General features: G+C 41.7%; 2 protein-coding genes and 1 pseudogene across 8 annotated transcripts; 2 read left to right on the forward strand and 1 right to left on the reverse strand.

Annotated features, from left to right (window-relative positions):
* Positions 1–37,288: 37,288 nt before the first annotated feature.
* Positions 37,289–66,435, forward strand: ADA (adenosine deaminase). Of its 2 annotated transcripts, XM_020984116.2 has the most exons (12): positions 37,289–37,419; positions 49,212–49,273; positions 55,156–55,278; positions 57,357–57,500; positions 58,309–58,424; positions 62,083–62,210; positions 62,847–62,918; positions 63,001–63,102; positions 63,675–63,739; positions 64,647–64,776; positions 65,315–65,417; positions 66,016–66,435. In XM_020984116.2, exons 1-12 carry the CDS (start codon positions 37,372–37,374, stop codon positions 66,024–66,026), a joined length of 1,104 nt encoding a protein of 367 aa, XP_020839775.1. In that variant the 5' UTR covers positions 37,289–37,371; the 3' UTR covers positions 66,027–66,435. The 2 variants fall into 2 exon arrangements, with proteins under 2 accessions (XP_020839775.1, XP_078005973.1); XM_078149847.1 differs by lacking the exons at positions 37,289–37,419; positions 49,212–49,273 and adding an exon at positions 53,943–54,098.
* A 1,028-nt stretch (positions 66,436–67,463) lies between these two features.
* On the reverse strand, positions 67,464–109,613 carry PKIG (cAMP-dependent protein kinase inhibitor gamma). Of its 6 annotated transcripts, XM_078149850.1 has the most exons (6): positions 103,526–103,907; positions 95,364–95,433; positions 92,305–92,421; positions 84,639–84,693; positions 68,921–69,094; positions 67,464–68,563 (listed from the first exon to the last, which is right to left on the reverse strand). In XM_078149850.1, the coding sequence occupies exons 5-6, from the start codon at positions 69,066–69,068 to the stop codon at positions 68,484–68,486; spliced, it is 228 nt and encodes a 75-aa protein (XP_078005976.1). In that variant the 5' UTR covers positions 69,069–69,094; positions 84,639–84,693; positions 92,305–92,421; positions 95,364–95,433; positions 103,526–103,907; the 3' UTR covers positions 67,464–68,483. The 6 variants fall into 6 exon arrangements, with proteins under 6 accessions (XP_078005976.1, XP_078005975.1, XP_020839780.1 ...); XM_078149849.1 differs by lacking the exons at positions 84,639–84,693; positions 103,526–103,907 and adding an exon at positions 109,595–109,613; XM_020984121.2 differs by lacking the exon at positions 84,639–84,693 and having other exon boundaries at positions 67,464–68,560; positions 103,526–104,114.
* Positions 74,565–75,785, forward strand: LOC110206599 (26S proteasome regulatory subunit 10B pseudogene; annotated as a pseudogene).
* Positions 109,614–144,179: the final 34,566 nt, after the last annotated feature.

Genomic DNA, 144,179 nt, shown 5'->3' on the forward strand with positions numbered 1-144,179 from the left:
ACAATCAATTCTGCTAAAGTAGTGTGACCAGAGGGCTTATGGGAAATATGGGATAGGGGTATACCATTCAGAAACTTCATGAAGATGGAAACCTAATCAAAATGGTAGCCCAGTTTTATACATGCTGCATTGTTAAGAACTACTGTACATAAATAAAACAAAAAATAGTAGCAGCATCCGAGGTCTTGTGCTACTGCTCAGCCTTTTCCCCAGTTCTTGCAGTCCAGGATGTCATAGTCTTCCTATTGGTGGGCAGGCTGTTTTGGAAGAGAGCATTAGGGCCAAGCTCCTTCTACCCACATCTCCTATTACAGCAGAAAATATGTAACAGGGGCAGCTAGGTGGCACCGGCCCTGAAGTCAGGAGGACCTGAGTTCAAATCCAGCCTCAGACCAAACACTTGACACTGACTAGCTGTGTGACCATGGGCAAATCACTTAACCCCAATTGCCTAAAAAAAAAAAAAGTAAAGAATATGACACCTGACTTTGGAAAAGACCTAACGTTTGCTTGTGGAAGTAGGAATTGGAAAGGTTGCAGCTTATGAGTGATTATAATATTTTCTGTGTTCTCTTGCCATTTCTAGGGGAGGAAATTGAACATAAGCAAACTTGAAATTCCGGCTATGCTCCAATTATTCCCCAATATGTCAGTGGCCTTGGAATGAATTCAAGTTTTAAAAGCAAGCATTAGAGCAGAACTGATTGTAGCATGGACAAATAAATAATAAAGCTGGACAAATAATGATAATCCCTCCTATTTAGAGTTTTCAAAGTATTTAACATTTGTTGTCTCTTTATAATTTTTTTTTGGTGAAACAATCCGGATTAAGTGACTTACATAGGATCACACAAGCTAGTAAGTGTCACGTGTCTGAGGCCACATTTGAACTCAGGTCCTCCTGCCTCCAGGGCCAGAGCTCTGTCCATTGCGCCACCTAGCTGCCCTTAACATTTGTTATCTCATCTGACCCTTACAAATCAGTGAGATAGCAAGAAATCCTCACCTGTTTTACAGATGAAGAAACTCAGGCTAAGATACATTAAATGACATTCTTAAGGTCACACAAAAAGCAAGCTGCAGAGCCAGAATTCAAACTAAGGTCCTCGTTCCTCGGACCTCCTAACTGCGGGCTCTGTGCTCATTCTCCTGAGGAAGGCAGATAAGCAATTAACATTTGTGAAGCACTTACAATGTGCCAGGCACTGCGCTAAGCACTGGAGATACAAATGCAAACAGAAAGAAAAAGTCCCTGTCTTCAGGGAGCTTCTATTTTAATGGGGGAAGACTAGGGACAAAAGGGAGCTGAAGAGGCCAGAGGAAGTTACCTGTATGGGAGCTTGGGGGAGAAATCCAGAAAGTCAGAAGCAAAGCCAGAAGGGATATGAACATGGTTGACCTAGGCCTGTTCCTAAAATGGAGGGGACTAATGGAAGAAGAGTGCCATTGTGGCAGAAGTATATTCCAGGGTGAGAAGGCCCCAGATTCTGAGAGAAATCCCAGAATGAAAAGGCAACTGAGAGGTGGTCAAATTAATTCTAGTGTGTCCGAGCTCAGACTAGCACTTGGCCACCCAGGACTTCACTGATCCCTGCATCTAAAAAACCAAAAAACAAAAAACCTTTCTTCTCTACCTTCAAAAGTGGCTGGGTACAAAGAGGCTTACTGAACTGAACTGGAAACATTTCCCTGTTTGTCTAGGTGCAGATAACTAATCCCATTTGGGTGTCATTTGGCAGTTATAACTCAACTTCAGTGACCTAAGGTGTTACTTATGCCTTTCTACAAGTTAGTTGAGGAGAATGAGTAGAGCGTTGGACTTGGTGTCAGGAAGATCTGGATTTAAATTCTGCCTTAGATCATAACTAGCTGTGTTGGACTTTGCCTCAGCTTCCTCATCAGTAATATGAGGCAGTTAGACCCGATGACTTCTAAGGTCATCTTCTAGCCCTAAATCTATACTAAGGAATATTTGATTTTGTAGGAGAGAGTGACTTATCTCAAAAAAAATTATTTTTATGGTAGCCGTATTAGCCACTGCATGGAGAAATCTGGCAAAGAGAGGAATGCCTTCTTTATCACCAGCACCACCAATTGTCATGGTTGGGGGGGTACATCCAAGAGCCTTAGGGGTGTTGATAACCCTAGACCAATGGTCCTACTTCCAGCTTATCCTCTGAAACCATCAACCTGGAAAGTAACCCCATGAAGATGTCTGACAACTGCTACATTCATAGCTACTGAAGACCCAGAAAAGAAAGTTCTCACCACCAAAGTTCTTAGCAGTGAAAATGATGTTAGAGATGATGCATCGCAATCTGTTTTGCTGCTGCACTCATAGGACCTTTCCATCTGACTGTCAGCTGAACCTTCTGTCCATGTGTTCTTCACCACTAGTATGTAAGCTCCTTTAGAACAGGGACTTCCTTACTTTCCTGTTTCTGTCCTCAGGGTTTAGCACGGTACTTTGTACATAGTAGGTGTTTAGTCAATACTTTTTTTTAATTCACTCATTCATTCATTTGGGAAGTGACTAGTTTGACTCAGTTGAAAAATTTTTTTCAGGCCCACCCAACTTGGGTGGAAGAAAGAGTAAAGGAAAAGAAGGTAGGGGAGAGGAAGTGGTTGGGGGAAGAGGAAGCTAGAAATCTTTATGGAGGATTTGTACTGACTTGACTTCCCCCTAAAATGACAACACATATGTAAATGAAACTTGGAGGAGGAATAAAAAATTTATATTTTAAGAATATATAAAACTACTTAAAACCACATGTAACACATCACATTACTATGATTTGCAGTAAATACTCACAAAATGCAGCTCTACAAATTGCACAGAATGCAATATATTTAAAATTGTTTTTGTTTTTTACTAGAATTTTAATTTTTTAAGTTTTTATAATTTTGATGTGAGATCTTATTTATTTGAAAACCAAAAAAAATACAGTTAGAAATATTGTAATAGTAGTTTCTTGTAAAATACATGTAGAGCAATGGCCAACCACAATTCTAAAGGACTAATGATGAAACAAGCTGCCCACCTCCAGGTAGAGAGTTGATGGACTCAGACTGAAGCCTATTGAGTTCCCTGGGGGCAGGCAGCAAGGGGCTGGGCAGATAGGGCATCTTCCCTCTGCTCCAAAGCAATCATTTCTGTCTCTGCTACCACAAGGTAACTCCCATGTCCTGCTGCTAGCCTGATCTCCCATCTGGGATGTGGAGAACCTCCAGGGCAAAGAACAACTTGCCCTTTGACCTCAGGCCTTCCATCTCCTGCTGCACATGCCCTATGGGAAAAGGATGAAGAAAGTTGGTGGGGAATGGGACTTTTTTCTCCTACTGTGAAGATTCAATTTCAATCTTCTTCTGTCCTCTTTTCCTGCCTATTTACAGCCTTCAGAAGGAAAAGGAGTTGTGAATCAAGACCTCCCATCTGACTATCTGACTGTGTGCCTCCCATATCATATTGTACTTGTCTCCAGCCAGATCTCTATCCTTGTTAGGAAAGGGAGGGTGCCCTCCACCCAGTGATTGATGTTCTCACACCCAGTGATTTGGAACCTGTGAAGGGCATCTTCCAAACCCAATTCCATACCTGATTCCTCCTGATTCCTCATTCCCATCCCTCTTGACCCTCCCACTCTAAAGTTTCAACCAAACACCACCTGGCCCCTTCCACTGTATCCTCCGGAATGCCAGTTCCATAGACAGCAAACTTCCCTCCATCTTAAATCGTTTCCTTTTCCATTCCTTCCATCCATTAGCTCTTACTGAAACCTGGTTCCTCCCTGACATGGCCTCCCTGGCCACCCTTTCCAGTGTTGGCTCTACTTTCTCTCATGCTCCTTGGTTAATTGGTTGAGGTGGAGAGTTGGAAGACTCTTTGTTCTCCATTGACACCTCCAGGTTCTCCCACTACTTCCATCATTGAGTATTCTCTCTTCCTTTGAGGTTCATGTTATTCCTATCTATCACTCAATCAAAACCCTAGTAGCTGTCATCTATAGACCCCCAGGTCACTCCCTTTCATTCCTCGATGAGTTCAATACCTGGTTTACAATCTTTTTCTCCTCCCCAACTCCTGCCCTTGAACTAGGGGACTTCAACATACATACTGACTCTCCCTCAAATACCCTAACCACTCAGTTCCTCAACCTACTTGTATCCCATGAGCTATCCCTCCACCCTACCTTAGCCACACACAAAGAATGTCATGCCATTATTTTTGCCATAACCCATAAATGAACCACCTCTATGTTAAAGAATTCTGAAATCCCTCTATATGGACATTATCTATTGACTTTTCCTCTCCCTCTGCCTTTCCTTACAAAACCCTATTCTTCATCTGCACCATGCCCTCCAATTCCTCGCCCCTTCGATTCTTCCCAAGCTAATATCCCCTACAAAAGCCACTCTTCCTCTTCTTTCCAGCTGGACTCCTTGGTGAACCAATTCAACCCTACACTATCTTCCTCTGTTGAATCCCTTGCTTCCTTATCATATCTTCAATTTCCAGCTAACTGGTCTCCAGCCAAGCCTCAGTGTTGGGTCACTCCCACCATTCAACTGTCTGCCTCTACACAAGTGCTGGTGAATGAAGATGGAGAAAATCACACAACCATTCTGACTAGGTCCCCTGCAAATCTACATTACATAACCTCAACTGGACCCTCACTGATGTTAGACAATTCTACTATACCTCTCTTCTCAATTCACCATCCCCCTCTCCACAGCAGCTCTTTTTTTTTGTCCTTCCTCAAAACTTGCATGGCTCCTCCTCCCCCACACTCTCTCAGCTGAGAACCTTGTTTCGTATTTAAGAGAAAAAAATTGAGACCATTTGCAATGAACTCTCTCTTCTCCCCTCTTCCTCACCTCCTATGACTCTGATGCCTACTGGTACCATCTCCCCCTTCACCCGTATCTTCCATGATGAAGTGACCTTACTCCTCACCAAGGCTGACCCTTCTACCTGCTCAGTCAATCCCATTCCATCTCCTCTGCTCCAACAGATTTCTCGTTCTGTTATGCCCACTCTATCACTTATTTTCCATCTTTCCCTGTCTACTGGCTCATTCCCTATTGCCTACAAATCTGCCTATGTCTCCCCTCACTCCCTTAAAAAACCCTCACTTGTCATCCTATATCTCTTCTGCCCTTTGTAACTAAACTCTTCAAAAAAGTCACCTACAATAGGTGTCTCCACTATTCTTTCCTCACTGTCTTCTTAACCCTTTACGAGCCAGCTTCCAACCTTATCATTGCACTGAAACTACTCTCTCCAAAGTTACTAATGGAATCTAAATGCCAATCCAATGGTCTTTTCTCAGTCCTCATTCTCCTTGACCTCTCTGCAGTCTTTGACATCATTTATCACTCTCTCCTCCTTGATACTCTCTTTTCTCTAGGTTTTCCTGTCACCACTCTCTCCTGGTTCTCCTCCTACCTAGCAAACTGCTCCTTCTCTGACTCCTTTGCTAGACTGTCATCCAAATCATGCCCTCTAACTATAGGTACCCTTCAGGGTTCTGTCCTGGTCCCTCTTCTCTTCTCCCTTTATGTTACTTCGCATGGTGATATCATCAGCTCCCATAGATTTAATTATCATCTCTATGCTGATGATTCTCAAATCTATCTATCTTGCCTCAAACTGTTGACCTTCAATCTCTCATTCTCAACTGCCTTTCAGACATCTTGACTTGGATATACAGTAAACAGCTTAAACTCATCATCTTCCCCCTAAACCCTCCCCCCCCTTTTCCTATTAGTGTAGAGGGCAACACCATTCTCCCAATCCCCCAGACTCACAACCTAGGAGTCATCCTGGATTCCTTTCTGCCTTTCACCCCACATATCCAAGATGTTGCCAAGGCCTATTATTTTACCTTTGCTGCATCTCTCAAATAAGCCCTCTTCTCTCCTCTGACACTGCCACCACTCTAGTGCAGGCTCCCATTACTTCACACCTTGATTATTACAATGGTTTGCTGGTGAGTCAGCCTGCCTCTAGTCTTTCTCTACTCCAATCTATCCTCCATTCAGCCACTAATGTGGTTTTCCTAAAGTGTAAGTCCAATCACGCCACCCTTCTACTCCAATAAATACCGGTGATTTCCTGTTGCCTCTAGGATCAAATACAAAATGCTATGTTTGACATTCAAAGTTCTTCATAACCTAGCTCTTGTTTGACATTCAAAGTTCTTCATAACCTAGCTCCCTCCTACCTTTCCAGTCTTCTTATACCTTACTCTCTCACACTTTCTCTTCAATCTAGTGACACTGGCTTCCTTGCTATTCCAGGAACCAGACAACTCCATCCTTGGCTTCAGTATACCCCATCTTTCTGGCTGTCCTCCATCCCTAGAACACTCTTCCTCCTCAACTCCATCTACTGGCTTCCCTGGATTCCTTTAAGCCCCAACTAAAATCTCATCTTTTTCTGGGAAGCCTTCCCCAATCCCTCTTAATTCTATTGCCTTCCCTTTGTTAACTATTTCCTATTTATCTTGTATATAGCTTGCATTGTCTACATTTGTTTGCATGTTGTTTCCCTCATTAGATTGTAATTCCCTTGAGGGCAGGGACTATCTTTTGCCTTTTTTTATATTTCCAGTGCTGAGAGGAGCTTAACAAATGTTTTTTGATTAATCGATTATTTTATTCTCTTTCTTTCTGAGGTTTGTTTTAATTTTTGGACATGGCTAATGTGGGAAATTGTTTTGCTTGACTATACATATTTGTTTTTTGTTTTTTGGTTTTTTTGGCTAGGCAATGGGGTTAAGTGACTTGCCCAGGGTCACACAGCTAGTTAGTGTTATGTGTCTGAGGCCGGATTTGAACTCAGGTCCTTCTGAATCCAGGGCCAGTGCTCTAGCCACCGCGCCACCTCGCTGCCCCGACTGTACATATTTGTAATGAGCTTTGTTTTTCTTGCCTTCTCAAAAGGGTAGGAATAGAGAAGGAAAGGAAGGAGGGAGAAAACTTGCAATTGAAAATAAAATAAAATTGAATAAAACAAAAGCAAAGCAAGGTAAAATGAAACCAGCTCAAAAGGACCATTCCAACCAGTTCCTTTTCAAGAATTATGATTTATTTTCAAGTTTCTCTTACCAAGTATGTTCTATGTTCTTAGTAGAGAGCTATCTTTGAAACCAGATATAGAGAGAATACCACACAGGACAATTACTAGAGTTTTCTCAAGTGATTTGAATGTATATAGTTTATCATCAGAAAAAGCAAGATGACTGAGTTAATGCCCCTGCCTTTTATTTGAGAAAGGGAGAGAGCTGATTACAAAGTAAATTGCAAATAGAGTATAGTTACATTACAAATATGAATATAATCCATGCAGTCTTGATCTTTTGCTAGATCACAGAGTTAAAAATTAAGTGTAACTGCATACCAGTGACAGAATTTTTAGAAGCATTTATTTTCTTGCAATTATTTTTAAATCCTTTTTGCCATGGAAAGAATCTCATAAATTTTGTGTGTTTCCTTGTATTTGGCTAGTGAATAGAAAGAAAATAAAACTCATTTAAAATACACAAAATTTATAATCATATAATTAATTTAAATATGGAGCATGTAGAAGGCACAGAACCAAGACGGCAAAGTAAAGGCAGAGACTTATCTGAGCTCTCTCAAACTCCCTGCAAACGGATTTAAAATAATGCCTCAAAATGAATTCTGGAGTGGCAGAACACACAAAAGGATGGGATGAAACAATTTTCCAGCCCGAGACAACTTAGGTCAGTAGGAAAGGCCTATCTCACTGGGGAAAGAGGGGAGTGCAGTGCAGTGCAGTACATGACATGTTGGGCAAGCCAGCAATTAGGTCCCAGGTCCTGCTCAAGGCAGCCAGCAGTAGGCCTTGGGGGCAACTGAATCTTCAGCAGCAACTTCCAGAGCTCTCATCCCACAGACAATAAGAGGGTGTGGCAACTGATCAAAAGGAGATTATAGAGGACCTTTAGATGGCCCTGGGTGCAGGACTCTGTTACATTGCCCACATGGGGATCCACATTGCAATCCCACATAGGAGGCACTAGTACACTAAAGCACCTGGTGGCAGGGGAAGATGGACCTCGGTCAGACTTCCAGGGAAGAAAATAGTGCTTGTGGTCACTCACTGACCAGAGTACAGGCCAAGAGAGCAGTAGCCACACCTCTGCTTAAATCATACCACCTTGGAAGAAGTGAAAACTTACAGAACCCCCAGAACTTAAAACAACAGAACAAAAAACCTGAAGCTTCAGACAGTGCCCCCACCACCCCAAGAGTGAAACCCAACTTTAACATAAAATTAAAAGCCAAAAAATAGTCTGGGAAAATGAGCAAGCAACAACAAAAGAACCAGACTATAGAAAGTTACCATAGTGACAGGGAAGATGAAAACACAAACTCAGAAAAGGACAACGAAGTCAAGACTGCTACATCCAAAGCTTCAAAGAAAAATGTGAATTGGTCTTAAGCTCAAAAAGAACTCATGGAAGAGCTCAAAAAGGATTTAAAGAATTAAATAAAAGAGGTAAAGGAAAAATTGGGAGAAGAAATAAAGTGAAGCAAGAAAATAATGGGAGAAGAGTCAACAGCTTAGTAAAGGAAATACAAAAAATTACTGAAGAAAATAACACCTTAAAAAAGAGAACAGGCCAAACAGTAAAAGAGGCACAAAAGTCTATGAAGGGAAGAATGCTCTAACAAGCAGGATTAGCAAAAAAGGGAAAAGATATTCAAAAATTATAAAAATTTACTGAAGAAAACAACTTCTTAAAAAGTAGAATTGTCCAAATGAAAAAAGAGGTATAAAAACTCACTGAATAAAATAATTCCTTAAAAATTAGAATTGAGCAAGTAGAAGCTAATGATTCCATGAAAAATCAAAAGAAGGAAAAAAATAGAAGAAACTGTGAATTATCTTATTGGAAAAACAACTGACTTGGAAAATATAGGAGAGATAATTTTAAAATTATTAAACTACATAGGCCAAAATCTTATGCCATATACCAAAATAAAGTCAAAATGGGTACATGATTTAGATATAAAAGCTGATACTATAAGCAAACTGGGAGATCAAGGAATAGTTTACCTGTCAGATTTATGGAGAACAGAAGAATTCATGACCAAACAAGAGATAGAAATACAAAATGGATAATTTTGACTACATTAAATTGAAAAGGTTTTGCACAAACAAAGTCAATGCAACCAAGATTAGGAGGGAAGCAGAAAAATGGGAAAGAATTTTTACAAACAGTGTCTCTGATAAGGGCCTTATTTCTCAAATATATAGAGAACTAAGTCAAATTTATAAGAATACAAATCATTCCTTAACTGATAAATGGTCAAAGGATATGAACAGGCAGTTTTCAGATGAAGAAACTAAAGCTGTCTTTAGTCATATGAAAAAATGCTCTAAATCACTATTGATTAGAGAAATGTAAATCAAAATGACTCTGAAGTACCACATCATGCCTATCAGATTGGCTAACATGACAACACAGGAAAATGATAAATGTTGGAGAAGATGTGGGAAAATTGGAATACTGATACATTGTTGATGGAGTTGTAAACTGATCCAACCATTTTGGAGAGCTTAGACATATTTCAAGAAATTATCAAGGAAAACTGCCCTGACACCCTAGAAGCAGAGGGCAAAATTGAGATTGAAAGAATCCACTGATCCCCTCCTGAAAGAGATCCCAAAATGAAAACTCCCAGGAATATTAAAAATCCCAAAGCTCCCAGGTCAAGGAGAAACTACTGCAAGCAGTCAGAAAGCAACAATTTAAAAATCAGGGAGCCACAGTCAGGATAACACAAGATTTAGCAACTTCTACATTAGAAGGCTTAAAATATGATATTCTGGAGGGCAATGGAGCTAGAATTATAACCAAGAATCACTTACCCAGTAAGACTGAGTATGATCTTCCTGGGGGGAAATGGATATTTAATAAAATAGAGTACTTTCAAGCATTCCTGGTGAAAAGAACAGAGTTGAATAGAAAATTTGGCTTTCAAATATAAGACTCAAGAGAAGCATAAAAAGATTAACAGGAAAGAGAAATCATAAAGGATTCAATAAGGTTCAACTGTTTACATTTTTACATAGGAACATGATGTGTGCAACTTCTGAGAACTTTATAATTATTAAGGCAATTAGAAGGAGTACTCAGAAACAGAAGACATAGTGTGTGTTGACTATGATGGGATGATATCCAAAAAGAAAAAATAATTAAAGAGTAGAAAAGAAGGATGCTCTGGGAAAAGGGGAAAGGAAGACATAGGATAGGGTAAATTATTTCAGATAAAAGAGAAGTGAAAGACCTTTTACAGTGGAGGGAAAGATGGGGGGCAACATTTGAACCTTACTCTCATCTAAATTGGCTAAAAGACAGAATAACATACATACTTAGTTGGGTATAGAAATCTATCTTACTGTACAGGAAGTAGGCAGAGAGAGAAATAAGAGAATGGTGGGGTTGATAGAGGGGAGAGTAGATTGAGGGAGGCAATTGTCAGAGGCAAAACACTTTTGAGGAAGGACAGAGTAAAAGGAGAGAGAGAGAGAAGAAGAAATGGGAAAAATAGATGGAGGGAAATACACGATAACCATAACTGGAAAAAAATGCATAGCATCTCTCTGATAAAGGCCTCATTTCTCAAATATAGAGAGAACTAAGTCAAATTTGTAAGAATGCAAGACATTCCCCAACTGATAAATGACCAAAGGATATGAACTGGTAGTTTTCAGAAGAAATCAAAGCTATCTAAAGTCATATGAAAAAATGCTCTAAATCTCTACTGATTAGAGAAATACAAATTAAAATGACTCTGAAGTATCATTTATAAGATTGGCTAATATGACAGAAAGGGAAAATGACAAATATTGGAGAGGATATGAGAAAATTGGGGCTAAAGCACCATTGATAGAGTTGTAAACTGATTCAACCATTCCGGAGAGCAATTTGCAACTATACCCAACGGCTATAAAACTGTTCATACCCTTTGACCCAGCAATACCACTACTAGATCTGTATTCCAAAGACAGAGAGAAAGAAAGAAAGAAAGAAAGAAAGGAAGAAAGAAAGAAAGAAAGAAAGAAAGAAAGAAAGAAAGAAAGAAAGAAGGAAGGAAGGAAGGAAGGAAGGAAGGAAGGAAGGAAGGAAGGAAAGAAAGAAAGAGAAAGGAAAGAAAAAAAGGGAAAAGACCTATATGTACAAATATATGTATAGCAGCTCTTTTTGCGGTGACAAAGAATTGGAAATTGAGGGGATGTCCATCAATTGGGGAATGGCTGAATAAGTTGTGGTATATGATTGTGATGGAATACTATTGTGCTATAAGGAATGACAAGCAAGGGTCAGCTAGGCAGTACAGTGGATAGAGCACTGGCCCTGGATTCAGGAGGACCTGAGTTCAAATCTGGCCTCAGACACTTGACACTTACTAGCTGTGTGACCCTGGGCAAGTCACTTAACCTCATTGCCTAACCAAAAAAAAGAAAGAAATTTAAAAAAAAAGAAATGACAAGCAAGATGCTTTGAGAAAAATGTGAGAATCATATGAATTGATGCAAAGTGAAGTGAACAGAACCAGAAGTGTACACAGTGACAGCAATATTGTATGACGATTAGCTTTGAATGACTTAGCTATCCTTGACTTAGCTAAGATTAGCTTTGAATGACTTAGCTATACAATGATTTAATATAATTCCAAAGGACTCACAATGAAAAATGATATCCACCTCCAGAGAAAGAACCAACAGAGTCTGAATGCAGATTGATACAAACTTTTTAAACTTTATTTTTCTTGGGGTTTTTTTGTCTATGTTTTCTTTCACAATATGACTAATATTGAAATATGTTTTGCTTGACTCTCCACATGTACAGCCTCTATCAAAGTGCTTATCTTCTCAATGAGGGGAAGGGAGAGAGGAAGAGAGAGAATTTGGAATTGAACATTTTAAAAAATGGATGTTAAAAAATTGTTTTACATGTAATTGGGGGAAAATAAAATATTAGATAAATATGAAGCATGTGGTCAATAAAAGAGGTCTAGTCTGGGGTGAGGGTAACACAATAGTATTCCTTTTATTGTAATTCTTGTAAACAGACAGTGAAGGTCATATATAAATTTGAAACTGAAAGTGAATATTTTTCTGCTTAAGATCCAATCCCTGAATAAGCCTTGATTTTAATGACACTACTTAAGTTTATTATTTCGCATGAATCACAGACTGAAAATATTTTTGTTGTAGTTTAAGGTGTTAAAAGGTTAAAGGAAACTTTGGTCATGCTTTTCAACCTGCTGCGGTAACAAATTTGACATTAGAAGATAGGTTCAATTTTAATAGTCTGCAGTTTCTTTAATAATTTAAGTCAGCTACTGTAGACTAATCAGTGCACTAGTATTCTGAATGTAGGACTTCCCATGGCTTTAGAAGTGATAAACTGTGGATTGGGCATTAGAGATGTCATTCATAAAAGTACTCTTATTTTCATGGAAAAAAATGGAAAAGACATTTTCCTTCTTTTCCCTTATGTGAATGATATATTCTTTTCATTCTTTCCTCTCTCCAAATTATACCATTTAAACATGCATAACTTTTTCCTTTGGTCTTTCTTTAGACTATTGCAGGATGAGAAGAACGTCCTTTCTCTTTTTGGTCTAGAGATACCATAGTCTCACAAACATATTGGACTATTCCTGGCTCCAAATAAAGATAGCAAAGGACAAATACTTTTGCAGATAAAGTTAAATTGGGTATAATACAAAAAAAGTTAAATGAAACCTGTTTTTTTAAATCCAACAACAAAGGAAAAACTCCACAAGAACTGTGAAGAGACTGAGCTGTGGGATAGATGGCTGTCTGAATTGGTTGATGCCAAATCTACACCTGAAAAGATCGTGAATCTCAATTAAACTTGTTTCTTGGGAGGAAGTGAGGAAGGAAGCAGGTCTTATTCGCAAACACCCACTCCTTTGTGGATTTGTTCACTTTAGGTCTGCTTAACCTTAAAGAATTCTAGAAGAGACAGATGATCTGATCCTTGCTAATGCCTATTCTGCCTTGGCCACTTATACTGTCTTTCTTCTTAGTGGTGTTTTTATCTCCTCTAAACTAATATGCTTGTTTGCCCCTCTGTGTTAGACTCTGTATAGGATACTTTGAGTATGACTTTGCTTGGTTTATTTAGGAACTGTTTCCTGGTCTCTTAAAGTGGGATTTTTGAGCTATTCTCCAGAGGAAAAAAACTGATGGTATCTGAATACAGATTGAAGCTAACTTCTTAAACTTTCTTTATTTTTCCTGAGGTGTTTGTTGTCTATTCTTTCTTTTACAACATGACTAATAGGGAAATATTTTGCATGACTACATATGTATAACCTATATCAAATTGCTTGCCTTCTCAATGGGGTTGAGGGGAAGAGGAAGTGAGAGAATTTGAAACTCAGAGTTTTAAAAACAAATGTTAAAAATTGTTTTTACATGTAACTGGGGGGGAAATAAAATACTAAATAATTTTTTTAAAAAGACTGGGATTACATTCCATCTTTTTGTGTGATTCAGACTTAAGCTGAACCACAGATGGTATCTGTGGAGATGAAGCATGAAGTGTTGTCTGCACAAATATGTGAAGTCTCATTTGCAATGAATCAGCTGTAAAGGAAGGGAACTGTTTAGTTCTTTTTATTTTATTTGCTTTTATGAGCCTTGAATAACCACTAAGTCTTGCATGACTAGAATTTCTATATACTTGGTACGGTGCAATTGAAAGTTGTGGTTTTGGGGAAGAAGAGTCTTTGGATCTCCATATTTTTTAGAAAGATAGATCAAAATTGCTCATATCCCATCCCCAGGATATTCAGAGCTTCCGCTGTTATCTCTATGATCTGTCTCGGCCCCAGAGTAGAAAATGTGTGTGACTTTGGTCCTGTGTTGATTACTTCCTACTTAGCAACACCATTTTGTCATTTCTCCCTCTCTCTTGTTAGAAACAAAAAGAGGGCTTCAGATTAAACTGTTAAAAGGATCTCTCTGTATAAAAACATTTATAGCAGCTCTTTTGATGGTGGCAAAGAATTGGAAATTGAGGGGCTGCCCATCAATTGGGGAATGGCAGAACAAGTTGTGGTATATGATTATGATGGAATACTATTGTGCTATAAGAAATGACAAGCAGGATGCTCTCAGAAAAACCTGGGAAGACTTACATGAACTGATGCAAAGTGAAGTGAGTAGAAGTAGGAGAACATTGTACATAGTAACAACAATATTGTGAGGATAATCAGCTGTTAAAGTGAAGTGAGCAGAGCCAGGAGAACGTTGTATACAGTAACAGCCACGTTGTGTGATGACTAACATTGATAGACTTAACCCTTCTCAGCAATACAAGGATCTAAGACATCTCCAAAGGCCTCATGATGGAAAATGCTATCCACATCCAAAGAAAGAACCATGGAGTTTGAATACAGATCGAAGCATGCTATTTGCTATATTTTTTTCTTCTGTTGTGTTTTGTTTCCTCTTTCTGGTGGTTCCTCCTATTGGTTCTAATTCTTACTTACAACATCACTAATATGAAAATATGTTTAACAGGAATGTATATGTATAGCCTATATCAGATTGCATGCTGTCTTGGGAAGGGAGGTGGGGAGGGAGGGGGAGAAAAATTTAAAACTCAAAAGCTTATGGAAGTGATTGTTGATAATTCAAAATAAATTAATTTAAAAACAAACAAAAAAGACTTAGCTATTCTCAGCAATACAGTTCTGAAGGACTTATGAAGAAAAATGTTATCCATCTCCAGAGAAAGAACTGATGGAGTCTGACTGTAGATTGAAGCATGCTTTTTTAAAACTTTCTTTATTTTTGGGAGGTTCTTTGCACTATGCTTTCTTTCACAATTTGACTAATATGGAAATATGTTTTGCATGACTGCACATCTATAACCTATATGAAATTGCTTCCTTGCTTAATGAGAAAGGAAAGAAAAGGAAAGAGAATTTAGAACTCAAAAATTTTAAAAATGATGTTAAAAATTGTTTTTACATGTAATTGGAAAAAAATAAAATTTTAAATTTTTAAAAAGAAATTAAACTGTCAATTTGTTGCAGCTGCTGCAGCTGTTTTCTCCAGACTTTACTTAGAGGGTTATCTGAAAGAAAGAAAATGATATTAAACAATCCAGCTCAGTAGGTAAAAGAGGCAACAAGTCACAGAGGTTGATAGGTAATCAATACCGAGAAGCAGGATTAAGTGAAATTATTTTTAGACTCTTGGTAGTCACATTGGTGTGTTTGTTCTAGATACTTTATTGGGCACAGTACTAGGACTGGATTTTCTTAATGTGACTTTCTGCTCTCCAAAAATCTCCTTTACCTTTCTGTAAAAATAAAAGAACTGGGGCAGCTGGGTGGTGCAGTGGTTAGAGCACCAGCCCTGGAGTTAGGAGGACCTGAGTTCAAAATTGGCCTCAGACACTTGACACTTACTAGCTGTGTGACCCTGGGCAAGTCACTTACCTCCAACTGCCTTGCTAAATGAGTGAATGGACCTAGGGAAAATATGTTTCTATTTCCTCAATAGTAATAACTCACATTTCTATACCACAAATGCATAATGCAGAGGATTTAGAATCAGATGAGCTGGCTTCCTACTTGACCTCACCATTTTCTCTTACTTTAGGTAAATTACTTCCTTTCTGTGAACCTAAGTTTTTTCATCTGTAAAATGAGAGAGTAGGATTAGATAGTGTCTAAGGTCTCTTCCAGCTATAAATCTATGATCTGAAGGTTTTACAAAGAACTTTCCTTAGGACAGCCCAGTGAGGTAGGATAGATATTACTACCCCCATATTTTTGTGATGAGGAAACAGACCAAAAGAAAAGTGAAGTACCTTACTCAAGCTCACAATGCCTGGCATATCCTAAGTGTTTAATAAATGTTCAATCTTTCTATTGACTAGAGCTAGCACTTGAACTCAAGGCTTCTGACTTGAGACCAATTTTCTCCTTACTCTAGCTTGCTGCCTCTAGTTTAAGTAATATCCTTTTAGATTTAGATGGAAGTATTCTACATATGTACCCTTAGAAGCTAGGTCAGGGAGATAAACTGGAAATAACTGCCTCAAATCTTTTTTTTTTATTTTATTTTTAATTTATGGAACAAAGCAAGCATTTCCATAACATAGTACAATAAAAAAAAAGATGATTGTAAATAAAACTGCAAATCTACTATGTACAATTTGCTATTCCTTTCAAATATACAACAAAATTATTATGTAAACTTATTTTTCTTCTCCCCCCCCCTTCATGGCTACTATTGATGTGATTTAGGGGTTCAGGGGTGCTGGGACCCCAATATCACAACATGTGGGTCCTGTCTGAAAGAATTCGACCCAAGCTTTCTTTCAGCCAAAGACAAGGTTTATTAGAACATCCATCATATTGGGCAAACTCTTAAGGAGTCTGCTATTGGCTAGGTTATAAAAATCTGACCAGTGGCTAGATTTGAAGAATCTAAGCAGTGGCTAGATTATAAGAATCTGAGCATCTTAATGGAAGCAAGGTAGACCTTATATACAGAAAGACTGTGGGAGAGACCTAGGAGTGGCCAGTATCTCTTGGCACTAAGGAATTGGGGAAAACTGCAGTTGCTTTTTGGTTCCCTGAGGCTTACTTACTCTCTTTCCTCTACACCCCTGAATCCTCCTTCATGGAGGTTACAGGGGAAAAGTTAGAACAGCTAAAAATATCTTGGCAGATTTTGGAGGTTTTTTGATTGATCATTAAGAAGTTTTGAAACTCCTCCTTACAACCCTAGTCACCTTTTTTTTCCCCACTCCCTTCCTTTGAGTCAAGAGGGTATCTATCTGTTAACCCCTTTCCTAGGAGAAGAGAGTTTCACACTTTACTCCTCACCTTTGATTTCACCCTCCCCAACCTAGGAAAAGAAGGAGAGGGGAGGGGCAGCAACTACAGCATGAGCTCCCTGGCAATGGCCTTGGGCAATATTTTCCTGGAAGCATCACCAGGTTCAGCACATCCTGCTCCAGCTAAAGAAGCTAGCTTGTGAACTTGGGTAAGCACACTCTTTTAAAGTTGTAGTTTTTAACTGTTAATGATGAGATGTTGATTAATTTAACAAAACTGAAGTCACCTGATTGGTAATGGGTTTGTTTCAAGTTTCAAATTGGTGAACTTTTTGTATCAATTATGTCAAGCAACTTTTCATAATTTGGTTACTGCTAAAATAATTTGGCTATTCTTGGTTATTGTTTTAATGTATAAACTTGCCAAAAAGCTTGTTTGGGTTATGGCTTGCTGAGAATATGGAAGTGTATAGAAATAGGTCATAGATAGTGGCTCTTTTATCTTAAGAAACCCCAAAGAAATGATACTCTAATTCTATTGCTAGAAACAGGAAAATCAAATTGGGGGACACTTTAATCCCAGTGTCTGTGCGAAGAACCATTTCTCTGTATCTGCTTTCTTCATTTTGATTTTTCCTCCTTTACTTTTGCATAAATTTGATGGGGATGGGATCTGAACTCCTAAAAGGAAAGACTATATCTGTATGACCCAGACCCCAAAAAGGACCCCAAAGCTCCTGCACCAAGTCTCTGGTGTTTGCCTGAGGCACTTGGCCCATCCCAGTATAATTCTTTTAACTGCCCTTTCATTATGGCCCTTGTGCACCTGGCCCCAACCCCAGCCATTTTACCACTCCTTAATTCCACCTAGTACACTTCTCTGTTACCTCCCAGTCACCCCAAGCTATTAGCCACTCCTTGATCACATCCAGATCTTCCCACAGTCTTTCTGTATATAAGGTCCATTTTGCCTTCATTAAGGTGCTCAGATTCTTAAGATCTGGCCTGCTTGCATTAGTGATACAAATGCTTAGATTCCTTAAGAGTCTGACCAATATGGTGGATTCTTTAATAAATCTTGTCTTTGGTTGAAAGAAGGCTTGGGTTGAATTAATTCGGGCAAGACCTGTGTGTCATGATTTTGGGGTCTCAGTACCCCTAAACCTCAACAGTTGTAGCAGCCTTCCCCAATCTAGGTCCCAACCCAAGTTGAATGTGTCCAGATATAAATCCAGTGAATGCTGCTTCTCACCACTGTTGCTTTGTAACCTTTAACTAATTCCAAAAAAACCCAGCTGTCTCACTCTTGTTTCAGACTGTGACTCATTTTTAAATGTATTCTCAAATCCTCCCCTTTGTTGAAAACAAATTTCTTTGTACATTGAGAAGGGAATCAAGCCTGTTATCATTTAGAGTATGTCCTCTGATTCAAGTGGTAGGAAGTGAAACTATTTGTACATGTTGAGGTTTATAAGGGTTTAAGAACCCATGACAAAAATAATAAACAAGTTATTACTCATTGTATTTTGATTTAAAAATCTGATAACTATCCTATCTTTTAATGTTTTTTTCCCCCTAACAAATATAAAGTACTTCATCTTTGGTGCCTTCCAAGATGTTGGCTAAGCACTTGTTAATCATGAAGATGAAAAAAAAAGATGCAAATTTATTGTCAGTAAACATTATTTTTGTAGCATGACTTACAAAGATTCTATGATCTAGCAAGATCCTATGATCTTGTCTTTTTCATATTGCTTTCAGTGATGGCAATTGTAATATTTAATCAATTTTTGTGAACTTGCTAACTAATTGGCTCCTCTTTTTCCCCTCCCATTGGTTCAAAAGGACTGACTCTTTTTCTTGCTTCCTTTCAATGTCCTTTCCTCATTTTGTTTAAGCAAGATTGAAGGAGAACATTTTTACATGGGACAATCGATTATCAGCCTAATTCCATTTCTTTTTTGGAACCATTTTTGAAATTCACACATAGAGCTATTCTCCCTAAATAAGTGCTTAAAAAAGGACAAAAGTTGATTTTGTGATAGAACGGTAAAATCTAGTCAGTCACCCATATCTGTAGCTTCTTAGGGATTAAAATTCTCACCCAAGTAAGTTATGTTAGGGGGCAGTGTTGTTTGGACTAGTTATTTTCCAGAGTCAAATCTTGCCCTTTTCATCTCCCAGTTCAGTCATTTTTCAGTTGTATCTGACTCTTTGTGACTCCATTTGAGGTTTTCTTGGCAAAGATACTGGAGTGGTTTGCCACTTCCTTCTCTAGCTCATTTTACAGATGAGGAAACTGAGGCAAACAGGGTTAAGTGACTTGCCCAAGGTGATTGTTGTTCATCTTTCATTCTCAAAGAGGACCAATGACATCACAAGGATGATGTCTTGATTTGAGAGTAAATTGGATATGAGTGGGACAGAGCTGAGCGAAGTCATCAGCCTCACTCCTTCCTCCAGAGTTATCAAAGTCCAGTGGAAAGACAAAGGTCAAGATGACTGGCAATGATCCTGTATGCAATTGGTGACTTTAGCCCTTCTAAATTAAGGTCTTTCCCAGTTCTCAGTTTGTCTGAGGCCTCTCTGGTTCAATGACTGAGGGCTGAATCTGAGTTGAGACAAAAGATAACTCAATTTACCTTCACAAAGATATCAGTCTGAGAGGGAAAGACACTCAGAGTTTCTGGCCAGATGAGAAAACAATTGCTCTTTATGCTCATTCTAAGCCATCAAAAGCTAAACAATGAGCCACAGAGGACTGGATCACCTGCAGGGTCACACAGCTAGTAAGTTAGTGTCTGAGGCTTGATATGAACTCAGGAGATGAGTCTTCCTGACTCCAAGTCTGGCACTCTATGCACTGCACCACCTAACTGGCCTTTTCATCTTCACTGCCTTATTTAAAAACATAGAATCATAGAATGTTAGATCTGAGGGAGAAGTATAGAGTCATCTCGTCTAAACTCCCTCATTTTTTTCAATTTTTAAAATTAATGTATTTTAGTTTCAACATTCACTTCCACAAGATTTTGAGTTCCAAATTTTCTCCCCATCTCACACCTCCCCCCACCCCAAGATGGCATGCATTCTGAATACCCCTTTCCCTAATCTGCCCTCTCTGCTATCACACCCTGCTTCTCTTATCACCTTCCCCTTCTATTTTCCTGTATGGTAGGATAGATTTCTATAACCCGTTGCCTGTATATCTTATTTCCCAGTTGCATGTGAAAACAATTTCTGACATTTGTTTTTAAAACTTTGGGTTCCAAATTTTCTCCCTTCCTCTCTCCCCACCCACCCTCATTAAGAAGGCAAGCAACTCAGTACAGGTTATACGTGTATAGTCATGCAAAACACTTCCATAATAGTCATGTTGTGAAAAACTAAGTATATTTCCCTTAATCCTATCCCTGCTCCCCCATTTATTCTCTCTTTTGACCCTGTTCCTCCTCAGAAGTGTTTGCTTCTGATTACCCCCTCCCCCAGTCTGCCCTCCACTCTATCATCCTCCTACTCTCTTGCCCCCTTCCCCCCTTATTTTCCTGTAGGGTAAGATAGATTTCCACACCCAATTGAGTGTGTATGTTATTCCCTCCTTAAGCCAAATCTGATGAGAATAAGATTTACTCATTCCCTCTCACCTTCTCCCATTTCCCCTCCACTGTAAAAGCCTTTTCTTGTCTGTTTTATGTGAGATAATTTACCCCATTCTACCTCTCCCTTTCTCCTACTCCCAGTATAATCCTCTCACCCTTTAATTTTATTCTCCAGATATCACCCCTTCATTTTCAACTCACCCTGTGCCCTCTATTTATCTATCTGTATATGTATATGTATATATATATGTATATGTATATATATATGTATATATATATACATATATATATACATATATATATGTATATATATGTATATATATATACATATATATATACATATACATATATATACATATACATATATATATACATATACATATATATATATATATAATATATATATATATATATATATATATATATATAATATATATATAACTTTTTCCTCTAACTACTCTAATACTGACAAAGGACTCACAAGTTAAAAATATCTTTCCATGCAGGAATATAAACAGTTCAACCTTAATAAGTCTCTTATGATTTCTCTTTCCTGTTTACCTCTTCATGTTTCACTTGAGTCTTGTATTTGAAAGTCAAATTTTCTATTCAGCTCTGGTCTTTTCATCAAGAATGCTTGAAAGTCCTCTATTTCATGGGAATTACCATTTTTTTCCCCTGAAGGATTATACTCAGTTTTGCTGGGTAAGTGGTTCTTGGTTGTAATCCTATCTCCTTTGCCCTCCAGAATATTATATTCCGAGCCCTCCAGTCCCTTAATGTAGAAGCTGCTAAATCTTGTGTTATCCTGATTGTGTTTCCACAATACTTGAATTGTTTCTTTCTGGCTGCTTGTAATATTTTCTCCTTGACCTGGAAACTCTGGAATTTGGCTACAATATTCCTAGGAGTTTTCCTTTGGAGATCTCTCTCAGGAGGTGGTTGGTGGATTCTTTCAATTTCTATTTTACCCTCTGGTTCTAAAATATCAGGGCAGTTTTCCTTGATAATTTCTTGAAAGATGATGTCTAGGCTCTTTTTTTTTTATCATGGCTTTAAGATAGTCCAATAATTTTTAAATTCTCTCTTCTGGATCTATTTTCTAGGTCAGTTGTTTTTTCCAATGAGATATTTCACGTTCTCCTTCTATTTTTTCATTCTTTTGGATTTGTTTTACAGTGTCTTGATTTCTCATAAAGTCACTAGCTTCCATTTGCTCCATTCTAATTTTTAAGGAAGTATTTTCTTCAGTAAGCTTTTGTACTTCCTTTTCCATTTGGCCAATTCTGCTTTTTAAGGCATTCTCCTCATTGGCTTTTTGGACCTCTTTTGCCATTTGGGTTAGGCTATTTTTTAAGATATTATTTTTGTTAGTATTTTTTTGGGTCTCCTTTACCAAGCTGTTGACTTGTTTTTCATGATTTTCTTGCATCACTCTCATTTCTCTTCCCAGTTTTTCCTCTGCTTTTATTACTTGCTTCTCAAAATCCTTTTTGAGCTCTTCCATGGCCTGGGACCAATATATATTTTTGTTGGAGGCTTTGGATGTAGTAGTTTTGACTTTGTTGTCTTCTGGTTGCATGTTTTGATCTTCTTTGTCACTAAAGAAAACTTCTATGGTCTAACTCTTTTTGCATTGCTTGCTCATGATCCCAGCCAATTACTTGAGTTACAAACTCTTTGTTAAGGTAGGGGTCTAATTCCAGTGTGGAGAATGTACTGTCCCAAGCTTCAGGGGTTTTGTGCAGCTGTTTTCAGAGATACTTCTAGGGATCTGTAAATTTTCAGTTCTTCCAAGATGGTATGATCAAGAGCGAGCTGTTTACTCCTTTCCTGGCCTGTGCTCTGGTCTGTGAGTGTTTTCTGCCTTGGAACTGTAAGGAGGATTTTCTCTCCACTGCCACTACAAGCTCCATCATGCCAGCACTCCTCCTCACCCCAGGACCATCATCCAGAACTGTGTCTCAGATCCAAGCACAAGCAAAGCAAGAAAATTCTGCCTCAGTACTAGCAAAGAGATCTTTGCAACCTCCCTCTGATTAATCTCTGGATTCCCCTTCAGTCTGTGGGCTGAGCGATTAGGAAGCAGCCACTGCCCCAGGGCGCTCATGGGGACTGGGGCTAGGACTGCACTTCTCTCTCTGCTGTCACAGACTTTTCCCACTAACCTTCTAAGTTGTGTTTAGTGTTCATGAGTTGAGAAGTCTGGAAACCACCACAGCTGCCCTGATTCAGTCCTCTGAGGCCTGTTACAGGTTTGCTGAGGCCTGGTTTGCCTGCATGCCCATGCCAAACTGTGTTCCTCTCCCCATCCAGTGCAATACACCTTTCTGATCAACCATTCAGGTTGTCTTGGGCTGCAAATTTGTTTCACTCTGTTTTTTTTGTGGGTTCTGCTGCTTTAGAATTTGTTTAGACACGTTTTTTATAGGTATTTGGAAGGGTTTGGGGGAGAGCTCAAGCAAGTCACTGCTTTTACTCCGCCATCTTGGCTCCCTTGAGATTCTCTATTTCTGTTGGAGGCACCACCATGCTTCTAATCATCCAGGCTCTAAAGCTTAGGGTCATCCTTGACCTAATTCTCATTCATCACATGTAGCTAATCAGTCTTCATATTGTGTTTCTTTTTTCTGCACATTTCTTACAGTTATCTCCTCCTCTCCATTCATATAGCCACCACCCTAGCTCAGGCTTTCTCATCTCCTCTAGCCCTGGACTGTGGCAATAGACTTTTAAATGGTCTTCCTTCTACATACCTCTCCCTACCCCTGTTGAGATCTAGGGTTGCTGGGAACCCCGAAACTCAAGGACAGAAGATGCAGGTTCTGCCTTGAAGGAATTTGACTCAAGCCTTTTTTTTAGTCAGAGACAACGTTTATTAAAACACCAACCAAGGTGGGCAAGATTTTAAGAATCCGGGCTATTTGTGACCCTTGTGTTGACAAGCAGGCCAGACTCTTAAGAATTCTGATCACTTTAATGGAGGCAGGATGGACCTTTTATACAGAAGACTAGACTGGGAAGATCCAGGATGGGATCTAGGAGTGACCAAGTAGTCTGGGGTGACTGGGAGGTAACAAAAGAGGTCTGGATGGAATTCAAGAGTGGTGGTCTAGGGTGGGGCCAGGTGCAGACAAAGAGAGCCACAACAAAAGGGCAGTCAAAAGGATTAATTGGGAAGGGCTAGATGCCCTAGGAGAAAGTCAGGGACCTGGCCCATGTGGGAAAGTCCAGGGACTTTTCCTTTTTGGGGTCCAGATCCCAAAGACATGGTCTTTTCCTTTTAGGGGTTCCGCTCCCATCTCCATCGCTCCAACCTATAGTCCATTGACTTTCAAAAGGGATTTTCCTGAAGTTTGTGTCTGACCCTCCTTGCCTACCCTTAAACTTCGCCGGCTCCCTATTACCTCCAGCATCAAATATAAAACCCTCTGTTTGGCATTTAAAGCACTTTACAATCTAGCCGTTCCCAGTCTCCTTGGATGCTGTTCCTCTGTAGACTCCACTATCTATTGGATATTGCTACACACAACACACTCTATCTCGTTTCTCCATGCCTTTTGCGTTGGCTATCCCCCATGCCTGGATCACTCTCCTTCCTCATCTCCTTAGAATCCCTGGCCTCCTTCACACTCAACTCAAGAATCACCTCTTACAGCAAGCCTTTCCTTCTTCCCTGTTTCCCTACCTGCTGCTGTCTTCCTTCTACCTTCCATTGACCTGGCACTTATTGCACATAATTTTTTATTTGCAAGTTGTCTCTCCTATTAAAAGAGCAGGGACTCTTGGTTTTTTTTTTGTCTCCCCAGTGCCTAGCTCAGTATTTAATAAATGCTTGTTGATTGATTCTAGCTCTGTGTCCTAAAACCCTATCTCTCTCTGACATTCTGTGAGCCTCTGAGATTCTAACGGACCCATTAGGACTCCTCAGATCTCACACCACAAGTAGTTGCTTATCCATAGTGGGGTATCTGCTTTGCTCTAGACTAACCCCCACGTCTGCCTGAGCACTTTGTTATTTGTGATATAAGCAAGGGCATGCTGGTAAAATTGTTTAACAGTCAGCTCTCTGGAAAACACTTTTACATTTAATCTGCATTATTAACTGTTTTCTCTATCACTTTCTTAAATGTAGACAACCAAGAAAACAATATATCAAGCCCTGATTCATGGTGTTTCCCTTTTTGAGGTATAAATATTCAGAATGAAAATGTAACATTCAAGGAGATTCCAAATGAGGTGGCTACACCAGGATATAAGCCTTATTATTTAGTAGCAGTTCTTCAAGTCTGGGACTGAGGTTCTGCTGGTCCTTGGGGTTCTGAGGAACCCACAAGTGTTCCTCTTTTTAATCACTGGAGGGTGGCCCTCACCCAGGAAAAAATACCTGAGCCTATTCCTCCTGCTAAGTTCCCCTTTGGAAAACCATGTTATGTGTGTGTGTGTGTGTGTGTGTGTGTCTGTGTGTGTGTGTATTGGAGGGAGGGAGGGAGCACTCTCTGAACAGTCATGCGTCTGCTGCCTCCTGGCTGCTCTGCTGTTAGGGGGTGTGTGCAGGTGGGCAGTGCCAAGTTGAGATTATTAGCCATCTATCACCTTGCCATAGCAAAGGAAAAACCAGAGCCAGAGTGACCTTCCTTTGTCAAGGTCATATCCAGAAGCTCCACCTCTCCCTTTTGTCCCACCGCCTAAAGGATGATAGGATTTAGAAATGGAAAGGAAAGTGACTTATATGTCCTTTTAAGGTCACAGTGAAGTAAGTACCAGAGGCACTAAAATCTAGCTCCCCTGATAATGCATGACATTGTTAGGGTCAGTTCTATGTTCTAGAAAGGAAATTCTGGAAGCCAGATGGAACAGTGGATAGAGCACCTGGCCTGGAGTGAGGAAAATGGGAGTTCAAATCTGGCCACAGACACTGAGTAGCTGGGTGACCCTAGGTAAGTCATTTAACCCTATTTGCCTCCAGTTCTTCATCCATAAAACGAGCTGGAGAAAGAAATGGCAAACCACACCAGTATCTTTGCCCAGAAAACCCGCAAATGGGGTCATGAAGAGTCAGACACAACTGAAAACAACTGAACAACAAAAACAAAGGGAAATCAAATTCTATTAACGAGTAAAAAACATTAGGCTGGGCCTCCCTCTGGACCTAAAGAGGGATCTGCCCAGGGACTTTCACTAGGGTGAAGGGAGGGCAGTATGAGGCATTAGATACTTTGCTGGCTCAGAGGAGGCCTTCCCTAAAGGGAGCTCTCTCCAGGCCATTGGGGTATATAAATAAATATAACTAATTCCTTGACCTCCTTGCCTCAGATTCCAAGCCTCTGTTCTTGGCCTCTCCTACTATTTGCCTTGAGACACTCTCAAGTCCTGCTCCCTTATATACACTATCCTCCACCCCAGGAATAAACCCTCCTCAATCTTCACCCTCCAGGTACCTGGCTCAGTCACTGAATGAGCAAAGATTCCAGGATGATCTGGTCCTTTGGGAGTGATCAGGGTCAAAGATAATCTGATGTAACTGAGGCCACCTCTGGTGGTAAAAAACAAAAACAAAACACCTAACCTTTAGATCGCTGCCTCTCCTCCTACAACACTTCCCCACTGGTTTCTTGGATAGTCCAAAACCTCATATTCTTCCACAATCATAGCCAAAAAACCTTAGAAATCATCCAGTCCACTCTCCAAATTTCATCAAAGAGGAAGCTAAGGCAAGTGAGGGAATGTGGCTTGCCCAAGATCATGGTGACTTGATAGCAGAGTTAGGTCTAGACCATGTATCTCTTGAGTCCCAGTCCAGGGTTCTTTATATTATACCACATACCCTCTGGCAAGTGGTTTTGTGGGAAGGAGCTTAGACTGCAAACCAAAATCCTGGAATCTGAGAAAGAGTTAGAAGAGAGTTTGGAGCACATCATTTTAGAGCAAGAAGGAACCTTAGAATATAGTTTAGCTAAGAGGGACCTTAAAATACAGAATGGTAGAGCTGGAAGGGAATTTAGAACACAGAATATTAGACCTGGAAAGGGATCTTAGAACACAGAATGTTAGGCCTAGCAGAAACCTTAAGCATGTGATATCAGAGCTGAAATATAGTTTATTAAAACGTAGAATTTTAGTGTCAGAAGGAGCTTTAGAATATAGATTCTATGTTAGAATTACAAGGGTCCTTGAGATCACTTAACCCAAAGGCCCCTTTCTCCTTCCACCATTTTCAAGATGAGAAAACTGAGTCTAGAACCTTTGTCTCAACTCCCAAGCCTGTGCTCTCCACAACACTGGTGTGCGTGTGTGTGCGCGCGTGCCTGAGATGGAAGTGGGGAGTAGGGCAGATGACTAAATAGAAATGGGATCTTTTCCCTGGCATGATCTAGTATGACTTGACCTTTTGTAATTGTGGCCACAGCAAGAAATGTTTGGATGACTTTTTAAATGGAGCTCGGCTGGGAACTATGCCCCCAGAGACTTTGCAACCCCACTGGGAGGTGCTAGATACTCTTATGGGTAATGTCTAAAGGGTGAAATTCAAGCCTCAAGGGAGCATTATGGAGTACCCCAAGGGGAAACAGTGACAAAGCTGGCCAGCTCAGCTTGAGGGACTCAGTTCCTAAGGGGGCCCTCCTTTTCCCATCCCACTGTCTGCTTATCAGTCAGGAGGCCCAGCCTGGCCCAAGTGGTTGGGGCTGATAGAACTGACCTTTATCTCTTCATTCAGCTTTCTCCTATCACCTTTACTGTGATCTAGAGTCCAGGGGCCCCCTCCTCCTAGAAAATCGAGGGGGCCTCAAGAGGACCCAGGACCTGGTCTGGACTCATCCTGACCTACTAGTGAGCAAGGAGAGATGGGCCTTTGTTATACTACTCCAAGGTAGCATCTTGTGTCTGGGCTATCTCGGAGATAACCTAGTTCCTCTCCAGACCCCAGCCAGTGCCTATAGCACTGAGAAGTTAAGTGACTTGCCCAGACTAACACAGCCAGTATGTATCAGATCCTGGACTTGAATCCATACCTTCCTAATTCCAGGGCCATCTTTCTATCCTCCATTTCCATGCTACATCTCTCAAGTGAGATAATGTTTGTATGTTATTTTGCAGACCTTAAAGTGTTATATAAATGCCAGCTATCATTACAGTAGAAAAACACTCAGATAATGTCCCTGTTTTTATTATCTTACGTTAATTACATGTATTATGTTATGTTACATTATATTACATTACATTATGTTATGTTACATTGTTATGTTATATGACAGCAACATCTGTATCCTGAATTTGGTCCTGAGCACAGACTGGTGGTATTGATCCGTGGTAGAAAAATCTTCCCTCCCAACCTAGACAGTATGAACTCAGAGAGAGCCAGCCACATCTTCTACATTGGTTCTTTGTGAAAGGCTTTAACTGGGTTAAGGCTTTATGTGCACATACTACATCCAAATGCTATATCCTTCTAAGGTATAGAGAAGATACAGAAGATTCAGAATTATGCAAGTATCTACAAGCCGTGTACTAGAAGTCAAGGAAGTCCTAGATTCAAATTCTGATTCTGCTTCTAACTTCATATGTAACTTTGGGCAAAAATCCCTTTACTTCTGAGCCTTGGTTCCCCCCACCCCCACGCCCTGTATAATGAAGGTGTGCTGGACTAGATGACCTCTGAGCTCCCTTCCAGCCATCCTGGGGTCCTATGATTCCACGGAAGAGCCAGAAGCTGAACTCAGGTACATTTGTGGATCATTTGTGGGGAGGGGAGTGTCACCTTGTAATACATTGCAAAGAACACAGAACTGAGAGAGCCAGAGTGCTCAGGTTCAAATGTCATCATTGCCACTGTGCATCTCTGAATGACTTTGGGCAAATCACCTCTGTGAGCCTCAGTTTCCTAATCTGTAAAATGAGAGAACTGGGCTAGATGGCCTCAAGTCCCTTCCAGTTCTATATCTGGGAGCCTTTATTTATTTTTTTTCTGGAAGATGGGGCTTAGAATCACATGGGTTGAGAGGGTATGGAGGTATTGGCACTCCACCATGGACAGTGAGATCTCAGGTATACCTAAGTATCTGAGTAAGGATAGACATGATCTGGGAAGGGTCATATATTCTACAGCATTTCCTACTATATGCATCCTAGTATAATGTACAGGATGGGTCTATTTTGATGGGAAGCAGAGGTCAGGAAGGGCCCCGAGCAGAGAAGAGCATGAAGGAGCAGGTAGGAGACAAACTCTGGCTACATAACAGTGAGAGCAGAGGACATTTCTATGCTTCAGCATTTAGGATGTCCTTTCCCCACAAACAACCCCTCAGGTAGAGAGGTATGATTGTCTCCTTTTTACAAAGGAGGAAATTGAGCCTGAAATTCAGTGTTTTGCCCAAGGGCACACTCCAGTGCCATGGAAGCTAAATGGATTCTAGAATTGCAAAACATGGGTTCAAATTTAACTTTGATGTTTTACTACAGATGTGATCTGGGGCAAGGCACTTAACCTCCCAGGACTAATTTCTTCTTCTGTAAAATGAAAGGGTTGGAAAAGATAACCTGGGTCCCTTTCAGCTCTACTCTCTGATCTATGAGTTCTGGTAGGTGACAAAGCTGGTAATCAAATCCAGGTGTCTTTACGCTCAGGCCAATGCTTTCTCTGCATATCTTCAAGACCCTCCCCTCCTCAATCCATCCTACAAAATTGGCAAGCACAGGATTAGAAGAAAAACTGGTGACTTTTAAATCCCCTCTAATTATCAGGGTTCAGGAGGTTTTAAGCCCTATGATATCTGATAGGGACAGATTTAGGTCAGTTGTCAGGAAAAAATGATTAGAGCTGTCCCAAAGTGAAAACTGACTGCCTCAGTGTCATCCCCTTCATTGGAAGTCTCTAAGCAGAGGGTGGGTAACAAATGTTGGATTCTTGACAAGTACAGGAGAGATTATTGGTTAAGCAGGGATTGAACTTGACCTCTGGATGTCACCTGTCCTACCTCTTAGATTGTGTGACAGAAATTCAGTTTTACCATTATTGTTAGATAGCAATAGTTCAATTCATTTAGCACCTTATATCCATGACTCTCCAAATCTCCCCCATAAGATAGTACAATTATTATTATCCTCATTTTATGGATAAGAAAACTGATGTCCAGAGAAAAAAGGTGGCTTATTAAACCAATAGCAAGTGTCAGTTATGGATGAGGAAACCAGGGCTCGGAGAAAGTATGTGACTTATCCAAGGTTACATAGTATCAGAACCAGAACTCAAACATAGATGTTCTGACTAGGAATTTGCTTCCATGAGAACTTATTGGAAGATAAGGTCACAAGATGATTTAGGCAAGTCAGTTGCCCCATCTGAGCCACATTTTCCTCATTGGCAAAATGAAAGGGTCAAACCAGATGGTTTCTAAGGTCCCTTTATGATACAAGCTTCTGTGATTCTGTGATTAGGTAAAGATACTCCACCTTATGGCTTGTCTCCTGAGGATGGCCTGGTCTGGTCTGGTGAGGGCTTCTTATGTTAGTCTCTAAGCAGGCCCTCAGACAAACTGGGAAGGAAGATGGATGCTTTTAACTCTCATACCTTCCTCTTGAGGTCCCCCTATTCAGGTCTGCTCCCCCACAATGCATTCTGATCCGCAGCCCAGTCCTATTACTTAAAACCTAATCTCAGCTCCAGGGTCAGAAAGGATTTGAGAAGTACTGAATGGAAGGTCATGAGACCTGGGTTCAAAGTGCCTAATTTTGCCACTTACTGTGTGGGCAGCTAAGTGCCAGGGCTGCAGTCAGAAAGACTCACCTTTGTGAGTCCAGATTTGGTCTCAGACATTTGATAGCTGTGTGACCCAGGGCAAGTCACTTCATTCTGTTTGCCTCAGTTCCTCATCTGTAAAATGAGCTGGAGAAGGAAATGGCAAACTACTCCAATATTTTTGCCAAGAAAACATGAAGTGGGGTCAGGAAGTGTTGGCCATAGCTCAATAACAACAACAACAACAACAACAACAACAGTGAGGCATTGGGAAAATCACTTCCCTTCTCTGAGACTCAGTTTCCTCATCTTTAAAATGAAGAGATTTTGACTAGGGGTTGTTAACACTTTTCCACATCATGGGCTCCTATGGAATTCTGGCCAAACCTGTGGACTCTTCTCTGAGTTTTAATAATAGAAAGAAATGCTAAATTTCAGTTAGAGGTTGGTGAAAATAAAGTTGGCATTTTTTTCCCCATCAGGTTCATGGACCCAATTAAACCTCTTCACAGGCCCCTTCCAGTTCCAGTATACTGTGTTCTCAGGTTCCTTCAAGTACCAACACTGTGATTTCTTGAGTTCAGATCTAGGAGATCACAGGGCTCTCAGATAGAGGAATGTCATGAACTCCATTAATCTTGATTGCAAACCAAGCCCACAGTTTCAACTTTGGTGTGGCATTTTAAGAACTGTGAAGCAACAAAATAAGCAAAACCCAGGAGCATTGACTTAATCCTATTCAGTTAAGAGGTAGAAACTGTCATTGAGGGCTTCACACAGGTCCAGGGGCAGGGCAAAGAAAGGAATGGAAGCAGCAGGTCCAGTCATGGGTGACTGGCAGGAAGGAAGGTATCTCTCTTCTCTGTAGTTCACAGAGGTGAAGAGAGCCCTTAGAGGATGTCTGCTGGTGGAGGGGTCTAGAACGAGGGTCTCTTGTCCCCCATTCCCAATATCCCTGTCAGAGTGTCTGTCATCCAGCCTCTGAATCATCATCATCATCATTATCGTCATCATAGCTAGCATGTAATAGTACTTTAAGGTTTGCAAAGCACATCACAAATATGGTCTTCTTTGACCCTCACGACTACCCTGGGAAGTAGGTGCTCTTATTATCCCTGTTTAACAGATGAAGAAACTGAGGCAGATGGAGGTTAAGTGACTCACCCAGAGTCACACAGCTAGTAAGTATCTGAGGCTGCATGACCTCAGATAGTCCTGACTCCAAGTCCAGGACCACTACCCACCACACCACCTAACTACTTGAATACTTCTGTGTTTTCAGGAGCTTACCACCCACCAGAGCTATCAAACAGCTCTGATTGTGGGTGGGATCTAAGGATTCTCTCTGAGGTCAGCCTCAGCTCAACCATAAGCTTTAAGTCAGACAAATTTCTAACCACATAAAGTTATTAATTCATTAATATTAATAAATTTAATATTAACAATATTAATAAATGATAAACTATTTCCCACATATACTCCAGTCCCCAGGATCTATGCTGGGAGAGGGGGCCAATAAGTCACATGAGAATCACTCTCCTGGAAGGCTCAATGCTGGAGACAGGGTGTCCCTGGACTTTTCTGATGTTCTAATTGTAGTCAATAGAAATGACTGAAGAAATTCAATGAAGGAGAAGGCCAGGGCTTAGACTGGAGAAAACTGAGAAGGGGCATGGTGGAAATGGATCATAGATCATAGCTGGAAGGGATGTTAGAGACGTTCTAGCCCTAACACTTCATCTTACAGATGAGGAAATAGGATCTGAGAGGTCCAGCTCAAGGTTGTCCAGGTATAATGGGGCAGGACTGGGACCTGACCATTAGAGAGGCAAAAAGGTGAAGTAGAAAGAGCTGGAAACTTAGAAGCACAGGACCCAAGTTCAAACCTCAGCTTTGCCACTGATTAGTTGTAGATGTAACAATGGCCAAGCTGCCTAGTCTTCTCTGGGCCTCCTTTTCCAGCTCAAATCCCACCTTCTTCAAGAACAGATTTTCTCCTCCTCCTCCTCCTTCTTCTTCCTTCCTCTCTCTCTCTCTCTCTCTTTCTCTCTCTCTCTCTCTCTCTCTCTCTCTCTCTCTCTCTCTCTCTCTCTCTCTCTCTCTCTCTCTCCCCTCTCTCTCTCCCCCTCCCCCACCCCTTCCCCTCCCCATGTCTCTTTGTCTCTCTTCTAGAACCTTCCCTCTGGGATAGTTGGCATGTTTTCTCTCCCATTGGACTGTGAGCTCCTTGAAAACTGGGACTGCATTTGCCTGTGCCAACACTTAGCACATTGCCTGGCCCATAGTGGGTGCCTAATAAATGCTTGTTGACTTGAGGGAGTTGCTCAGATTATCTCTGAGGTTCCTTTCAGCTATGGATCTGTGCTGCTGTGATGCCATCTATGACCCTCCGACTTCAAATCTAGCACTCACACTTAGACAGTGACAGAGTCAGGATTCAATCCCAGCATCTTCCCATCCTCCCCCATTTCTCATTATCATCTTTTCCTATTGAATTCCTAGCTATCCTTGGAAGCATTACTATAGCCCTGGAAATCACACACTGGACATCTCCTCTGCCCTTGGGCAGCTCCCTCTGATTGGATGGCTCCCCTTAGAACCTCCATTTAAGGAAGGTTTCCAGGCTAGCCAAGTGTCATCCCTTTTTCAGGTTCCTTTTACTTCTGGGTCCTGAAGAAATCTGTGAAGTAGTTGCGTATTTTCAGGTTTACACTATTATGTAGTTCTAGCCCGATGGAAACATGCAGTATGAATTTGAACAATTCATCCGTTTCATCATCAAGCTTCTTGAGGACAGGAGCTGTCCTTCTGCTTGTATTTGTGTTCCCAGCAGTTAGCACAGTGGTTGGCATGGAGTAAGTGCTTAATTAATGCTGGTTGGCTAACTTGAAAGCCCCCCTCAAATGCTAAAGCCTCCACCTTGCACTGGCTCCAAAGTCAGAAGACCAGGGCTCCTATCCTACCCCTGCTACTTCTAAGGGTAATAAAGGTTTCAAGATGAAACCTTCAGGTACCAATCAGTCAGCCAGTCCTCCTTCAGAAGCAAGATCTGGAAGGCTTTGCGGCAGGAACCTCTGGATACTCTGTGGACTCACAGCTGATAATAGACAAGTCACCTAAGCTCCTTGGGCCTCAATTTCCCCATCTGTAAAGTGATGGGGTTGGCCCAAATGTCCTCTGAGGGTCCTTACGATTCCCACTCTAGAGCTAAGAGCCTTTGCAGCTCACCTAGGACTTTAGACCTTTCTTTTGTTTATACTGTAGTGTTGTGGATTACAGTGATGGGGTTTCTGTCTTATTCACTCATTAGGCTATGAACTCCAGGAGGGGCAAAGGCCATAGCTTATGTAAACCTTCAATTTCTCCTAATGCCCAGTACAGCAGTCTTAACACTGCTTATTATAAGCTTAATAAATGACTGTAGAATGAATGAGTACTATTTCTACTACATCCTAATTCTTCCCCTAATATAGCTGATACAACCCCCTCAGCTGCCACGGGAGAGGAGAAAGAACCCTGTTCCTTCTTTAACTGTCAAAGACTGTAGGCCAGCTGGGCTGGGGAAGGCAGTGATGCAGGACAACAGCAATGACCCCCCTCAGAACAGGGTGTAGGTAGTCACTCATGTTAACATCAGGAAGAATTGGGGGAAATCCTCACTTCCTCTGCCCTCCCTCCCCTCTGAGCACTTGGCTCCCAATCTGAGCCAAGGCCTGCCTTTGTGAACCTCTCACCCACCAAACTGGGAAAGTTCTACTTGAAATTCTTGTGTAGTTTCTCAGTGGTTGCTGTGGGGATTTTTTTGAGTGACACAAGAGGAAAGAGGAGAGAGGGAGTGCAAAGGTACTCCTGACTCTTCTTAGGTTCTTTCTTCTGCTGACAGCTGTCCAGGACCTCAAGGGGCCATCTCCCTCTCCTCCCTCCAGCTACACCAATCCACTACACCTTGATTCAGAATGAGAGGGACCCTGGTGAAATCCTTTGTCTAGGGAGACAGTGAGCTAGGGTGCAGCATGCTGGAGCCAAGGAGACCTGAGTTCTAATCCAGCTCCTACTTATTAGCTGGGTGAACTCAAGGCACACCAAATAGGATTGAAAGCTGGAGAGGACCTTAGAAATTATTGAGTCCAACCTCCTTCATTTTACAAAGGAGGAAACTGAGCCCCAGAGGGATACTTATTTGCTCAATTCCCTCATCTCTGAAATGAAGAAAATAAAAGTCCTACCTTGGTCATAGGGTTATTCAGATGATTAGCTAAGGTAAGGACTTACACAGAATTTGGAGTGGGAAGAGGCCTCAACATCCATCTAATCCAATTATACCAGTAAAGAAATCCCCGCTGTAGCATACCTGACAAGCAATCATTTAGCCCCTGCTTCAAGACCTCCATTGAGCTAGGACTTACTATGTCCCACGGCAGCCCATTCCACTTTGGGACAATTCTAACTTAGGGAGAGAAGCTACCTGGGATATTGGATTAGAGTTAGGAAGACCAAGACTGAAGTCCTGCCTCGGACACTTAGAGGTTGTGTGACCCCTGGCAAATCCTTTAACCTCTCAGTGATCCCTCAGTGACCTCTAAGGATTTAATTTGCCTCAAGCAGGTATTAATCTTCATTGGCAGAAACTCTCCCCACAGGGAGTTTCCTCATTGTATGAAGGACAAGTCTACTTCAAAAATATTGTTAGGAATTTTTTCCTGACCTCAAGCCTCAATTTGCCTCTTTGTACTTCCACTCCTTGCTCCTGATTCTGCCCTCCAGGGCCAAATAAAACAACTCAAATCCTTCTTTCACATGCCAGCCCTGCAAATATTTGAAGATAGCTATCAGGTCCCCTTTGAATCTTCTCAGTAGGGCCTTCTCTTCTCACTCTGATCTATATCTTGCCACTGGACCCAAATGGCCCCAGTGGAGAGAGTGAGGCTGGTGACTTTGCACAGCCCTTCCTCTCTTGAATCCAATTCACTTGTAAGTCATGACATTGCCTTCCTGATGTCATGAGAGCAAAGGACACACAGAGATCTGTGAGTGGGATCTGTGAACGGTGGTGGCTGCCCCACTGGGACACAGCTGGCCGGTGCCATTTAGGCAATGCAGGTCCTTCCTTCCTTCCTTCTTTCCTTCCTTTCTCCCTCCCTCTTTCCCTCCCTCCTTCCTTTCTTCTTTCCCTTTCCCCTCCACATAGGGAGTCATGCCCTTACCTGTCAGTGTTCTGACCAAAGCAATATGAATTTTGATCACTGAAACTTCGAAAAATATCTTGGGGTTTATGGGCTAGATTTCTTTTTTAAGGACCATGCCTCAAACCCAAATCAGAGTGAGTGTAAATAGCAATTGTTTCTGTTTTGGTCAGAAACCCTGAGGGTCTTCCCCTTTTAGATTGATTTTTTTTTCTTGGGTTTTTTGTTTGTGTGTATGTGTGTTTCAAAAAAAAATTTAACTAGGTAAAAGAGGCCATTCTTTGTCTCATTTCTTACCTAGCCTTAATCACAGAATGGGTGTTGCCCCAGTCCGACTCAGACCTGGGAAAGACCTTAGTTAAAAAAGGCCAAGGCCTCCCACTGCATGCAGGGCCATCTCCAGTCATCATCCTGATCTATATTTTGCCACTGGACCCAAATGACTCCAGAGGAGGCAGTGAGGCTGATGACTTTGCACAGCCCTCCCTCACTTAAATCCAATTCACTTGCAAATCATGACATCACCTTCCTGTTGTCATGGTCCACTTTGAGAAGGAAGGGCAAACATCATACCCCCAGATTCTTTAACTTCAATTTATACAACCTGACCCAAGGCCCACCCCATCCTAACTGCTTGGGCCCCAGCCCAACCCCTACTCCACCCTACTCCACTCTCCTCCCACCCCTCCCCCCAACTCCAGGTTATCAATGTTCTTTAACTGGAGCCATTAAGTGCTTTTCAATGATTTTATAACCTCAAAGCCACTAGGAATGTGAATCACTATTAATACTTCTAGAAATCAAGTCCAAAACTATTTCTACCACACTGCCCTTCTCTGCATTTTAATCAGATCTCATAGAATATGGAATGTCAGCTCTGGAAAGAGGACAGCCTTTGCAAAGTTCTGAAGATGGGATCTGGAATATTGCACATGAACAGATAGGCCAGGTTAGCTGGACCTAAAGAGCATTAACTTGCATAATCTTTTGCTCATGGATTAACAAAGTTGGTGATTCTAAAACAAACTTGACTGAATCTTGTCTATGAAGTAGGGCTTTTACCAGTGCTACCTGTGGCTGTGTGGTCTAGTCAGTCAGTCACTAAACTTGAACATGTTTTGTGCCTACTATGTGCTGGCACCATGCTAAGCACTGGGATACAAAGAAAGGCAAGTATAGAGGAAGGAGCATTGGTTTTGGTGACAGAAGACCTGGTTACGAATTTGACTTAGTTTTACTCTGTTATCTTGGGCAAGTCATGTTCCCATTCTCAACTGTAAAATGAGAGGGCTTGGGGGGAAGAGGATATCCTTCTTAAAGGTCTGATAATCGTGGTTCTAATAATACAGTCTGGAGCTAAGGGCCCTTAGAGATGGTCTTCAACCACCTCCTTTGTCATTAGAAACTGAGAAACTGAGGCTCAAGGATTGTCAAAGCACAGATAGCACATTAACGGCAGGGCCAGGAGTCCAACGCTGGTCTAGCCTGCAGTCCAGGGCTCTTTGGCTCCACCGCTCTACTCTGTCAACAGGGATGCCACTGTTTCTGTATAGGGGACATCATCTTCAGGAGTTTCTCCCATAGGCCCACGTGGCCTTAGCCCTGGCCCTGGTCCCGGGCGCCCGACCAGAAGTTGAATTCCTGGAAACTTTGGGGTATCAGTAAGATTGAGAGTCGGTGACTTCTTCCTCCAGACGCAAGAACCAGGTGGCTGCGGGGTGGGAACTGCTGGGAGCTCCAGACTCGCAGCTGGCTGCCGGGGCCAGCTAGGGAGAAGCGTCCGGGGCTCGGGGCTGCGACGAGCGAGAAAAAAGAGGGAGAGGGAGGAGCGGGTATGTAGGGGGCGTGGAGGAGGCGGGGCCCAGGCCGGGCCGGGGGCGGGCCGGAGCCCGAGAGCCGGGTTAAAACTGGGGTGGCTGCTCACGAGGCCGAGACGGGAACCCCCGGCAGAGAGCTGGCAGAACCGACGGACGCACCGAATGCAGACGGTCACCATGAGCCAGCCGCCAGTGTTTGATAAGCCTAAAGTGAGCAAGGGGAGCCGGGAGCCGGGGGTGGCTGGGTGAGTGGGAGAGGGAAGGAGCTGACCACTGGGGAGCCCCGGGTCTCCACTGCCAGCCCCTGGAACCCTGCAGACCCCACTCCTAGGGCCCCCTAGCTGCCACGGTCTGAGGGAGAGACTGCAGAGGAAACTTCCCCTTCCCCCTAGCCATGGCCCCCCGCATTTGCATCCAGGGCTGGGATGGAGCTGTTGTTTGAACGCACAGCTGGGGTGGAGAATAGGCATTCTGGCGGGGACCATTCAGAACCAGAAACGTTAGCTCTGCACCTATCACCCTCAGAGACTGTTACAGCGGGGAGAAGCTTAGAACAGAGAATGGTGTTAGAGCTGGGAGGGACCTTACAGCAGATGCCGTCCGAGCAGGAGAATGTTAGAACAGAACGTTTGAGTGTTAGCCCTGGAAGGGACCTTAGAGCAGCCTGTCAGTGTCAGGAGAATGTTAGAACAAAGAACATCGAATGTTAGAACTGGGAGGGACTTTAGAACGGAGAGCACACGGTAGGCTGGAACAAGCATGGGTTTTGAGTCAGAAGACTTGGGTTTGAATCCCAGCTCTCCTCTCTGCTATCCATATGGTTTGTATAAGCCACCGTTTTGCTGGGCCTCCCTTTCCTCATCTGTTCATTGTGTTGAACAAAAGTAATGGATTACATGTCAAAGTTCTCTTTCGGCTCCAAGTTCTATGGCCCTGTATGAAGGGTCTTAGTGCTGCATGAGCCCTTAGAGCTTAACTTAAAATGTTAGAACCAGAAGAGATATTAAGGATCATCTCATTCAGCCCCCTCATTTTACAGTTGGAGAAATTGAGCTTCAGGGAATAGAAATAATTTGACTAATATCACTGGGGAGGATTAGAGATAAGAAATTAAATCTCTTGATCTCTAGCCCCATGCTTTGTCTAATAAACCACATGCCCTCCCAGTATATCCTTTTTTTGGGGGGGGGAGCAATTGGGCTTAAGTGACTTGCCCAGGATCACACAGCTAGTAAGTGTCAAGTGTTTGGTCTGAGGGCAGATTTGAACTCAGGTCCTTCTGACTTCAGGCCTGTGCTCTGTCCACTGCACAACTTAGCTGCCCCCTCCCAGTATATCCTATAGTAACTAGGAGGGAAGAACAGAAAGACAATTCAGCTGGTAAGATCAGAAAGCTAATTCCATCCCTTTAAATATAGGATGAAACCCTCAGAGGCAGACAGATTGCTGGGCCTGGAGTCAGGAAGACCTGAGTTCAGATCTGATCTCAGATACTTATTGGCTGCCTGATCTTGGGCACTTACTTAACCTCTGCTTACCTCAACTGTAGAATCAGGTTAATAACATCACCTACCTCTCAGGATTGTTGTGAGGATCAAATGACGTAATATTTGTAAAAGTGCTTGGTGCAGTACCTGGCACATAGTAGGTGCTATTTAAGAGCTTATTTCCTTCACTTTCCTTTAAGAATAAGGAAGCACAGGCCTGCTTGTGCATACCCTTTCCTATCCAGTCTGGAATGGGAGTGAAAATAGTAGAGAGCATTTCAGAGATCTGTACATTTAGCATTTCTCAGGAGTCATTCAACCTCGTAGTGGATTCAGGAGATCTGAGTTTCAATTCCAGTTCTTCCAGGAACTTTCACAGGGGCCTTAGGCAGGGATATTTCCCTCTCTGGCCCTCAGTTTCCTTAGCTGTAAAATGAAGGGTTGGAGTGAACGGCCTTGCAGGTCCCCTTCATCTCTGATTTTCTGTGACTCTTGATGTAAAGGGCTATAATACTGTGGAGTCCAAATCCCCCATTTCAAGCCCTAGCTCTGCCACCAATTAGCTGCATAACCTTGGTCAAATTATCTTACTTTCTGGGCCCCAGGTTCTTCACTGATAAAATGGAGAAGATAATCCTTATCTTCCCTGTGCATCTCACAGGGTTGTTGCAAGGAGAGCACTTTGTGGTATAGAAATATCAGCTGTTATAATTCAGTTACCTATGTCTTGGCTTCAGTTTTCCTTATTTGTAAAATGGGCACAAGATACCAAGGATCATAGTTTTAGAGCTGGAAGGGATTATAAAAGCCATCTAGTGCAATCCCTTTCATTTTACAGATGAGGAAACTGAGGCCCAGGGAGGTGATTTGGCCAAGATAACACAAATTGTGTCAGACATGGAATCTGATCCTTTCATCAAGTGTAATTTTTCCTCTGTACCGTGGCATCTTGTGAGAATCGAAATCACATAGTGTAGATACTGAATGGCGAAAGTACTTGGAACAGTCAAATGTAGATTTGCATGATAGCATTAACAGAGGAAAATAGAAGGTATCAGGAGGGTGGAGCTTTCTAGTGGCTCAGGGCAGGGAAGGGGAAAGGGGGGTTCAGTACAGAGGGACTTGTACATTGCTTAAGCCTTGGCCATAACAGGAAAGGTTTATATTTCCAAATTGTGTTCAGCATTTTCTGCCAAAGGTTGTGGCCTGCCTGGCCAGGCATACTAGTATCTGGAGAAATGCTCTATATCATGGACCAGATGCTGTGGAGTTAGTCTGAGCCTGGGAAATTCTCATCCCCAAGTGTGGAGGGGAGCCAGATTTCAGCCAGATGGAGCCTGATTGAAGTCTTTACTCCCCTTGGGAGAATCAGAGTTGAGACTGAGCTGGGCTAGTTCATCACCTTCTCAGGGTTAGGCTAGGAAAGGTCCTGGGCTGTGGGAAAGGGTGGGAGTCAAGGACACCTGAACCTTTCTGTCACTGGCGTTGATTTCACCTTTAGGTAATGAGGGGGAGTAGACAGAATAAACAGCTTGTTATGGGGCATGATGTGACATGCCTACCTCAGTTACCTACCTCAAATCCCACTCTTAAATTTTCATTTCTTTAGCTCTTGAAGGTCTTTTAACTTTGGGAGATCTATAACATGCAATTATCTATTGGGCAGTGAAGGTGATGGAAAAACAAGATATCAATAAATATTTTCAAAAGTCATTACCTCTGGGAGTCCGAATTCTTTTTTTTTTACCTACTTATGAATCCTAGATTCCAAAAGGGGTCATTTGTTTAATTGCCTACTGTACATAGAGCTCTATGCTTGCAGTCTAGTAGAAAGATGAAAGACAAACACTGATATTTTATAATAGTGTTTGTAATAGTTTATAGCTAAGTGCATTAGAAAAATACAAGCAAAGTACTAAGTGAAGTCTTAGGGGGAGGTCATTATAGAAGATCAAGGTAGGTTTCCTGGAGGAGGAAGAGGCATTTGGGCTACTTTGGAAAGGATGGGTAGAATTTCAATAGGCAGTGATGGAGAAGGAGGATATTCTAGGCATAGACACCAGTCTGGGCAAAGAAGTAGAAGTGAGAAAACAGAACGCAGGATGTGTGCAAAGAATAGAAAGTTATATACAGTTTGGCTGGAATGTAGAGCAAATTAAGGGGCTGTGAGAAAACTGGGAAGGAAGCTTGGCACTGGACTGTGAACTCCAGACAGATGAATCTGAACTTTTCTCATGAGGAACCAAGAGCCCTTGATGATTGTTGGGTTTTTGTTTGTTTGTTTGTTTTGGCTAGGCAATGGGGTTAAGTGACTTTGACTTGCCCATGGTCACCCAGGTAGTGAATATTATATGTCTGAGGCCGGATTTGAACTCAGGTCCTCCTGAATCCCGGACTGGTGCTCTAGTGCTCTATCTACTGAGCCACCTAGCTGCCCCCACCAATGATTGTTGAGCAGAGCAATGACATGACAAGATCTACGCATATTGGCAATGGTTCAAAGGGTATGAGGCTGAGGTTGGGGGTGCTTATGGGTACAATAGCATAGGTGAAAGAAATGGCTTGGAGGCTATTGCATTTCTGAATTATGCTGTGTGTTTGTGTGTGTGTGAGCACGCATGTGCATGTACACACGCATGTGTGTCTGTGTCTTCATGATACCACATCAATGATGCATGGACTACATTTGGGCCTATTAGACAGCCCTGATCTGTGTGATCTGCTTCCTGCAATGGGAGACAAAAGTCCAGAAAGAGAAACCTGACTGTAGAAAGAAGAAGGTAGAAGCTTTGGCCAAGTTGTCCTGAGTCACTGGGTGGGTGCTGTGTGTGTGTGTGTGTGTGTGTGTGTGTGTGTGTGTTCAGGAGGGGAGGATGGCATCTAAAGGCTATTCTCCTTTTTTTTTTTAGACAATTGGGGTTAAGTGACTTGCCCAGGGTCACACAGATAGCAAGTGTCAAGTGTTTGATCTGAGGCCACATTTGAACTCAGGTCCTCCTGAGTTCAAGGCTCCTGCTCTATCTACTGTGCCACCTAGGTACCCCCATCTGAAGGCTATTCTGGACTATCAGGATGGAGAACTCTTTTAATTTAGTTGGTTATTGTTGCTATTACTACTACCCTGGTGCTTGGCTACACTTTGAAAGACTAGAGAAGTCTAGTTTCGAGGACAAGACTGTAAAATGAGGGGGTTGGAGTAGATGGTCTCTTCCAGCTCTGACATTTCTATTCCAAGGTCTTTCCAGCTCTGAAGTCTACTGTAGAGGCAGCTAAGTGGTACAGCAGATAGAATGCTGGGCCTGAAATCAGGACGACCTGAGTTCAAATCTAGCCCCAAACATTTCCTAGCTGTGTGACCTTAGGCAACAAGTCACTTAACCTCTATTTGCCTCAATTTCCTCAACTGTAGAATGAGGATCATACAGTAGGTGCTATATAAATTCTTATTCTCTTTCCTTCCTTCCCTATTATATCACATGCAATGATAAATTGTAAAAGGACTACGAAGAAGTGTGGCATAGTATGTAGAGAAGCGTCTTTAAAGCCAGGAAGATCTGTGTTCAGTGGGCAGATACCTTAACTTCTCAAAATCTTAGGCAATTCTTCTATGACACACCTGTTCTGGTAAATAGTTTCCTTATCCAGGAATTCTCTACATCAATGAAATCACAGGTCCAACTCCTATGTCTATGTAAATGTTAGCAGTGATGATGATGATGATGATTGATGATATGTACTCACTATAAATGAATTAGGGCAGCTAGGTGGCACAGTGGATAGAGTGCTGGGCCTGGAGTCAGGAAGACTCATCTTTCTGAGTTCAAATCTGGCCTCAGATACTTATTAGCTGTGTGACCCTGGACAAGTCACTTAACCCTGTTTACCTCAATTTCCTCATCTGTAAAATGAGCTAGAGAAGGAAATGGCAAGCCACTCCAGTATCTTTGCCAAGAAAACTTCAAATGCGGTCACCAAGAGTTAGACATGACTGAAAGGACTTAATGACAATAAATAAATGAAATGTTTAGCAGTTAAAAGTAGCCTGTGACTTATGCCTTCATTTCAGCATAGTATTTGAGCTACCTTTGAACAGACTCTTGCCTATCAGCCAATCCTCATTTCCTTCCACTCCCTTTTGTTCTCTGTTCTCAACCTACCCTTTTTTCTGTCCCTTCCAGGAGACCATCCTCTTTGTCTTGAACCCAGGTATAGTGCACTTAACGCACTTTGAGCTGAGAATGCAAAGATGAAAAATAGCCCCTGCCTTCAGGGAATTTATGATCTAATAGAGAACTGATGCACACAATTAAGTGTGTTACAAGACATGTTGTGACCAAAGGATAAGACTGAATTTAAGAAGCACTCTCCAAACCTGGAAGCACTGGTTAGCAATAGAGTCTTACAGGGGATGGTCTGTTGAAAATCTTTTTCTTCTTCCAAGACTCAGCTCAGGTGACATCTCCTCTGTAAAAGGGGCAGCAAGGGCTAGTGGAAAGAGGCTTGCACTGAGAATCTAGAAGCCTGGTTTTGAATCTCAGCTCTGCCACTAACTTTAACTATGTGATCTTGGACGAGTCATTTCCCCTAGATCTCGATGGACCTCAGTTTCCCCATCTGAAATGAGAGGGTTGGACTAGATGGCCTCCAAGATCCCTTCTAGCTCTAAATTCTATGATCCTAGAGGCCTTCCCTGATTCTCCTTCACCCTAAAAGTGATTTCTCTTCCTCACATTTCCCTAGACTGTTTTGTGTGGACCTCTTCTTTGCTCTTAAATGAGGAAGAAAAGAAACAAGCATTTATTATTAACTTATTATTATTTATTATCCTATTATGTGCCGGGCACCATGCTAAGCACTTTACAAATATTATCTCAGTTGATCCTCAACAACAACCCTGGGAGGTAGATGCTATTGTTATCCCCATTTTACACTTAAAGAAACTGAGGCAGACCAAGGTTAAGCGATTTGCCCAGTGTCACGCAGCTAGTAAGTGTCTGAGGCTGGATTTGAACTCAGGTTTTTCTGACTCCGGGCCCAGCACTCTATCCATTGCACCATCTAGCTTATACTTAGTATCTTTAATGCTAAGAATTGTTCCTATGTATGCAATTCTTCAAGTTAATTAGCATATAAGAAACTGGGTGAGGAAACTTCTATCAATGCAGGCCAGTATATCCATGTCTTAGAGAGTCACCCAGATTAATGACTTGCCTAAGGTCACACAACTAGCATCTATTAGGGGCAGGATTTGAACCTAGGTCTCCACTTTGCCACACTGCCTTTCATTTGTTATTCTTTTTTTTTTTGTTAGGCAATAGGGTTAAGTGACTTGCCTGGGATCACACAGTTAGTAAGTGTCAAGTGTCTGAGGCCAGATTCGAACTCAGGTCCTCTTGACTCCAGGCTGGTGCTCTATCTACTGCACAACCTAGCTGTCCCCCATTTGTTTTTGTTTTTTTTAAGGTTTGTAAAGCCTTTAGGCACAGTATCTCGTTATTTCATCACACTCTACCTCATTGGTGTACGTGTTGTATTCTCCCATTAGATCATAAGCTCCTTGAAAGCAAGCTCTGATCATCTTTTCATCCCCAGCACTGAGTACATTAAGCGCATAGCAGAGCCTTAATGTTTGGTGAGTTGAATTGGTCTTCTGAGAACAGAGTTATGTGTGCTACAGTTAGGGAAGACTTCCCTGAGGAGGTAGCCTTGAAGGTGGACTCCTCCCCAGCTATTCTTCTTCCCCTCTTAATAGTCTACACCTCTCCTGCCCAGCTGCTGTCCCCACAAGGGACCACCTGAGGGACCCTCAGCTAGCTCTGAACTTCTTCCAATCCCTGGCCCTAGACCAATGTATTGTTTACAGAAAATTAGATCAGGAAGACGAGCGGATATCTGGTCTGTGCAGAACAGCTTCTTGGCCTGTCCAGACTGGACCTGGGCTTCGGGGTCATCTTAGAGGCAGGTCACGGATCCTCAGGGCTTAGCTCAACTCTAGGGATTTGTCTGCCTTGTGACCTCCACTGGATACTGTCATTTAGAAAGTGGCCAGGGGTAGCCAACCTCCAGCAAGCCTCCTTGTCCTAGGATTTAGAGCTGGAAGGGATCCTGTAGACCGACCCCCTTATGAGCAAACTGAAGTCCAGAGAAAGGGAGTACCATATGGGCAGTGAGTGGCAGAGCCAGGATTTGAATCCAGGTCTCCTGACTCCAGATCTCTTTTCCCCACAGGCTGCTACTTCCTGTGGTCTTATTTGGTAGTGCTGGTGGAGTTCCAATGATGAACCATTGAACTCTACCTCCCTGGAAAATCCTAGGGTGGCAGATCAGTCCTCAGAAGAAGTTATTACTCTTTCTAGGCTGAGTGGTCTGGCCAAGGACACACACACACACACACACACACACACACACACACAAAACTGGAGATGAGTAAGTAAGTAGTTTGTGGAAAGAGTCCAGAGTTCAGAAACTTACTCCCTTGGATAAGACATTTTCTCTTTCTGAACCTCAGTTTCCTTCTTTGGAAAACAAGGGGATGGAACTAGATGGTTTATAAGATCCTTCCAGCTCTGCCTGCGGCTCTTTAGGGTTTAGGGAGAACCTTACCTGCAATTGAAACTCAAAAAGGAATGAGCTGTGAAGAAGGAGGAAGAGATTCCCTATATCCCTTCCTAGGCACTTAAGACCTCCCCAGGACATCACACTAAAGGTGAGAGTATCTAGGAGCCTAGAGTTTTTCCAATTCTTCTTCTGGCACATGACTGATTTACTGCCCACTCACTGCCCCTACCCTTCAGGCACATGTCGCATTGCTCTCTGTGATGCAACATCGTATTATGGAAAGAACCTGGGATTTGGCATCAAAATAACCTAGATTCTTGTCATAGACCTCATGGTGGATTCTTATCATAGACCGGCCACTTCTTCCCTATGTGGTCTTAAGTCAGGTTACTTTTGTTTTCTTTCCTCATCTGCAAAATTGGGGGTTGGCCTAGGATCTGCCAGGGAAATTAGAATTTTTCAGAAAGGCAGGTTGGAAGACCAACCAACTAAACCTGAATCTGAAATGAAAGGGCATGTGTTACCCAGGCTTCAGGGAACAGGGTGAAGCAGGAGGGGAGCACCATTTACTCCTGCCCTGCTGCTGCCCCCTTGGAATTGCAACTCTGAGGGGCAAGTGCCCTCCCTAATGGGAGGGAGCAAACCCAAAGGACCTTCCTGCAGGTGGTAGCTGGAAGTGAACCAGACCAGCTGCTCCTGAGTCCCTGCCAACCCAGATGCAACTGTGCCACCAGCTAGTTAAATAGTGCCCAGACTGAGAAGCCAAAGAGATGGGGATTCCCAGCTATAGCTGGGCATACACTCGATTGACTAGCTCTCCTTGCCAGTACTTTCCCTCATCCCCTCCAGAGTCCAGCCTCCCTCTGCTTATCTGCAAAGCTCTCAATGCCCTCAGACTTCCTTCCTCCTCTACATTCCCTGTCCTGGGACAGTGCCCACTGGGCAGGGTGCCCTCTTGACTGAGGGAGCTTCTGTATTCAAGATTCCCTATAATCATGTTTCCTGTCAGTCTCTGGCTCCTTGCTCTATGAAGGGCAGTGCACTTTCTTGCCCTGATCCCTAAATTCCTAGGAAAAATTCCTTTCTCAATAGTTATCATCTACCCCTGGGGGTGATGTCATGTGGGTGCTCCTGGGAGGCTGAACTGGTGATGAAAGGTTTCCTCCTGAGGATTAGGAATGAGCCACAGTCAATGAGTATCCTGGCCCCTTATCCTGGTCCATTGCTCAAGCCCTTTCAGAAAAAAAAAAAAGTACACTCCATCCTAACCACCATTTTTGGTTCTGATGAAATCTCAGAACTTCTGATTCTGATCAGAGCTCTTATTAGAGCTCTACCCATGAAACATATGACTCAAAATTTTTGTAAATGAGGTTTTTAATAGAGTTATCTAGCTGGAAGAGACCTCAGAGATCATTTCTTCCACACTCCTCTTTTGACAGAGAAGGAAAATGAGCCCAGAGGAAGGGAAATGACTTGCCCAAGGTCGCATAACATTAGTGTCAGAGCTTGGACTTTGACCCTGGCCTCCTGACTCCTAACTCTGTCTGAGCTCTTCCCACCACACTAGAGATCTTGGTATTAAAGGAATCATTTTGATGCACTCCCTTGCCTTACTCTTCTTGTACATTGGATCTTTGTATTTGCTTACAACAGTCCCTGCTCTGGGATCCCTGTGGCTGCTAGAGACCAGGAAGTCTTATTTGGTTAAATTGTTCTATGTACTGTTAACCGACCTGCAGGTGTTGAACGTTCCCTGCCCCCAGTGAGGCTGCATAGCTAGAGGGACAGTTTCCTAGTTACATGGGCTGGGGGTGGGGACAAAAGATGGCGGGAGGGAGTTATGTCTTCTTTTTCCTGTCCCCAGAGGCCAGGAACTGTCCTTAAGAGTCACAATGGCTATTGTGTCATGGAACAGGTCTAACCAGCACGTATGCAGCCACGTTGGTGTTTCTTTAGTCCAGGCAGTGAGGCTGGCATTGTACTGGGTCATTTCAATTCTTTCATCCCAGCCCTCTCTTACTGGACTTTTGCAGTGGCTCGATGGAATTAGAGATTCATCAGGGAGGGGTGGGGGGCAGGCTGAGGATTAGCCTGAGGGAAGGAGAGGTAGGGTCTATAGCCATGGAATAGGGGAACTATAATTGACTCAGCTGGAGATTGACCTTGTAATACTAACCTCATGAACCCAGAGAACCCATGGAGCCATGGTGGGCAGTAATGAGGGAGTCCTATGGGTCTCTTTGAGTACATACAGGTCTTTTTAACTCTGTTTAACCAAAATAAGCTTATTTCAACGTCCCTGTATTCCCAGGTGACATTTTAGTGAATCTGGTGAACTCATTGTTCTAATGTATTAATGGGTCAAGGCTGTTGGAAGGAACTCTCCAGGGTCCTCCTCATTCCTTGCGTAATTCCACTGCTGATTCCTTCACTCCCTCACTTTCCCCTTCACTTGCAACCATTCATTCATTCATTCAACAAGCTGTTTATTAAGTGCATATTATATTCCAGGCAAAATAACCAAGCATTTATTAAATGCATATTATATTCTAGGCACAATAAACAAGCATTTATTAAGTGCCTATTATATTCCAGGCACCATGTAACTAGAAAGATAAAAATGAAATAATTCTTACCCTCAAGGTGCTTATATTATGGTGAACAACAATGCAGACGCACAATTCTGTAAGTTAAAAATAGATTTCCTTCATTATGAACCATTATTCTAAGAAGAGTCCATATTATTTTGAGAAGGCTTCACCAGAGGGCTCCAAGACACACAAAAGAGGTTAGGAACTGCTGGGCTAAATGAGCTCTAAGGTCCCTTCTAGTTCTAAATTCTCTGATTCTGGAAAGCCTTCCCTGACTCCCCTCCCCCTGGAAGTCTTGTCTCTCCTCAGGTACTTTAAGCACCTTTTCTGGACCTCTCCTTTGCCCCCAAGTAATACTAAGAATAGTTCATATTCATATTATACTTCAGAATAGAGACTGGACCTGTGATTTCATTGGAATGGGAAACATCAGGGTGAAAAAAACTCCCTTTGCTAATGCAAGTTAGCACCTTCTATTCTCTGCCCAGAGCAGTAGAAGGTCAAGGGGCTTGCCCGGGGTAACATAGCTATTAGGATGTATCTGCTGGTTGAACTGGAACACAGGTCTTCCTGTCTCCAGGGCCAGATCTCTATCCACTATGCCACCCAAAGAAGTTAATACAGAGTAATGAGGGAAGTGGGGGTGGAGAGTAAAGGACTCTTGCAGGAAGAAGTAATTCTTGACCTAAGCCTTGAAGGAAGTTAGGGATTCTTTTGTTATTCATAATAACTCATACATGTATAGAAGTGTAATATTTATGCAGCATTTTCCTCTGATCCATCCTGGCTGTGTAACCCTGGGCAAGTCACTTTATTTCTCCAAGTTCTTGGCAACTCTAACTCTGTGTAAGTTGAAGGAAACATGCCAACCTGTATTAGTAAAAGGAATTTCATCACCCGGGAGTTCCCCATATTAGTGAAATCAGATTTGCAGCCCCTATCGGCATCCTATTTTATTCACAACAAATTCTGTAAGGTAGGTAACACTAGTATGTATTATCAACCCTATTTTCCAGATAAGGAAACAGTTTGAAAGAAGTTAAGTGATTTTTTTCCCCCTGGTCAGAGCTACAAAGGTACACAGTTGAAGGAAGGTTCATCTTCCAACATGACCCACAGTGGGGAACGAGTCTGCTGCACTCCCCAAGCTTTCAGGCAGGCAGACTCTTCTCGACCTAGAGTCAAATCCAGAATACTGATTTTTGATGGGGATGAGGAGAGGGACCAGGGATTCTTGCCACCTTTTTTTTTTCTCCCTTACCACTTTGCTTTGCTCTCTTGACATCTCTAGTATGCCTCCTGGCTCCGTGGGTCTCCAGACCTCTCTCTACCATGGCCATTTACAGTTCTTTCTCTCCTGTAGGTAGAGCTTCATGTCCATCTGGATGGAGCCATCAAGCTTGAGACCATCTTGTACTATGCCAAGTAAGTACATGAAGGGGATGGGGGGCTGATTGTGTCTGCTGGTAGGAGGGATTAAGACAAGAATTTATGCCTTCCCACCTCAGCTGGCTGTTAAGGAGCCAATATGTTCTGATAATTAGTGTCTCCTCCCTGCAATTACCTTATATTTATCTTCTATGGGATGGGGGTGGACCAGTGATTCCACTGATAACAGGGAACTTGGCAGATGAAGAAACTCTATGCAGTTTGGCACCTTTCTCTGAAACTTAAACTCTCAGAGAGCTGCCTAGAGCACAGAAAGTTAAGTGACCTTCCAAAGGATGAACAACCAATATGTCTCAGAGGTGAGACTTGAACCCCCTCGGACACATGTTCTTATGCCCACTTGGGGCAGAGGGTGAATGTAAAAAATGTAGAATGTAAAAAAATGTTAAAAATTAAAAAAAATTTGAAGCCAGGCTGGGATGGGTGCCAGGGTGTCTTGGGAGTGAATACTGAATTCCAAGGAGCTAAAAGGAGTTTGGGAACCTGTTGTTGGGAGAGCATTAAGCTTGGGAGGTGATACAACCCAGGTTGCTGACCATTGTCTGATGAAGCCTTTTTCTCCAGAGCCCCCATTCCTTTTGTCAGCTTTGGTATCGACTCCTTATCACCTCCTCCCTTGCTGCCGTGGGACATAGTCAGTGGCTGGATCCATCAGGCTCTTGAGCCTGTGGGACTGTGTGGACAACCTTGTAGAAAAGGTTCAGGCACAGCTTTGCAACATTTCTCAATACCAAAGCCATTGGGTCCGAATGTCCGAAGCCCATCAGTAATCAGAGAGGACCACGAAACCATGGCAATAATTTACCTTTCCTGGCATAGAAGGTGTCCTAAGCCTGAGATAGGGAGTATATCTCCTGAGACAGGGAGCATTATCTCCATTTTACAAATGAGAAAACTGGTTCATAAAGCTTAACTGTATCCCCTTGAGGGGTTACATAGCAAGTTATATAGGCTCAACTCGGACCAGGACCAGGACCAGGTTGTTGTGTTTGCTGTTTCTCAAAGAGATCATGCATGGGCTATGACTTCAGGTGTCTTAAATGTGACCTGAAACCAGAGTAAGGTTTCAAAGGGCAGTGGCTGGTAGCTGCCAGATTTACCCACCCAGCCTAGATAGGAAGGAACCTTGAGGGGAGGAAGGGCTGGGTTGTCTCTGTTTATCCTTAACCCATCCAGGCTAAGCAGCAATATGGACTGGTCTTAATCAGGTCATTAGCAGCAGCCGTTGGGAACAGAGATGGGACCAAAAGGGAAGGAAACGCCTTTAAAAGGACAGGGAAGATAAAGAACCCTCATTAAGAGGATAAGAAAAGTCTAGAACACTCTTTATGGAGATAAGAAAAGTATTAAGAGCTTGGGTAGGGAGGAAGGAAAGGGAGCTGCCTGCTATGTTAGGGTTTCTCATAGAATATTAATTGATTTATTTCTTTTTAAGTTTCCCTCATCAGATAGGGTGGAGAGTAAGCTAAGGAGTGGTTGGTTATTAAGGGTCACAAGAACATTGTTTTTCTGGAATCTAAGGAGCACAAGAAAAGCCTGGGGCATGATGTCATAACAGAGGTCAGATAAGGCAGAGGTTTGGCCTTCAGGGAGGCAGCTGAGGTTTGGAGAGGCCTTTGGCAGCCACGTATGTCAGTGAGCTTTGAGAAAACAGGTGGGACTTGATTCAAATGCCAAGAGAAAGAAAAATCCCATGTGTGTCAAAATAGTCATAACAGCATATTTTGTGTATTCAGTCTGAATAGGATATAGATTCTTTCTCCCCTTCCCTGGGTGTGGAATGGCAAAGCTATCCCTGTGATCTTTAAGAGATAACATTGAAAGAACTCTGTACTTAGAGTCTGGAAAGGCCTGGGTTTGAATCTTACCTGCTGGACTGAGTTCTGGTGCTTACCCTCTTTGTGATCCTGGGTAGGTCACTTAGCTTCTCTGTGCCTCAGTTTCTCCTCCTGTAACATGAAGATAATGATAACTTACATTGAAGTACCAGTAAGATAGAGTGGATAGGAATCAGGCTCTGGGGTCAGGAAAACCTAAGTTCACATACCTTCTTGAACACTTTCTAGCTGTTTGACTGGGGACAAATCATTTAACCTGCCTGGACTCCAGTTTCCTCATCTGTAAAATGCTGCCTGCTAATCTGAGGTGCTATATCCTATAACTTCAATATGTAGCTTATGCTTATGTGTTTTTTCCCTCCCTTGAATAACCACCACTAGTTTATCTTTAAAGTTTTTCCATCAAAAAAGTACAACTTTACCAACTTTCCTTAGTTGTTTAAAAAAAAACCTTTATTTAAAAAAAAAGGTTTAATTATGCATAGGATGTGACCAGATTATCTTGAAAGTACTCCTCTTAATAGGAACACTTTATTTTCAATTCTTGTATGGTCAGAACGGAATATTAGCACAGATACTTGAGCAATCTTTTGAGTTCTTGTAGCCAGGATGGCATTTTTCAATGACGTTTATGTTGCCATCCTATTCAAAGGATTGTAATGATTTCTAAAAGGAAATACATTAGAGATTTCTTCAGCAGGATCATATATGGACTAGAAAGCCTCTGGGGTCCCTTTCATCTCTAGATCTGAGACCTGATGAATGCAGGCAGGCACAGAACAGGCCATAGAGTAGGAAAAGCATTGGATTTGCGCTTGAGTCCTGGTCCTGTTACTTTCTTTCTTTGTAATTTGGGAGAATTCAGTTTCTGTGCCTTAATTCCCTCATCTGTAAAACAAAGAGGGGTAGGATAAATCATCTCTCTAGCTCCTTCCAGCTCGATGACTTTTGAGTCTACACCATTCAAGGCAAGCGTGGGTCTAGAAAGAGAGGGGAACATGGTTTAGAAGGAGAAAAGGGGAAGAAAGATGCCAGCCTGGAGCTGGACTCAGAGAAACAACTGGAGACAGAGGTCACCAGTGAGGGATGGCAGTTTATGCTAAGGCAATTTGGAAAAGGAAAGTGATAAGCAGGGGATGGGTAGTACTAGGTAGCCTCTCCATCAACAGCATCCCTAGCATTGTGCACTTAGAAGAGCCCCTACCTCCTCAAGCCTGTCAGACTAAGGGCTGCAGGCCTCTTTGCCCTCTTGACCCACTCCCTTGTCCATCTCCAAGTGGGTGGTGGTAGTAGCCTGTGAGGGGGGCAGGCCTGGAGTCAGAGGAAGTCTGTGGCGCCTGCTCAGGCCCAGGAATTGTTGAGCCAGCAATCAGTACCCTGATAAGTCTCTTCCTGGCATGAAGCCAGGCAGGACCATGTCCCTGCCCAGAGGTCACACCCTCTTATGCTGAGAAGGGAGTCTGCACTCAGGGTAAGTCTCCCACTGAGCCCTTAGGGGAGAAAGCCCTGAGTCAGCAATGATTTATAGCCCTTCTGAGTTTTGGTGGATGGTTGAATTTCTCCCACATTTCATATGGGCCCCTTCCCTGTAAGGATCTCATGAGGAGAAGATTGATGATCCCTCTCTCTCTCTCTCTCTCTCTCTCTCTCTCTCTCTCTCTCTCTCTCTCTCTCTCTCTCACACACACACACACACACACACACACAAGCGGGCACACTCACATTCACTTATCCACATGTTCATCCCTTCCTGTTTCAGTTCAGGCTTATGATATAAACTATTACAAATATGTATTAAGAGTCCTAGAAAATTGGCAAAGGTGACAAAAAATGGAAATAATCCGTATTGGAAACATATGCACACTAATACTCTTTTTTTTTTGTGAGGCAATTAGGGTTAAGTGACTTGCCCCAGGGTCACACAGCTAGTAGGTGTCATGTATCTGAGGCCAGATTTGAACTCAGGTCCTCCTGACTCCAAGGACTGAGCTCTGTCTGCTGCACCACCTAGCTACCCCTAATATACTCTTGGTAGAGCTGTGAATTGTTCCAACCACATGGTAAAGCAATTTGGGTTTATGCTAAGAAAGTGATTAAAATGTCTGTACCCTTTGCTCCAAATTTCCCATACCCCAAAATGGCCAATGACAAAGGGTCCATACGGACCCAAATAGCCAAATAACTTTTTGTTGTTAAAAACAAAACAAAACACCACAAACCGGAAACAGAGGAGGTACTTATAAATTGGGGAATGACTAAACAAATTCTAGTATGTGAATGTAGTGGAGTTTTACTATGCTGTGAAAAACAACAAATAGGAAGAACTTGGAGAAGCATTGAAAGACACATGAACAGATACAAGCGGACTAGGAGAGTGGTCTCCATGACGGCTACAATAAGGTCCACAGACAGAACAACAACAGCAAAACCCCCAAACCCACACGGAATTATAATGGCCAAGCTTGGTACTAGAAAAGACTTGGGAGAATGTACCTCCCTCTCTTGCTCGTGGGTGTGCAATGTTGCATATACTCATTAGACATGACTGACACATTGGCTAGTTTTGGTGAACTACCTTTTTTCTGCTTTTTTTAATCTTTGGCTAGCTTTTTGGGGTAGGGAGATATTCAGAAACAAATTTCTGAAACAAAAGTGTCAAGAAAAATAGGAAAATTTTAAATGAAATTAGATTTTTAAGGAGCCCTTTATGAGATGCCAAGGTCAGATAAGACATTGCCCTTGTCCTCATGGTCCATGACACGCTTTAATTATAACATCCAGGACCATCTCCTGATGTAGTCATCCTGAGCTACATCTTGCCACCGGACCCAGATGGCTCTGGGGGAGTAGTGAGGCTGGTGACTCTGCACAGCTCTGCCTCACTTAAATCCAATTCACTTGCAAGTCAAGACGACACCCTGCTGATGTCATTGGTCCTCTTCCACAAACAATGATTGTGTTATGTAAGTAACTGCTTAAAAAAGATCATATCACGTGTTCTATAAAGACTAAGTGGGAAAAAGGATTGGAAAAGACTTCTTAGAGGAGGTAGCAGGATTTCACAAAGTGGGAATAGAAAGGAGGGAGGGAACAAGCATTTTATTAAATACCTACTATGTGCCAAGCACTTTACAAATAAGATCTCATTTGATCTCACAACAACCCTGGGGAGGTAGGTTCTGCTATTATGCCCATTTTACAGATGAGGAAACCGAGGCAGACAGAGGTCAAAGTGATCTGCCCAGGATCACTGCAGCTAGTTAAGTGTCTAAGACAGGTCTTCCTGACTCCAGGCCCTGCCCCCTATCTACTCTACCACCTAGCTGCCCCCAAAGAGAGACCATTCTGGGCATGGGAGACATGCCTGTGTACATGGATAGAGGCAGGGGGAAGCAGGCATGAAGTTCAGTTCTGTTGGCACTTAGTGTATGAAGAGGAATCGTGTGAGAACGAAGCTAAGAGGGTAGAATGATGCCAGGTTGTAGAGGCCCTCAAATTCTCAGCTTGGAAGTTTGTTCTTTTCTCATTAGACAGTAGGGAGCCCTGGACGGTTATTGAGCAGAATAGTAGGAGTATCATGAGCAGGATGGACTTATGAAGGGTAGAGGAGACAAGTGGTATTTGGGGGTATAGAACAAAAAGGATGGACCTGGATCTGGGACAGACCTCATAGAGACTACCCAATTCAACTCCCTCACTTTACAGGTTGAAGAAACTGTTGAGGGTGTCTTTTTTTTTTTCCCCGAACAGGTTGAAAGACCCAAGAGAAGTAAGAGTAACTTGTCCTAAATCACACAATTAATAAGTAGCCAAGTCAGGATTTGAACCCAGGCCTTCTGACTCTAAATCTAGTGCTCTGTCCACAGTACCACACTTGCTTCCGTGGGGTTATGGTCCATGTGCCTAGAAGGAAGGTGAGGACCTCAGGAGCGAGCCCTGGCCTCTCTGCTCTGTGGTCTCAGGTTCTCCTCCTGTCTTGTGTGGCTGTTGAAAAATCATGTGGTTTGCTTTTGCTTCCAGGAAGAGAGGAATCCCGCTTCCTGCCAACACAGTGGAGGAACTCCGGGACATCATTGGCATGGATGAGCCGTTGAGCCTCCCCGGGTTCTTGGCCAAATTTGGCTACTACATGCCGGCCATCGCGTGAGTTGTCTGGTCCCCCAGCCCCCGTGACAATGAGAGGCTTGTAAGATTACAGAGATGGCCAGCTAGTGCTGAGAGCTGAAGTCAACTAGTCTAATCTTATCTTATGGGGGAATACATAGCCAAGAGCAGTCCAGTTTACTAACAATGCTAGTCCATCTTAGATTCATGCACCTCTTTATAGCTCATCTTCAGAACCATCACTCATGTCCTCCTCCCAACAACTCTCAGGGAGGGAGAGCCAGCGTGATTATTCAGATTTTATTGAAAGTCAGAAAAGTCAGGCGATTTGCTGAAAAGCACACTGCTCCTAAGTGGTAGAACCAAGGCTCAGACACAGGCTATTCCTACTTTTTTTTTTTTTGGTGAGGCAATTGGGGTTAAGTGACTTGCCCAGAGTCACACAGCTAGTAAGTTATGTGTCTGAGGCCAGCTTTGAACTCAGGTCCTCCTGACTCCAGGGCCGGTGCTCTACCCATTGTGCCACCTAGCTGCCCCTATTCCTACTCTTAATTAAAAAGCCTTCTGTGTTGTTGGGTCTATGAGGAGCACTTTAGGGGACATAAAATGGAAAAGGCTCAGTCCTAGCCCTTGTGAGACTCATAGTCTCGAGGCAAAGACAAGGCAGACACACAAGAAATGAAGAATAAGAGTTAAGCGGATTGTGGAAAAAGTGCTCTAGTTTAGAGAAAGGGTCTGGTGGTTTGGGGTGATCAGGGAGGAGATAAGGCTTGAGCCGAGCAGTGGGGGCTGGGCTAGGTTTGGAAAGGGGGCGGGGCACAGAGGGCTCTGGACAGGGTGAGAAATGCACAGTCTTCTATCATAGGAATATGGGTTATTATTAGGATCGTAGATGGAGTCCAGCCCCCTCATTTTATAGATGAGGAAACGGAGGCCTAGGTAGAGGAAGTGAGGTAGTGACAGACCCAGAATTTGAACCCAGGTCCTCTGACTTATACCAAGGCTCTTTATACTGTACCGAGGGAGTGAGGATGGTGTGTTTCTGAAGGGGCAGTGAGAAGAGCAGAGTGGAGCAGCCTTGAATACCACTGCCCGACAGCCAGGCCTACTGACACTTGGAGGAGCGGCTGGCTCAAGGAAACCCAGGCCTTGAATTTATCCTTCCTCATTGCTCCCAGGCTTTATTCTTCCTGGAAAGTCTCCTCTGGTTTGTCTCTCTCCCTGCCCTTTTCTCTGCCTCCACAAAAGGGCAATAGGCTTCTGGCTTGCTTCAGTTGTTATCTGCCCCTGAGAGTTTGTGACAGGAAGAGGATTGTGGGAGTGTGAGAAACTGCTGTTTCACTGGACACAAGGTTTTCAATCAAATGCTGGCAAGAAAAGACATCTGTCTCCTCCCACAACTGTGCATACCCTCTAACATGCCTATGAACCCATACCTACTCACAGAATATCATGTCTGAAAGAGACCCACAACTTCTCTCCTTCTCCCTCCCTCTCCTCCTTCTTTCTCTCTCCCTCCTACCTTCTCACTTCTCTCTCTCCTTCCCCTTCTCTTTTCCCCCTTCCCTCTTCTCTCTCTCCCTCTCTTTCTCTCTCTCTCTCCCCCCCTTCCCCCTTCTTGCTCTTTCTACCCCCTTCCGCTTCTGTCTTCCTTCCCGCTTCTTGCGCTCTCTCTCTCTCTCTCACACACACGCACACACACACACACACACACAGACAGAGGCACATAAATATGTACTCTTATATTCTTTTGTTTACTTACATACATGTGGGCAGCTAGGTGGCACAGTGCATAGAGTGCTGGACCTGGTATCAGGAAGAAGAGTCTTCCTGAGTTCACATCCAGCCTCAGACACTTACTAGCTGTGACCCTGGGCGAGTCACCTAATTCTGTTTGCTTTAGTAAAATGAGCTGGAGAAAGAAATGTCAAGCCACTCCAGTATCTTTGCCAAGAAAACCCCGATAATTAAGAGCTGGACACAATTGAAAGTGACTGAACAACAAAGGCTTTCCCTCCCCTCCCCTCCCCTTTGCACCCCACCCACCCCACCCCCTCTTGCTACTAGGAATGGAGGTTGTTTTGAGCCCTGCCTTTCTCCTGTCCTCATCCTCACAGGGGTGACCGGGAAGCCATAAAACGAATGGCCTATGAGTTTGTGGAGATGAAAGCCAAGGAAGGTGTGGTGTATGTGGAGGTGAGGTATAGCCCCCACCTGCTGGCCAACTCCAAGGTGGAGCCCGTTCCCTGGAATCAGGCTGAGTAAGTGAGTGGAGAGGGATCAGGGTGGCGTGGAGGGTGCACCTGGTGGAGTCCAAGGCCTGCACCTGGGTAGGCTAGAATTGTAAATGGGCTTATACCCTCTAGCTAGAAGAAGAACCCTAGGTCCATTCTAAATCATAGGATTTAGAGTGGGAAAAGACCACAGAGATTATCTAGTTTGGGCCCCTCTTTTTATAAGAAAGTGATTTACCCAAGGTCACATAGTGAGGTAATAGCAGAGTTGGGACTTTCGGTAATAGCAGAGTTGGGACTTGAACCTGGGCCTCCTGATTCCTATGCTGTGGCTCTTTCCCCAAACTGGTGATCACCTGCCCTGATCCACTAATTTTCCTTTTTAAAAAATGAATTTTTATTGATATCTTTTGTTTTTACACCACCTAAATTTATCCCTGTGTCCCATCCCCTTCACTCTCCCAGAGTGACATCCCTAATCAGAGAATTTCTCCTAACATTCTATCAGAAATGTTTCAAGCCCCTTGGCTCCCCATATGGTAGCAATTTAGCCACTTTTTCCCCAAAACAAGAGATGGGTTGGAGGTGGGGTATAGGCCCAGCTGGAGACAGAAATCTTATTCACTTACCCCTGTTTTCTCATGCCAAGAAAAATGCCACTCACTCCGACTGGCCCACCAAAAACAAAACAAACCCCTCCCTGCCCTGTGCTCAGCTCTGGCCCAGCCAGTGGCTGGGGTTTTCTGTCCTAGTGGGACCTCCAGGCTGAGGGGCTGGCTTCTCCCCCTGCCTGGAGGCCTCACTTCCTTTTTGGGGAATCTCTCTTTCCATACAGAGGAGACCTCACCCCTGATGAAGTCGTGTTTCTCATCAGCCAGGGCCTGCAGGAGGGCGAGCGAGACTTTAACGTCAAAGTCAGGTCTATTCTATGCTGCGTGCGCCACATGCCAAGTAATGTATTCTGGTCCCTCTCCTCACCTTCTCTGGCCTGCCCCTGTCTAGTCCTGATCCTTCCTTCCTTCCTTCCTTCCTTCCTTCCTTCCTTCCTTCCTTCCTTCCTTCCTTCCTTCCTTCCTTCATCTTCCTTTCTATCCCCTCTAACCTGTTTACCTCTTCTTCTCTTCTTTCCTCTCCATCCTTTCTGTTTGTCTCTCTAAGGACCACTGGACCTTTCCAGCTGAAATTGCCAATATGTGCTGTCTCCTGTATTAGAACATGAGCAGCTTGAGAACGGGGACCATCTTATTTTCTTTTGTGTCCCTCGCACTTAGCACAGTGCTTGGCACATAGTGTTTGGTAAATGTTTTTTAATTCATCCATCCCCCTCCATCTGCTCTACCCTGCTCATCTCTCCCTCCATTCTTCCATTCCCCTGCTTTCCTTCCCACCTCCTTTCCTCCTTCTTCCCTTCCCACTTGTGTTCTCATTCCCTCTTTTGGTAGCTCCCATTCTATTCACCTTACCCTCCATCCTCTTCTCTAGGAGCCCAGCACTGGGAACAGATCCTTAGACTAGAAAAGTCAGAGGGAGATGTATGCCTGAACTGGCTTGTCTTCCTTCCCTTACACATGTATTCCTTGTGCCTTTAGCTGGTCTCATACTGTGCCTTGTTTCTGCCTCGGCTGCAGGAATGGCTTCTCAGAGTTGGAAGTAGAGCAGTAGAGGAGATGGGAGACTCTGGCTTGGTGGTCCTGGGAGCTTCCTGGACCCTCCTTTGTCTCTTTAGGGTCTGAGGTTGCCAGCGCTAGAGTTCAGCGATGTGGCAGCATGTAGCCTTGAAACAGATGAGACAGCCAGGAAAGTAGGGGAGGGGGCATCTGCCATTCTTACCATCTGCTAGAAAGTTTTTAAAGTTCTGATTAATTTTTAGAGAAAATTTTTTGTTTTTGTTTTTTTTACTAGTTCTAATTCTTCATAAAGAGCCTCTTCTGGACCTGCCACAAAGAGCAGATACCTATCTGGCAGATATGCCACAGAGATTTAGGGAGATCCAGGAGTCCACATGGCTTAGTGAGGGGGCAGTGTGATATAGCAGATAGAGCATTGTCTTTGGCATCAAAATACCTGGGTTCAGATCCCCAGCTCTGCCCCAGATCTATGCAATCTTGGGCAAGTCATTTCCCTTTCTTCTGGGCTTGTGAGGTTTTTGTTTGTTTTTTACACCCTCAGTGCCAAAAAGAATGCCTAACTCATTGTAGTTAACTCAGTCGGTGCTTGTCAATTGATTTTCTCATTTGTGAAGTGAAAGAGCTAACCTGCCTGACATATCTGGTCCTTGCCAGTTTGCATTTCTATGATCCTGTGAACTGATGAACTCACATGCTTCTGAGGGCCATGAGGAAAGGAACTCAGATAGATCTGAATTCTCAATCTCTCTCTCTCTCTCTCTCTCTCTCACACACACACACACACACACACACACACATGCTATATATACACACCACACACACACAGATGCTATATATATACACACACACACACAGATGCTATACACACACACACAGATGCTATACACACACACACACACACACACACATATATATATGTGTGTGTGTGTGTATGTATGTATATAGTGCTATAGAGTTGCAGTGCTAGCCTAGAGCCCACAGTGAAAGGTGTCAGATAGAACTGGAAGCACCAGTCAATGGGCTTTCTCTCCCACATTGTCCATGATCTGCTGATCCCTAAGCAGGGTCTCACCTGAACATCACATGGTCCCTAAAGCACTTGGGATTCAGTTGGGGGTTGGGGTGTTGTTTCACCCCGGGTAGTCCATCTGGCCACCAGACCTACCCTGTCTGCTTATGGCCAGCAGAGATAGTGGCTCTTGGGCCAGATAGCTTTTCTTCATGTCTTGATCAACAAAGCCTGATGCTTTCTAATGCCAGGCCATTCAGCCCCTGGGTCTCCCCGAGTAAAGGTCTAGGGCTTTTCCTGGGGGCCAGCCCCAGCACTGCTCTATTCTAGAGGACTGCAAGGGTCTGTCGCAGAGGGTCAGAAAGCTACTGCTGCTTCTCTCTAAGCAGTATTGGTTGTGGGTGTAGGGCTCCAAAGCCCTCAGGCTCCCTGGCCAGATGCTTTCAGGTATGGTGGGGTGATTCCCTGTTCTAGGTCTTATTAGCACAGCTTCACTCAGGTACTCTTTGACTGAGTTAGGGTCAGGGCCTATCTGGGTAAGTCAGAACCCAGGTGCTCTGATATTCTGGGGCTGGGCTACATGCCCCAAAAGGGTTTAGTTTATTCCAGTCTTATGGTCATGCTTCCTTTTGAATCAGATTATGAGCTATATATGAGCTAAAAGGGTCCTCAGATTATCCAGTCCGGCCTCCATTTCACAGATGAGGAGATTGAGTCTCATAGAGAAAATGACCCACTCAAAGTCATGCAAATCTTTGAGCTCCAACCATGAACTACTGTTTTCTGTCATCCCACAAGCTGGTAGTGGTTTTTTATTCCTTCAGTTCAGCTGAAAGCAGAAAAATATATGCCCAGATTACAGAGTTGTGCTGGTTCTTTAAATGTGAAGCTGTAGAACTCTGAATTTGGTGGTGTAGACATCTGCAAGGCAGGATTTATGGCATCAAGCTGGGGTGAATTACAGGAATTGGGCATATTCGGCTTAGAGAAAACCTAGGGAGCTCATGGTCGTCATCTCCAAAATGTATGAGGGAGGAGCTATCACATAGAAGTGAGATCAGACTTGTTTTGCCTGGCTCAAAAGGGCAGAATGAGGAGAAATGACTGCAAGTTGCAGAAAGACATATGTTCTTCTTTCTTTCTTCTTTTCTTTTTTTCAGGCACTTGAAATTAAGTGACTTGTCCAGGGTTACACAGCTAGTATGTGTCAAGTGTTTGATCTGAGGCCGGATTTGAACTCAGGTCCTCCTGACTTCAGGGCCGATACTCTATCCACTGCACCACCTAGCTGCTGCAGAAAGGCATATTTTCACTGAATGCAAGGGAAAAAAATCCCAATAATGAGATCTGTTCCGAAGTAGCATGGGATACCCTAGAAGGAAATGGGTTTCCTATTTTTTTTTGAGGTAATCAGGGTTAAGTGACTTGCCTACAGTCACATAATAATAAGTGTCTGAGGCCAGATCTGAACTCAGGTCCTCCTGACTCCAGGGTCAGTGGTTTATCCACCTAGCTGCCTCTGGGTTCCCTATTGCAAACATTCAAGGAGAGGCCAGATGGGTATAGTGTAGAAGGGATTCCTGTGATTGGACTGGGTGACCTCAGATCCTTTCAATGGTGAGATTGTATGATTTGGGATGTCCTCTCATGACCCATGCTGCTTCCGTGGGCAGAAATGGAAATGGGCAGCATGGGTTGTCTGGTTACAGCCCTATCATGATTCCATTTATGTGCCGTAGTTGCAGCTAGCCTTACCCTCAACTGATGGCAGGTCTGCATACCTATAGCCCCTCATTAGCCTTGGAAGGCTTGTTTCTCAGTGCTGGGGCATTTGTCTCCTGCCAGGCCAGTGGGAGATGGACACAAGTGGTAGTTTCTTGTATGCTAGTGCTTGGTGCCTGCTTTGCCTACAGCCTGATTCCTTTCAGGTTCAATGGGCTGCACTCACATATGGTTGGGGTCTTACTTACAGACTGGTCCCCTGAGGTGGTGGAACTCTGTAAGAAGTATCGCCAGCAGATGGTGGTGGCCATTGACCTGGCTGGAGATGAGACCATCGAGGACAGTAGCCTCTTCCCTGGGCATATACAAGCCTATGAGGTAAGGATGGGTAGTGGGGGTCAGAGTGGCACTGGGAGAGGGTGGCAACAATTTATGCTTCCCAGCCAAGAGACATGTGAGCAGTTTAAAGGATACAGAGCTTTTGAATTCTGTTTGCTGCTAACATTTCTGTAGGCTGCGAAGGTGAGGTTCAGTATAGTGGTAGAACAAATTGGCCGGCATCCTGACTCTGCCATTGACTAGCTATGCAACCTTGCAGTCAGTTTTGTTCTCTGGACCTCAGGTCACTCCTATAAAATGAAGGTGGCCTTTAAGGTTCCTTCCATCTCTACTATTCTATTCTGATTTCTCCTTTTCCTCATTTCCTCAAGCCTCCTGGCTATCCATGTCCTCTCTTCCTCACCTCAAGCGGGTCAATTCCTCCTGTGTTATGAACTATTGCAGGAGACAATATCTGCTGCCATGAGTAATGGTAAGGGCTTCTGGGAGACTGAGGTTACAGGCCCTCTCAGGTACAGACTAAAGTGAAACATTAACTGGATCTTTGGAGGTCGTCATCCCCTACGACCCCTTGGGGCTGAGAGGGCCTTGGAGAGGGGTGCAGCCTGCTTAAAAATCGTTTCTCTTAGTCCCTACCCCCACAGACACAACCGTCTCTTTCCTGTGCCTTTACAGGAGGCAGTGAAAAGTGGCATCCATCGGACAGTTCATGCTGGAGAAGTGGGATCTGCTGAGATTGTACAGCAGGTAAGGCTTGGAGTCGGGCAGAGAGGCTGGGGGTGTCCGTGTCTGGGTCCTGCTCTCACTCTCCACCTCCCCTCTACTGTAGGCAGTGGATGTTCTCCATACTGAGAGGATAGGCCATGGCTACCACGCTGTGGAAAACACTGCCCTGTATGATAAGTTGCTGGAGGAGAACATGCACTTTGAGGTGAGTGGGTTGGATCGATTGAGCCTTCTAGTATACATCTGGGGATGCTCTGCCTAGGATGTGGCATCCTCACTCCCCTCATCCATGGACTAAGTCTTGGCCCTCTTCCCACCTGTCCTGGGGGAGACATAATACACTGTAGCGCTCCCTCTCATGTAGCGGAAAAATACCCTGGCTTTGGAGTCAGAAGCTGGGTTTGAATTACGCCTTGGCTACTTCCTCACTGTGTGACCCAGGTGACTCATTTTATTGGTTCATAGATGTTTAGAACTAAAAGACATTAGAGATCATGTAGTCTAGCTGTCTCCTTTTATAGATAGGTAAATAGAGACCTATATAGGGGAAGTGAATTGTACAAAGTCATACAAGAAGGAAGCAGCAGAATCAGGATTTGAACCCATGTCTTTGGACTCTGAATTCAGTGTTCATTCCATTACGCTGTCTTCTTGGGCTTCATTTTCCTCAGCTGTAAAATGAAGGAGTTGGATCAAATGATTTCTTTGAGGTTTCTGCCACATCTGGCATTTCCCCAACAGTGTTTCTCATTCTTCAAAGCATCATTTCTCACCCAGGTATGCCCCTGGTCGAGCTATCTCACAGGAGCCTGGAAGCCGGACACCCTGCATGCAGTCATACGGTGAGCTGGTGCCCTTCTGGTCCCTGCCGGGACCTTCAGGGAAGCACGGAATGTCTGGTTGCAGTCCTAGGATGGCTTCACTTATGTGCTATACTTGGGGCTAGCTCTGTCCTCAACTGATGACTACCTTGTGGTAGTCTGCAGGCCAGAAACATGTCACTAGCCTTGGCAGGCTTCTCTATCCACTGGGGCATCTGTCTCCTGCCAGATCACCGAGGGATCGGACACAAGTGGTGGTTTCTTGTATGGTAGGGTTTAGTGCCTGCTTTGCCTGCAGCCTAATTCCCCTCAGGTTTGTTGGGCTCCACTGACACATGATTGGGGTCTTACCTACAGGTTGGTCCCCCTGCAGCCCTGGTGCCTTACTTTCCTGGGTCTCTTTGCTAGTGCCATGGTCCTAAAGTTGGACTTTCTCATTCCCTGCTTCCTATACCTTAGGACAGTTTCCCGGGTACTCTGGGCCTTCAGGCCTTCTCCTACTGGTGGCATCTTCATTCCCTCCCACACCATGTGTCCACCTTTCTGGAAGTCCCACACCCGGGGATGTGAATCCACTGACCTATAAAACACATTATATGATAGTTGTCTAACCCCTTCTGTGAGACGAGACTGTCTTATTGTTAGAGGTAGTACTCTGCAAAATATGTATGTTTAATACATATTTGAATTCACAAATATGATAGGCCCAGAAGTGTCTTCAGGCCCCTGGGTAGTAATGGTGGGTGGGTGAGTCCTGTGTTCCTCAGGGCAGAGACACTTACCAGCATGAGAAGGGCCGTGAGAGCCAGCAGCTGCTCTAGGCTCACTAAGGCCAGGCCTGAGCCCACGACAGCGAGCAGCTTAGGGCCACAGCTGTTTTCTAGCAGGGATTCACCTGTGCTTTCCTTTCCTCATCTCTCTCATCTAGATTTAAGGATGATAAGGCTAACTATTCACTCAACACAGATGACCCCCTCATCTTCAAGTCTACCATTGACACAGATTACCGCATGGTAAAAACGCAAATGGGCTTTACTGAGGATGAGTTTATAAGACTGGTAAGTGACTGGGGGAAAGTAACATGACAGTAACACTGGGAAAGAAGAGGGCGAACCCACAGGGGTGCTTGTGCTCCAGCTCTTCCCCCACCCCAAGGGGCTGAGGGGCTGCTGCTTGCTTCTCCAAACTAGAAAAGGGTCTTAGGGTTCCTCCATAGCTCTCCCTTAGGGAAAGCCCACCTTGAGCAACCCCTTTAGGCTAGAGCTATAATCCCATTTTTAGACAACATTTGCCATACTAAAGACCAAGGGAATCGGAGACCCGGTCATCAATCCTCTATCTTATAACAAGCCCTTACCCTCTTCTTGGCCTGCACCAAAGTTTCCTATATATCTCTCTGGAGCAGAGCATAGTGGAAATAGCCCTGGACCAGGAGGTGACCTGCTAGCTAGTTCCCCATTCTGATATTGCTAACTGTGCAACCTTATCCATGTCACTCTGATACTTGAATCTGTTCCTTCCTACATAAAGCCAGGGGGCTTGTACTTTGCTCGGTGTTTGAAAGTCTAACACCATTTGCCACATTGGTTCTTCTAGAATATCAATGCAGCCAAGTCCAGCTTCCTTCCAGACAATGAGAAGAAGGAGCTCCTTGACCAACTGTACGAGGCCTATCAGATACCACAGCCAGTCTCTAAAGGTAGATTTGTGTCCTGGCTTGGGGTCCACTTTGTCTCCTTTGACCATTCTCAGAAACTCCCCCCAGGGTTGCATGTTCTTTCCTTAAGGACATATTCTTTCCTCTGTCCTTGGAAGGGAAAGCTATTGGTGTTCTCTTGGCATGGTTCCCTCCCCTGGGAAAGCCCAGTATCTCCAGGTAAGGGCCTAAAGAAATTCAGAAATAGATTCAGGGCCCCTCATAACCTTAGTGTCCCCTGAAGAGGAAGAGTTTGCCCTGAGCCAAATATAGGCTCAGGATTCTAGAGTACATGGGGATAGCTGAGACCCAAAGAACATGAATCTCTGAAAGTCATAGGATCTAAACTTGGGAGAAATCTTAGAGATCTAGTTCAAGGTCCCCCCCTTCCCCCCATTTTACAGACAAGGAAACCAGGCCTATAGAGAAGTGACTTTTCAATCAACCAATAAACATTTATTAAGGGCCTACTATGTGCCAGGCTCTGTGCTAAGTGCTAAGATCATACATATAGATAGTATATAGTAGAGATAGGCTATGAATTTGGGCCCTGGGTGAGTGATAAAACCTTCCTAACTCTGGCTTCTTTGGATTCACCCAGTGTCGGAGTGATGCTGCCTCCAACTCAACAGAGCAAGAGAGAAAAACTCCTGATCCCATAATGCCTCAGCAGCCACTATGCCAAGACTCAGGAATCAGACTCAAGCTTCCTTCCCAGTAGGGTAGAGCTGCTATAATCTTGCCTATTTTCTTTCATGGGACAATATTGATTAGCAGATCAACTCTTTTCCCACTGTACATACAGCCAGCTGTGCATTAAGATACCTCGGTGCAAAACATTTGTCTTGTATAGACTGCTCGCCACCCACAAGACTCAGGGCTTTTTCTTATAAATCTTTTAAAAATAACTTTGCTGAGATGACCGACTGCCAGGGGCCAAGTCTGAGGCCCCTCGGAAGAAGTGATCCTGCTGGGTGCTGAGGTGGGTGGTGGTGCTCAATCAGTAAACTAATCGAATCAGTTTGTGTGTTGCTAAGTTAGTCCAAGATTGAAATTTGTCTCTGGTTACTTTGGGGTGGGAGGACACAGCTGTGCACACATGTCCTGGCTCTTGCCCCACTGAAAGGCCGCAGCTGAGCCTGGTGCTGGCCTTCTGCTCTGCAGACCCCGGGCTCAGTTTTTGGCTTGAAGAGAACAAGGTGTCTCAGAATCACCGCCTGCTTCTCTTCAGTGCGCTGACCTGGTACTGCAGGGGGCAGGAGGCACTGAGGTCTCTCAGTGATCACCATGGGGCATTCTGGGAGGTGAGAGAGAGAGAGAGAGAGAGAGCGTGTGTGTGTGTGTGTGTGTGTGTGTGTGTGTGTGTGTGTGTGTGTGTGTGTGTGTCTGCTTGCAGGGAAACACTCTGGCCATTATCATAGTGTTTTACAGCGACCAAGCATTTTCCCATCTGCTATCTGCAAGATAGCTCTGATTTCGTGGAGAGACAATGAACATTTATATAGCACTTCCTATGTGCCAGGCACTGTGTAAGAGCTTTACAAATATTATCCCATTTGGTCCTCACAACAACCCTGGGAGGTAGGTGCTATTATGACCCCCATTTTACAGATGAGGAAACTGAGGCAGACAGAGGTAAAGGGACTTGCCCAGGGCCACACAGCTACTAAGTGTCTGAGGGCAGATTTGAACTCGCATCTTTCTAATTCCAGGCCTGGTGCTCTATACTGTGTCACCAGCTGCCACCTTTGCTGTGAGAAAGTGCTCAATTGGGAATCAAGTGAGCCAGGTTTGAATTAAATAACCTGTGTATCATACCTATATCGGGTGGCACCGAAAGGACTAGAACCCAGGTCTCTTGACTGCCAGCTCAATGTCCTTCCCACTACTCCAAGCTGCTGCTAACAGTGGGACTATTAGCATTTTCCTGGCCATTCTAAATTCCACTGGAGTTTGAGGTGGCAGAGCTTAAGTTTCTGTAAGGGAGGGTCTTAGGACAACACAACTTAAAGATAATATTTAATATTTCAGGAAGAAAAGGAAAATCAATCACACAAAAGGTCTGAATTTATTTTCCAAGTGGTAGGCATCACGTGTCTTTGTAGAAAGGAGACACAACTTAGTAAAATTGGGAAATAAAATGATCCCCTTAAAAATGTGTTGGGAAAAGGGCAGGAATCATTCTCTCTGAGCTACACAAGTCAAAGAGTTTAGATTAAAATACCGCCCCCCCACCCAATGCTTCCTCACCACCCCCTCTCCATGGAAATAAAAAGCAGATCTCCATTGTCTTTTCCTCCCCTCCTTACCGGCCTCCCCCCCCCCCAAGGTGGATAATATTTAAAGTCAAAGTTTAAAAAGAGTAAAAAGGAATTAATTCAGCTGGGTTGGGAAGGATCTCTCTCTTGTTCCTAAGGGTCACAGATGAGGCAATCAGCAGCCCTGAGGATAGGGTGCTCCCTAAGGTCAACAACCAGGTTTTATTCATCTTTTTTTGCTTCCTTCAGAGGAGGCACTCAGGAAATTTAATGAAGTGGATTAAGTGGGTCAGTATGAGGGATGAGCGATGATGTCTCCCCTAAGAGGAAGTGGGAAGGGACCTGGCTTCTATCTGTCCTCCAGAGGAAAGGAGCAGGTGATACCTCCCCATTCCCACCCCACAGGTATAAACCAAATAAATAAGGTTTTGAATTACCAAATACACTAGACTAGATGGGCCTGGAAGAAGGGAAGGTCCACAGTAGGCAAAACCACAGGGTTTCCCTAGGTTGGGGTAGGGCTCTTTAAGGCACCTCTGGAGGCTAGCCTCAGTCTGAGGTCCCCATAGCAGGGCAAACCTGCCCTGAGCACAGGCTTCCTCTGTGTGGGGGGTGGTGGTGGAGGGGTGTGGACAAGAGGAAAAGGAAAGTCTGAGAAGGTCCACATGGCTTCATTGTGCCCAGAAGGGTTACTGTAGAAGGAGAGAAGTGGTCCTTGGGGAGAATGCTGCCAAGTTTGCCTCTTGGGAAGCCCAGGCTGCTTGCTTCTTCCTTCAGCCACTGGACAAAGGGAATGGGACAGGGGCAGCTCTCAGGATGTGGCAGTCCCCTCATTCCCTTCAGGCCTGGTACCAGCTTCCTTGTCTGATGCGTTTATCTCTGCCTGCCCTTCTGAAAAGAGAAAGAAGGTTGAAGTAAGAGGATGGACAATATTCCTAAGTTAATTAAATGGAAAGGAGGGTCTATTTTGTATGACCTTGAACAAGTCATTTCCCTACTATGGACCTCAGTTTCCTACTCTCTAAAATGAGAAGGCTGGTGTAGATGACCTTTGTCCTATAGAGTGACATTTAAGGTTCTAAAGTTGCAGTTCTGGTATTTATATCCTTCATTCTAAGGCTCCATCTAGGTCTAACCCTCTACGTGCTGAGGTCCCATCTAGTTTTGATGGTCTGCGTCCTAAGGTCACTTTTGGGTCTACAGTTTCATGACTCACAGGCTCTGTCCTGTCACCCAGAGGACACTTGCCTGTTCCTTCAAGAGCCAGCTCCTCCATGTTCCCTGTCAGCTTCCTCACGCTCACGGCTGCCGAGTCGTCCTGGATGTCAGGGACGGCATTCCTACGGCCCGTTCTGTCACAGGAGATGAAGTCTGTGTATGAGGATTCAACCTCCATCACGCCTCTTGCATTGCTGAGCAGGGCTGTGGAGAGGAGAAAGAAGGCAGGCAAGCATTCTCAGTGTGTTTATGACTGCTCTCCAGGGGAGCACGTATCTTGTGTTTTCTTGGGCTTAGAATCAGCAAGAAGGAAGTTAAAAGGAGGGGAATCTCAGCTGAATAACAATGAATTTCCTAATAGCTAAAGCTATTGGAGTGGAATGGTATGCCTCAGGAGGTAAGAAGTCCACCATAACTGGAGTCTTCAAGCAAAAGCTCAAAGGGAGTGTTGTGGGGGGACATTCATACTTCAGGTGGGTGTTGGCACTGCTGGCCAATTAAAGTCCCAGCTCTTGAGATTCTATGATTTTACTGTGTATGAGGCTCTGCTAGGTGCCGTGGGGAAATAAAATCATTAAAGTGCAGTCTTTCCACACCCATTAAACGGATGTTCTCCAACAGTCTTTCCTTGGCCTTTTTCTCTCCCTGTGCACTCTCCCTTAGCACACTCAGAGTTTCAACTGTTAACTCTAGAAAGCTGTATCTGTCTCTCTAGCCCTGATTTACCTTTTGAAAGGAATAGTCAGTCAAGAAGGGTGATCTTAGTCTGTCTACACAAGGGGACATATTTGAGAGATGTTGCATAGGTGACATCAATAGGCCTTGGCAACAGCTTGGACATGGCATGTGAGGAGGTGAGAGATAGTGAGGAGTCCAGGATGACTACGACTCCTAGGTTGCGAGCCTCAGGGACTTTGAGGATGCTGCTGTCCTCAACAGTAATAGAGAAGATGGGAGGAGATCTGAAGGGAAAGATAATGAGTTTAGTTTGGGACATGTTAAGTTTAAGATGACTGTGGGACATGCATTTAGAGATGTGAAAGTAGGTCAGCAGAGAGGTTGAGGCAGGACAGGTAGATCTGAGAATCATTAGCATAGCAATGATAATTAAATTCATGGGGCTGATGAATTAGTATATAGAGAGAAGAAGGCCCAGGACAGAGCCCTTTGGGGCACGTGCAGTTAGAGAGCATGGTTGGGGGTACAGCAAAGGAGACTGAGAAGGAGCAGTCTGCTAGGTAGAAGGAGAAGGAGAGAGTGTGACAAGAAAACCTAAGAGAAAAGAGGGGAGGGTGATCAACAGTGTCAAAGGCTGCAGAGAGGTCAAGAAAGAAGAGGATTGAGAAAAGACCATTAGATTTGGCAATTAAAACAGTATTAATAAATTTGAAGAAAGCTGTTTCAGTTGGACGATGAGGCTGTATTTTAGGGGGTTAAGAAAAGAATGTGCCAAGTGATAGTGGAGACACCTGGTGTAGATGGCCTGAAGCATGAATTTCCCTTCACAACATTCCCTAGTTCACCATGTTCGAAACCTCACCTCATCAATTACTAAGTTACTGTGGATGCCCCACCCAAAACATCTGCCTCTGTTTCCCCACTCCCACTCCAGTGCCTCCTCATTACCACTCACCCAAGGTATTGAAGTAGCCCCTCCCACCTCCACTCTCTTGCCCTTCAACAATCTGTCTCGGTAAGTTTGTTGTGATGAATATTTGCTGAATTGAATACTTGCCAGAATAACCTTCCCACAGATCTTGACAACAGATGTAGTGGGAAGAGCACCGGGCTCTGAGTCAAGTGACCTGATTTTGAGTCCTGGCTCAAACCTGAGGCAAGCCACTTCACTTTAGTTTCCTCACCTATAAAATGAGAACAATAATTGTGTTCCCTGCCAATCAGTCAGTCATGAGACATTTGTTAAGCACCTACTATGTGCCAGGCATTGTGCTAAGTGTTGGTAACACGTTCAACAAGTTCACAGTCTGATGAGGGAGACGACATGTAAACAACTCTGTACAAGCAGCTCCAGACAGAACAAATTGAAAATAATTCACAGAAGAAAGGCACTAGAATTAAGAGGAATTGGGAAAGGCTTTCTGTAGAAGGTGGGATTTTAGCTGAGACCTGAAGGAAACCAGCAGTAGGAACATTGCAGGCTAAGGGGATAGCCATTAAAGAAATGCCCAGAGTTGGGAGATGGAAGGGGCTTGTTTGAGGACCATCAAGGAAGCCAGGGTCACTGGATCACAGGATACATTGGGGAAGGGGGGTAAGAAGACTGGAAAGGTAGGAGGGACCAGGTTGTTCAGGGCTTTGAATGTCATACTGAAGATTTTATCTTTGATCCTAGAGGTTATAAGTAGCCACTAGAGTTTACTGAATAGGGGGTGACATGGTCAGACCTATACTTTAAGAAGATGGAGGGAGCAGTGGAACAATGACAGACCATAATCAGATACGACAACGTCAGAGTTCATGAGTGTGGAAGTTCAGGGTGCATCTGTAGACGATGGCAGCATCTGGGGTATTATCAATTCGGTGTATAGCTGCAGTGGGGTGGCGGAGTAGGACATGGGAAACAAACGAAGAACTGATTGGAGGACAGGGTGCCTGAGGGAGCACCAACATGTACAAAGTCCCCTTGTAGGAAGGCAGGAATTGGAGAAGGAAGGCTATGATCCAGGCACTGAACTCATTAAGGAAAGAACAGGTGCGTCCCCGAGGTTGGTAGACAACAGCTACTAGAGTTTTGATTTCGTGGCAGACGTGGATTGAGTGAACCTCAAAGGAAGAGCGGTTGCTGAGTGATGGCGGCAGAAGGTGAGCATGGAAGTAGCAATGGGGAGCAAGGAGTATCTCACCACCCCTATCTCATGTCTGATGATGACTGTGAATGAGCTTCATTGTTATGAAGCAATATAAATGTATGTATATACACATACACATAGAATGTTAGCTATTTGCTCAGTCCATAATTTGTGGTACAGACGGTAAAAACCCACAGGAAGTTGGAGGAAGGAGAGCCTAATATAGCTGGACAATTAATTCAAGGAAAACCCAGAAAGGGAAAATATCGTGCCTAAGACCACGGAGCACAAGCCCGCCGGAAACTTGGGTGTTCAGACGCCTGCCTCGCTGTCTACGGATCCCTCCTCCCTGCAGCGCTTACAGCATTCTCTGACTCTGGGCTGTCATCGGAGTCTCCGAGGGACCTGAACTCCATCAGAGGCAATGCCCAGGATGCTCCAGCAGATGGTGCCCTTTCTGCACTTTTCCATAACGATTAAGGTGCCGTGGCCCCTGGGCATGCTCCACTGACATTCAGTTTCAGTGTCACTGATATATTAAAAAAAAAAAGTAAAAATCACAAAATGAGGATAAATGAGCTGCTGGTTTAGGAATTTTTCCTTTCTGAAAAAGCAAGGTTCTCAATTCTCTAGGAAGAGAACTAGGATCATGGATCACTGGATCACAGACTACACTGAGTCCAAACCCCTCATTTTACAGAGAAAGAAACCGAAGCCCAGAGAGACTGAATCTTCCCGGGGTGACTCACACTGCAAAGGAAGTGTCTGAAGAAGAATTAGAACCCCGATCCTCCTGACTCTAACTGCTATGCCCTGCTGCCTCTGTTAGAATCGTGGCAGTCTGCATGTAGACAGCACTTAACTTTTTATAAAGCTCTTCATAGGGGGTGTCTCCAAAGCCCAAGTGCACTAGTAAGCCTTTAATAGCCTTAACAACTTAAAACTGCACTAACACTTTGGGGACACCCAGTGGATAGCTGGAGCTCTGCAGCAGCAGCTGTACACTTGCTAGAGAGAATATGATGGTCACCATTCTATAGAAGGTTAAACTGTAGGGTTTTGTTTTGTTTTGGTGAGGCAATCAGGGTTAAGTGACTTGCCCACAGTCACACAGCTAGTGTCAAGTGTTTGGTCTGAGGCCGCATTTGAACTCAGGTCCTCCTGACTTCATGGGCGGTGCTCTATCCACTGCGCCACCTAGCTGCCCCAAAACTGTAGTTTGAAGATGTAAGATGACTTCCAAAATCAGGTAAGTGACAGAGCCAGGGTCCTAGGTTTTTATATAGTGCTGGGTTCAGGAGAATTTGCACAAAAGGCAGGGAAGAGATTTTATCTGCAAGGGAATCAAGGCTTCATCATGGTGTCCAGGTAATTCTGGGCTCTTCAAAGTTGCCAGCCTTTAAGAGTGGCCAACAAGCTCTGGTAGTTTATCAGTTCACTTCACTTGAATAAACATTTACAAAATACCCATCCTGGGCAAGGCACTCTGCTAGGGGTCTGGCTTACTTCAGTAACCCTAGTTCTCTTTGGTAATAAGATAGAAAAGCTGGTTTAAAATTTTAAAGTAAATTTTGAATTAAAAAAAAAAACAAGTACAGTCTTAATGGTGGCCTGAACTTATTATTCAAGGACCAGCCTGGTTCCTTCTGAGGAGGCTCCTCAAGAGAAAGTTGGGAAGAAGGTGCTAAATGTTTTGGCCACAGCAGCACTGAAGAGCATGTGCCTGGGTGGGAAGCACTGTGTACACTGTCGTGGAGGAAGGAACACTCGCTCCTATTTAGGAAACCACAGCTCCACTCCAGTGAGCAGTGTGTGTGATAGGGGGCAGCTGCTTACCCTGGGTGGTAAATTAGAGGCCCTGTCACAGAGTGGGTTCTCCAGAAGTGCTTTTGGACAGACTGATTTTTAGATAAATTCCAGCAAAGAAAGAGCACTCGAATAGAAGTTATGATCCGCTCCCTCTCTCTTTCTAACTTTTGGATGACCCTTGTGTGACTCACTTCTCTCTTGGCCCCAGTTTCTCCAACTGTAAAATGAGGGCTTTGGAGTATCTAGATGATCTCCAAGGCCCCTTTCCAGCTCTACCCTCTCATGTCAGCTGTGTGATTCTGGGCAAATCACAACCTCTCTGTGCCTCAGGCAACTCTCAAAGACTGTAAGTTGCTGACAGAGTCAAGGGAAAGAACTCCCTATAAAGCAATACCTATACAGTCACAGGTCTTGAACTCCTCTCTCACCCAAATGCTTACTGTTTCTATGACTTGTTCTTTGACAGTCTCATTATTTAGTGTCTAACCTTTATTCCCATCTCCCTATCAAGTATACTTTTAATTTTATTATATGTGCATTATGACATGTGGCAGATAGATGGTGCAGTGGGAGAGAGTGCCGGGCCTGGAGTGAGGAAGATGTAAGTCTAACTGTGCCTCAGAAAATAGCAGCATGACCCCATGTGCCTCAGTTTCTTTATCTGCAAAATGGGCATAATAATAGCACCTACCTTTCAGAGTTGTTGTGAGGACCAAATGAGATAATAGTTGCAAAGTACTTAGCACAGTGCCTGGCACGTAATAAGTGCTATATAAATGTCAGCTATTATTATTATTCCTTTGTGAAAGAGGCACTTCCTATTTCACACTCTCTGCATTTATTTGTGAATGCTCAATTTTTGTATAGGTGTGTGTAACCTTGAAAACTGGGCATGCTCCTTAAGATTCCTTTTCAATAACTAGCATATCTAACTTTCTAGCATATCTAGTTTTTCTAACATTCTCATCCAAACTTCAATTTCTTTATCTGTTAGATTTGTCTAAATCTGAAACAGGCACACTGAAGTTATCAGAAATGCACATCTTGGTCTTCTCATCATGGCGGACCCAAGAGATAAGGCTCTGCAGGACTACCAAAAGAAGCTGCTTGAGCACAAGGAGTTCGATGGATGCCTCAAAGAGCTAAGAGAACAGTTGAAAGAGCTTACCAAGCAATATGAAAAGTCTGGAAATGATCTGAAGGCCCTACAAGGTGTCAGGCAGATTGTGGGTGAAGTGCTTAAACAATTAATAGAAGAAAAATTCATTGTTAAAGCAACAAATGGACCAAGATATGTTGTGGGTCGTCATGTCAGCTCGACAAAAGTAAGCTGAAGCCAGGGACAAGAGTTGCCCTGGATATGACTACACTAACTATCATGAGATATTTGCCAAGAGAAGTTGATCCACTGGTTTACAACATGTCTCATGAAGACCCTGGGAATGTTTCTTATTCTGAGATTGGAGGGCTTTCTGAACAAATCAGAGAATTAAGAGAGGTAATAGAATTACTGCTTACAAATCCTGAGTTATTCCAGCATGTAGGAATAATACCTCCAAAAGGTTGTTTGCTATATGGACCACCAGGAACAGGAAAAACACTGTTGGCAAGAGCCGTTGCTAGCCAGCTGGACTGCAATTTTTTAAAGGTTGTATCCAGTTCTATTGTGGACAAGTGCACTGGTGAAAGTGCTCGTTTGATCAGAGAAATGTTTAATTATGCCAGGGATCACCAACCATGCATCATTTTCATGGATGAAATAGATGCCATTGGTGGCCGTCGTTTTTCTGAGGGTACTTCAGCTGACAGAGAAATTCAGAGAACGGTAATGGACTTATTGAATCAGATGGATGGATTTGATACTTTACACAGAGTAAAAATGATCATGGCTATAAACAGAGCGGACACATTGGATCCTGCTTTGTTGCGTCCAGGAAGATTAGATAGAAAAATACATATTGATTTACCAGATGAACAAGCAAGATTAGACATATTGAAGATTCATGCAGGGCCCATCACCAAACATGGTGAAATAGATTATTAAGCAATTGTGAAGCTCTCAGATGGCTTTCATGGAGCAGATCCGAGAAATGTTTGCACTGAGGCAGGTATGTTTGCAATTCGTGCTGATCATGATTTTGTAGTACAGGAAGATTTCATGAAAGCAGTCAGGAAAGTGGCTGATTCTAAACTAGACTATAAACCTGTCTGTTATACTTCTAAAAGACATTAGCGTAATATAAAAATAAAGTTGAGAAAAATTTAAAAAAAAAGAAATGCACATCTTGCTATCTGGGTCTTTTTAAGTTCAGCTAGCTTTTCCTTTAATACTTAGATGCTATAAAATTGGGTATACCTGCTTAATGTTATTCATTGTTAGTCATTATCTTTGGTTCCTATAAGCACAATGTGGCTTCCCTGTCTCTTTACTGATTGTAGCTATTTTACTGATGTCTTTGTCTAAGACTATGAAGCCCACTCCTACTTGTTTTAATTCAGGTGAGACATCATAGATTTTACTCCAAGCTCACATTTCAGTCTTATATGAAAGAAACTGTTTTAAGTGTGCTTTGTGTTATTTTTTCTTTTTTTTTCTTTTCTTTCTTTTTTTTTTTTTTGGCTAGGCAATGGGGTTAAGTGACTTGCCCAGGGTCACACAGCTAGTAAGTTTATGTGTCTGAGGCCAGATTCAAACTCAGGTCCTCCTGAATCCAAGGCTGGTGCTCTATCCACTGCGCTACCCAGCTGCCCTTATGTTTTCTATTGATTCATTCTACACTCCTCCTGTTTTATGGATGAGTACGTCCCATTCATATTCAATTATGATGTTGTTATTACTTTTTCCCTTTGTGAAATCCTGTTATGGGAAAATCTGGTCCCAATCTCCTCCTTTCCCGGTTCAGATCTAAATCATGGAGTTTCTCCCCATCCCCCTGGTAATCAACCTTAGTCTGTTTTGTTTGAGGTGATTTCCTCCCAGTCTCCTTCTACTGGCTCAGAGTTATTCAAATTTGTTTACCTCAGTTTCTTTTGTCTGCTGCATCTGTATTTCACGGGTCCATTTGTTGAGTTATTTCAGTTGTCCTAAGCGACCTTATTTTGTTTTTGTTTTTGTTTTTTGACAAAGATACTGGAGTGGTTGCCATTTCCTTCTCTAGCTCATTTTACAGATGAGGAAACTGACGCAAACAAGATTAAATGACTTGCCCAGGGTCACGCAGCTAGTCTGAGGCCAAATTTGAACTCAGGAAGGTGAGTCTTCCTGATTCCAAGCCCAGTGGTTTCTCCACTGTGCCACCTAGCTGCCCCTTGGGTCCATACCCTCCCACTAACTGATGAGTGGTCTAAGCACCAGACCCTGCAGGTATACTCAATGTAAGGTTCCACTCTCCCTTTATGTATCTCCATGGAAGCATTCATCAGTGGCATCTTCTGTCACCCCTAAAACAAGATTTTCCTCTGATTCAGTCCTTCCCTTTGCCTTCCTGTCTGTTCTTTTATAGGCTCTCCTCTCTGAGAGACTACAGGAATCACTCATCATTATTGTTGACCTGTGACTTGGTTAGGGTAAAATACATAGTATTCCCCCTATCTTCTTTCTCTCTTCTCTCTCATTCTAATAACAGGTAGCTGGCATTTATATAGTGCCTACTATGTGCCAGGCACTGTGCTAAGCACTTTACAATTTCATCTCATTTGATCCTCACAACAAACCTGGGAGGTAAGTGATGTTGTTGTCTCATTTTACAGATGAGGAAACTGAGGCAGAGATTAAGTGACCCTGGGCAAGTCACACAGCTAGTAAGTGTCTGAGGCCCTGTTTGAGCTTAGGTGTTCCCGACTCCAGGCCCAGAGCTCTATCCACTGTGCCACCTCCTGCCCCATTCTGTAACGTAGTCCATAAAAACACTGATTCACCTGTTGGGAAGCTCTTAGTCTACGATGTTTCAGAATTGTTTCTCCACCATCACGTCTATGTGACGTCTGCTTTAGCCTTTGTCTCCTTGTGTCCTTTTAGAAGGAACTCTCTGAGTGGGCTGTCTGCGGTCATTTCATTCTTGGTTACGGTATTTGTTTACCTTTTCTGTATTTCTGTCGTTTGGCCTATATACATCGCAAATCATTTGTCCAGCTCTGGTTTTCTTTCTAGGAATGCTTCAAATACCTCATTTACTTTTTTTAATTGAAGTTTAGGCTCGGGTTTGCAGGGTATGCCATGTTGGGCTGCATCTGGAGCTCCTTTGCTCTTCAGAACACATACTTCCATTCCCTCCTACAGTTTCTGGTGGGTAAAGAATTGTCTTGGGTTATTCAAAGTTCTTTACCTTTATATTAAAGAATGAATCATTTGTTACTGGAATTGTTAAATTTAATCACTGTATCTTGGAGTTTGCAACATAAAAAAATTTTTTTCTAGAGGTGACCTGTGGGATTTCTTTTCAACTGGCACTTGTTTACTTGTGTTTAGAAGTTCTGGGAACTTTTCTTGGATTATTTCTTGCATTATGGTGTGCTTGGAGTTTTTGACTTATGTTTTTCAAGAAGGCCTACTCTCCTCAAGTTGTCTCTATGCATCCTGTCTTTGAGATCGATATATTTTGTTTACATAAAGATCATTTTTTTCTTTTAATGTTATTGATTTTTGCTTCTTTTCTTCCAGATAGCCCTTTACTTCTGTGCATTTGCATTTCCAATCATTTATTTTCTCTTTTGTTTATGGATTTAGCTTTTTCTATTCTGGCAATTATTTCTGCTATTTAAGCCATAAATTCTGCCTTCATAATTCTTATTTCTCCTTCAAACCATTCAGGAAAACCTTGCTATGGTTCCATATTCTCCTGGCAATCCACAAAATCCTCTGTCTCATAAGGTGTTGATTCGTTTTTCTTTTGTCTTACCATATTTATTCGTAGGTGTCTATACTCTTTTACCTGATTTGGAGGCCATTTTCTCTTTTGTTATTACTGACTTCACTGCTGGTTTATCTGCTTATGCTCGTGGTCTTTGGCTCAGTTTTCTTCTTTCTGAGATCGTCTGGTAATTGTAGTCTTTTCTCCTTATATTTCCCAATTGCTCACTTTCTGAATCTTTTCCCTTTGATGGGAGTTTCCCTAGGGGCTAGACCTCAAAGCTGTGTCAGCTTGCTCGCAGGCTGGGCAGTTCATATTTCACTGGCCTCAGTCTCTGCCTCCAAGCTATTTCTTAGGGGACCGGAACTGGCTCCAGTGGGACGCTAAGCTCACTTCTTCAGGCTTAGTGGAATACTACATGGGCATAAAGATGTGTTCTGCCCCAGATCCTTCTGAACCTCAGTTCTCTGTCTGAGCTCTGCCATAGCAGGGAGCGCTCATTCCACCACAGTGCTGTCCCAGCCAGGTCAAACTTCTGCTTTTTGGTTTCCACAGCACTGGAAGGGAGGGGGATTAGAAGTGAGTTCTGTTGCAAGCCTATAGCTTAGCTGTGCCTCCCTGCTCCTGTGGTAGCCATTGGGGGAGGGGGTTCTAATTGAGTGCATTCATTCATTGGATTGTTACCTTCTTGGTACTCTTGGAGTCCTAGACAGTAGAGGTAGCTGAAATGGTTTTATCTCTTGTGCATAATTCCTATTTTTCAGATGTTTGAGAGGTCATGAGGATCAGGGAAAAAAAAATGTCTAAACCTCCATCTTACTGGTAATGAGACCTGGAAGTTCTTATTTCATATACTCTTCCCAACACTAGTTTTCCCCAAGACGAATGATTAGAAACCATCAATTCCGCAGAAAGTCCTTTTCCCCTGTAAGATTCTGCTTGTATTATTAGTAGGATAAATTATTCTTGGGTGTAAGCCATTTTCCTTTGCTTTTCAGAACCTCATATGCTAGTTTTCCCTTTTATTTCTTACTGATAACAGATAAACCTGCACGATTATGACTGGAGTTCCCTAGTATCTGATCTGTCTCTTTCTGGTCATATGTTATATTTTCTCTTTGTCCTCGGAGTTATATGAACTTGGCAGTAGTATTTTTGGGTGAGTTAATATGGGGTTCCTTTCTGGTAGCATTCTGTGGATTTCCTCAAGGTGCACTTTGTCTTCTGGCTCTACTATTTCCAGGCAATTTCTTTTTATGATTTCCTGAAACCATGAATTCTGAAATAATGAACTGAATACTACATATTCAAGTTTTTTGTTTGTTTCATTATGTTTTTCTGGGAGGCCAATGATTCTTCTGTAGCAGGTATTCTGGCCTCATTCCAATGGAGTGACGTTACTGTATCTCCCCTTCTTTGCTGCCCCTCTTGTCTACTGTCATAAGTCTGGGTCTCACTTGTATTTCCCCACCATCACTGGTAGGTACCAGTAACTGACTGATGCTCAGTTCTACTTAGTTATTTAACATCAACTGGCTTTTAGGAAGGGATATTTCCTTTAAAGATACAGCAAAAACAAAAGTATAAACATTTCCCCCCAACGCTTCCATGGTACACTCCTCCTCCTATACTACCTCGGTCTCTGGAGACAGTGGGCTGAGATTTAAAACAGTTTCTACATAAAACTGGTCCCACCAAGCTCATGTCCAGATGCGAGATGACTTCCCCATGAATCCTCATCTTAGTTATTGCTGGGCTAAGACTCTAAGGTCACTCCATAATCCTTGGGGCATTGATTCTGAGCTGGTTGCAAAACCTAGCATGGACTTAGCTCTCAGATAACTGGCTTTTCAGAAGCTCTCTCTCTACACTCTATTTTCAAAGTCACTTGTTTTCAGTTTTCATTGTAGATCTCAGGTATTCTTTCAATTTTGCCACCAAATTTTGTCTCTGCTTTAGTATTTCTCATGTTTAATTTTTGATCTCCCTCTCCATTCTTTTTTCTCTTTTTTCTGTTGTTGTTGGAATCGTTCAGTTTCTGGAATAAGCACAGATTCTCAGTTTTTCATTAAGAGTGATAATTTCAGGGCAGCTAGGTGGTACAGTGGATAGAACACCAGCCCTGAAGTCAGGAGGACCTGCGTTCAAATCCGGCCTCACCAAACACTTGACATTTACTAGCTGTGTGACCCTGGGCAAGTCACTTAACCCCAATTGCCTAAAAACAAACAAAAAAGAGTGATAATTTCACTCCTTACTACTTCCCTTCAATTCTTTTATGGGATCTTCCAATCACTCTTGAGATTTTCACGGTTATTGCATTCTCTTTTCTGGTGTTGTAGCTGTAGTTCTTATAGAACACTCTTTTTTCAGAGTTCTCTTCCTGTACTTTTCTCTTAAAATTTTAAATTCTGAATTTAATGAATACTAAAAAAAGAATTTTTCATATACAAAGTAGAACAGAAAAAGAAGATATGTGAAACCATCAGTCTCTATTGCACATAGTTTCCTTTAAAAAATTTATAATAAATTCAACAGATTACCTTCAAAGTTGTCCTGTCAATGTTTCCTTCTGAACTGTCCTCTGTTTCTGGTACCCTCTTAACATTGTATTAGGTACCTTTCTTAATTTTCTTAATCTGTTCATTTTTTTCCCCCAATCAGGATTTCCTTGCAAGAATTTTTTTTCTGGGGCAGCTAGGTGGCACAGTGGATAGAGCACTGGCCTTGGAGTCAGGAGGACCTGAGTTCAAATCTGGCCTCAGACCAAACACTTGACGCTTACTAGCTGTGTGACTCTGGGCAAGTCATTTAACCCCAATTGCCCCCCCCAAAAAGAGCTCAACAAAGAATTTTTTTCCTTTCCTTGCTTTTTGTTGTTTGTTTGGTACATTTCTAGCTGTTCTGAGATGTTGAGAGAATGTTCAGTAGCAGCTATGAGCAGGTTGATTCTTTTGCACATGTCATTCTCCCTTGTATGATAGTTATTCATGTATACATCTTTCCTGATTGGACTGAGAGCTCTGCAGCTATCGTTGCATTTCTAACACCTAGCATACAGCTAGCTTAGGATATGTTGATCAAATTTAAATGAACAAGTGTGATCACTTCAGTGGCAGTTTTTGAAAATCAAGAAAACATGGACTATTGTGCTATAAGAAATGATGAGCAGGTGGACATCAGAAAAACTGGAAAGACTTGTATGGACTGATGCTGAGTGAAGTGAGCAGAACCAAGAGAACACTGTACACAGTAACAGACACATCATGTGATGACTAACTTTGATACACTTAGCTCTTCTAAGAGGAAGACAAAAAATAAAATATATACAGGAGAAACTGGAAATAATCAACAAAGGTAAGGCATCAGGAAAGATGCAAGGATCTAAGACAACTCCAAAAGACTCATGATGGAAAATGCTATCCACATCCAGAGAAAGAACTATGGAGTTTGAATGTAGATCGAAGCATACTATTTGCTCTTTTTTTCCCTTCTGTTTTGTTGTTTCTTCTTTCTTGTGCTTCCTCCTATTGGTTCTAATTCTTCTTTACAACATGACTAATGTGAAAATGTTTAATAGGAATGTACACATAGAGCTTATATCAGATTGCATGGCGTCTTGGGGAGGGAGGAGAGAAGGGAGGGGAGAAAATTTAAAACTCAAAAGCTTATGGAAGTGATGGTTGAAAACTAAAAATAAATAAAATAATTTTAAAAGTTAATAAATATTATTTTAAGAACTTTTTAAAAAAAAGAAAAGAAATACTTGCACTATCTACCTCAAGAAAAAGAAAAAAGAAAGCATGGGACCCACAGAACTAGACTTACAAATGGTGCCAGGGTACAGCATTGTAAGTCCTTTCAGGTTCTATTATTTTGTGATCTTCTCGATTATTTTTTTTTCAATCTTCCATGTCAATTTCTCAGTCCTGTCACAGTGGGTGCTCCTAGGAATTTTCTGTCACTTTCAAGCATAGAGTTTTGCAGGGTCTAGTCAGGAGTGGGGAACCTGCAGCCTTGAGGTCATATGTGGCTTTCTAGGTCCTTGGGTGCCACCTTTTGACTGAGTCCAGGTTTTACAGAACAAATCCTTTTATTAAGGGGATTTGTTCTGTGAAGTTTGGATTCAGTCCCAGGGCCATACTTGAGGACCTAGAGGGCCACATGTGGCCTCGAGGCCGAAGGGTCCCCACCCCTGCACAGTTCTGAGACATCTCAATTGCCCCATGTTACCAGACCACATATATGACTTTGTCAGGGGCAGAAATGAAAAGGAATGTTCACTCTTGCTCTATGGGCCCCTTCATATCATTGGGTCAAGGAGACTGTTAAGCTTCAGAGAGTAAGGGCTTTGTGAGGCTTCCCATCAAACTGCCTCCCACTTCTGCTTTTAATATTCTACCCCACTCATCAAGGGATGCAAGAACTTGTAAAATGAAGAGCCCTTTAGTGTTTGCCAAGAACTACACAGCTCTGTTTCCAGACTCTGCGGCTTATTAATCCTCATCCCTGGACCAGAAATTCCATTACATATTAAAACTGTTTTCCAAATACATCAGGAAAGGTCATTTCCTGTTTCTTTAAGGGAAAAAATATTATTTGCCAAAATCCACAAAGAGAAAAGAAACCATTTTCTAAAGGACAAGGAGAACAGAAGAGGGGCTTATCCCACTGGGAAAAACTTCTCTTAGCAGGAAAGTTCCCAAGGTCATCCCCCTGTTGTGGAATGGATAATAAACATAGTTCACATTTCTATGACACATTATGGGGAAGGGGTTGGCAAACTAGAGCCCATGGGCTAAAACTACCTGCCTGTTTTTGTAAGGCCTGGGAGCTGAGAATGTTTTTTACGTTCAAAATAAAGTTTTATCGCATTTAAAAATGTAACTGCCATTCTTAGCTCAGGCTGTACAAAAATGGGCAGTTGGCCAGATTTAGCCCTTGGGCCATAGTTTGTCCACCCTAGTTCACAAAGTGCTTTTCTCATAAAAATTCTATAAGGTAATTCTGTAAATTCAGTAAATCAATTTGGTAAATTGTGTAAATAAAAATTTTGTAGGTAATATGAGTATTATTATCCCTATCAAACAAATGGAGGAAGTTGAAAAAGGGAAATGACTTTGCTTGACTCGAGTAGCTAGTAAATGGCAAGGTTAGGACTCAAAATCAGGTCTATTAAGTCTAAGACTAGTGGTATTTGTATTACATTCTGCTGCTTCTCAGAATATTGTTGTGATCACTTAATGTCAACATGGTAAAGCCACCTAAATCTCTTAGAGTCTTGTACCCTAAAGTTGAATTCTATTCAGATCAACAAATATTCATTAAGCACCTACTCTGTACCAGTCACGGGCCAGTCATTTGCTGGATTCTGGGGATACAAAGAAAAACCAAATTGTCCTTGATGAAATTAGATGCTTACCTTCTACAGGGGAAAAACATGTAAACCAACATATAAATTCAAAATATATACAAAATAAGGACAAAGTAATTTTGGTGGGAATGTGGGAAGGGAGGAGAGACCCCACAAATGGGTGGATCAGAAAAAGCATCTTGAAGGAAGAGGTTTTACTTAAACTAAGTCTCGAAGGGAATAAGGAATTCTAAGAAATGGTGGTGAAGAGGAAGAGAGTTCCAGGCATGGGGGCAGCCTGTGGAAAGGAGAGGTGACAAATGCAACATCAAAGACGCCAGCAAGGAGGTCCATCTGTTGAAACACAGAGTGTATCGGAGGGAGTAATATGAAATCAGAACAGAAAACTAAGTCAGAACCAGATCGCCAAGGGCACTGCCAAGCTGCGGAGTTTGGCTTTGCTCCGCTAGGCAATGGGCAGACGCTTAAGTAAGGGGAAAGCATGGCTGTGATTGTGCTTTAGAAGTATCGATTTGGCAACAGTGCAGAGAATGGAGAGACCAGGGAGGATGTGAGAGCCCCAAGCCAGGTGGCAGAGGAGGAGGGCCTGCACTGCAGACATGGTTGTGTGAGCGGAGGGAAGGGGAAAGAGGAAAGAAGTCTCAAGGAGACAGAATTAACAAGACCTGAAACTGGCTGGGTATGGGTGGGGAGGGGGAGGCAGACTGAAGAAGTCAAAGTGTGTGGACCCAGGCAACAAGAAGGAGAGTTGTTCCTTTGGCAGAAATAGGGAAGTTAGAAAGAAGGATAGATGTGTGCAGAAAGATAAGGAGTTCTGTTCTGGTGACTTTAGAGTCTGAGATATGTAGTACAGAGAGTGTTGGAGTCAGTAAAACCTGAATTCAAATCTTGCCTCATCTACTTACTGGCTGTATGACTCTGGGCAAGTCACTTGACATCATTAAGCCTCAGTTTCCTCATCTGTAAAACAGTGGGGATCAAATGAGACAGCAGAAGTAAAATGTTTTGTAAACCTTAAAGCTCTATATAAATGGTAGTTATTATTGCTATTACTATTATTATGACATTCAGTTTGAGATGTCCAATTGGCAATTGGAAAATATGACTGGAGTTCAGGAGTGATATGAGCATGGGCTATGTAGATATGGTAATTACCTGAATAGAGATGATAGCTAAACTCATGCAAGTTGATAGAATCACCAACAGAGAAGAGTATAAAGAGAAAGAGAGAGAAAGTAGAGAGTGAGAAGGACCCAATACAGAGCTCTCGAGTACATGACTAGATTGAGAGCAGAGTACATGGAAGATGACCCTGAAAAGAACACTGAGAAGGAGTAATCAAACAGCTAAGAGAACCGAGAGAAAGAATTGTTATAAACATCAAAGAAAGACAAAGTATCCAGGTGGAAGGAGAGGATAACAGGGTTAAATGCTGCAAAGAGGCAGGATGAAAACTGAGAAAAGGTCATTGGATTTAGCCATTAAATAATCACTGGTGACTTTGGAGACAGCAATTTCAGGTAAGTGGTGGGGTCAGAAGCCAGGCTACAAATAGGTGGAAAGAATGGGAGGTGAAGTGGAGGCAGTGAATACAGACAGATTTTTTTTTAATGGGTTTTGCTGTGACAATGATACAGAACAATAGCTTGAGGGCATGGCAGGTTCTCTCTCTGTAGGCTAGTTGCCTATAGTCTGTAGATTTTGCTGGGGGTAATGGATTATAAACCACTATTCCATCTGCAGCAGGGAGAAAGAGATGAGAACAAACACCTAGAAATAGAGAGCAAGGATACTGCTTCTTGTTGTTTGAGGATAGGGAGCCAGCAGAAAAGGAGCCAGGAGATAAGGAGATTGATAATTGGGGGGGGGGATTTAAAAGGACCAGCTTCCATAGGGAGCTTGGGAGGGGGTGGGCTCAAGGTCATAAAGGGTCTCAGCAAAGTAAAGAACCACCTCTTCCTCTAAGACCCAAGGGTGATGATGGTGGAGAGATCTGAGGTTTAGAACTGGGAAGAAGAGGAAGCTCATTATGAAGCCGGAAAGTTAACTTGGTCTATTACCAAGCCCCTATCTGAAGCTTCTCCAGCATGAGAGAATCTGCTCCAGGTTATAATCTACTGGCACAGGCTTCAAGAACGCAAGGTCTTCCACAGCTGCCTCTAGAATAGACTAGTAGCTCCTGGAAGGCTAGGACTGGAGCAGCTTGGTGGCACAGTGGATAGAGCAGTGGGCCTGGAGTCAGGAAGACCTGAGACATCTGGGCACATCATTTAATCCCAGTCTGCCCCAATCTTTCCTCAACTGTAAAATGGGATAATAATAGCACCTACCTCCCAGGCTTGCCGTGAAGATCATATGAGATAATATTTATAAAGTGCTTGGCATAGCACTTGGTACATAGCAGGCACTTAATAAAGGTTTGTTCCCTTTTCTCCTTTCCCTATGCTTGCCCCAGACTCAGCACAGGGCTCCTACATTATGGAAAATACTCTACTGAAGAGGAGTCCAAGAGAATAGAGAGGCCCTAACCTTGAAGCCAGGAACCCTGGGTTTGAATACTGCCTCTAGGATTTACTGACTGTATAACTTGGGGCAATTAGCTTTTCTGGTGACCCTCAGTTTCTTTTCCCACAAAATAGGGATAAAAATGCTGTTGTTTATTCATTTTTCAGTCATGTATGATGCTTTGTGACCCCATTTGGGATTTTCTTGGCAAAGATACTGGAGTAGTTTGCTATTTCCTTCTCCAGCTCATTTTATAGATGAGGAAACTGAGGCAAATAGGGTTAAGTGACTTGTCCAGGGTCACACAACTAGTAAGTGTCTGAGAACAGATATGAACTCAGGTCTTCCTGACTCCAGGCCCAGTGCTCTGTGTACTATGGTGCCAGCTAGCTGCCCAGGGATAATAATATTGCCCAATAACTGAGAAGTACAGAGTACAAGGAAATGATTGGTAAATGCAACATAAATGCAAGCTAATAATAGTAACCAAACTCTATACTTTACATATGAGGAAGGCAGCTTGATGGTGCAGTGGATAGCACACCAGCCCTGGATTCGGGAGGACCTGAGTTCAAATCTAGCCTCAGACACATAACACTTATTAGCTGTGTGATCCTGGGCAAGTCACTTAATCCCATTGCCTAGCCAAAAAAAAGAAAGAAAATTACACATGAGGAGACTAAAGGTCAAAGGAAGGGAAGGAAGTGTCTTACTCAGTTTCACATGGCTCTAAGTGACAGAGTTGTAACTCAAAACTAGGCCTTCTGATTGCAAGTCCAGGTCTCCTTCCACTATCTAACAAGGCAAGGCCCTTGGGGAAAGGCAGAATAACAACAATACATAGAATTTATATAGCACTTTGAGGTTTGCAAAGTGCTTTACAAATAACTTATTTTATCCTCACAACAACCCTGGGAGGTAGATGCTATTATTATCCCCATTTTATAGTAAGGAAACTGAGGCAGAAGTTAAGTGACTTGCCCAGGGTTCCGCAGCTAGGAAATGTCAAAGGCTGGATGTGAACCCAGGTCTTCCTGGCTCCAGATGTAGCTCTCTAGTCAATTAGTCGCTCCAAACTATTAATCAATCAATGTTTATTAAGTGCCTGCCATATACTAGACACTGTGCCAAATGGAGGGGATTCAAGATGAGGCAAAAGATATTCCTTGCCCTCCAGGAGTTTAAAATCTAAAGGGAGATTCAACATGCAAACAAATATAGTCAAAGCAAACTATATGCAGAATAAATAGGAAATAATTAACAGAAGGAAGGCATTGAAATGAAGAAGGCTTGGAGGAAGCTTCCAATAAAAGATGGGATTCTAGTTTGGACTCAGAGGAAGCCAGGGAAGTCAGTAGGTAGACCTGAGGAGGGAAAGGATTTCATGTATTGGGGACAGTCCAAGAAGGTGAGTGTCTGTGAAACAGCCACGAAGCTGGCATCACTGGACTGGGGCACATGTGGAGAATAAGAGGTAAGGAAACTAGAAAGGCAGGAGGGGGCTGGGTCATGAAGGGCTTTGAATGCCAAACAAAGCATTTTGTATTTGCTCCTGGAGGCGATAGGAAGCCACTGGAGTTCATTGACTGGGGGGTAGGGGGCAAGGGGAGTAACATGATTGGATGGACTCGTACTTTAGGAAAATCACGTAAAGAGAGACTTGAGGCAGGCTGGCCTGCCAGCAGGCTGTTACCAGGTGTGAGGTGATGAGGGCCTACACTGAGAGGCGGCAGTGACAGAGAAGAGAAGGGAGCTTATTAGGGAGATGATGCAGAGGTGAAATTGACAGGCCTTGGCAAGAACTTGACTATGGGGGATCTGAAATAATGAGGAGTTGAGGATGACTCCTAGGTTGTAAGCCTAAGCAACTGGGAGGTTTGGTTGCTATCTGTAGTAACAGGGAAGTTTGAGGAGGGGAAAGATAATTTAGTTTCGGTTATGTTTAGCTTCAGGTGCCTAAAAGGCAGATGGAATTGTGAGAATGGAGGTTGGCAGAGTCTGGGGCAAGAAAAGGTAGATTTGAGAATCATCAACATGACGATGGTAATTAAACCCATGGGAACTGATGAGAGAATAATCTAGTTAGGGATATTATTTGGTGCCTGGGCCTGGCATAAAAGAGGAAGTCCAATCGGCAAGTGTGGTGCTCATCTGGAGTAACCTTTTTGGTCCATGACAATGTCAGGGCTAGTAAACACATGCTTCACTTCTGCAAGACCACGGCCAGGCCACATGATGAGATTACAAAGTAAAATAAATAGGGCCAATGAGGGCAGGAAAAAAAAAAGGGGGGGAGGCTGAAGCCCAGGAAAGAGCACTGAACCGGGAGTCAGGAGACCTGGTCCTGATTCCGGCTCTTCCCCCAAATCCCTGCGTGACCTTGGTCAAACCACTTCCTTTTACAAGGCCTCTGTTTGCTGCTACAAAATGAGGGGGTTGAAACAGGCGATCTCTGCTATCCCTTCTAGTTTTGACTGCTTATGTTCTAAGACTCCCTCTAACTCTGATGTCCTTTATTATATTTTCTGGTGTCAATTCCAGCACTGTCCTAAGGTCCCTCAAAGGTCACACATGAAGTGACACAAACCAGGCCTTGAATCTAGGTCTCCTGGTTCTTGTATCTCAAATGTCACTGAAAATCTGGCAGCTATGACATAGAGATGAAGACCCTGAACCCTTCACATGAACACCCCTCTGGAGCATGAAACCAACAAAACAGAAACCAGTCCCTGGGCTTCAGATGATAGTAAGATGATACTGTACTGAGCTCCTGACCACTCTAACACCAAAGGAAAAACATCTTCCTTCATCCCCTTAAAACAAGAATTCTCTTTTCTTCAGCCACTGGCTAAAAAAATTTCATAAGACTTGGCAGCTGAGAAGCTCCCAAATAAAGAGGAGCTCCTCAGAAAACTCCTGACTTCAGCCTTAGAGAAACAAAAATTCTAAATGAGATTTCATGGCCATATTTGAAGCACATTTGAAAATTTGCCAATTAAGAAGCCCTGAACTTGAAGTTATAAAAACCAAGTTCAAACCCCAGCTCTGCAGTTCCTTTGTTGTCTGATCTTAGGCAAGTCACTCCCCATTTGTTAGCTTTGGTTTCCCCATCCATAAAAGATAATAATTCTCCCTGAGCTTCCTGCACAGAATTGTAATAACCAAACAAAGTGATAGACAGCTTTCCAGCAGCTCTCTATTTGTAGATGCTTTTTCATCTTTCTTCCCACCGCAGATGGAATAATGGTTTGTTGTCCATTGCCCCAACTAAGTCTATAGGCGATAAACAAACTTGTCTATAGATCTCGAACTACTGTTTTATGTGTAGCATTAATTCATGTAGCTTTCTGTTGGGAAGCATCTGTGTTCTGAAAACCCAAAGAACTTAACCAGGTGTCTTCAAAACATAGCAGGCAGCATGGTGCAGTTTAGTAATATTGGGTGAGGATTCGAAAGACAGGTTCCAGTCTCTGCTTGACCATTAACTCACTACAGGATCTTGGGTAAATCACTTCCCTTCTCTGGGCCTCAGTTTCCTCATATGTAAAATAAGGGGACTGAACTAGATAACCCCTAAGGTCTCTTTGAGCTCTAAGATTTTAGGTTCTAAGAGTCTTTTCATATTTGACATTGCATGCTGTATTCCCTAAAGTCTCTTCTGGCTGTAAATAACTTTCTGTATTCTATCTTTTAAGGTCCCTTCCAGCAGTGATATTCTATGCGCTATGTTCAAGGAATTTTTCCAGCTTTAAACATTCTATAAGTCTCTGATTCTATGTAACTATAAAGCTCTTTATAAATGTAAGTTACTGCAAGATTCACCACTTGGTGGAACTCTGCTGGGCCTCTCAGAACACTGACCTATGAGGGGGCTCATCAAGGATTAGCTTACATTTTCTAAATGCTCAGGTGGATCTCTGGTTCTGTTTGTCTGCTACCTCAGGGCCTTGCTAATCCTAGAACATCAAAGTTGCAAGGGTCCTTGGAATACAGAATGTCATAGCTTGAAGGAACACATCTTAAAGCACAGAACACAGAATATCAGAACTGGAAGACCTTCAAAGACCACCTATTTCAAACCCCTGTAGATGAAGAAATTGAGCCTTGAAGAGGGAATGATCTATGACCAAGTAATGATCAAGTGCGTAGCACCATAGCAAGTCTCCAAACAAGCAATGTCCCCAGTGCTCTTTTCACCAGCCTTTGTTGTCTCCTCACTGAGGAACAGAGAGAGGCTCAGGGAAGATTTGTTCCTTGTGCAAGCTCACCCACCTCATAAAGGGCTGGGGCAGGATCAGAACCTAAGGCTCTGAACTCTGAGGCCAGCATGCTTTCCATTACAACCTGTGGCCCCTCCTACAGAGATGGTCTGCCCGAAGGTCAATATCCTCTGGTCAATGGCCTTGTATTTTCATTTTCCCCTGTTTTCTCTCATGTCCCGTGTGCCTCCTTCAAAAAAGACATCACAGCCAGCCTATGATGGGAGGCCCCAGGCTCTTCTCCCACTCTGTGCCTGTGCAGTCTCAAAGCTGACGAGGTCACTCTCAAGTGAGGCTGGCCTAGACACATTCTGTTCTCATTCCTCTCTCTGCCAGATGTGGGATGGAGAGGAGATTCAAAGGCAAGCAAAAACACCCTCTGCCTCTGAGCAGTCTGCCAACACTGGGGGAGGCATGATCCTAGTGTGCGTCATCATGGAAAGGGGCCTGCAGAGGCCACACACTCCCCAAATACCTGGATGCATTCCCAGATTGTACTTAAGGCCTTTGATGGCTCTACACAGAACATCTGTGCCCAAGATGAACCTTCACAGTTCACAGGAAAGAAAGGAATCTCCCTACATTTTAGTAACATTCAGTAAGCAATTGCCATGTAAGGGCCCTTTGCTAGGTGCTAGGGAGAGACAGAAATAAGAAGCAGTCCTCTTTCTTTAAAGAGCTAGCAGTCTAGTAGAGAATTTATTCTTTTCATTATTAATGATAACAGTCAGCATTTACATAGCATTTTATAGATCAAGGTAAGGGACACGAAGGAGTATTGGGGCTGGAGTCATTATACCTGAGTTATTCTGATGCTTGTCACTCCTGTGACTTTGGGCAAATCTTTACATTCAAAGATCATGGCAAATGAGAGAGGTACCATGAGATTAGGGAAGGGGAAATGCCCTAGTTTTCAAAAAAGAGAACAAGATCTGCAAATTGTAGGCCAGTGAACTTGTCTTTGATTCTGGACTAGGTGGTTAAAGAGATGGCTGGCAAATATCTAGAAAGAGAAGCAAGGTAATTACAGAGTCAGGGCTTCACCAAAAACAGGTCATTTCTACTAACTTCATTTCCTTTTTTTAACAAGATTACTAAACACATAGGTGAGAACAGTAAGATACAGTTTTTCTAGACTTTTGCAAAGCTTCTGATAAAATATCTCATTACTTGTGGAAAAGATGAAGAGATATTGATTAAATGATTAAACAATTAGATGGATTCAGACTGGTTGGATGGCCAGACTCAAAGAGCAGTTGGTTAATGGTTCAATGTTAATGTAGCACTTGTCTCTATTAAAATTCATTCATTTAATTTCATGTGACATTTGGCCCAGTATTTTAACTTATGAGACCCTCTTATCCAATGTGTTAACTATCCCTCTCCTAGCTTTGTGTCACTTGCAAACTTCCCAAGTTCGCTTCTATGCTTTTATACACAGCTTCTATGCTTTCACCCGACACTAATTTAAAAAAGAATAAAACAGCATAGACAAGTAAATCCCTGGAGCCTTCCTCTAGAGACCTCCTCCCAAGTTGATATTAAACCATCAATGACTACCTTTTAGGTCTAACATCCAATGAGTTCTGAGTCCACCTAACTGTAATCTCATCTAGTCTATATCATTCCGTCTATCCCCCCCCAAAAAAAAAACCAACCCAGAAATAGCATGAGAGACTTTCTCTAGATGTTTTACTAAAATCTAGGCAAACTATGTCTCCTGTTCTCCCCAGTCTTTCAAAGATCACCAACAGTGGCCCAGAAGTCATATGGGCTAGTTCTTTAGGTACCTCAAGATGTCACTCACCTGTGCCAAGTGATTTGAACTCATCAAGGACAGCTGGGTGCTCTTTCATTGTTTCCTGACTTATCTTGGGTATCAACTCCATAAGAGGCACGCTTTTTCCAGTCTAAGGATCATTCTCTTTACCAGAGAAAGCAGAAGCCAAGGAAGAATGGAGAAGATGTATATTCTGTCATCGGTGACCATCACCACAATCCTTTACATGTTATTTTATCTCATTATAATGTAAACTCCTGTAGGACAGGGGCTGTCTTCTGTTTGTATTTGTATCCTCAGTGCTGAACACAGGGCCTGGCACATACTAAATGTTTAATAAATGCTTTTTCCTTCATTCAATAGCCTCTTAATTTGTCTCCCTTTCTCAAGTTTCTCTTTTTTCCAAGTTATATTCTGAAAACTCAGTTCTGACCATGTCACTTCCACAGTTAATAAACGACATTGGTATCTTATTGTCTCTCGGTCAGATTCAAACTTTTCTGTGTGGCATTTAAAGCCCTTTACCACCTAGCTCCAACCTATCTTTCTAGTATTATTATACATTGTGCCCCTTCACACCTTCTTACGGTCCCAACCAAAATGGCCTTGTTTGAACATATATCACTTCATCTTCAGTTTCTGCACCTTTGCGAAGTCCTTCCTCCATAGCTAGAATGCTCTCCCCTCCTCATTTTTGCCTCTTACAATGCCTAATTTCTTTCAAAGCTCAGCTCCAGTTCTACCTCCTACATGATGCTTTTCCTGATCCCCACAGTTGCTCATGTTTTCCCCGACCAATTACTTTGTCACACACACACACACACACACACACACACACACACACACACACATATGTATGCATGTGCAGGTTTCCTTTAATTTTTTGTCTTTCTATCCCCAATGTCTACTAAAGTACCTGGCATACAGCAGGTACTTAATAAATGCTTGTTAAGTGACAGATCCCCAAGTCTCATAATATTTCCGTTCACAGACTACTATGGTAAAGTAGTCTTGCAAAAAAGATGTACCAAAATTTATGCAAGAATGCTGTGGTTTATAATGGGATGTTCTGATCATTTTAATTTATTAATTTATTCAAGAAAAACATTTAGATGTATTAACAATGATGAATATATTAATAGATGTGATCACTATAATGAAGGAATGGCATTATGAATAATAATATGATGATTAACCTGAAAGCAGCCTGCACAGCACCTGAAAGACTTCTAGAACACTGGATCATGATTTGAGAATTGCTGCATCCACTCATGCCCACACTTGTGGGGCTTTAGCATAGATATGTGGAGAGTCTCTATTTCTATAAGCTATTTTTTGTTTATTTTAACTTCACCATCATGCACCATTTTTCACCCATTGTCTCAGTACTTGTTTAAGTAACTTTACTGCATACATTTGTATGAAAGGAAAACTGGCATCATACCCTGTTTTATTGATAAATTTTCTTTAATTATTATCTTATTAAATTTTCCTCTTAACAGTCCCACATAAACCTTGTAAGGAATTGTTGATATTTAATTAAAAGTAAACAACAAATTCTGTCAAAGATATGACATACAGTGGTATGAGATACTAAATTTTGAGGCATCATGGGTATAGTGGAGAGAGGACTGGATAGGAGACCAAGTTCAAATTCCATCTCAAATACTATTGTGTAATTTTAAGTAAGGCACTTTACCTCTCCAAGCCTCAGTTTCCTCATCTGTAAAATATGGATAGTAATTTTTGTAAACTTTAAAGTACTATGTAAGTGAGGTTTTTGAATTATTTTTTTTATTTTTAGTTCTAAATTCTTTCTTTCCTTCCAGCCCCTCCCCCACCCATTGAGAAGGCAAGAAATGGCATTCATTATACATATGAAGTCATGCAAAACATATTTCTACATTAACCATGTTGCAAAAATATAAGCAAGAAAAAAATAAAGTAAAAAAATATGAATTTGTCAGTTCTTTCTCTGGATGTGGATAGCATTTTTCATCATGAGACCTTTGGAATTGTCTTGGATCACTGTATTGCTAAGAATAGCTAAGTCGTTTACATTTCATCACAGTGCAATATTGCTATCACTGTATACAATCTTCTACTGGTTCTGTTTACTTTACTTTGCATCAGTATAAGTCTTCCTGGGTTTTTCTGAAACCATCCTGCTCGTCATTTCTTATTGCATAATAGTATTCCATCACAATCACATACCACAACTTGTTCAGTCATTCCTCAATTGATGGACATATCGTTAGCTTCCAATTCTTTGCCACCACAAAAAGAACTTCTCTAAATACTTTTGTATATACAGATCCTTTTGATTTTTCTTTAATCTCTTTGGGGTATAGACTCAGTAGTGGGATTAAAGGGTCAAAGGGTATGCAGAGTTTTATAGTCCTTTGAGCATAATTCCAAACTGTTCTCCAGAATGGTTGGACCAGTTCACAACTCCACCAAGAGTGAATTTGTGTCCCTGGTTTTCCATATCCCCTCCAGAATTTGTCATTTTTCTTTTCTGTAATGTTAGCCAATCAATCTGAGAGGTGGGAGGTGGTATCTCAGAGTTGTTTTAACATGAATTTTTCTAATTATTAGTGATTGAGAGCACTTTTTCATATGACTATAGATAGCTTTGATTTCGTCTTCTGAAAAATGCCTGCTCATATCCTTTGAGCATTTATTAATTGAGGAATGACTTATTTCATAAATTGGCTTGGGTCCCTATATATTTGAGAAATGGGACCTTTAACATATAAACTTGTTATAAAATTTTTTTTTCACCATTTCCTCCTAATTTTGGCTACCCAGTTCTGTTTTACAAAACTTTTAAAATTTAATGTAATCAAAATTATCCACTTTACCTCCCATGATCTCTATTTCTTTTTTTGTCATGAACTAAATGAGTTTGCTTTTCATTAAGTACTAAAGTAATGTTAATAATTCTAGAGAGCCAAATTTGTCTTTTTCTCAAGACAAGTAAAAAGTCTTTTTCTAATATCGTGTAACAATTCACTTTCTCCTACAACAGAAGCACAAGTGCTTAAGAAAACACTTGTGGGATTAGAAGGCATATAAGCTCCCACCTGGTTTAGTTCTCTTCTCTTCCCATCATGTCTTCAGATTTTCAGCTCTTGACTAACCACTATAGACAGTCTGAGGAACAAAAGAATTAAAAAAAAAAGGTAAGGTCAGAGAAAAGTGGTTAAATTCAATAAACATTTATTAAATGCTTACTATGTGGCCACCATTGTGCATTGTGAAGGATGGATAAAATTTCAACATGTTATGAAGCAAGGAAGGCAGACTGGTCACAGAAAAATGTAAAAGCAAAGACTGAGAGACAGGAAATCTCGATGGTGTAGGGGAACACGTGTCCAGAAGACTATATAGTCTGGATTGGTTGTAGTACAGAGTACATGAAGGGGGGCAGTGGAAGACAAGCTACAAAAAGAGGCTGGTTGGGGCCAGATCAGGCAAGGCCTTGCAAGTCAAACTGAGGAGCTGGGACAAATAACAAATCAATCCACTGCTCTGGCAAGGACTTCTCAAGTTTTAAGATTCTTCCATAGGATTTGCCTGTCTCTTCAAGAACACCTGATCATCTTAGGCAGGACTGCCTTAACATTCCCCTAAGGTATCGATGCTCATTCAGGGTCAGATAGTTGTGTTACCAATTACTTTACCCTACTGAGAGGGTTAGCTTTGCTTACCTCACTTGAGTCTAATACCTTTATCTTCTGTTAAATTGGTAAAAATTTTCCTTTTTAAAAACAAAAAGGATGCCCACAGCCTTGTCTTAGGGCTATAGTCACAGAAATGTCAGAACTGGAAGGGACTCTAGAACACAGAACATCAGAAATGAAAGAGATGCTAGAATAGAATGTCAGAGTTAAAAGGTGCCTTCGAGATCATCTGGTACAATTTAAAAATTTTAAAAATTAGTCATGAATAGCACTGAGAGGGAAAGTGAATTATATAATTACTCTTACATTTATGTATTCTAAATCCATAAACATTGAGTTAGTGCCTTGTAAAAGCCCCTGTTTAGGAGGGAGGGGCCCTTCCATTTTTACAGTTCTAAGAAGCAATGAGATATCTGCCACCTTGTCCTATAAACCCAGTTAAATGCATTTTCTCATATGATCGTGAAGCTCTGATGGTGAGTTACAACAGTAGCAGTAATTTTCAGCCACCTGATACCTCAAGCAGATGCTTTGACCTTCAAATCAAGTGAGCCTTTCTCAGTGCTTGGAAGAGCAGAAACAGTAAAATGGGGTGCTTCATAATTCAATGAAAGAAAAAAGGACTCAATATAGTCTATGCCACATAGTAAAATAATAAGGAAAACAAAAACAAAGGGAGGGTTTGGTGCCCTCCTGGAAAGAAAAAACATTGAATGTTAGATAAGAAGTACCTTAGGACTTGTTGTCAGAACTGGAAAGGACCTTAGAACTGAATATCAGAATTGGGAGAGATTTTAAAGATCATCCAGGCCAATCATTTTACAGGAGAATCTGAGGAACACGTGGAATTGCATTAGATGTCAAATGTAAGAGATTCTATTTCACTTCTGTGCAGCTCTTTTACCTACTCTAAATTTACATGTTCAATATTTACAAGGAAAGAATATAAATTTAGAGCTTGAAGGTCATCTTGTCCAATTCAATCACAAACAGGGAAACTGAGGCCCCCAAAGGGGAAAGGTCCAGAGTCATAGAGTCAGTAAGTGGTATGGCCTGAACAAGAGCTGAAGTTCAGTATATTTTCCACTATACCATGTATCTAACAGGACAAGATACAAGCAGTTTTGAGCAACTGCCAAAGTGTGGGCCAAACCAGGATGAAATTCAAGCCATGGTTAAATTAAAGATCTAGTGATAATTTTGTACTATGTTTTTATTCCATTCCTTCAAATTGCCTCTAATTTCAGATATTTCTAGAACAGGGCTCTCCAGCCTTTTAGTGAGGAAAACTACTTTTATTTCCTCAAAGCCCATGTGATCAGATGGTCATAGGGCCTAGAGCTAGAAGGTCTCCTGTAGAGTTCTTCATTTTGTTTGTATCATGGATCCTTTGGGAGATCTGGTGAGGCCTATGGAATCTTTCTCAGAATAACATTTTTAAATGCATAAAATAAAATATACAGGATTACAAAGAAAACCAATTATATTAAAATACAGTTCTCTCTATATATACGTATATATGCATACACACACACACACACACACACACACACACACACACATATGTATTTTTTTAAGTTCATATTCCCCAGGTTAAGAACCTCTTCATTTTACAAATGAGGAGACCCCAGGAAACTAAGTGACCTGCCCAAGGTTACACAGTTAATAAGTGTTGGAAGCAGAATAATCTGAACCTAAACTCCCTGACTAAATATAACATGATCACTGACACCACACAGATGTACTGGTGTGACAAGTACAGCAGGTGGAAAAGAGTGAATGGGTTACTGGGATCAGAGAGCATGACCCCTCCATGCTAGAAATCCTTCTGAACTGCCTTAAGGAGAGACTGCCAAGAAAACCTTTAATACCTAGTGACTATTGCCTTGTGCCTCATCTGGCAGGCAGGCATTCAGGGCTTTCTGCCACCTCGTGCCACCTAACCTTTCCAGCCTCGTCTCACTTTACTTTCTTTTCAGTATTCTTATACTTGGTATTCTGAGAATCAAACGCGACTGTGCGCTGTCCCTCTACTCATGTTCTATGCTTTCCCAACCTCTCTATGTTTGCTCATGCTATTATATATACCTGGAAGTTCTAGCTTTAAAAATCCTACCCACCCTTTAAGACTCAGCTCAGACACCAGCTCCTTCATGAAGGCTTTCCTGATCCACAGTGCGTCACCCCACCACCCCCACCATTCCTACTCCGTGTCAGAATTTTTGTTTTCATTCTCTAATCTCAGATGGCACTTTGCTCCTCTGTTATGCTTTTATGATGTTATTTTTCTGCACTATAGCTATTGTATACATACGAGGCTGATCAGAGCATTCTCAAGGGTAAAATTTGTTTAGCGCCTTGTAGCTTATTAACTGGGGATAAAATGATTGGCTCAAAGTTCTCCTCTTCATGCTGACACATAAGAGGATGTCAGCAGCAGAGCTGTGTCCCCTTTTGCCTTTTTTTCTCTTCAGAGGACAGGCCAGAGAACAGTACAGCTAAGATTAGACCTGGGTTCCACTGCTAATTGAAGCTTTGGGTCAGCGGCATGGGGGGAGGGGAAGAAAGAGGCTACATTTGCTCTCATCTATGTAGTCCAATAGCAGAGTTCCTGGATCTTAAATTCTGGTCCCACCCTTGGAGTGGCAGTGGCCTAATCTGTGAGATGACAGGTGTGTAGCCATGAAGAGGGGAGCCACATGACCAAGTGGTGGGACAGTCTGAATCTCAGCCACCCAGAGAGTGGAGGGGGGATTTCCTTGCCAGCTCTAGGCTCAGGATTGTCTCTCTAGCAACTCCTAAGTTTCAGAGTTCCAGAATCCAGCTTTCCAGTGAGAAAAGACTTCCTGGCAAAACCATTCTCTTGAGGAAAACAGTATAATACACATGTGCTCAAAACTAGAGGAGCAACAGTCTAAGTCACAATATGAGGGTACAAAAAGCCTGTTCTTTGCCTTTCGCTGCTACCATGAGTTATTTGGACATTTCAGGGATGGTGGAGGAAGGGTTTGTAATAACATGGAAGCTCACTGAGAGTAAGGACTATCAAAGCATTGTGCCGGACATATACTAGGCATTTAGGAAGTGCTTATTGCATGATTGATTGCCTGCTTCTCTAACAAGCCCGAGTACAAGGGTATCCAAGCCTTCAAGATAGTATCATAAGGCATGGAACTTTATGGATATCTGAGGTAAAAAGTGGGACATATCAGAATGTTGGAAGCTGCTGTTTTCCTAGCAACTTCCAGTTAATTTCATTCATTTTTGAAGGGGATATAAACCACCGGCCACTATGATTTAGGGGACTACATATATTCTGAAAGGGTAGGGGGACAGGAGAAGGGGAGTGATATGAAACTCATTGGAAAAAGAAGGGGAATGTTATCTACTATTTATGATCTGCTGTAAATACTTACGTTTTTCTGCATCAACTGTAGTGTGGAATAAAGGCTATACCCAATACGGCTTTGTTACCTTGAATGCTCATATGGGATCTTGCTGCCCTTTGAACTACATCTGTGGAGACCTGTGTATAAGCTACATAAGCTATAGTTGGGAGAATTCCCACAGGAAACTCTAGGTAGTGGCAACATAAAAAAAAAAAAAAAAGAAGAGAGTGATTTGGGGATGCTGTCCCTCAAGATTGAACCAAATTCATATAAATCCAGAAGCTGGGGTTCTTGGCCATAGGTTACATATAATTCTAAGTTCATAGGCTCATAGATTTAGAGCCAGAAGGGACCTTCAAGGCTGAGACCAATATTCTCATTTGACATATGAGGAAACTGAGGCACAAGTTAAGTGACTTGACCAGCATCACACAATTAATAAGTTTCTGAGGTGAATTTGAACCTAGGTCTTCCTCACTCTAAGACTAGCCCTCTATCTACTACTTCATGCTGCTGCTATAACTCTACCATGAATAAAAGAATTGAAGAAAAATAATTACTGATAAACTCACATTTTTATGGCACGTTAAGGTTTACAAAACACTTCCCTCAAACAACTCTGTAAGGAAGGGGAGGGCAAGGTCAATGATTTCTTGGAGAAATGAACAAGCCTCTTCTGGGTAAAGGGAGGCTGCTTTCTGGTTATGGGCCAATGCTGGCTCCCTCCTGTATTAGATCAGAGGCCTTCTAGCCTTTTTTTCTTTTTTTTACAAGTTGTCCTAGTTCCCCTCTGAACGCCTTGATTCTTTCGGGGGGGGGGGTTCCCCTGTGTTGTTTGTTCTTATGGGGACCTCACACATTCTGCTATGCTATAAGCTGCTTTGGGATGTTGAGGACAGAAAACACTGAAGGATCTTAGATAAGATAAACTGTGTGTCACAAGGTCAGTGACAACTTCTAAACTATTCCCTCTTTTTCCAGGCATAGCTGAGTCAGAGGTCATAGGACCCTGATGTGGGTGTCCTAGAATGTAGATAGCCAGGTGGCACAGTGAATAGAGCACTGGACCTGGAGGCAGAAAAACCTGAGTTCAAATGCCTTCTAGCCTTTAATACAATCACTTCCTTCAGTGGTTACTGAGGGTAACTACCAAAACACTACTCTTTCTCCTTAGATGAAACAATATTCAAAAGCTTTCCTAAGGCCTTTCTGAAAGGCCTACAGAACAGTGATCTCAGCTCCACACTCAGATTCCATGGTTCTTGACTCCTAGACTGTCCGGATCAGTTTCCAGATTGGTATCACTTCTGACCTCTCATTCAGGCACAAACAGCAGAGCTTAGGGGTCAATGAACCGGTTTCTTCACAGTATGCAGGAAGTGACACCTGCTACCTGCTTCTTTAAATAATTCCAGCTAAAGTCTCTTTAGCCACTTCTGCTTTGGGCCCAGCCTTATAACCCTGACCTCAGCCTCCAATTACTATACCAACAGCAGTCTCTAAATCCTGTTTTGCAGTGGGAACTCAGTAACAATTCTGGGCCCCCCATCATTGTAGGTCCGTAGTGGGATTATTGAGTTAAGAGATGACTTCAGTTCACCAGAATAAATACCCTCTTGAAGTTGATGGCTACTTACAGTGGAACAGCTCACTGCTGAAGGCTGGGATTATTAATCTCTTTGAAGTGTACATATGCTGTGACCCTGTATGTATACTGTACCAATGTCTACAAAGCCTGTGATGGTGACTTACTACATAGATTGGGGGGGGGGGGAAGAAGGGGAGGAGTGGTTTACAGTGAAAAGCATAAAGCAAGGAGAGACAGTAGAGTATACTGAAACAGAGTGCTGGACATGGGGTCAGAGGAAGTCAGGACTAGCTCGCTAAGGTCCCTTCTGGTTCTAGACTCCTAGGTCCTAAGCACTCGTCCAATCTTTGCTCTCTTTCCCCATCTCCAAGGACAACATGCCTGGATTTGGAGTCAGAATGTCAGACTTTAGTACTGACTCTATCTATATCTTACTAGCTCTGTGACCCTGGGCAAATCACTCTCTGGGCCTCAGTTTCCTCATCTGTAAAATAGAGAGACTAATACTTAAGTTATCTGTTTCACTGAGTTATGAAAAAATACTTTGTCAATCATAAAGAACTATAGAAATATGAGCTATTATTAATGCTATTATATCAGATACAATAACATATGCTGGCTCATATTTCTATAGGTTCTTTATTTGTAGCAATTCATTTTTCATTCAGAGTAGTAATAATAATTGAGAATTATGAAGTTTAATCATTTGCTAGCAAAATAAAGACAATTTCCACCTGATCAGTCAACAAAGCATATCTCAGTCTTTACTTACTGTATCACTCAAAAGAGTAAAGGATCTGAAATGCTGTGAAATCCCCCCAATTTCCACTGATTTAAGCCCTGTGCTCAGGCCTTTCCTTAAGTCCAGCACTGATTAATTTAACCCCACGCAGAGAAATAGAAATGGTCCATGGAAAGGAGGAATGGTCATCGTTACAAAGTAGTAGTAACTGACCAGATACACATAGAACATTAGAACTAGATGAGATATCAGAGCATGGAACACAGAATATTAGAGCTAGAAGGGACTTGGAGATCATCTGGTCTAACGCCCCTCATTTGGCAGAATGAGAAACCAGAGCTTGTGCTTCCTAATCGATCAGTTGGAGGCCCCTGCTTCAGGGCAAGCCTTGAGGGCTCGACTTTTATTTATTATTATAATATCTGGAAATGGGATAATTTCCCCCCCCCCATTCACATTTGAACCACGTACTCCGATATAACATTCACTGGGCATAAAGTTGAAGGACCTGGGTTTGAATTCTGATTCAGCTACTTGCTGGCAAAAGGAATTTGGGCAATCAGTTAACCCCTCAAGGCCTCAATTTCCTTGACTATAAAGTGAGGAGGTTGGATTAGGTGAACTCTAAAGGACCTCCCAAGTCTGGGTCCTTTTAAAGTCTTATTTGATCCTTGGTTTCTCCCTCACTCTTTAAGAACCACATATATGCCTCTACACAGAAAACATGAAAAACTGCTAGAAATTCATCCCCCATATCTGTGTCAGTTCAAACAGTGCAGAGTCCCCTCAGGGACCAGAAATATTTTCTTCCCAAAGGCCAGATTCCTTTCAAGTTCTGACCTAAGTCTGCATGAGTTTTGGCTCAAAGTTTTGCCTTTTCAATGGTAAACTTTTGAAATACATTTAAATTACTTTTCAGGGATGATGAATGGGAGCCCCAACATCCTAAAATATTATCCATCCACCCCCACAGTGCCTGCGACCCACTGTGATCCTGCCCATGCTCTGTAACAACAATGATTGTAAACCTCCCTTTCAGTACCAAAGTGGCTCCTTATATTTATGCATCTGAAAACAGATAACCACCCAAGAGCTTACATGCTCTGCTTGTTTGCCAAAAATAAATAGCAAATTATAAAAACATGGAAAAGAAAACACCATGTCCCAAAAGTAAATGAGGACTGACTATGTTTTCGGCTTTTAAATGCCATGGCATTTAAAATGCCATCTACTTCAACATTTGTTCTTAGAACCATAAGATGTCTGATAAAGAAAAAAGCTTGGAAGAGAAAATGTTGGCATTGGAAGGGTCCTCAGAACATAGACTATCAGGAGTGGGAAGAGCCTTAAGACGCTGATTACAGCTTTAAAAACTACATACACCTTAATTCTCTCATGCTACAGCTAAGGAAACAGAAGTACCGAAAGGTCAAAGTAATGTCTCCAATGGCACACAGCCTATCAACCTAGTTGGTGGCAGAACCAGAATTAGAACCCAGATCCCTTGTATTTCAGACCAATATTTCTTTCTACTATACCAAGGCAGATAGTCAAAACATAATCATATAACTTTATGAAACTTATTGACATTCCTAATCCCAAATTAAATATCCACTTTCTCTAGACAAAACCCAACAGGAACACATTTAGATGACACAACAGCCTTAAGAAGTTTCAGATAAAGCCACCATTTTCAGGGCAAATATATATATAATTCTATACATATCACACATATAAAAACAGCTGTTCAGTTATCAACATGCCATCTATGTGTCTTCCTAGAGAGCTCATCTCTAGACTTTGCCTCTGCTTCTGCTTGGAAGGGATTTGAAGTTCTACTTACAGAATGAAACTCTCTGGGCCCTGGGAATTTCCAGCTGAGAACTAGGCATGTAAAGTAAGGAGTCCTGGTCACCAGCCTGGCTGTCAGCAAAAGAGAAAGGATGGATTGACTGGTGCAGCAGTGCACTTAGAGAGCTGGCTTCCTCTCTATCTCCTAAATGAAATGTACTTTGAGGCTTTAGTGGGAGTTTCCCACATAGCTTGCCAAGCAAGTCCCCATTTGCTGTAATGCTATGCTCAGCCTGATGATGTCAACCAGTCATTTGCCTAGCTTCCACCTCGAAGTCCACAGCAGAGATCCATTTCCTTAGGACAATGAGCTTGGTGCTGTAACTTCATTCCAGGCTGGCCACAGATGTCTGACATCCTTCCTTCCATTTTCAGCACTGCTGCGTCAGTGACAAAAGGTTTCCTATTCACAGTTCACTAGCCCTGGGTTCCAGGCATCCTTGTCCTTTGTTTCTTACTGCCTGATGACTAGTTTGTAATGTTTGCTTTGCAGCGTTTCAATTATTTTCTTCAGAGTAGGGTGTTTTCCCCATTGCCTTTTTCCTGTCAAGCTGATGAAATTGTTTGGTTTCCCACAGAAGTTCATTAATGAATATGTATTAAGCCCAAACACTAGGCAGAGCATTGTACTAGGTGCTTCATGCCAGCAGCTCATGTTTAACTCAGGCTTTCCTCACAATCATGTGAAGTAGGTGGTGCAACTGTTATCCTCCTTTTACAAATGAGGGAACTGAAATTCAGAAGAAGCTTGCCCCAGTGTCACACAGCTGGGTTTTGGCCTAAATGACTCCTAGACCAATGTTCTTTATACCAACCACAATGCCTCCTACAAGACATGATATAGGCTAAAGAATATTTTAGAAATGAAAATATGAATGCATTCCAAAATGGTTTGGGCAAACTGATGGATAACAGCTAATTCTCCAAGTTCACACAAGAAAGGCCGACTTTCTTCTTTCACAGTACATCCTGCAGGGCTTCTGATGGCAACCCAACAGTGGGCCGGCTCAACTTCGTTCCAAGTTTATTAATTTATTTAATTTATTGCTTGGCTGTGGGCAAGTCACTTTCCTTTTCTGGGGCACAGTTTTCAAATCTATAAGATGAAAGGATTGGATTAGATGAACTCTTAAGATCTCTTCCAGTTTGGATATTCTATATTCTGTTATAAAGGGAAACTTTCAGCTCTAACAAAATGCAGAGTTCTATGATTCAATTTCCCTTTCTGAAGCAGTTTTACCACCCATAAAGTAAGAACACCAGAACTTCCTTCCTATATCTCAAGGATGCTGTGAGAATGAAAAATATCCACTAAGTCAAAAGCTCTGATGTCTCTGGATAAAAGCACTAAATAAATTGAAGACATTATCATTAGTAATGGAGCAAAATTCTCCTGAGTATCATAGGAAGTATCCTCAGAAGCCCATTCAGCTTAAAGGGCTTGCATTAATGCTGTAATTGGTAAAGTATGCCTTCTTTACAACAGCCTGCACGGGCTTCAGGAAGCACAGTTTCCAGACAGGTCAGTTGACTGAATCATGTATTCTCTTTGCACTGAATCATGCACTAACACTTATCCAAAATTAAGGAACATATACACACAAAAACAAAGCCATCATTTTCTCCTTTTACACCATTAATTTGTAAAACTTTCCCTGCAGAGAAAACTATTCTCCATTTATCAACTAATCTGTAGGAAAAATACCTTAACACCACCATTTAAGTGACGTGGTCTTAAAGGAATTTACTCCCAAGTACTGTGTGGTTTTTTATGCCCCTGTCCGTGTGGTGTAGTGTAAAAGACACCAGGTTCAGTCAACAGAGCCGGGTTTGAGTCCTACTTGGTGTGGCCTTGAGCAAATGACTTCCCTTCTCAAAGCCTCATTGTCTCCATCTACAACATGAAGAGAATACAGCTTGCACTGCTTACCTCTGGAGTAGTTCTTTTTAAAAAAAGTCTTTGATATTTTCTGTTCCTTATTTCAGCACAGTATCTCATGTATCTCTCCCCTTTGCCTTTCTCAGAGAGCTATCCCCTATGACAAATAGTATTTTTTAAAGAGAATTTTTTAAAAAGTCAGCACAAATCATCAATACATTGAAATAGTCCAAACGTATGTGCAGTGTGCAACATCTGTGGACCTCCCACCTCCACAAAGGGCATCTTCTCATTTCTTTTTATTTGAGTCCCTTCTGATCTTTACAATTTTGTTACACTTTTGATTTTTGGTGTGTTGTTTTTCCATTTACATTATTGTAATCACTGTGTATATTATTTTCTTGGCTCTGCTTACTTCGCTCTGCATCAGTTCATATAGATCTTTCTATGCTTCTCTGTATCCATTACATATATCATTTCTTACAGCATAGTAATATTCCACTACATTCATGTACCACAATTGGTTTAGCCATTTCTCAACTGATGGGCATCCACTTTGTTCCAATTCCTAGCTATCACAAAAAGTGCTGCTATAAATATTTTGGAGTATATGGGACCTTACTGATAGCTTATTGGGGTATAAGTCCAATAATGGAGTCTCTGGTTCAAAGGGTATGGACATTTTAGTCACTTTATTTGCATAATTTCAAATTGCTTCCCAGAATGGTCACACCATTTCAAAGAACTCCACCAACAATTGTATGTGCCTGTCTTTCTGTAACCCCTCCAACACTATTGCCATTTTTTTTTGTACTTTTTGCCAATTTGCAGGTAAAAAATCAGGGTTGTTTTGATGTGCATTTCTCTTATTTTCAGTGATTTTGAGCATTTTTCCATATGGTTGTGAATACACAGTTTTCACTTTGAGAACTGTCTGTTCATATCCTTTGACCATCTATTGGGGAAAATACTATTAGTCATATTATATATATATATATATATATACACACACACACACACACATACAAATATACATACACACATATATGTATGCCCATGTATATACATATATATGTATAAATATATATTTGTTAATTACTTCTGTATCTTGAATATCAAACCCATATCAGAGAAATTTGAAACAAAGATTTTTACTTATTTGACAACCTTCAAGTAGTTTTTAAGGGTTGAATGAGTTAATACACATGAAAACTTTTTGTAACCTTAATATGCTTTATTTACAGGATTCCAGGAGCTCAGATTGGAGGACATCTGGCCTTGCTTTTACAAATGAAGGAAGTGTGGCCTAGAAATATTAAGGGACTCTATTGCCCAAGGTCATAGAGATACTAAGTAGGCAGACCCAGGATTCAAACTCAGGTCCTCTGACTTTAAATCCGGTATTCTTTCAAATGCACCACAATGAGTATTTATTATATATACATATAATATAATATATTATATTTATATTTTAAGGTAAAGAAATGTAAGGCCTAGCATTCACTGTATAAAGGGTAGAAGAGAATCACAGGATCATCAACATTAAGATTTAGACAAGATTTTAAACTATTCAGTCCACCCACTTTATTAACCCCAGAAGAGGATAAAAGTGGGACAGACACAGAGAAAGGAAGAGGCTTGCCCAAGATCACATAGCAGGTTAGTCAGTGGCAGAGCTAGGACTGGAAACCAGGTGTCCTAACACTTAATCTAGAGTTTTGTCCACTATAACAGGTTACTATCTAGCTGGTTAGCAAAGAACTTGAAACATAATACAGAGATTTTCCTTCTTGTCATTCTCCTTTCCCTGTTCCTTCCCTGGATCCATATATCCATATTAATAAGCACCACAACTCAAAAACTAAGACTTTTTTTTAAGGCAATTGGGGTTAAGTGACTTGCCCAGGGTCACACAGCTAGTAAGTGTCAAATTTGGTCTGAGGCTGGATTTGAATTCAGGTCCTCCTGACTTCAGGGCTGGTGCTCTATCCACTGTGCTGCAAAAACTAAGACTTTTAAACCCAACCATTTTTGATGATAAGATACATTATTTTCTCAAAAAAAAAATTAAAAAGCACCATCATTATAGTGCCCAAGACATTTTCTGTATTGATTGGGGAACTTTCCTGACACTTTGGCTTATTCTTATCTATCTTTCTAGTTTTAAGAGACTTGCTACCCTCTCTGCTCCTAGCCATGCTTCCTCCCTACCTCCCCAAATCCTTATAGCTCAGCCCACATGGACATCACCAACATACAGTAATGCTGCTGCTGGGCTGAGGACATTTTGGCATAGACAGGTGTGATTAAGCTTAGCCTGGAGGAGGAGAAAGCACCCAAGGAGTGGATGGATTGGGGAAACATGAGCCAGTTGGTTTCCTGACAGGACCAAAGAAATAGCATTTTCACCCAAATAAGGGCTGTGTGTACAGGAAACAGGCTCCTTCCCTGGAAGAGAAGTGTGGTGTAGAGACAACGTAGAATGGAGGGTTCCATGGAGTCACAGAAGTTCAATTTGATAAAACTGAATTCCACAAATATTTATTATGCATCAACTACGTACAAGGCACTGTCAGTCTGAAAGAGATCTTAGAGATCATCTAGTCTTCTTAAACAGGAGGAAAGAGAGACCCAGAGAAATGAAGTCACTTGCCCAAGGTCACATAAGTAGTTAGGAGCAGAGTAAGGATTCACACCAGGTGCTCTGACTAAAAATCCAGCATTCTTTCCACTATACCACTCACTGCCTCTTCATACCCTACTTATGACTGCTCAATATAATGGGCTCTTGCAAATGGATGCAACAGAAGTGGAAAAATATGTAGGAGGCTCTGATTTTTTCCAAAAGGAAAATTTTAAAAATAAACTATGGAATGTCCAAAACTGTTCTCAGGACAACATTTTGCTTGGCTTATTCAAGGGGCTTTTGAAATGTCTACGACTTGCAGAAAATTTAGCTAGTTAGGCTGGAGTGTGCTCAGTGATCCACTCAGGGCAGCTCTGAAAGCAAATAACTCCCTACTCAGGAAGCAGCCATGTGCACGTTGGCCTTGAAAAGAGAGAGTGTGTGGCAATGGAATATGCCTCTCAGTAATTAGCCATGTGCTTCTGTCTTTTTATAGTATCTATAAAATTTGTGATCTAAACGGTTCTGTAACAGGCCAAGAGTTGGCAATGGTGTAAAAGGAGTAAAAAAAAAGCTGGGCAAAGAAGACAAATTTCATTCCAGGTCACAGATGCCACATTACAATCTTGTCAAATCTTTGACATTCTCCCAGTCCAGGGAAGGAGCTTGATCCCTACAGAAAGAAGAGCCCAAGTTTGGGCTGAAATGATGCTTTCTTGGCTCGGTTACTCGGGCTCCTAAACAATGGGCCAGCAACAGCAAAGAGGGAAAGAAACTGTTTACTTGCAGCTAAAACTATTTATAGACCTGGCAATCTGCTCGGATTCTGGATGATAAATCTCTATGTTTCAAGTGAGCAGTTGTTTTGCTTCTGGAAAGTTTCACCAAACAAGTCTGTTCCCTTTATTGTCCCCGGAAGAAGACCACTCCTCAACTCACGCTGTTCTCAGGAAGTTTTATTTGGGCTTCTGTTAAAACACACACACACACACACACACACACACACAACACACACACATGCACACTCACACACACAACTGGAAAGGACTTTAGCATACACAATGTTGGAACTAGAGGGGGGCATAGAACAGAGAATATCAGAGCTGGAAAGGATCTTTGTACACAAGCTGTTAGTGCCGCAAGGGACCTTAGAGATCAAATAATCTAACTGCCTTATGTAATGCAGGAGGCAAGTCTGTTCTTTTCAATTTGCTAGAGTCTTTTAGGATATGTGAATTTCACTCCCCTTATCAGTTTATACCTCCTCTGTTTAATGTAACATTATTTTAAAAATCATGTAAAACTAATAAAATTAAATGATGAAACATTTGTATTAAACTTAAGTTGCTCAACAGCTACTCCAAACATAAACATTTCTGCAACAACAAAGTTCATATTTGAATATATCCCAGTCACTGTAGTGAAATTAGGATCCCACTGGTGAATGACAGCTCCTGGTATTTTGGAACAATGAGGTTACCTACAGACTTGTTTTCCCAAGAATGACAACCATCAGTATACTTTCACAAACAACAAGAAATGATAGATATACTCACATATAAACATGAGGGAGAGGCATATCATCCACCCTCTCTAGGGTGAAATGCAACTGCTGCTTCCCCAGGTGCAGAAGAATATCTCTCCTCCCTTCCCTTACACCCCCCAAAGCATGAAAATACTTTCAGTGGAAAGGTTTGGTTATTAAAAAAAAAAATCCAGAGCCTTCTGCACAGTTTCAGCTCACAGAAGGGGTTATACACTCGCCTACTGATTTGTTTGAAAAAAATCAGCCAACTTCACTGAATGCCCAGCTCTTGCAGCAGAAACAACACAAATTAGCCTCTCCCCTGAGTCCTCTCTTACCTAACTGTAAAGGGAGAGAAAATGGTCAATAACCAACATTTATACTGGCTAAAGTACCAGAGCTTCCAGATCTATCACACAGCCTGAACTCTGAGAGCCCCTGAGAAACTTACAAGGAACAGTTTAAAGTAAGAACGTGTGCTTCCTGACAATTAATTTACGGAAAGAAAACAGTGGCATTTCTCAAAGGGATTAACTTGTTTTCCTATCTCATCACAGTCCTAATGAAGCTTGTTAAAAGACAAACAATAAGGGGCAGCTAGATGGTGCAGTGGATGGTGCACCGGCCCTTGAGTCAGGAGGACTTGAGTTCAAATGTGGCTTTAGACACATGACATTTACTAGCTGCGTGTCCCTGGGAAAGTCAGTTAACTCTGTTGCCTAACAAAAAGAGAAAAACAAAAAGACAAACAATAATGCTTATAAACTTTTAATGTGCTCACATTTTAAAACCAGGAGAATCATAGATTGAAAGCTCTATGGGCACTCCTCATATCCAATCTGTTTGCCAAGGCTTGTCCAATTTACCTTCATGACATCTCCTGCACTCGCCCCTTTCTCTGCCCAACACCCTGGTCCTGGCCCTCACGACCTCACAACTGCACTGCTGTTAACAGCCTTCTGGAAGGCCTGTCTCAAGTTTCTCCCCACTCCAGTCCATCCTCTCTAGTAAGCTATCAAAGTGATCTTCCCAGAGCATAAGTTTGACCATATCGCCCCCCTATTCAATAAATTCAGGGGCTCCTTATCACCTCAAGGATCAGATATAAAAGCTGGTGTTCAAAGACCTTCATAATCTTCTCCCCTCCTATCTTTCCAGTCTTCTTACACCTTGGCCCCTCCACCGCCACTCCCTTTCTGATTCTGCAGTCCAATGACACTGGCCTCCTCGAGGCTCCTTCTTCCAGCTCCTGGCATTTTCACTGGCTGTCTCCCATGCCTGGAATTCTCTCCCTCCTCACCTGTACTTCCTGGCCTCCCTGTATTCTTTTAGTTCCAGCTAAAATCTCACCTTCTATAGGAAGTCTTTCCTGAGACTTTACCTTTGTTGATTATTTCCATTTTCTCCTACATAGATTTTGGTTTTTTGTCTCCCTCATTAGTCTGTGAGCTCTTTGAGAGTAAGAGCAGTATTTTTGTTATTACTATGTTTTTAATATTTTAAAAAATATTTTGAATTCCAAATTCTCTTCCTCCCTCCAGCCCCTCTCCTACCCACTGAGGAGGCAAGCAATATATCTATTATGCATGGGAAATCACACAAAACACATTTCCATATTAGCCATGTTGCAAAAAAGAAAAGGCAAGAAAAATAAAGAAAATGAAAAAAGTTATACTTTAATTTGCACTCAGAGTTCATCAATTCTCTCTCTGGAGGTAGATGGCATTTTTTTTTTATCATGAGTCCTTTGGAATTGTCTTGGATTACTGTATTGATTAGAGTAGATAAGTCTTTCACAGTTAATCATCCTTATAATATTATTGTTACCGTGTACAATGTTTTCCTGGTCCTGTTCACTTCACTTTGCATCAATTCATATAGGTCTTCCCAGGTTTCTTCTTTTTTATGAAACCATCACCCTCATAATTTTTTATATTATAACAACATTCCATAACAATCATATACCACAACTTATGTAACCATTCTCCAATTGAAGGACATCTCAATTTCCAATTCTTTGCCTCCACAAAAAGAGCTGCTATATATATTTTTGTACATATAGGCCCTTTTTCCTTAATCTCTTTGGGATACATACAGACTTAGTAGTGGTATATATGCACAGTTTTATAGTCCTTTGGGCATAGTTCCAAATTGTTCTCTAGAATGGTTGGACCACTTTACACCTCCACCAACAGTATATCAGTGTCCCATTTTTTCCACATCCCCTACTGCATTTGTCATTTTCCTTTTCTGTCATGTTAGCCAATCTGATAGGTGTGAGGTGGTACCTCAGAGTTGTTTTAATTTGCATTTCTCTAATCAACAGTGACTTAAGAGAATTTTTTCAGATGACTATAGATAGCTTTAATTTCTTCATGGCAAAACTGCCAATTCATATCCTTTGACCATTTGTTAATTAGAGAATAGCTCTTATTTTTCCTTTATCAGGGAAATTTGCTGCAAATTTCCCCTCCAGTTTCTTGCTTTCCTTCTAATTTAGCTGCATTGGTTTTGATTGTGCAAAACCTTTTTCATTTCATATAATCAAAATTATCCATTATACTTCCCATAATCCTGTCTGTCTTTTGTTTGGTCATAAACTCTTCCCTTATCCATAGACCTGACAGGTAAAATTTTCCATGCTCCCCTAGTTTCTGCCAAACTACTTTCTAGTTTTTCCAGCAATTTTTGTAAAACAGTGAGTTTTTGCCCCAAAAGCTTGGCTCTTTGGGTTTATCAAACACTAGATCACTATGGTCATTTACTACAGTGTATTATGTACCTAATCTATTCCACTGATCCATCATTCTATTTCTTATGTAGTACCAGACTATTTTGATGATTACTACTTTGCAATATGGTTTGAAGTCTGGTACTGCTAGGCTACCTTCCTTCACAATTTTTTTTTTCCACTGATTCCCTCAATATTCTTGACCTTTTGTTGTTCCAGATAAATTTTGTTACTATTTTTTCTAGTTCTATAAAATAATTCTTTGGTCGTTTGATTGGTATGGCAGTGAATAAAGCAAATTAATTTAGGCAGAATTGTCATTTTTATTATATTGGTTTGGCCTACCCATGAGCAATTAATATTTCTCCAATTGTTTAGATCCGACTTTATTTGTGTGAAAAATACTTTGTAATTGAATTCATATAGTTTCTGGGTTTGTCTTGACAGGTTTATCTTGGGGCAGACTCCCAAATATTCTATATGATGTGCAGTTGTTTCAAATGAGATTTCTCTTTCTATCTCTTCCTGCTGGGTTTTGCTGGTAAGTATGGGAAAGAAGAGATATTAGGCTTCCTACTACTCTGTCTACAGAGTCGTTGTGCTGATCTCATTGTTATATGTTTGTGAAACCTGGACAGCATAGCGGCGTCATGCCAGGAAAGTGAACCACAAGAGACCAGGGGTTAACTAGGGATAAATATAAATGTAAATTAAGGCAGAAAGCCAAATCTCTTGGCTAAAATGTTAGGAATTATCTTACCTGGGTGACCATCACCTCCTCAGTGGCAAACTGGTTTGCCTGGAGATGCTTCCCCAGCTCTGGCGCTTGTCCTCCTCATTGGTCAGTCCTTGGCCCAGATCCTCATTTTATTGGAAGTCCAGACTTGTTCATTTCACTCCCAGCTCCACTCACTTTCTATATTGCTCTATCTCCTCACCAGCTAGCCCCTCCTACTACCCTTTATGTTTGGCCTTCCTCTATTATAATGCAAGCTTCTTGAGAGCAGGGAGCATCTTGTCTTCCTGTACTTGTATTCCCAGCATTTAGTACAGGCTGGCACTGGTGAGCACCAAATACATGTTAGACCTGAACAACTGTGATTGTGTTCCTTTTTGTTTAGTACAAATTCCTTAAAGCAGCAGAAGTGGGAACAAAGTGGACCAGAAAAGCCATTGCATTTCCCCTGGGCTGAAAATGCACTAATTATTGTAATAGGGTGCAACTGATGAAGGCTCTAAGTCTCCAGAGACAAAAAGGGGTAGAGAGAAAAGAATGGTGAGGACCTGCACCCTGGCTAGCAACACTTTTATCCACCATAGTTACATTTATATGTGTTGTCATCCTCCTTTAGAAGGTAAGCTCAGAGATGGTATTTGCTTCTGTTGTTGTTGTTGTTTTGGGTTTTTTTTTTTGCTTCTGTTTTTGTATCCCCAGGATTTAACACATTACCCTTTGATAAATGTGTTGATCCATCACACCTATCATATTGACTAACATGACAAAACAGGAAAATGATAAATGCTGGAGAAGATGTGGGAAAATTGCAACACAATGCACTGTTGGTGGAGTTGTGAATTGATCCAACCATTCTGGAGAGCAATTTGGAATTATAAAAATGTGCATACCCTTTGACCCAGCAATATCACTTCTAGATCTGTATCCCAAAAAGGTCATACAAATGGGAAAAAGATCTACATGTACAAAAATAAATATAGCAGCTCTTTTATGTGGTGGCAAAGAATTGGAAATTGAGGGGATGTCCATCAGTTGGGGAATGGCTGAACAAGTTGTGATATATGAATGTAATGAAATACTACTGTGCTATAAGAAATGATGAGCACGCAGACTTCAGAAAAGCCTGGAAAGACTTGAATGATGTGATGCTAAGTGAAGTAAGCAGAACCAGGAGAACATTGTACACAGTAACAGCCACAGTGTGCAATAACTAACTTTGATAGACCCATCTCTTCTTAGCAGTACAAAGATCCAAGACAACTCCAGAGGACTCATGATGGAAAACACTATCCATATCCAGAAAAAGAACTATGGAATCTAAATGCTGATCAAGACATATTATTTGAGCTCTCTCCCTTTCTTTGTTGTTGTTGTTTTGTTTCGTTTCTTCTTTCTCGTGGTTTCTCCGATTGGTTCGAATTCTACTTTTCAGCATTGAAAATAGGTTCAATATGAATGTATATGTAAAGCCTATATCAAATTGCATGCTGTCTTAGGGTGAGGGGAGGGAAGAGATGAGGAAAAAATTTGGAACTCAAAATCTTATGGAAGTGAATGTTGAAAACTAAAAATAAATAAATAAAAATTTAAAAATACATCGATTGATTTTGACCTGTACCCATCTAGAGCAGCTCTCTCCCTCTGTCTCTTTGGCAAACAACTTTTTTTCAGCCCTACCTGTTCTGTCCTTTGCAGTCCAAAGATGCTTCTCTTTGGCAGAGAAAACAAGCAAAATAAAAACTGAGCCCTACTGCCTTGTCTCCTTTGTAAGTTATCATTACCTCCTGTTGGCTCCCCCACCAGACTGTGAGCTGGAGAGCAGGGGCTGGTTTTTGTCTTTTTTTGCACGCCCAAGGCTTAGCACAGTGCCTGGAACATAGTAAATGCTTGATAAATGCTTGTTGACTTGACTTGAACATTGGTTTTATCCTTTCTTTAATTCTCCCCATTTCCCCACTATAGCTAATAAAAAACCACAATAAAACCCCAGACCATATTGTTGCCCTCAGCTTTGCTCATCAGCCTCAGCTCAGTTTGAATCCTCTTACTACTCTTAGAGAACTGTCCCACATTTCTGTTCTCACCCTGTCACCTGTTCCTTGTTTCTCTCTTTGGGCATGAGTCTTTAAAAATCTTACTTGGCTGTTGAGGTCCCTGTGTATTGACATCGGTATATTTAGACAATCCTACCTTTTCTACTTCACTGGAGTTATCTCTGTGTCTCCAGCATTTCATTATGAGAAGCTGATCTTCTCTCCTGGGCTGACTTCTTTTGTTTGATTTGATTTGTACATGGTCTAATATGAGTACAAAGTAAAGTTTGAGGGTGTGGCAATAGTGTGTCCAAGAGGTCAAGTGCACAGGACACTGCATTTTCCTCTGCACTTATATCCAGCCATAATGATTATAAAAAGATTTTAAAATTTGCCAAAATTAAAACTGATTGTTTTCTTTTTTTCTTTCTTTCTTGGTGGGGGGAGGCAATCAGGGTTAAGTGACTTGCCCAAGGTCACACAGCTAACAAGTGTCTGACGCCAGATTTGAATTCAGGTCCTCTTGACTCCAGGGCCAGTGCTCTGTCCACTTCTGTACTGTTAAATGATTGTTAATTGCTTCCTAACTCAACACTTATTATTATTAATATTAATTACAGCTAACATTTACATGGCACCCTAAAGTTTATAATGGGCTTTAAACATAATGATCTCATTTGATCCTCAAAATAACTCTATAAGATAGGGGCTATTATCATTCCCATTTTACAAATAAGGAAACTGAGGCCAAGAAAGGTTAAGGGATTTGCACAGTGTCACAAAACTAAGAGTTTGAAGCAGAATTTGAACTTAGGTTTTCCTGACTCCAAGTCCAGCCCCTCTATACACTATGCCACCAATCCTGGTCTCGGAGAATAGATGATGAAACATATTTCCTTTCTATCAGTAAAGTACAAGACCAGATTGTTGCATCCACTGTCAGAAACATTGTTTAATTATTTTTCCTTGTTACAAGGAAGGATTCAGTGAAGGTATATATTATGAAGTGACTGTGATGTAAAGAAGGCATCAATAAAACTCAAATATCAATAAACAAAACTCAACCTCTCTCCATTAGGCCCTCATTTAGCTGGATTTCATGTTTGTATCTGTCACAAACTCTCTAAGACAAATATAGTAGCATCTAAACATTATTGCTAAAGAAATTAAACTCTGTAATGTCAACATTAGCCAACTGACAATTTTAGCCAGTTTAACTCATATTCAATTTAGAAATAAACGTAGTACTCGCTGGAGCATGAATAATTCTAAACCATTTGAAAAAAGAAAAGCAAAGATTTGCCTATTAGCCAGGCTAAACCAAAGACATGTCAAAATTAGTTGGCTATTAACATTAGTCAGAATTTCTAGTTAACGTTTACATTTAAAGGATTAAACATAAGCATTAAAATTTGCAATCAATATATGAATACCCTTAGAGACCTTCATTATCAGCTCTTAAAGTGTCTTAATTTTTCTACTGACTGGCTAGTAAGGAGACCTGCTACTTGCTTGTTTGAAAAAAGAAAAAAAAAGACTTTTTATTAGATAGGTGGTCCTGGCAAGTATATTTGTATATACGTGTGTGTGTGTGTGCACGCGCGTGTGTGTATCCTGGCTAATGCTGATGTTATCCAAAGTAAGTTCTAGTTGTAATTTATATAGATACTACTGTATCTGACTAATAAGGTTTATGAAAGATTCAGATATTAGAAGGATCAGCTATATAAGAACAGAAGGAGCATATTTATTTTGGACAGTATGAATCTTAATAATGAATGTTTCTTTAACTGAATTTATTAATAATCAACAGTGATACATTAATAATCAAAGTTAATGTTGTAATTGAACTCTATAAACCTTCTTCCTCTGAAGTGCTATGATTCTATGATTCTTTATTCCAAAACCTCAAAGCATGAAGTCCAGCAATCAATATAGTTTATTCAAAAGAGTAAAAGTACAAATCAAATATAAATATCCCCAATCTGTCCCTGGTGAAATTCCTCAGTCTTTTCTGGTTATGACATATAAATTTAAATTCAAATTGAGTGAAGCTCCTGTTCTTAAACTTACCTAAGACCAACAGGATATTTCCGAATTTAGATATACAAAGAAGACACTAGGCAGTTTATTTGGATACTTGAAAAGATTAAATGTTTTAGGCCAACATATACAAAAATATTTATAGATTTTACATCAAGTTATTGGGCAGATTTTAAGAAAGAAATCAATTCTACAGTAGAAATATTGCTCCTGAAATGTACCTTAGATTATCTTGAGAATAAAATATTTCTAAGCAGTTGTTTTTCTTTGTAATTTTTTTTAAAAGAAGGAAAACAGAGGACTCAGGAAAAGACAATAAAATAAACCTGGCTCCCCATATTTAACATTTAATTTTAATTTAATTTAAGGGTTAGTGTTTTTATTTTTGAAAGAATACATTACTCAGAGCCAAGATGGCGGAGTGAAACCAGTAACTTGCTTGAGCTCTCCCCTAAACCCCTCCAAATACCTGTTAAAAAATGGCTCTAAACAAATTCTAAAGCAGCAGAATCCACAAAAAGACAGAGTGAAGCAAATTTCCAGCCCAAGACAGCCTGGATGGTCGATCAGAAAGGGATATTGCCCCGGGCGGGGAGAGGAATGCAGTTCAGTCTGGGAGCACAGGCCACAGCAAACGTGGAACAAGCCTCACAGGATTGAATCACAATCAGCTGTGGCAGATTCCAGACCTCTCAACACACAAACGCCAAAGACAACTTAGAAGGTCAGTGGGAAAAGTCTGTTTCTGCAGTGAGAGTGAAGCTAGGTCTCAGCCTCAGTTCCCAAGCGTGGCCCTGGGGCGGTGGCTGCTTCCTGTGCTTCAGGCCCACAGACTGAGGGGGAATCAGGTGGCTGATCAGAGGGGGATTGCAGGGATATCTCTGCCAGTGCTGAAGCAGGATTCTCTCACTTTGCCTGTGCTTGGATCTGGGTCACAGTTCTGGGTGGTGGTGCTGGGGCAAGGAGGAGAGCTGGCATGGTGGAGCTTGTAGTGGCTAGGAAGAGTAAATTCTCACAGTCTCAAGACAGAAAAGACTGCTTATAGCCACTCATAGACCAGAGCACAGCCCAGGAAAGGAATAAACATCTCGCCCCTTATCATACCACCTTGGAAGAACTGAAAATTTACAGGTCCCTAGAAGCATCTCTGAAAACATCTGTACAAACCTCCTGAAGCTTGGGACAGTACGTTCTCCACATTGGAAGCAGACTCTTACCTTAACAAAGAGTTTAAAACTCAAGTAATTGGCTGGGATCACGAGCAAGCAGCTCAAAAAGAGTCACACTATATTATCTTACTTTGGTGACAAAGAAAATCAAAACATACAACCAGAAGACAACAAAGTCAAAGCTCCTACATCCAAAGCTTCCAAGAAAAATATGAATCAGTCCCAGGCCTTGGAAGAGCTCAAAAGGGATTTTGAGAAGCAAGTAAGAGAAGTAGAGGAAAAACTGGGAAGAGAAATGAGAGTAATGCAAGAAAATCATGAAAAACAAGTCAACAGCTTGCTAAAAGGAGACCCAAAAAAATACTGAAGAAAATAACACCTTAAAAAATAGCCTAACCCAAATGGCAAAAGAGGTCCAAAAAGCCAATGAGGAGAAGATGCCCTAAAAAGCAAAACTGGCCAAATGGAAAAGGAAGTCCAAAAGATTACTGAAGAAAATACTTCCTTAAAAATTAGAATAGAGCAATTGGAAGCTAGTGACTTTATGAGAAATCAAGACACTGTAAAACAAATCCAAAAGAATGAAAAATTAGAAAACAATGTGAAATATCTCATTGGAAAAACAACTGACCTGGAAAATAGATCCAGGAGAGAGAATTTAAAAATTATTGGACTATCTGAAAGCCATGATCAAAAAAGAGCCTAGACATCATCTTTCAAGAAATTATCAAGGAAAACTGCCCTGATATTTTAGAACCAGAGGGCAAAATAGAAATTGAAAGAATCCACCAATCTCCTCCTGAAAGAGATCCCCAAAGGAAAACTCCTAGGAATATTGTAGCCAAATTCCAGAGTTCCCAGGTCAAGGAGAAAATATTACAAGCTGCCAGAAAGAAACAATTCAAGTATTGTGGAAACACAATCAGGATAACACAAGATTTAGCAGCTTCTACATTAAAGGACCGCAGGGCATGGAATATAATATTCCAGAGGGCAAAGGAGATAGGATTACAACCAAGAATCACCCACCCAGCAAAACTGAGTATAATCCCTCAGGGGAAAAAAATGGTCATTCAGTGAAATAGAGGACTTTCAAGCATTTCTGATGAAAAGACCAGAGCTGAATAGAAAATTTGACTTTCAAATACAAGACTCAAGTGGAACATGAAGAGGTAAACAGGAAAGAGAAATCATAAGAGACTTATTAAGATTGAACTGTTTACATTCCTGCATGGAAAGATGTTATTTATAACTCATGAGACCTTTGTCAGTATTAGGGTAGTGGGGGGGGGAAATTATATGTATGTAGATAGAAAGATAGAAAGATAGATAGATAGATAGATAGATGGCACAGGATAAGTTGAAGATGAAGGGGTCGTATCTGGAGAATAAAATTAAGGGATGAGAGAGGATTATACTAGGAAGAGAAAGGGAGAAGTAGAACAGGGCAAATCATCTCACAAAAAAAGAAAAGGCTTTTACAATGGAGGGGAAACAGAGGAAGGTGAGAGGGAATGACTGAATCTTATTCTCATAGGATTTGGCTTAAGGAGGGAATAACATACACACTCAATGGAGTATGGAAATCTGTCTTACCCTACAGAAAAATAAGGGGGGAAGGGGACAAGAGAGCAGGGAAATGATAGAGAGGAGGACAGATTGGGAAAAGGGGTAATCAGAAGCAAATACTTCTCTGAGGAGGGACAGGGTCAAAAGAAAGAATAGAATAAATGGGTAGGGCAGGATAGGATTAAGGGAAATAGAGTTAGTTTTGCACAATGTGTCCACTATGGAGGTGTTTTGCATAACTGCACATATATAACCTATATTGAGTTGCTTGCCTTTTCAATGAGGGTGGGTGGGGAGGGAGGAAGAGAGAAAATTCGGAACCCAAAGTTTTAAAAACACATGTTTAAAAAAAATGTTTTCACACGCGACTGGGAAATAAGAAATACAGGAAAATAAAACCTAAGTTTGGCATTCAAAGGACTTTCCAAGCTGGCCCCCTTCTTCCCTTCCAGTCTTCTTACACCTTACTCCTCACTCTGTTCCACACACAAGCACTTCATCTCCAGACTCCAGCCATTTCACAGGTTATTCCTCATACCTGGAATGCTCTCCCTCCTGATCTCTACCTCCTGGCTTCCTTCGCTCCTTCAAGTCCCAGCTAAAATCTTATCTTTCATGAGAAGCCTTTCCTGATCTCCCTTAATGCTAGTGCCATCCCTCCACTGATTATCTCTAATTTATCCTGTATATATCTTATTTGTCCATAATTGTTTTCATCTTATCTCCCCTGTTAGTTCATGTGAGCTCCTTGAGAGCAGGGATTGGGTTGGGTTTTGGTTTGTCTTGTTTTGTTTTTGCCTTTCTTTGTATTCCCAGCACTTACCACAGTGCCTGGTACACAGTAGATGCTTAACAAATGCTTCTTGATGAACTGATTGATCTTAATTCAAGAGACAATATGTATACATAGAGATTCGTACAAAACGAATATAAAGTAGCCTTAGAGAGGAAGGCATTAGCAGCTGGGGGCAGAGGGGAGAGGAAAGGTCTCTTGCAGAAGGAGATGCTTGAAATGAGCATTCAAGGAAATCAGGTAATGCTTGCAGGAGGTAGAGATATATAGAAAGCAAGCATTATAGGTGAAGATAGCCAATGCAAAGGCAAGAAGATGAGAGATGGAGTGTTGTGTGTGAGGAACAGCAAGTAGCCCAGTATAGACTGTAGAAAACAGGGAGGGAAGTAATATCTAAGGATGGAAAGATGAAGGGGCCAGTTCATGACGACCATTAAATGTCCCCAAAGAGTTTATGTTTGACCTCAGAGACATCTAATCTGGGCTAAAAATGTCAGGAAAATTAAAAGTCTGGCATTCTCAAAACATAAGTCTACTATTTGTCACCTTATACATTTTAGGTTTCTTCTTTCTTTGGCCTTTTTGCAGACCTTACAGCATGGACTGAATCCTGTGTTTGTCCTGCCATGGTTAAATCCTTTTTTTCTTTTTAAACTTTTAAGCATTCATTTTTAAAAATTTTGAATTCCAAATTCTCCACCTTCCCCCAGTCTTTCTCCCATCCATTGAGAAGGCAAGCAACACGATACCAATTATACATACAAAGTCATGAGAAACATACTTACATATTAGTCATTTTGAAAAAAAGAAAAGAAAAAAGAAAAAAAAGCAAGAAAAATAAAGTAAGCAATACTATGCCTCAATCTGCACTCAGAGCTCATTAGTTCTCTCTCTGGAGGTGGACAGCATTTTTTATTACGAGTCCTTTGGAATTGTGTTGGATCCTTGTATTGATCAGAGTAGATAAGTCTTTCAAAGTTGATTATTGTTACGATACTGCTGTTACTGTGTATGATATTCTCCTGGTCCTTCTCACTTCACTTTACATCACTTCATGTAAGTCTTCCTAGGTTTTTTGGAAACCATCCTGCTAGTCGTTTCTTACAGCACAATAGTATTCCATCATAATCATATATTATAACTTGTTTAGCCATTCCCCCAATAGATAGACATCCTCTCACTTTACAATTATTTGCCACCATAAGAAGAGATGCTATACATATTTTTGTACATTTAGAGTTCTTCTTTTTTCTTTGATCTCTTTGGGGTATAGACCTAGTAGTAGTATTGCTGGGTCAAAGGGTAACACACAGTTTGACAACCCTTTGAACATATTTCCAAACTTTTCTCTAGAATGGTTGGACCAGTTCACAGCTCTACCAACAGTGCATTAATGTCTCTGTTTTTCCATATCCCCTCCAGCATTGGTCAGTCTCCTTTTCTGTCATGTTAGTGAATCTGATAAGTTTGAAGTGGTACATGGTTAATTCCTAAGGAAATCTTTCTTCCATAGATTGGTACTTCACAACATCCTGGTGATAGTGTATTTGCTTTCTTTAGACCAACCTAGCTAACTCCCTCATTGGAAAATTGGCCATCAAGTGATGAATTCTTCAGCCATGATGGGACATGAAACAGATAAATACAAAATAGTTCCTAATCCCATAAACCATAATGAAAGTGGCAGAATGGCTGAAAAGGGGACAGTCTTTTGATCAGCTACAAATAAGCCTATGAGGTAGTACAAATTATTCCATCCATTTCACAAAGGAGGAAAGTGAGGCTTGGAGAATAAAAGTAATTTATTCAAGATTACAAAGTTAATACATCAAAGAACTGACATTTCAGCCCAGGCAGTTTGGCTCCAATTCCAGTTTTCTTTCTACTGCACGATACTGCCTCTCAATAGAATCAGAATGAAGTAAATGACTTTTATAATTTCTAAAAGCCAGAGCTTTTTCCTGAAAGAGGCTTCTGTCAGTTTGCTCAAAGTAAAAACTTGCCAACATTCAATATGTGATCGGGGTTAACATCTTTAAACCATAATTTCTTGCATGTCATCTTATTCATGGTTCATTCTGATTCCTTTGAAGTGGTAAGAGAACAGACACCAACAAAATATACTGTGATCCCACTCTTATTTGTGAGGAGGCAAAAATAGAAAATGGTATCTGTAATAAAATGCTTAAACAATCCGTACTAGAAAAAAGAACATTTTGAATTATATATAATCAGAATCAAAGAGTGGCATCTGTATGTTGGCATACAAGAAACAGTGTAGGGCAGCTAGGTGGCACAGTGGATAGAGCACCAGCTCTGGATTCAGGAGGACCTGAGTTCAAATCCAGCCGCAGACACAAAACCCTTACTAGCTGTGTGACCCTGGGTAAATCACTTAACCCCATTGCCTAGCCAAAAAAAAGAGAGACACAGTGTACTCTAGTTGAAAGCACACTAGACTAAGAGTGAAGAGACCTGGGACCCAGGCTTGGTTATGTCACTTAACAGCTTCATGGCCTTGGGCAAGTCACTACCCTTTTTTACCTATAAAATGGGGATAGCAATTTCACACACACACACACACACACACACACACACACACACACACACCCCTTATTTAAAGAGTTTTCCAGTGAGGATCAAATGAGATATTGGATTTAAAAGGTGCTTAATAACAATAAAGTAGTATTAAATTGTGTACTGTTATTACGATAAATCTCCACACTGCCACTGTTATTATTTTTTTTAGAAGAAGCTAAGCACCATGGAAACAAAGAAAAAAGTGAAACAGTCCTTGCTCCCAAGGAGCTTATTATCTATCCAGGGGAGACAGAAGGTGCATGTCTAGATAGATATATACTAGAACAGAAGATACAAGGTTATTGCTATTGTTGTTTTTCCAATAGCATCCTTTAGCACATCCAGGGCAATAGAAAATATATAAAGAAGATACTATACAAATTTAATGTATTATTGTCATAAAGTCTCTTTTTTTCTCCCATTTTGAAAAATTCTGAACTTAACAAACATCAACTAAGTAGAGCAGAGAGGGTTGTATATGAAACTGAAACTCTCTATTACGTTCAGCCTATTTTCTATTAAGTATATAGTAAATTCAATATAGTACTTTCAAAACTTTTCAGCCTGTTTGTGATTTTTTTTTTGGCCTTCTGTTCTTTTCTATATTTCAAAAGCATGCTTTAATAACCCTCTTTTCCTTCTTTTTATTTCGTACTTTTTTGGGAGCAACCCTATCCCTAACTCCTCTCTCCCTCTTTATCCCGTCTCTCTAACCCCTCAAAAGAAAAATAAAACTTTTCCATCAAATACTCATAGCAAAGCAAATCCCCTCCCTGGTCATGTCCTTTCCTGGATGTCTTATTCTGCAACTTGAGTCCACCACCTCTCTGAGAACGTGGGTAGCATATTCTCAGTACTGTTCCGTCAGTCCCCTGGAGTCATATGGCTGGTCACTACAATCATCAGAATTCTGAAGTCTCTCCAAGCGGTCTTCACAATGTTGGTATAACTGTATACATTGTTCTCTTGATTGCTCACCTAACTCTGCATCAGTTCATACACATTTTCCCACATTTCTCTGAAACCATCCCTTTTATAACATAATAATATTCCATTATATTCACATATCATAGCTTATTCAGGTATCTTCCTCCACCACCACCACCCTGATTCTAGTTCTTTGCTGTAACAAAAAGAGCTAATATAAATATTTTTGTACATAAGGGTCCTTTTCCTCTTTCTTTTATCTCTTTGGAATACATCCTAGTAGCGGTATTGGTGGGTCAAAGGATGACCATAATCTAGTGACTCTGGTAATATAATTCCAAATTGCTTTCCAGAATGGTTGGACCAATTCATAGCTCCAATAGTCTAGAAGTATGCCTGTTTTTCCACTGCCCTCCCTCCCCATCAACAGGTGTCATTTTCCTTTCTTTGGTCATCTTTGCCAATCTGAGTTGGAACTTCAAAGTTATTTTCATTCTAATTTACTTAATTATTTAGAATATATCTTGGGGGGGGGGGCAATAGCAGCTGGAAAGATCAGGAAAACAATGTCATGGAAAAGGTAGCACTTGAATGGAACGTTAAAGGAAGAAAGGGATTTTAAGAGGCAGAGGTGAGTCTGCGCTTTGAATGGAGATAGGGGATGAAGCATCATATGTGAGAAACAGCAAGAAGGCCAGTTAGACTAGACCCTAGCATGAAGGAGAGTAATATGTAATAAAGCTGCAAAAATAAATTGGAACCAGTTTGTGAATGGGGTTTAAATGCCAAATAGAAGCATTTAAATTTGATCCTACAGTTAACCGGGAACCACTGGAGTTTACTGAGCAGGGGAGTAACATGGCCAGAGCTGCCCTCTAGGAAAATCACTTTGCTAGTTGTGTGAAAGATGGGGAGTGAAGATGGAAGTGAGGCAAAAGAAACAATTAGGAGGCTATCAAAATATCCCAGGCTAGAAGTGATTTAGGCCTGAACTAGAGTGATGGCCATGTGAATGGAGAAAAGGAAACTAATGTGAAAGATATTGTAAAGGTAGAAATGAAAGGTTTGGCCATTGATTAGATACATGGGGTAAAAGAGAGCTGAGGAGATGATGATGAAGGTTTTGAACTTAGGTCACTGGAAGTATGGTGGTGTTCTTGACAGAGAGATATTGACAAAAGGAGTGGGTTCGGGAGGGAAAGCTAATCTGTTCTGTTTTGGACATATTACACTTGAGATGCCTGTGGGACATCTAGTTCAAAATGTCCATTGGTAGCCAATGATGTGAGACTAGAGTTCACAGGACAGAGAAGGGCCCTGGATATAGAAATGTGAGAGTCATCTACATATAAATGATAACTGAACCCATCTAAGTTGATGTGGTCACTAAGTGAGAGAGTATATGGAAAAAGAGGAGAAGGCAACAAATATTTGGGGTACACCCACAATTGGAGGTAGGATTTGGATGAGATTCAATAAAAGAGACTGAGAAGGAATGGTTAGATATGAAAACAAAGAATGTAACGATTACCCAGAGAAGAGAGACCATGCAGATGGAAAGTGGTCAACAGTTTCAAATGTTTTAGAGAGGTCAAGAAGGATAAAGACTGAGAAAAGGTCATTATGGATTTAGCAGTTAGGAGATCATTGGTAACTTTAGAGAGGACAGTTTCAGTTGAGTGATTGAGACTTAAAGCCGGACTGCCAGGTCATTTTCCTTATCTGAGATTCAGTTTCCAAATTTATAAAATGAGGTGTCTGGACTAGATCAATCTCTAAGGTCTCTCCCAAACTTAAATCCTATGGTCAAATGAATTAAATTGAATGCTGGTGAAAACTTATTCAGAGAAGCTCAACAGTGTAAATATCTGCCATTTTAATGGAAAAAAATACATTGGTTTTTTTTAAATCTTAGGACAAAGTTGATATAAACCAGTCCCTAAATTTTTTGAGATTGAATGCTGAGGAATTTACTTTTGGACCGTTGTTTGTACAACTCCCAGACACCCAGGGCATACCAGTTGATTACTCTATCTAAACAAATATTGCAGAAGTTTATTATAACCACCAGAGTCCTCAGCTGCTATTCCCACAGCGTCCATAAACCAAGATCTATCTCTAAGCTCTATTTGTGTGGGGTTGCAATGCCACTCTGCATAATTAGAATTCTTTGGAACAATGGAGAGAGCAAAAACTTCCCTTTTACTTAAAGGAAAAGCAACAGAGATTTCTTTAGGAATCCAGACTTTGTAAGAATGGTAAAGGAAATGATGGATTAAACTTGGTAGGTGCTTAAAGTGTAAAATACCCCATTAAATGAAGGTACTGTTTATATGTTGGAGATGGCTAAACATATTCTGCTACAAAGTTTCTACTCCACTAATCCCCCATTGAAAAGATGGCCTAAACAAAACTATTTTTATCTCTTTATCTTTCAGTTTGGTTCAAGTGGATTTAATCCCTTGTGCTTACATAAAAATACTAAGTGCAAGTGAAAATGCTTTTATCATTGAGAAATAAACATTTTACAAACTGAAATTGTAACATTTTTGTGCTTTATTTAGTAACTGTGTATCTTAAGACATAAACTGATGCAAAGTAAAGTACAGTCAGGAAAATAACATGCACGACTGCAACAATCAAAACTGAATACTGTGTAATTATAATGGTCAGGCTTTGAGGAGATGACCATATAATTTCCAACTTGTTATGTTGGTTAGTCTTGTTGAACTTTCTTTACTCTCCTTTCTTGTGTCATACTGGATGGCTCTCTGAGAGGACAAGGAGAGATAAATTAGGAAATAAAGGTGATATAAAACCCAAAGATAGCAATTAAAAATGAAACAGTGTATCTCAGTTAAGGGGACAGAAGCATTTGGGAGCCACAGAAGGGTATATCTGCCTTTCCCTAAAAGCAAATGATTTCACTTTTGAGATGCTTCAAAACAGCTACTGAAACCCAAGGGGTGGGCCAACACTATGCAACATTGTGAAAGAGGCAAAGTTTGTCTTTGGGCCCTTCTAAGCCGCCCTACAAAATATATAGAGCAGAGAATATTATTAATAATAAAGTATTTTCTCCTCCAGGAGTGTTTGCATTTCAATAAGGAACACTGCCTCCAAGCAAACAAATGGCTCTGCAATGGTAGAATTTCAGAAATCAATTAGCTGGTAAAGGAGGTTTTGGTGGGAGAAGAACTAGGGATCCTTTCCAAGCCCCTAGAACTCTATCACACAAGGTAGGTCATCACTTACTCTGCCTTTTTAGATGGCCCACCAGGCTTCCTGAAGAGCTCTGTATTCAGAAAAGCAATTAGTAAATTAACGTTGATGACAGGAAATTTTTGCCAAGGATGGCTGAGCGATGAAGTAAGAACATGGAATAAGATGTATTAAGTACAGAGGCAGAATTGCGATATGGAATGCTCCCATGATCTTATTTGTTCTAGGATGTTTCTCAGACCAAAGAGGGGCTCCCCAGGGAGTCCTGACAGTTCATTTCAGGCCCATTGAGACAAAAGATACTGCCTCATGGAGCATGATTAGAGTTAGGAATCAAGAGATAAGGAACATGAATCAGAGAAAATGTTTTACAAGGCAAAGGAACTTGGGCTTTTATGAGGAAGGGAAATGAGTGAGAATCTCTGTCTCTGGGGACCTTCCTTCTGATTAGCAAGTAGACAGCTCCTCTCAGAATCATCACTTTATGGGGGGCACCCAGGCTATCTATCTTTCATTTTCCACTAGCCTGCACTTCTCTGAATTTCTCCATTGTACTTCCATACCAGTGACCTTTTCCTCTTGTCCTTTTCAGCTTCATTTTACGTCTTATCTTCCACATTTAAAGGTAAGCTCCTCAAAAGGCATGAACTTACCTTTCTTTTAGGCTGCATTTGTATTTCCGGTGCAGTGTCTCATCTGCATACCTCTGATATTATCCCTCACTCTTTCCTTCTTTACTCCAGTTTCTAATGAAGACATGCCCTTTCTCATCACCAAAGCCAACCCCATGACTTATTCTCTTAATCTTCTCCAACAGATTTCCCACACATTGTTCTTTTCTCTTTAATTTTTAATCTCCTCTTGTCTACTGGCTCATTCTTTGCTGCCTACAAATATGCCTGGGTCTCCCCATCCTTAAAAAAATCCTCACTTAATCCTATGATCCCTTCGTGCTGTCTTGCTATATATCTTTTCCCTTTCACAACTAAATCCTAGAAAAAAGCTATCCTTGTTTGTTGTCTCTCACTTCCTCTCCTATCGCTTACTTCTCAACCCCTTGCAGTCTTGCTTCTGGTGTCATTACTCAACTGAAACTCCTTTCTCCAAAGTAACCAATGAGTACTTTAATTACCAAATTGATCACTTATGGGCTTTTTCTCAATCCTTATTCTTCTTGGCCTTTCTGACCATTTGTTTACCACCATCTAATTTTTTTTTTTAGGTAATTGGGGTTAAGTGACTTGCCCAGGGTCACACAGCTAGTAAGTGTCAAGCGTTCGGTCTGAGGCCAGATTTGAATTCAGGTCCTCCTGACTTCAGGGCAGGTGCTCTATCCACTGTGCCACCTAGCTGCCCCCACCATCTATTTTTGAATAGTACCTCCCCTCTTTCAGTTTTCATGACACTGTTCTTTCTTGGATCTTCTATCTGTCTGACTACTCTCTTTTTCCTGGATCATCAATAAGCCTGTCCATCCACAACTGTGGGTGTACCCCAAGGATCTATCCTGGGCCTTCTCTCTTCTTTCTTCTCCCTCTCCTCTCCTCTCCTCTCCTCTCCTCTCCTCTCCTGTCCTCTCCTCTCCTCTCCTCTCTTCGGACCTCATCAGATTGGAATAGATTAAATTATTTTCTCTATGCTGATGACTGCCACATCTACATAGCTACCCCTAGTCTTTGCCCTAAGTCCTGTCTCACTAGCTGGACATCTGTCCTCACCATCGGACATTTTGAACTCGCCATCCTGTTAGCATCTCAAACATAAATGTCCAAAACAGAACTCATCATCTCCCCCCTTCAAAAACTGATCCGTAGGGGCAGCTAGGTGGCACCGTGGATAGAGCACCGGCCCTGAAGTCAGGAGGACCTGAGTTCAAAGCTGGCCTCGGACCAAACACCTGACGCTTACTAGCTGTGTGACCCTGGGCAGGTCACTTAACCCCAATCGCCTAAAAATAAAAAACAAAAACAAAAACTGATCCATATTCTGAACTTCTCTACTTGTGTTGAGAGTACCACCATCTTTCCAGCCAACTAAGCTTATAACCTTGACTACTTCACTACTCTCCCTTATGCCACATATTCAATCAGCTGCCTGGTTGCCACATCTGTCCCCTTCTCTCCACTCACGCGGACACTGTCCTATCATCCATCAGGTTTCTATCACTTCTTGCCTAGGATATTAATATCCTTTTCTTAAAAAAGCATTCAATTTCATTTCATCCTGAAGCCTGAATTCCCTCCCTGCCACACCCCTCACCCACCAATTGAGCAAGCAAGAAAAACAAAGCCTGTCACAAGCACGCAGAGTCAAGTAAAACAAGTCCCCGCGTCATCCAAGTCCAGACAGAAGAAAACGAGGACTAAAAGTCTAAGTCTGCACTCTGAGCTCATCATCTGTCTGGAGGTGGGCAGAGTGTTTCATCGCGCCTTCTCTGGAATTGCGGTCGGTGCTTGTGCCAATCACAGCTCCTAAGCCTTACAAAGCTATTCATCGTTAAGATCTTGTTATTACATATGAGCTGTCATCCTGTTCCTAGTCACTTCACTTTGCATCAGTTCACATAAGACCCATCAGGTCTTTCCGACGTCTCTCATAGCAGATAGCATTCTATCACATACATACACCAAAACTTGTTTCGCCACTCTTCAATTGATGGGCATCCCCTCAGTTTCCAATCCTTTGCCGTTATGAACATTTTTATGCATGTGGGTCCTTTTCCTCTTTCTTTGATCTGTGTGAGGCATAGACATAGCAGTGATATTGCTAGACAAGAGGGTGTGCACAATTTAATAGCTTTTTGGGCATAGTTCCAAGTTGCTTTCCAGAAGAGCTGGACAAGTTCACAGCACTTTCAAGAGTGTATTAATGTACCTTCCCCCTACCCCCTCAGACCCTCCAGCATTTGTCATTTTCCTTTTTTTGTCATCTTTGCCAATCTGATGAGTATGAGGTGGAAACCCAAAGCTATTTTAATTTGCATTTCTCAGGTTATTAGTGATTTAGAACATTTTTTATGTGGCTAATAGATTTCTTCCTCTGCAAATTGTCTATTTATATTCCTTGACCACTTATCAATTGGGGAATGGCCCAGTTTCCCATCTTATAAAATGAAACCTTTATCAGAGAAACTTTCTGCAAAGACCTTTTTTCTCCCAATGTCCTACTTGTCTCTTCCAATTTTAACAGATTGGTTTTGCTTGTCCACAAACTTAAAATTTTATATAATGAAAATTGCCCATTTTACTTCCTGAGAACATCTGTATCTCTTGTTTGGTCATGAACTCTTCCCCTATTCATAGATCTAACAGGTCATTTTTTCCATACTCCTCAAATTTATTTATGATGTCACCTTTTATATCTAAATTATGTAATCAACTGGAGCTTATCTTGGTATACAGTCTGAGGTGTTAGTCCAAATCTAGTTTCTGCCAGACTTCTTTCCAATTTTCTTAACAGTTTTTGTGAAAAAGTGATTTCTTGTCCCAAGAACTGGTTTATCAAACATTAAATTACTGGGCTTGTTTCTGTATACTGTGTACTTAATTTGTTCCACTAACTGACCTCTCTATTTATTACCTACTACCAAATTGTTTTGATGATTATGGTTCTATAGCATAGCTTGAGATCTGGTACTGCTAGGTTCCCTTCCTTCCCACTTTTTTCGTCCATTTCTTTGACATTCTTGACCTTGTGTTCCTCCAAATGGATTTTGTTATTTTTTTCCCTAGCTCTATAAAGTAATTTTTTGGCAGTCTGATTGTTATGGTATTGAATAGGTCAATTACTTTAGGTACTATTGTTATTTTTATTACTTTGGTCCAGCCCACCTATGAGCAATCAGCATTTCTCCTGTAATCAGTTTTTTCTCTGGAAAAAGAAAAGGGGGGAGGAGTTGGCAATTCAATCTCTCTGAACCTTCAGAACCTCCCAGCAAGCTAAGAATAGCTGATTCAAGTAGCAGTCTAATAAAACTCACAACCAGAAACAATAGATAGAACCAAATCTGGGGTCAGTAACTTGCAGAACCCTGACCAGGAGAGCAGGGAACAGATTTCCCCTGCATCATATCATTTTTGGGGGCAAAGCTCCTCACCTAGAGCTGTGAAAGCAGCAGAAGGCCATAAAAGGGCAGAAGTTCAGGCCAGACAACCACCCAGACGTGTGCAGAGCCCAACACTGATAAAATCTGAAGTTGAGAAGCAGGCTAAAAGAATGAACAAACAAACAAACAAAAAGAATCTAACCATAAAGGGTTATTATAGAGACAAGGACATTCAAGATACAAACAAAGAAAAGAATGACTTGAAAAAATCTATAAGCAAAGTCTTGAAGAAAAAAAAAACAACTGGATACAAGTCCAACAAGAATTCTTAGAAGAGTTAAAGAAGGAGCTTCACAAACAATTTTTTTTAAACCAAATGAGAGCAGTAAAAGAAAGAATGGGAAATGAGGAGAGAGTTAAGGAAGATGTGAAAAGAGAATTAAAAATTTGGAAAAAGAAGCACAAAATCTTATGAAAAAAAATAATTTCTGGGGGTCAGCTAGGTGGCTCAGTGGATAGAGCACCGGCCCTGAAGTTGGGAGGACCTGAGTTCAAATCCGACCTCAGACCAAACACTAGACACTTACTAGCTGTGTGACCCTGGGGAAGTCACTTAACCCCAATTGCCTAAAAAAATAATAATAATGATAATAATTTCTTGAAAATTAAAATTGGCCAAATAGAAGTTAATGACATGAGACAACAAGAAATAATAATTTTTAAAAAGCAAGAAGACTGAAAAATAGAAGAAAATGTGAACTTTATCATGGGAAAAACAACTGAACTGGAAAATACGTTGAAGAAAAATAATTCAAGAATCATAGGACTACTTTAAAGCCATGAATAACAACAACAAAAAAGAATCCAGCCATCATATTTCAAGAAAGTAAAACTGCCCAAATCCCTTAGAACCAGAGGGCAAGGTAGACATTAAAACAGTCTAACACTTACCTCCTGGGGAAAAAAAATCCCAGGAATATTATAGCCAAATTTCAGAACTACCAGGTCAAGGAAAAAACTTTATAAGCAGCCAGAAAATTCAAATACCAAGGACCTGCAGTCAGAATCACACATGATTTATATCAGCTACTAAGAAAAAGGAATAGAAAGCTTAGAATATGATATTATAGAAAACAAAAGATCTAGTCTTGTCAATGTTGTTCAGACCTGTCTGATTCTTTGTGACCATATTTGAGGTTTTCTTGGCAAAGATACTGCAGTGATTTGCCATTTCCTTATCCAGCTCATTTTTACAGATGAGGAAACTGAGGCAAACTGGATTAAGTGACTTGCCCAGGGTCACACAGCTAGTAAGTGTCTGAGGCCAGATTTAAACTTAGAAAGATGAGTCTTAGGGGGCAGAGCCAAGATGGCGGAGTGAAAGCAGTGACTTGCTTGAACCCTCCCCCAAACCCCTCCAAATACCTGTAAAAAAAATGGCTCTAAACAAATTCTAAAGCAACAGAACCCACAAAAAGATAAAATGAAGCAAATTTCCAGCCCAAGACAACCTGGATGGTTGATCAGAAAGATATATCATGCTGGGCGGGGAGAAGAACACAGTTCAGTGTGGGAGCACAGGCCACAGCAAACCTGGAGCAGGCCTCAGAGGACTGAATCAGGGCAGCTGTGGCAGTTTCTAGACTTCGCAACCCAGGAACACCAAAAACAACTTAGAAGGTCAGTGGGAAAAGTCTGCTTCGAGGAGGGCAGTGGCTGCCTCCTGAGCTTGCAGCCCACAGACTGAGGGGGAATCCGGTGGCTGATCAGAGGGGGATTGCAGGGATCTCTCTGCTGGTGCAGGATTCTCTTGCTTTGCCTGTGCTTGGATCTGGGTCACAGTTCTGGGTGGTGGTGCTGGGGCAAGGAGGAGAGCTGGCATGGTGGAGCTTGTAGTGGCTGGACAGAGAAAATTCTCTTCAGTTCCAAGACAGAAAAGACTGCTTGTGGTCACTCATAGACCAGAGCACAGGCCAGGAAAGGAATAAACATATCGCCCCTCATCATACCACCTTGGAAGAACTGAAAATTTACAGATTCCTAGAAGCATCTCTGAAAACAGCTGTGCAAACCCCCTGAAGCTTGGGACAGTACATTCTCCACATTGGAAGCAGACTCTTACCTTAACAAAGAGTTTAAAACTCAAGTAATTGGCTGGGATCACGAGCAAGCAGCTCAAAAAGAGTCACACTATATTATCTTACTTTGGTGACAAAGAAGATCAAAACATACAACCAGAAGGAGACAAGAAAGTCAAAGCTCCTACATCCAAAGCTTCCAAGAAAAATATGAATCAGTCCCAGGCCTTGGAAGAGCTCAAAAGGGATTTTAAGAAGCAAGTAAGAGAAGTAGAGGAAAAACTGGGAAGAGAAATGAGAGTGATGCAAGAAAATCATGAAAAACAAGTCAACAGCTTGCTAAAGGAGACCCAAAAAATACTGAAGAAAGATGAGTCTTCCTGACTCCAGAGTCTCTATCCAGTGTGCTACCTAGGGCTAGATTTTTTAAGAATGAGGGAGACTCAAGCATGTGTACAGGAGGTAAAGAACCAGGGAGTAATGAGAGGTTAAAAATTAGGTAGAAAGAGAAGATGATCAAAAAACCCTAGGGGAAATGGGTGGGACTAAGCGTGATCCTGTAAGAACAGTGTCAAGAATGATAAAACTCTCAGAACGAACTGAGGCTGGCAAGTACACTGCTGAGGAGCAGAAGAGGGAGGCTGGGAGCTTTCAGAGCAGTGGGAAAGGGTGGAATGGGGTAGTGTTGGATGATAACGGGTGTAAGGGAGATATGGTTGTATGACAGATAAGCCCTACAATTAGTTATCACAGAGCAGGAAAGGCAAGTTGTGATGACCCACCTTCCTACCCTCTTATTGCTCACACACACGTTTGGTCATGTCATGGGCCCCCAGAGAAATTCTGACACTCACTTTAGAGAATACCGATCTGTAGAGAATTCCTAGGAAGAAAACTTTCTCCATCAATGCAGATAAGCAATTACTCTACAACTAAGAGTCTTAAATACTTCCTTGGAGAACTGAAAGGTTGTGACTTGCCCAGGGCCCACATATATATGTGTCAGAGTCCAATCTTTAACACATCTTCCTCACTTAAAGGCTGGCTCCCTATACACTATGCCACACTACATCTCTCCCTATTGATTTTAAGGTAGTTCTTTCCAAAAAGACCTATGAGCTTTTCCTTTATATTTCATTGCCTAGTTATTGTGTTTTTTTCTGTTTTGAACCAATGTACTCTCATTCTGAAGAGAACTCTGTGGAATCTTATAGTGTATTTGTCTTTTTCTGTAATTTTTAAAAATTGCTACTTGATTTATCATTAGGTAATACTTGCTCGTATTATTACCAGCATTAATACAAACTTAATAAAACTACTCCAATAAAAATCCAGAGCCCAGAGATTTTAATAGGTAGAGAAGGAAAGAGGAAAGTGATGCATTCCATACATGGAGAAACAGCAGAAGTCAACCTACAGGGAATTCAAGATAAAAACAGAAGATCTAGAGTAGTCTAGTATTCTGTTGTAATCTGAGAACTGCAACAGAAAGTACATGAAAGAGAGGAGTATGAGATGAGTCTGGAAAGGTGTTGTTGTTTGTCCTTCGTTCTCAAAGAGGGCCAATGACATTGGGAGGGGGATGTCTTGACTTGCAAGTGGGTTGGTTTTAAGTGAGGCAGGGCTGTGCAAGGTCATCAGCCTCACTCTGTCCTCCACAGTTACCCAAGTCTAGTGGCAGGACATAGGTCAGGACAACTGGCGATGGTAGAGGATGCAGTGAGAAACCTTGGCCCTTCATAGCTAAGGTCTTTCCCAGGTCTCAGTTTGTCTGAGGCAATGCCCTTTCACCAATTAAAAGCTAGGTAGGAATTGGGGCAAAAGATGGCCTAGTTTGCCTTCAGAAAAGAATCTGGGAAGGGAAGATGCTCAAGGTTTCTGGCCAGAACAGAAACCATCTGGAAAGGTAAACTGTAGGTAGACTGTTGAAAGTCCTGAATGTGAAGATAAGGATTTTATATTTTATTTGATTAAAAAAAAAGAGGAGTCCACGAAGGTTTTTTGAATAGAAGAGTGCTATGATCTGTCACAAGGAACTTACTTGAGCACTGTTCACCAGCTAGATAAGAGAAGAAGCAAGCAAAAAAAATAATTTAAAAAAAATTTAAAAAAAGAGAAGAAGCAAGCAAAGAGAACAGCTATGTGGGTTTTTTTTTTTATAGTAAAACAAACATTCAAGGTGAGAGGCAATAAAATCTGGACAAATGTGGTTGCAATGGAAGTAGAAAGAAGGGGTCAGGTACAAGAAATAATAGGGAAATTACACAAGTGGATTTGGCAGATGACTTGATATTTGCCTTATGAATCAAATCAAGTGAATTTTAAACTGAAAAGGAATGAGGAAGGAGAAAACTGACCACATAGATCTGCCAAGCCTAACAGGTTCAATATAGGAGGACTAGCAGAAGACTTCCAGTAAAGATGACAGTAAAAACTTATAGCCAAACACATCTCCTCTAGGAAATTCCCCAAGAACAGATGTCATTCTCTATCTCTCTTCCATTTTTCAGCCAAACTCTTAGAAAAAGTTGCTTGATCCTCACTGCATCCACCTCTTCTCTCATTCATTTCTCAACCCTCTGCAATCTGGCTTCCATCACCACTCAGCTAAAAGTGCTCTGTTTGGCTGCCATTGATCTAAGGGCCAAATCTACTGTCTCTTCTCAATTCTCATTCTTTTCAAAGCCTCAACTGTGTTTGACACTGTTGACTACTCCTTCCTCCTGGGTACTCCCTCTCTCCTGGCTGGGTTTTTGTGATTATTCTTTTTTGGTTTTCCTTCTACTTATCTAACTGTTCTGTCTCAGTCTCCTTTGCTGACTCATCATCCATATCACACCCCCTGACTGTCCGTGGGTGTCTTCCACTCCAAGGCTCTATCCAGGGCCACCTTCTTTTCTGTCTCTACTGTTCTTCCTCTCAGTGATTCCAGCAGCTTGGAGAGGCTTGATTAGCATCTCTATGAAGATAACCAACACAGCTGCATATTAACATGCAAACTCAAAACATTAAAATCTTTATCTTTCAAGCTAAACTTATCCTTCTTCCAAATTTCTCTGTTTCTGTCAAAGGCTCCAGCTTTCTTCAACTCTCCCCAGTTCATAAGCTCAGGACTATCCTTATTTTCCTTTCCTCAAAATACATAGTCGCTTGCCAAATCTTGCTGCTTTCATCACCACATTATCTCTCTCACATCTAACCTATTTTCTCCACTTAACTGCCACAACTTAGAGCTAAGGGGCACATCAAGGATGTCCATTGTCACCACTATCATTTGATTTGTTCTAGAAATACTCTTTATAGCAATAAAACAATAAAATGAAATGAGGGGATTACTATAAGTAAAAAAGAAATAAGAGTATTGATTTTTACAGATAACATGAAGGTCTGCTTAAAGAACCCTAGATTCAGTAGAAAAGTTAACCGGAACAAAACAACAGGGTATAAAATAAGCTCATAAAAATCAATGTCACTTTTGTATGTTACCCAAAAAAATGGCAGAAAGTGAGAGGAAAAGAAATTCCATGCAAAATTGCTACTGGCAGTACCAAATATCAGGTACAAAGAAATTTATAACTCTTTTTGTGGTGGCAAAGAACTGGAAATTGAGGGAATGCCCATTAATTGGGGAATGGCTGAACAAGTTGTGGTTTATGATTGCGATGGAATACTATTGTGCTATAAGAAATGATAAGGGGGATGATTTCAGAAAAAAGTGGGAAGGCTTATATGAACTGATGTAATGTGAAGTGAGAAGAACCAGGAGAACATTGTATACACTAACAGCAATATTGTAAGGATGATCAGCTGTGACAGACTTAGCTATTCTAATCAATACAATGATCCAAGACTGATCCGAAGTGCTTACAGTGAAAAATGTTATCTACATCCAGAGAGAAAACAGATAAACTCTTGAGCACTGGTTAAAGCATATTTTCAACACTTTATTTTATTTTTCTTGTTTTTTGGGGTTTTTTTTTTGCAACATGCATGGCTAATATGGAAACATGTTTTACATGACTTCACATGTATAAATGACATACTGCTTGCTTTCTCAGTGGATGGAAGATGGGCTGGAGGGAGAGACTTTGGAACTCAAAATTTTAAAAATGAATGTTAAATAAAGCATACTTGTAAAGAGAGAGAGAGAGAGAGAGAGAGAGAGAGAGAGAGAGAGAGAGAGAGAGAGAGAGAGAGAGAGAGACAGTTAAGTGAGCAGAAAAAGAACAATTTACTACAACAATTTAAAGGAAAATAAATTCTGGAAAAGATAATTCTGATCAATGAGGTGACCAATCATGACTCCCTTGCTCTGATACCTCATAATAATAACATTTATTTAGCACTTTAAGGTATACAAAGTACTTCACATGTATTATCTTCATTTGATTCCAAATGCACCTTTAGGTTGTTGTTATTGTTGAGTCATTTCAGTCTGTCCAATTCTTTGTGACCCCATTTGTTGGCAAAGCTACTGGAGTGGTTTGCCATTTCCTTCTCCAGTTCATTTTTATAGATGAGGACTTGAGGCAAAACCAGGTTAAGTGACTTGCCCAGGGTCACACAGCTACCAAATGTCTGAAACCAGATTTGAACTCAGGAAGATGTCTTCCTTGTTCCAAGCCTAGTGCTCTATTCACTGGGCCACTCAGCTGTCCCCGTAGATAGAGAGGTGCTATTATTGCCCCCATTTTACAGATAAAGTAAAAGCCTAAGTGAGGTTTAAGTGACTTGTCCAAGGTCACACAGTTAGTAAGCATCTGAGGCAGGATCTGAACTCAGATCTTCCTGACTTCAGAGTCTAGAACACTATCCACTAAGTTAACTAGCTTCATTTATGATCTGTATGGTCTTGGGCCAGTCACTTAATGTCTCTGTGCCTCAGTTTCTTCATCTGTAGAATGAGATGGTTTGACTAGATTGCCTCTAACATCCTGTCAACCAGATGGAACAGTTGACAGCTGATGGTTGACAGTCCCTTCCAGCTCTAAATCTATAATTCTATTACTTTAATGACTAAAGAAAGCCTGCTTCCTACCTCTGAGATGCAGGAGACATGTGTTTTCAGATAGGATCAATGTGTGAATTTGGTTTACTTAATTGTACTTATTTGTTAAAAGAGAAATTTCTAATTAGGAGGGAGTATTTGAGGGGAGGAAGCTGTTGGGTAGTGATAGTGTTGAAATAAAGAACAAAAGAAAGAAAAATATCAATGAAACATTTAAAAAACACACAAAAGACAGGGAAAAAGTTCAGAAGGGAACACAGGCAAGCAAGGCAATTTTGTTGCTATCTTGTTTAATTTAATATATTTTTAGTGGAATAGAAGCTCACAGCTTTACATATAATCCTTTTTCTGTTCTTTGGATATTGAAACGTTCATGTTTGTTAATGTTTGTCAAGTTCATAATAAAATATTTTAAAACAAATGAATAATACTTTTAAAAAAGAAAGAAGACCAAAAATCATGGGAGGCAATGTTTAAGAAGAGACTACATTAAAACAAAATCCATAGTCTCAGTTATCTCTATACAAATGTACAGAAATGTACAAAGCATGGGTAGTAAACAGGGTAAACTCGCCATTCTAACGCAAAGAGGCACTGTGCTCAGCTCTAGGTGACAGATTTTAGGGAAAAATTGATAAAATTAAAAAGTATCCAGGAGACAGCAAGCAGGATGGTGATGCGCTCTGAGATGGTGCTATATAAAGATCAATTGAAGGAACTGAGGATGTTTCAACTGGAAAATAGAAGACTCAGGAGACATAACGGTTGCCCTGTTCTCCTTGACCCAAAAGAAAAGAACTAGGAGCAATGAGTAGAAGTTGCAAAGCGGTAACTTCAGGCTTTATATAAGGAAATGCTTCCCAATACTTAAGAGGCGTTCAAAGGTGGCATGGCAGGTCTTGGGGCACAGTGTCTCCCTCTCTCCCCTCATCTTCAACAGCTATCACTAAGACTTGGCAGGATAGTATGTATGGCTAGAATATGGCTTTGGAAGGGAATCCCTTTTTTAAAAGGAACAAAAGAGATGAAATGAGATGAAATAGAATTAAAGGAAAGAGAAAAGGACAGAGTACAATTTCTTGGGGGAAAACTACAACGTAAGGGGCAAGATGAGGGAAAGAAAAAGAGGAATTGTCAGAGAAAAGAACTAAGAATATTTAAGTCATAGAAACCAGGGAAGAAGAGAAGGGAATACCTTTATCAGCTTTATACATGTGTCTCTGTACCCCTAGAATCTAGGGTTGGTTTGCAGGTAATAGATATTTAACATTCATTTATTAAACAGAAAAAAAAAAATAAGAGGCCACTGACTGAAAAGAGGTCAAAGACTTCCTAGGAAGCTAACTGTGAAAATGAGGTGAGTTGCCTCTGATCATTTGAAAGATATGAATAATATCAAGTCTCTAGGCTAGACGATTTAAAGATGCTTGTAATAACTTCCAATAATGCTTTTAAAATGATGAACTTTCAAAGATTACTTATAGCAAAATTAGCTATATTGCCTAATCTTTTTACTCTTCTTGGAAACAGATGTCTTGTTTCAAATACACTTATCTTTTAAAATATTTTTTCAGTTAATGAAACTTAATCATTACTAGAATACAGGGCTCAGTTGCCAACATCAAAGGAACACAGCGACAATGTAATTATGGTTCAAAAACCACATTAACCAAAGGTCATTTTGGAGAAATCACTTACGTATGTAGGTACTTGGCTACAGGGGGAAATCATTAAAAAGTTTATCATAGTGATATAAAAAAGCACTGTCTCTGGAGTCAAAGAACTTGTGTTCAAATCCCCATTTAACATCTGCTGCCTGTGTAACCAAGGAAAATTCACTTAACCTCCCTGGGACTCAGTTTCCTCACCTGTAAAATGATGGAGTTGACAGGTTCCTTCCAAAGTTCAAAAAAGCAGATATGGTAGTTAAAATTAAAAAATAAAACCAAGATTATTCTGAGCTATAGCTAATTAATTGCTGGTTCACCAAAAGATTCAGTTAAATTCAACCAATTCAACAAATATTTATCAAACACTTAAGAGCCTGACTTGGGCACGAGGAAAGGCAAAATATTTATGAAAGATTAAAATGGATACAAAAATCATATAATAGCTCGTTTCTCCGTCACTTTAGAGTTTACAAAATGCTTGTTTCACAACAGCCCTCTGAGATAGGAAAGACAAGTATTTATCTCTATTTTAGAGATGAGAAGACTGAGCCTGGGAGAAGCAAACCACATACCTATAAAATGTTAGAGTTGAAACTCTAGTCTAGGCAGATCCTCTGACTTCAAGTCCAGTTCTTTTTTCATGAAACCAGAGGTCTCCTGTAAATGAAGATCTGGACAATTCCACTCTACCAAGCTGCTATTACTTTCCCATTCACACACTTCTAGTGATCCCATAATATAAAAATCCAACAAATACTGTTTTATTATTATTAACGATGGTTTACATGCAAACAAAAGGAGATTTATTTCCACACAAAATGCTTTTTATATCTGCCTGGGTTTCTCTCCAAAACTCTTTTCCAAATATGATTAACTTTCCTAGTTACCTCGGGGAGAAGACTGCAATTAGATGTTAATGTCTCTGTAACACTTTCCAAACAGTAGCCTTCTGTTTATCAATTTATTTTGAGCTGTTGAAATTTTTTGTTTGTTTGCTTGTTTTACAAGAAATTTCCTATCTTTGGGTTCCTCAAATCCCCAACCCTTCCAGTAAGAAAAACCAGTCAGTTGGACAAGGCCCCATTAGGGTCCACACCAGGGAGTGGTATCTGCATTTATGACATTGCCAAATTGTACCCTGAATATGCAAAATCCTCAGTTTCTAAACCGAATGTGCTTCCTGAATAAATAAAGCTTCAATTTACTGGAACATTCCAGGAATAAACGAGGCATTTTGCTTAACCTCACCATCTAGGAAGAGTTAACTAAGAGCAAACCAGGAAACTTTTTTATTCATTTGCTCTCCTACCTTAATGAGTATACTGGAAGAAAGATTTTTTTGGTGATCTAAATCTAATCTATTGCGGGGCCACAGAGAGAAGAGTGGAATCAGAAGCTCCTGGTAACCAACCTTGCTTTTGCCTAAGTATCAGTAATATATCACATTCTCTTTTAGAACCTCGATGTTCCTAATGTAATAAATGGAAGTAAATATCCTTGTACTCCCTACTATTGTGAGGGAAGTGCTTTGTAAACCTTAGGGCCCTACAAAAATGAGATTTGTTAACGTTTCTCACGTATACAAATATATTTTTTTCAATAAAACAACGGGCAGAAATTCCAAAACCAACAGATGTCGCGCCCTTCTGACAGCCCTTCGTCTGCTCAATCCTCCTCCCGTTTGTCGCTCAAGCTCTTAGTGCCTTCCCCGTTCCCGGCTTCAGTTTCCCCGCCTGTAAAAAGGGACGGATCCTTCGACATTAAGCAGACAGTGATGAGGGCTGGCTTTTGCCTGTCTTGATATCCCCGGCGCTTAGTGCACGGTGCCTGACACATCCTAGGCGCTTAATAAATGTTAGTTGATTGACTGAAGATCCCATCTGCCATTAAGATCCCTAAGACACTCCCCCCCCCTCCACTGACCTTTTTCTGGGGACTCCCAGGAGTGCAGTTTAAACAGCTGCGGTCAGAAGGTCAAAGGGCACTGGGGAAACTGAGCCAAGACATCCCCATACCCTATCCCTCTGTTTCCATCTGGTTTTCCTGACAGCGAGGCTAACAACGATTGGGTGGCTCCAGATGCCCCTCCCCAGCTCCCTGCCTGTCCCCCGAGGCGGACCCTCCAAGTATCACTTACCCACAGAAGGTGCTTTGAGATCCCTTTCCGCTCAGCCTAAGCCCCTCCAGGCAGACAACAGGAGCTCGGTCGGACGGGCTGGGACAGCGCCCTTGGGTCGGCGGGGATCGCCCCTTTGGCAGAGCCTCGAACCGACTCCCACACCTGTGGTTCGCAGGAGCCGGGCCGCTCTGGGCCTCCTCCGCCTCTGTCTCACAGCGCGACCCGGGGGCCAGGGGAATCGCCCGCAGGGCGGCACCAGCGGCAGCAGCTGCAGCGGCAGCGGAGTCTGTTGCCCGGGCAACTAGGGGCTCCCTCAGGCCCTGAGGCGCTCGCGTTACGGTGGCCGGGATGAGACATGACGGTCAGAGTCCGCCCCCTTCCGTTCCTTGCACCTTGGAAGGGTGGGAGTAAAGAGTGTTAAATTGGAGAGGGGAAGCCTGCCACAGGCTTCATGACCGTGGGTGATCTCGGAAAGGGATTAAAGGAAAAGCTGGGACAATGAAATGAAAATGAGGAAAGAGAGCAGCATTGAAGATAATAAATAAAATAACATCAGTAATTATTAATAGCATTAATATATCATCAATAAATGACATTAAATAAGAGTAATAGCATTACTAATGTATATTAATATAATGGTAATCATCAATGACATTGTTATTTGTTAATATAAGAATTATTCAGAGACAATATCAATACTATTTAATTTATTATGTTATTAATAATAAACTAATAACATATTTTTAAAAGACTTCTCTGGGGTATTTCTGTTTACTCTCTTTGTACCTAGGGATGGTGGGGGCAGGGAGTGTGAAGAGGAGAGTGAAAATCTTGATCTTTGGTCATGCCATTCATAGGTTTTGGCGCTTTAGAAATCAACTAGCCTGGCATCCTTACTTTATAGCTGAGAAAACAGGCCCAGCAAGGAAAATTGAGTAATGTGGAATGGCTACACTGGCACTGAACTTGAAGTGAAAAAGATCTGAGTTTGAATCCTGCTTCAGATACTTGTCAAGTGAGTGACCCATGGCAAGTCACTTAAACTCTCTCTCTGACTCAATCAATCAGTCATTTTTAAGAACCTACTATGTGCCAGGCACTGTGCTAATCGGATACAAAAAGAGAAGTCCATGCCCTCAAGGACCTTACAATTTAATGGAGGGTGGAAGGGACATGCAAACAAATATATACAAAGCAAGCCAAGTGCAGGATAAATAGGAAATAACAGAGGAAAAGCATTGGAATTAAGAGGTTTTGGGAAGGGCTTCCTATAGAAGGTGGGATTTTAGTTAGGATTTAAAGGAAACCTGGGAGGTCAGAAGTCCTAGTGGAGTAGGAATAACAAACAGGACTTTCCCCAAAAAAGTTGTTGTGAGAATCAGATGAAACAATAGCTAGCAACTCTATAGCATTTTTTTAGGTTTGCAAAGCATTTTACATGTGAGGTAGGTGCTATAGTGGTGCAGTGGATAGAGTATTTGACCTGATGTCATTTAGACTTGAATTAAAACATAACCTCAGACACTTACTAGCTGTGTGACCCCATAGGCAAGTCACTTAACCTCTGTCAGCTTCAATTTCTTCATCTACAAAATGAGGATAATGATAGCACCTATCTCCCAGGGTTGTGAGGGTAAAATGAGATAATATACATAAAGCACTTTGCAAACCTTAAAGCACTAAGAAATGCTAGCTCTTAGGTATAAAAGTGTCTGGGACAGGATTCAAACTCAGATCTTCCTAGGGAGCTAGCTAGCTGCCCATAGATTAAAATATAAAGACCATTTCAAACCTCAAAGTGATATACAAATATTAGTTAGTTATTATTGTTATACATAGTACCAGTATTTGAACCCAGGTCTTTTGATTCTAGACTCTCCACTATTCTCATGG

This window comes from Phascolarctos cinereus, unplaced genomic scaffold (genome assembly GCF_003287225.1).
Source record: "Phascolarctos cinereus isolate Bilbo 61053 unplaced genomic scaffold, phaCin_HiC Scaffold_2;HRSCAF=192, whole genome shotgun sequence".
Classification (NCBI taxonomy): domain Eukaryota; kingdom Metazoa; phylum Chordata; class Mammalia; order Diprotodontia; family Phascolarctidae; genus Phascolarctos; species Phascolarctos cinereus.

Bases quoted from the DNA above. Each gene is read 5' to 3' on its own strand.
- ADA (XM_020984116.2), top strand. From the start codon at position 37,372: ATGCAGACGGTCACCATGAGCCAGCCGCCAGTGTTTGATAAGCCTAAA. The intron at 62,211-62,846 runs GTAAGGATGGGT...GTGCCTTTACAG, and splicing joins GGCATATACAAGCCTATGAG to GAGGCAGTGAAAAGTGGCAT. The intron at 64,777-65,314 runs GTAAGTGACTGG...TGGTTCTTCTAG, and splicing joins AGGATGAGTTTATAAGACTG to AATATCAATGCAGCCAAGTC.
- PKIG (XM_078149849.1), bottom strand. From the start codon at position 92,386: ATGGAGTTGATACCCAAGATAAGTCAGGAAACAATGAAAGAGCACCCA. The intron at 69,095-92,304 runs GTGAGTGACATC...TCCTCTCCACAG, and splicing joins GTTCAAATCACTTGGCACAG to CCCTGCTCAGCAATGCAAGA. The intron at 68,564-68,920 runs GCAAGTGTCCTC...TTCTCTTTTCAG, and splicing joins GCTGGCTCTTGAAGGAACAG to AAGGGCAGGCAGAGATAAAC.